At 43.0% G+C, this 143,165-nt stretch overlaps 8 protein-coding genes and 1 pseudogene across 14 annotated transcripts in view; 3 read left to right on the top strand and 6 right to left on the bottom strand.

Annotated features, from left to right (window-relative positions):
* The window catches only part of LOC115199974 (homeobox protein cut-like 2), a 122,931-nt gene extending 109,768 nt beyond the window's left edge, over nt 1–13,163 (bottom strand). The window contains exon 1 of one of the 3 annotated variants that reach the window (XM_029762572.1): nt 13,054–13,163. In XM_029762572.1, coding sequence (XP_029618432.1) covers nt 13,054–13,116 — 63 coding nt within the window. In that variant the 5' untranslated portion in view covers nt 13,117–13,163. Of the gene's footprint in view, nt 1–10,017; nt 10,890–13,053 lie in introns of those variants that run through there. The other 2 variants (XM_029762573.1, XM_029762568.1) reach the window with 2 other exon arrangements.
* A 7,357-nt stretch (nt 13,164–20,520) lies between these two features.
* On the top strand, nt 20,521–29,303 carry LOC115199972 (serine/threonine-protein phosphatase PP1-gamma catalytic subunit). Its single transcript, XM_029762566.1, has 7 exons — nt 20,521–21,015; nt 25,165–25,296; nt 25,414–25,644; nt 25,799–25,903; nt 26,319–26,542; nt 28,022–28,156; nt 28,659–29,303. Exons 1-7 carry the CDS (start codon nt 20,961–20,963, stop codon nt 28,746–28,748), a joined length of 972 nt encoding a protein of 323 aa, XP_029618426.1. The 5' UTR covers nt 20,521–20,960; the 3' UTR covers nt 28,749–29,303.
* A 523-nt stretch (nt 29,304–29,826) lies between these two features.
* LOC115199973 (protein phosphatase PTC7 homolog) lies at nt 29,827–39,464 on the top strand. The gene is made up of 6 exons (XM_029762567.1): nt 29,827–30,408; nt 31,900–32,079; nt 32,980–33,178; nt 35,615–35,738; nt 35,876–36,005; nt 36,313–39,464. Exons 1-6 carry the CDS (start codon nt 30,219–30,221, stop codon nt 36,369–36,371), a joined length of 882 nt encoding a protein of 293 aa, XP_029618427.1. The 5' UTR covers nt 29,827–30,218; the 3' UTR covers nt 36,372–39,464.
* A 706-nt stretch (nt 39,465–40,170) lies between these two features.
* rad9b (RAD9 checkpoint clamp component B) lies at nt 40,171–48,657 on the bottom strand. Of its 2 annotated transcripts, none has more exons than XM_029762564.1 (12): nt 48,282–48,657; nt 47,782–47,902; nt 47,395–47,465; nt 47,103–47,240; nt 46,813–46,927; nt 46,509–46,608; nt 46,225–46,331; nt 46,026–46,132; nt 43,212–43,276; nt 42,930–43,052; nt 41,032–41,266; nt 40,171–40,634 (listed from the first exon to the last, which is right to left on the bottom strand). In XM_029762564.1, exons 2-12 carry the CDS (start codon nt 47,813–47,815, stop codon nt 40,506–40,508), a joined length of 1,224 nt encoding a protein of 407 aa, XP_029618424.1. In that variant the 5' UTR covers nt 47,816–47,902; nt 48,282–48,657; the 3' UTR covers nt 40,171–40,505. The 2 variants fall into 2 exon arrangements, with proteins under 2 accessions (XP_029618424.1, XP_029618425.1); XM_029762565.1 differs by having other exon boundaries at nt 46,813–46,923.
* Nucleotides 48,658–55,767: 7,110 nt separating this feature from the next.
* fam216a (family with sequence similarity 216 member A) lies at nt 55,768–57,385 on the bottom strand. 2 transcript variants are annotated; one of them, XM_029761944.1, is made up of 5 exons: nt 57,171–57,385; nt 56,958–56,998; nt 56,441–56,574; nt 56,218–56,344; nt 55,768–56,138 (listed from the first exon to the last, which is right to left on the bottom strand). In XM_029761944.1, the coding sequence occupies exons 1-5, from the start codon at nt 57,254–57,256 to the stop codon at nt 55,951–55,953; spliced, it is 576 nt and encodes a 191-aa protein (XP_029617804.1). In that variant the 5' UTR covers nt 57,257–57,385; the 3' UTR covers nt 55,768–55,950. The 2 variants fall into 2 exon arrangements, with proteins under 2 accessions (XP_029617804.1, XP_029617805.1); XM_029761945.1 differs by lacking the exon at nt 56,958–56,998 and having other exon boundaries at nt 57,326–57,344.
* Nucleotides 57,386–61,917: 4,532 nt separating this feature from the next.
* Nucleotides 61,918–70,419, bottom strand: LOC115199970 (ubiquitin-conjugating enzyme E2 G1). 2 transcript variants are annotated; one of them, XR_003879455.1, is made up of 7 exons: nt 70,239–70,419; nt 65,992–66,094; nt 64,417–64,514; nt 64,104–64,282; nt 63,875–63,989; nt 63,606–63,727; nt 61,918–63,375 (listed from the first exon to the last, which is right to left on the bottom strand). XR_003879455.1 is itself a non-coding variant. In XM_029762563.1 (6 exons), the coding sequence occupies exons 1-5, from the start codon at nt 70,279–70,281 to the stop codon at nt 63,903–63,905; spliced, it is 510 nt and encodes a 169-aa protein (XP_029618423.1). In that variant the 5' UTR covers nt 70,282–70,419; the 3' UTR covers nt 61,918–63,727; nt 63,875–63,902. The 2 variants fall into 2 exon arrangements, 1 of the variants encoding a protein (XP_029618423.1); XM_029762563.1 differs by having other exon boundaries at nt 61,918–63,727.
* Nucleotides 70,420–70,721: 302 nt separating this feature from the next.
* LOC115199969 (anaphase-promoting complex subunit 7) lies at nt 70,722–76,455 on the top strand. Its single transcript, XM_029762562.1, has 11 exons — nt 70,722–70,822; nt 71,188–71,374; nt 73,063–73,182; nt 73,332–73,443; nt 73,556–73,709; nt 73,830–73,972; nt 74,148–74,265; nt 74,434–74,630; nt 74,916–75,140; nt 75,256–75,406; nt 75,568–76,455. Exons 1-11 carry the CDS (start codon nt 70,722–70,724, stop codon nt 75,755–75,757), a joined length of 1,698 nt encoding a protein of 565 aa, XP_029618422.1. The 3' UTR covers nt 75,758–76,455.
* A 131-nt stretch (nt 76,456–76,586) lies between these two features.
* LOC115199968 (sarcoplasmic/endoplasmic reticulum calcium ATPase 2-like) lies at nt 76,587–122,624 on the bottom strand. 2 transcript variants are annotated; one of them, XM_029762560.1, is made up of 21 exons: nt 122,129–122,624; nt 121,151–121,168; nt 120,968–121,050; nt 118,065–118,169; nt 116,165–116,303; nt 92,670–92,750; nt 85,580–85,665; nt 84,808–85,272; nt 82,726–82,814; nt 82,489–82,591; nt 82,261–82,392; nt 82,045–82,164; nt 81,713–81,931; nt 81,227–81,562; nt 80,873–81,093; nt 80,581–80,783; nt 80,307–80,392; nt 80,078–80,211; nt 79,798–79,915; nt 79,582–79,702; nt 76,587–77,325 (listed from the first exon to the last, which is right to left on the bottom strand). In XM_029762560.1, the coding sequence occupies exons 1-21, from the start codon at nt 122,244–122,246 to the stop codon at nt 77,312–77,314; spliced, it is 2,991 nt and encodes a 996-aa protein (XP_029618420.1). In that variant the 5' UTR covers nt 122,247–122,624; the 3' UTR covers nt 76,587–77,311. The 2 variants fall into 2 exon arrangements, with proteins under 2 accessions (XP_029618420.1, XP_029618419.1); XM_029762559.1 differs by having other exon boundaries at nt 76,587–79,702.
* A 7,848-nt stretch (nt 122,625–130,472) lies between these two features.
* Nucleotides 130,473–142,935, bottom strand: LOC115199967 (intraflagellar transport protein 81 homolog; annotated as a pseudogene).
* Between the last annotated feature and the right edge of the window lie 230 nt (nt 142,936–143,165).

The raw sequence follows: 143,165 nt of genomic DNA, 5'->3' as shown, positions 1-143,165 counted from the left end.
GGGGACAAAGATCGTACTTTTTGGAGAAATGTCCTCTGGTCTGATGAAACAAAAATAGAACTGTTTGGCCATAATGACCATCGTTATGTTCGGATGAAAAAGGGGGAGGCTTGCAAGCTGAAGATCACCATCCCAACCATGAAACACGGGGGTGACAGCATCATGTTGTGGGGCTGCTTTTCTGCAGGAGGGACTGGTGCACTTCACAAAATAGATGGCTTCATGAGGGAGGAAAATTATTAAGATATATTGAAGCGACATCTCAAGACATCAGTCAGGAAGTTAAAGCTTGGTCGCAAATGGGTCTTCCAAATGGACAATGACCCCAAGCATACTTCCAAAGTTGTGGCAAAATGGCTTAAGGACAACAAAGTCAAGGTATTGGAGTGGCCATCACAAAGCCCTGACCTCAATCCCATAGAAAATCTGTGGGCATAACTGAAAAAGCGTGTGCGAGCAAGGAGGCCTACAAACCTGACTCAGTTACACCAGCTCTGTCAGGAGGAATGGGACAAAATTCACCCAACTTATTGTAGGAAGCTTGTGGAAGGCTACCCAAAATGTTTGACACAAGTTAAACAGTTTAAAGGCAATGCTACCAAATACTAATTGAGTGTATGTAAACTTCTGACCCACTAGGAATGTGATGAAATAAATCATTCTCTCTACTATTATTCTGACATTTCACATTCTTAAAATAAAGTGGTGATCCTAACTGACCTAAGACAGGGAAATTTTTACTAGGATTAAATGTCAGGAACTGTGAAAAACTGAGTTTAAATGTATTTGGCTAATGTGTATGTAAACTTCAGACTTCAACCGTATCTACCAATAGGTGCCCTTTTTTTGCGAGGCATTGGAAAACCTCTCTGGTCTTTGTGGTTGAATCTGTGTTCCCAGCTCGACTGAGGGATCTTACATGTGTGGGGTACAGAGATGTGTGGGGTACAGAGATGTGTGGGGTACAGAGACGTGTGGGGTACAGAGATGTGTGGGGTACAGACATGTGTGGGGTACAGAGATGTGTGGGGTACAGAGACGTGTGGGGTACAGAGATGTGTGGGGTACAGAGATGTGTGGGGTACAGAGATGTGTGGGGTACAGAGATGTGTGGGGTACAGAGACGTGTGGGGTACAGAGACGTGTGGGGTACAGAGACGTGTGGGGTACAGAGACGTGTGGGGTACAGAGATGTGTGGGGTACAGAGATGTGTGGGGTACAGAAACGAGGTAGACATTAAAAAAACAGAATGAGTCCATGCAACTTATTATGTGACTTATTAAGCTAATGTTTACTCTTGAACTTATTTAGGCTTGCCGTAATAAATGGGTTAAAAACGTATTGACTGAAGACATTTCAGCTTTTCATTTTTTATTCATTTGTAAAAAAATTCTAAAAACATAATTCCACTTTGACATGATGGGGTATTGTGTGTAGGCCAGTTACACAACATCTAAATTCAAGCTGTAATACAACAACATTCAGAAAAAGTCAAGAGGTGTGAATACTTTCTGAAGGCACTGTATGTCACACCTTTCCTGAGAGTCCATTTTTAGTCATGTCTGATTCAAAAGAAATAAGTCTGTTTCAGTTTCACAATTGCCATTTCACAACTTATACACTAAGTGCACATATCTCTCTATGTCAAACAATGATGTCTCAATAGTGGTACAAAAGTAATAAGTTAGAAGGTTTTAAAAGAAAACCAGGCATGCAATCAACTTGGAATTCAAAAGCTAGCCTGGCTTCCACAGTTGTAGAATCAGAGAGTGAATAGAGGAAAACAACGGTTTCACAAAGACTCAAAAACAGCTTCCCAAGTCAGTAAGAAAGGAACCTTCTAAAGTGATACCAACTATTGTTCATCTTTGCACAATGCCATATTTAAATACAATATGTGTACTTTAATAATGAATTATGCTGAAGCATCCTTAAACTGAGACACAGGCGATATTTGAGAGCAATTGAGAAGAGTGATAATAAAAGACCAAACGAAATGAAAAATGACTCGTATTTCTCTGTAGATATTGAGTCATTACTAGATTCTGACAGCAGTTGTGGAGTGGGCATTGAACATCGGGTTTATAGGCCTCATTATTTAACATGTTAAGAGTCTCCCCATGGCTCTATGAAAATTTGATGGCAGTTTTACAGCTAGTTCGCTGGCTCCTCAGTCCTACTCAACGTTTATGCTCATGCACATGGGTGAGACAAGCCAAGGCAGATATGATAAAGACCTCTCTATTGGACACACACATATAACAATAAATGTCCACTACTGTGTTTTCCTACAGAAATAGACACCCTACTACACCTTCACTATGGAAAACTGGAGAGAGGTAGATTTGCTGCAGTGGTGCACGGCCTGACTTAGCTGTTTTCTGTCTCTGGATCTGCATACAGTAAAAAAAAAACATTCCTGTAAATAAAGATGGCTGTCCGGCAACTGTCTTCCCAGCAACAATGGTATTGACCGTAGTCAGATGCTAAGCTGATTAAAAATTGATCCATTTCGAAAAAATCTAATCAACTGAACAGGATTCTTTCATAGGGTGGAGTTGGGGTAGTGGTGGGGGGGGGGGGGGGGGGGTCAGCAGCTGACATAGAGGCAGACCTGTCATTAACCCCTGCACCTCCACACAGCCCTCTGCACCCTGCACCCCAGCAGCACACGTCCCTTAGCGCCCCGGGACCAGACACGGCCCAGACGCCCTGAATTATTCAGCAGTCTAGCAGAGGCTACGGCCACCTCGTCTATTTATGCGTGGCAGAGGAGGGTAGTGGCTCTAATGGCCAGTCCAGAGGAGCCCTGGGTCCCAGCGGAGTCGCCCGTGGAGGGAGGAGGGGAGGAGGGGCCATAGCACAGGGCTGCAGGGGATGTGAGAGCGAATTCATCAGTGGCTGAGGTCACAGCGGGTTAATGATGCTGCACGTCTAGACGGACGCTGGGTTCACACCCTGCCCAAAAGGCTATGGGTAGTGAGGCCAAGGTCCACTAATACTTTTATCTCTAAAGGAAAACCGGTGCCAGAACATTAACTCTTTGGGGGCATTTATAATAAGCTGGTGTTATTGACTGTTGCCATGGATCCACACATGGTTACACTGGGTGCATCCTCCCTTTCATATTTCAGCCAACACATAAACCAAACCAAACAATGACCGGCTGCTGATGATTTCTATTGGTATTTGCAATATGTTTTAATGGTGCCGTCTACCGCCACATGCTATCTAAATAAAAATCACTCAGCTGTAGAGAGAGTTCACTTCATATCAAACATAACTGAATAAATCAAATTAGAGGATAACTCTTCAAATGATGTTCACTAGGAGGAATTGTAAAGCTCGCCTGGGCAACCCCCTTGATTACTGACTCCATACACTTACCCCCTTATCATCACACAGACAATTAAAACAGCTAGAGTGGCACCCCCACCACGGCAGAGAGTCATTCAATAATCAGGGCGAGAGGGTGAGGCACAAGGGTGGGGTACACTGTTGGCAAGCATCCCATCACCATGAGTTCTATCTGTCACCTTGGTGACCATGTCCCAGTGCATCCCGCCCTCTCTCTCTAAGGGATGAGCAACTACAGGAGAAACAGCCAGTGGAGACTACACCCCCCCCCCCCCCGTGTATTCCTGAGATTAGCCGATCAACAACAGCAACACACATATCAAGTCAAAGTAGCAACAGCAGAGAGGGGAGTAAGTTCATATTCACAAATGGACTGCTCCCAGATGAAAGCTATAGTGTACTCAAGCATCAAGCCATTGTCAATTCAGAGGACAAATAGACAATAAAGTCCAGGCTGGTGTTGAGCGGCATTTTTATAATATCGTCCAAAAGAGATTCATGAACTTCAAGGTTGAGTTCTTTGAGAGAGAGAGTGTGCTTGATGAAGCGGAATGAGTTTAGCCTTCAATAGGTATAGGCCTATTTACTCCCACTCTCTGCCACTGCACGCGTACTCTGCTTATCCTGCATCTGATGCCAAGAACATTTACTGCTGAGGTCAACATCCCTGCCATGATTGAACCCAACCAAAGGCATCCCAGGCTATACAGGACACACATCTCTCCCACTTACACAAATGCAATTTCCACATCTCTTCCCCTCAAAGTGACTCTGCCCATAACTCAGAGATCCACGTGGGCTCTCCTGATGGCGATGTCACAACAAAGAGAAAGGTGGGGGAGACGCACGATCAACATTCAAAACACTGGGAAAACAGTAGTAGACAAAATACAACAACCAATGTCAAATGTGTCCTAAATACACATTTTATACACAAGCATTGCAAACAAGTTGTAAATATGTGGTGTAAATCACAGTTGTTTTGTGTGTAGTATGGCTATGGATAATGAGCATGTGCTATATATATATATACATATATATAAATATAACATTCATCCACCACAAAATTCCTCAGTCACTCCAGAAATGGGCTTCATATAATGCACACACATGCAATTTGAGAGCAACATGAACTCATCCTCTGTGCAAAGACGGTCATGCTGCCTACAGCTACAACTCCTAATGTGAGGAGAGAGAGCACCTAGGGTAAGGGATGCACCTTAAAGGCTGCCCTGTTCAGCAATATGTCCACTGGTGTCATAATAAAGGCCATGGCCCTTAGGTTTAAACCTCCCTATTGCTGCTCTTCTCTTCAGGGTTTTCTTCCTCCAGCCCCATCCTGCAGAAGCCTGGAGCAACGTTTAGCTAAACCTGCTGGCCTACGTAGGCAGAGAGAGTCCCCTGAGGGCTGAACAATCAGACAATTTCAAGATCATGAAGCATTAAACCAATCCCGGCAGGGTACACTAATTAAACAGCCGAGCCCGGTACAGCCAACCAATCCCCACAGAGCAATTAAATCCATCCCCTCTAAAACACTGTAGAACCTGTCTGGGGAAAACCGCAGAGAGAGAGAGAGAGAGAGAGAGAGAGAGAGAGAGAGAGAGAGAGAGAGAGAGAGAGAGAGCGAGAGGGAGCGAGAGTGAAAGAGAGTGAAAGAGAGAGAGAGAGGGAGCGAGAGAGCGAGGGATAGAGAGCGAGAGAGGTAGTGAGAGAGAGAGCGAGAGAGTGAGCGAGAGAGAGAGAGAGGGAGCGAGAGCGAGAGAGGGAGGGAGGGAGCGAGAGAGGGAGAGAGGGAGGGAGCGAGAGAGAGAGAGAGGGAGGGAGCGAGAGAGAGAGAGAGGGAGGGAGCGAGAGAGAGAGAGGGAGGGAGCGAGAGAGGGAGGGAGGGAGCGAGAGAGGGAGAGAGGGAGGGAGCGAGAGAGAGAGAGAGGGAGGGAGCGAGAGAGAGAGAGGGAGGGAGCGAGAGAGGGAGCGGGAGAGAGAGAGGGAGCGAGAGAGAGAGGGAGCGAGAGAGAGATAATATATAAAATTCATCTGGAAAAAGGGGAAAAACTATAGGGGAATGCAGTAAGAGACTAACAAGGGAAATTGAAAAGGAGCGATTCAATTCTGCTCTTTGTTCTTCTTCTCCTTTATATTATTTTTAATTACGATTCAAAATGCCTGTACAGTCCCTTTGTTTTAACTGGGGGGGGAGAGAGTCTGTGACCACATTATAATGCAAAAACAGTGACCCTGTTGCCATGAAAGATTGCATATTTAATTCCGATTAGAGAGTTCAGGAGCCACCTTGAAACTAGCAGAAAGAGAGACTGCCTTAGGGCCTACTTTACACACGCGCAGAGCTGCTAACACAGTCGCAACACACAATCAATACCCCCAACGTCCTCCGCCACCAAAATAAATTAGAAAGTGACAACAGAAGAATGACATCAGTTGCGATTCCAAAAGAAGTGGTTGCATGGAAACGAAGGCGTGTGGAATGGGGAGCGGGGAGCATGGCTATGTGGGGGCAGAACTGATCTCTGGGACATTGCTCTCTTTCGTCCCTCAGGACATAGTGACTTCATCAGTCAGATCATTAAGGAAACACACTATAAATAAATCCTTATGAAACACATTCACTTTTTTGAATGTACATTTGCGGTCTATGTTGTTCAACTACTTAGGCCAAAAGCAATCAATTAGAAAAAGGTAAAGGAGCCAAATGTGAGGGGGCAATCAGTCTAAGCTGAGTCTCCATTTACCCACTAAAGCGTATACATCTTAAAAGCCATCAATGTTCATAGACAGAGCAAGACATCAATCAAGGACCCAATGAATGAATGAATGAAAGACACTATTGTTTAGTCTACATTTGTATGGTGAGTAGCAGAAAGATATCTCCTCCCATGTTAACTGTTACTTAGATGGAAGTTCAGCGACAAGACAAATGCATTTTCCTCATGACTTTATAAAAAGCCGAAATCACCAAAGAAGAGATATGACAAGAGCAGTGGTGGCGTCAGGGAAACAGGAGCCTGGATGGAGAGATAGACTTGGTCTCTCTTTTTCTCGAGTGAGGCGGTGTATTAATCATAGAGCAGCGCTTCACGTCTACACTTCCTGTTCCTCTCCATTAAAAATGATAAACTGTTCCTCTTAAAGCCACTCGCTCGCTTCACGGTCCCAGTCTGCACCTTTCGTAGTAAAAAAGCAGAACTCTTCTCAGATTTATTTTATCCTGCTCCCATTGTTGGAGATGAATAAGATAGTAATTAACTGGAGCGGGGGTAGCAGCTGCACAAAGACAGGACTGGCTAACATAACAAGCCTGATCCATCTGTTTTTGCTGTAACCCACCTTTTGTATTATTTCTATAAAATGGAGGACATCTGCTTAACGATAACAAACGCAGTTTGGATTCTCAAAAGAACCATTGAAAGAGAGGGACCATCTTTTCCCAGGTCTTCCCTCTTCTGTTTAAATGAGGACAAATGGGCCCTAGAAAGATGTACAACGCAGAGCCCACCGTATTCCTCCTCTCCAATAAACACTTTGAGCAAAGACACATAATAAGAGCCCCGGGATCCCCATAGAGACCCTTGAGAAGAGCAGGGAAGCATTGATCTCATGAGCTTAGGGGCCCAGGAGCACCCTTCACACTACGCTCACCTCCGCTGCACAACAGAACAGGCCCGCCAGCATCACCACCACACATCATACACCATACAAAGCCCAGCTCTCACACAAAAACCAGGGTTTCTTCTTTTTTTTTTATCCGTGAAGGACAAAATGGACAATAGAGGGAATGAATTAAAGCCACTGAAGCCCTGCCAAATGCAGCAGAGGAAAGGTGGAATAGGGACGAGAGAGAGAAAGATAGAGAAAACAGAGGAGAATTGAGGGGATTCAATATAAGCTCAGTAAAATGGAAAAGAAAGGCTTGGTGTTCAATACGTCTGCAATGCCGTCACAGTCAAAACAAATAAAGAGGGTCCACTGTAGAGACACCGCTCAATATGGACTCGCTTGGCAGGGGGACTGGCTGTCAGCAGGGAGAGAGGACACAGATTTATACCCATGCCGATGAGCCATTACCTCTCCCTAGAATCTTCCATCTCCCCTCGCCCGCTTGCCTGACACAGTGCTAAGGAAAGAAGAGCCTGTCTCCTGCAGAGTAATGTGTCCCTGAAGTTTGGTTAAATCTGGTTATTTACTCCTGCAATGAAATTGCTTCAGTCTAGGAGCAGCGGAATAAAAGAAACAGGAACAGGAAATAGATCATGCCTTTTGAGAGAAAGCACTGTCAACTACCAAATGGGGATTACTGCTGAAAAAACCGGGGTGCGAGCTTTGGATAGGATCGGGCTTTTAGGTAGGTCTGAATGCTAAAGCAGAGGGTGAGACACCGGAAGAGAATCCTACGAGTCATGAACAGATGATCAGACACAAATCTACCATTCTTAATAATAATAACATCCAGATGTAGATCCTCGTTAGAAATTGTCTCACACCGTTCAAAAAAGAAAGCCTACTTCGAGTTTAGCGAAAGCATGAACCTATCATCATTACAAAGACATCCTCACGCACCCATAACAAACCGAGTGTACTTATTCTGCAAACCGGGAGATGAATGAGGCAAAATGGCTGTGGATGGCAGGTATGGAAATCTGCTTGAAGGAAGGTCAAAGTGATTAAGGTGACATTAATGACAGGTCTACTCTTTCTGTGGGAATGCTCACCGTAGCTGTCTCTAAACCCATTTGTCATTCCGCTCCAAATGCTGAAGCATCTGCTTTGAAGTCTCTACCACTAATGCTACATAGAGGTTAAACAGCTTAATGCTGAAGTCAGTTTCACAACTCTCTCTAATGTTGCCTGCATTTTATGTACCCGTGTTATGGCTCCTGGATTTCACAGCTCAATTTACCCCAGCTAGTCTTGTAAAAGCTATCTATTTTCTTATTTGCTTTGTATTCACTGTCAAAGAATAAGAGAGGGGCTTATGGTAAACGAGACCATGACAGACGTTAACCTTCTGATATCTCCCAATGAGGAGGAGGTGTGAAAGCATGTTTGAAGAATGTTTATGTAGCAGGGTACAAGATGCAACACAGACCTGTGGTGGTGATGCGCAGCTTATGTCCCACTGCTTTTTAAAACGATGCTTAATCCACTGAGGCCTTTTGAGAGAGGTCAGTCAAAGAGGAGATTGGAGTGACAGCTCTAAAGGGATGGTCATTTCTTCCCCTTACTCTAGTAACATTTTGTTCAGCATTTGAGGTCAGCTTCAAAGCTTAGCATCTGACTCTGCATGTGTTTGTATGTGGGAGTGAGTCAATAAAAATCTGCACATCTGCATTACCTTGCGTGCGTGAGTATGGCTGTCCTTACGTGATTAATATATACACTATGGAGGAGGTAAGTGGGGCTCCCGAGAGGCGCAGCGGTGAAAGCACTGCATCTCAGTGCTAGAGGCGTCACTACAGACCTTAGTTCGATTCCAGGCTGTATCACAACCGGCCGTGATTGGGAGTACCATAGAGCGGCGTACAATTGGCCCAGCGTCGTCCGGGTTAGGGTTTGACCGGGGTAGGCCATCATTGTAAATAAGAATTTGCTATTAACCGACTTGCCTAGGTAAATAAAGGTTAAATAAAAAATATATATAAAAAAGTGCGCAGATGCATACGCACAGGTGTGCGTGTATGTGTGTGCAAGAGTGTGTCTGTCTTTGTGTGCATTTTCTCATTGCATACCCTGGGGGCTCTGTCTCCACCCATGCTGCCTCCCTGGGTTGCCCATGCTGTTTGTTGTTGAGGCTATCAATGGATGCCTCAGGAGCTATTCCCCCCTCCACCTCCTTTATAGATCACTCATTGGACACAGTTTTCTCAGGACACAAATCCTAACCCTCCTCTCAACCCTATAGTGCCCTAGACCTGGCATTTCCGGTAAATTATTAGATTATGGTAGCGCCTAATGTTACAAAAACCAAAGTACTAAAGCATGAATGAAAGAGACACAGAGAGCTGTTTTCACAGCCAATTTCAGATTGCAGGGTTGGGTTTAGGGGGGCGGGAGCTGCTAGCAAACGGCGTACAGAGAAAGCAGCCAGGCTCACAGGATGCAAAGCAATTTCACTGTTTGGCAATACTGTTGTCTCTGTCTGTGGATTAGAGCTGACACGAGAGTGCCTGAGTCATGCTAAATGTAGAACAATCACAGCCTTTTGTTCCTGATCTAGACTCAACCCCTCAGAGAATGATGGAGAGAAGAGTATGGAGATGCATGGGGCTGGAAAATGGCATCAAAAAAGCATATTGCTAATAAACCATAAAAAATGAACACAGAATTATATCACTATAAGACAACAGAGGGATCCTCGAATGAATTGAATATAAACTGGGACCACAGTAATGATATTAAACTAAAGTTAGTGAGTACATTTGGATACGATTACTTGAAACTTTGAAAACCCACATTGCATTACACTTCAAAATGTACCTGATTGATAGTTGATTACTTTAAAGAAATAATCTTCTAAATACATGATATTTCCTCAATTCTATTTTGGAGAGCTAATGTGTGACTTTATATACGAATAAAATGCACAATGTTATTACAATGTAATAACTTCTCGTAAACTGTGTCCTCTTGTAGTCGGACCTCACCTTGGGTCTGAGAATGCTCCCTACTGGCTGATTGATCTCCTGGGCTTTCTCCCTATTGGCTGAGAATTGGCTTGGGCCTGGCAGGACAGCTCCTGACCCGTCCTTTTCCATGGTCGCCAACGGAAATGCCATCTGGCTGGTGTGAATGATTACCGCGGCAATGTCCATGTGACTTGCGGCCAGCGAGAACGAAGGTCACTCCACTTCCATGCTCTCACTTTCCCTGTCCTGTTTTTACAAAGCTGTGGATGAATCATTCATCTCAGACTATTCTACCACAGAAATCTAGTTCATAGACATGGTATATTTCACAATCCTGTTTGCTGATATTGATAATAGCACTGAAAGGGTGATGGATTAAAGTCTGTCTGTGATCAGAGGGGCATGTCACACTTTGATCTGGAATAGATGATTCATAGCAATGTTCTTTAAAATAGACACCAGGATGGTGAATTGAAAGGAAGCGACAATGAAGGTACTCTGATAATGTAACATGCCATGTGACATGTTTTTGTTCCTATGGCATCGGTATACCAAAGAGCAAGAAAAAACTATAAGATCTCCCCTGAGCTTCAATTATGTCTCACTTAGTTAATAAGCATGTTATTACCCTTTGCTGGTGGTGATCTCCAGATATAGATTGCCACTGGTATCCTTTATAAAATGAATTGAATTTCAAATAGTCAATATGCAAATACGACCTTGACAATTATGGAAAACCATGTCATCAAACCAGCAATGCACAAAATATAAGATGATTTTGACCCTGGACAGACATATAAATTGCAGCCTAAATGTTATGGTGAAATAATTTCTGTCAATGACAATTGATTAATAGAATAATTCATAAATGACTGTAGGTATAGAGCTACAATATACACTGAGTGTAGAAGGACACCACCTCTTTCCATGACAGACTGACCAGGTGAATCCAGGTGAAAAATATGATCCCTTATTGATGTCACTTGTAAAATGTGACTGTAACTCAATATTAGGAAGGTGTTCTTAATGTTTTGTGCACTCAGTGTATATGTATGTATATATATATATATATATATATATATATATATATATATATATATATATATATATATATATATGTTTTATAGTCATTTCTATAGATTCTAAAGTGTTTTCTTCACTACAGAAACTCCAACATGACTGACATCAATATTGGGATTTTCAAGATGTTTCTATTGAGTAATATTATCAGAAACGACAAGTTAGACATGTTCTTCTTTTCAACCTTGCATTATAAACATTACGTTTTCAAGTTAAGATAATGTGCACAAGTACAGTGAAATGCTTTTCTTGCCAGCTCTAAACCCAACAATGCACTAATCAATACCAATGTAGTAGTAAAAATAACATAAGTTAGAATTACTATGTTACACAGAAGATCAGTGGTCTTCCTCAACGTTGTCGTAGATATCTGCATCTTTTTGGTTGGAAATACTTTATTTTCAGCTAATCTTAGCACAAAAGCTTTCAGACCTCGTTCAGGTAGGAAAAAATTGAATTTTCTAATTTAATTAGTCTGCTGAAACCTGAAAAACGGTCCTTACATTGGATATTTGATTCTAAAATTAGCCACTAATACAGGGTTGCAGCAAACGAACGATGTAAAAGCATGCTATATTTTGTAGGCTAACAGGCAAGATGTGAATGAACCCCTACGTAACACAACATAGCTCAACTCGCCCTTTGGATCCCCGACTACATGAGTAGTCTAGCGATTGGGGGGCAGAATAACAATCAGCTCTGATTTCTTCTCCGTAGGCTTTTCCGCAGGACCTGACTTGCCATGCTCCTGTCATTTCTCATGTTACAGAACATCAATCATACGGCAGACAGTGCCCTTGCGCTGGCCGAGCCTGATTTACAAACATTAGCGGGGAATACAATTACACAGTCCTTGGCCGAATAGCCTGGTGCTCACAATGCGGCTTGAGATAAGGGAACGCGGCTGAAAACGCAAAAGCTTATTTCGTACTGAGACGCACAGATAGGCGAATTACATCGTCAACACTGTGGCTTTTTAGTGATGTCAAGTGTTACCGAAATGTTATTGAAACGGGTTCATTATAAATGATATAACATATGCTATATAGGAAGTCAGCAATATATTGTGAAACTATCTGTCAATTTACTAGGCAAGTTTGTAAAACCGACTGGATCATTGACAACTTTGTGATAACCAAGTCAAAATATGGGCTGTCTATTTTGTAAAAACATCATTCAGATGTCTGACTATTGACCATTGAACACGCTTTGCATTTAGCCTGCATCTATAGTCGACACACTATAATCATTTTACACGCATGTTATAACGCGCACCACCGGAATGACCAATAGCCTAAATGATAACATCATAGGTAGACTAAGCCTATCTTCTACTTTTCTGATTGGGTTATAGTCTAAAAGAGAAATAACAAACAGACAATCAATTAGCCTGGTTATATGGCTTGAATAAGCGATCACGATTATTTAGCAGATGAACAGAAAAAAAACTTTCAATCTAATTGTGCAAACAAAGTTGATTTATATCAAAAACGAAAGGCAACATTTTTATCATACATAGAAAATAAAGTAGAACCAAATGTCGCTAAAGAGATGCAGTAGAATGCACGACCACCATGTACAAATAGAATAAAACATTAAGCTGGTAAAAAGTTACGTCCTCGGAGCTAAATTCATGAGGGCATCAAAAGTTTCCGTTCTCTATCTACACCATGATGAGCACTATAAACAGAGAATCGTATAAAAATATAAGGGTTAAGTCGGTGGTGTTGAACCCAGCGGTGAACGCAGAGCGGAGGCTATACAGTGCGCCTGTGCTACTCTATGGTCGGTGCTCCATCGCTGATCAATGATTGAACTGAACAAAGGCAGAAGAGGATCAATTTCTAATAACTATCAATGCAACGCCGCCGATTTCTTTCTCCATTCGTCCACAGTTTACACATTTCGCATAATTTTTAAGTACATAATGTTATATGAACAGATATAACCAGAAGGGTAAAGGATAACACTAACCTGAAGCCGCCGTAGATTAAATTTCTTCCAATATTGAAACATCGATCCCACATCGGCGGCCATCTTGGGGATATTGAAGAGATTTTTTTCAGCGGCTGCAATAAATATGTGGGCTGGATTCCCCTCGCTAACAACGTTTACGATAAGGCTACTCGTTCTACTTGAACAGAAATAATAATGAACACATGAACGTCCACTGAACTAACACAAATATGTTTGTTAAAAAGCAGTGATATCCCGGTGGACCCCGAGTGTTCTTTTCTACATAAAAAAAAGAATATCCATGCATTTGTGCAGTCCCGGATATTAACTGGACAATTGCACTTGATTTTGGTTTGGCAAAGTTATCAATACTGACGTAAGGGGTTGACCACAACCGTGTGGAAAAGGGGAAGAGAACAACAATGTGACCTATGCATATTGTGTTTATGGAAATCCGTCTACAATAGTATGAATAAAACAGTTGGGTCCATAACATGAGTCCTAAATACTAGTAGGCTACACAGCATAGTCTACCTCTATGTATGTTTACACCTCTCCTTCCATTAGCTTATGCTACAAATAACAGTGAATGGGTAGACTAGACTATGCACTGAAAAATCTAAACCTGTGAAGTGCATTTGTATTTCTGCTCATCAGAAGCAAGCGGCGCAGATCGTAACCATTACGAATGCATCCACCTACGCTGGTGAACTAATACAAAATTGTTTTCTCTGTGTCCATGTTCAATTATGACCATGTCAAAATGTGAAATAATACTGCAAAACTGCTTAAATAGTTTGCCTAATTTGAAATAATAACTTCATAATAACTTTAACTAACCTTCCACTGTCTAAACTTTCCTAAATGATTCCTACATATAGGCCTATTGCTATCACCGATTATATATATTTCACATTTCCATACAAAATATGTTTTTTATTATTAATATGAATTCATATGTGAAAATGAATGGATCAATCTAACAACTGGATCTATATTTGATCTCTGAACAGTGGCTGGTGTATGGTGGGTTAACTGGGTCTCAGAAAAAGTGGGTAGGCCTATAATGCAGGCATAGACAAAATACAAGTAGGCCTATCTATCTGGTATACATACTGGTAAAAACAAAGGCATAGAGTGCATTTGTAAAATATTCAGACCCCTTGACTTTTCCACATTTTGTTATGTTACAGTCTTATTTTAAAATTGATTAAATACATGTTTTTCCTCATCAAGCTACACACAATACCACATCATGACAAAGTGAAAACAGATCTTTAGAAATGTTTTCAAATGTATAAAATTTGAAAACAGAAATACCTTATTTACATAAGTATTCAGACCCTTTGCTATGAGACTCAAAATTGAGCTCAGGTGCATCCTGTTTTCATTCATCATCCTTGAGATGTTTCTACAACTTGATTGGAGTCCACCAGTGGTAAATTCAATTGGCTGGACATGATTTGGAAAGGTACACACCTGTCTATATAAGGTCCCATAGTTGACAGTGCATGTCAGAGCAAAAACCAAGCCACGAGGTCGAAGGAATTGTCTGTAGAGCTCCAAGACAGGATTCTGTCGAGGCACAGATCTGGGGAAGGGTACCAAAAAATGTCTGCAGTATTGAAGGTCCCCAAGAACACAGCGGCTTCCATCATTCTTAAATGGAAGAAATTTGGAACCACCAAGACTCTTCCTAGAGCTGGGCGCTCAACCAAACTGAGCAATCGGGGGAGAAGGGCCTTGGTCAGGGAGATGACAAAGAACCCAATGGTCACTCTGACAGAGCTCCAGAGTTCCTCTGTGGAGATGAGAGAACCTTCCTGAAGGACAACCATCTCTGCAACACTCCACCAATCAGGCCTTTATGGTAGACGGAAACCCCTCCTCAGTAAAAGGCACAGGACAGCCTGCTTGAAGATTGCCAAAAGGCACCTAAAGACAGACCATGAGAAACAAGATTCTCTGGTCTGATGAAACCAACATTGAACTCTTTGGCCTGAATGCCAAGCATCACGTCTGGAGGAAACCTGGCACCATCCCTACGGGGAAGCATGGTGGTGGCAGCATCATGCCGTAGGGATGTTTTTCAGCTGCAGGGACTGGGAGACTTGTCAGGATAGTGGGAAAGATGAACAGAGCAAAGTACAGAGATCCTTGATGAAAACCTGCTCCAGAGTGCTCAGGACCTCAGACTGGGGCGAAGGTTCACCTTCCAACAGGACAACGACCCTAAGCACACAGCCAAGACAACGCAGGAGTGGCTTCAGGACAAATCTCTGAATGTCCTTGAGTGGCCCAGCCATTGAACCCGATCAAACATCTCTGGAGAGACCTGAAAATAGCTGTGCCATGACACTCACCATCCAACCTGACAGAGCTTGAGAGGATCTGCAGAGAAGAATGGGAGACACTCCCCAATTACAGGTGTGCCAAGCTTGTAGCTTCATACCCAAGACGACTCAAGGCTGTAATTGCTGCCAATGGTGCTTCAACAAAGTACTGAGTAAAGGGTCTGAATACTTATGTAAATGTAATATTTCAGTATTTTAATACATTTGCAAAAAAATCAAAAAAACTATTTTTGCTTTGTCATTATGGGCTATTGTGTGTAGATTGATGAGGGGGAAAAACAATTTAATACATTTTAGAATAAGGCTGTAACGTAACAAAATGTGGAAAGAGTCAAGGGGTATGAATACTTTCCGAATGCACTTTATGGGAAGCACTTCGTACCCTACCTAAAAAAAAGCATATGATTGATGTTATTGACAAATTGACATAAATGCTCTAAAAAGTGCCCTTAGGGTTTAAAAGGTGAACGTGCTTATAAAGTCAATTACTGGATTAGGGTCTGAATTTTGATTAAATTATGAATTACGGTGTTAAAAGAGTATGTATAGCCTATGGTATCTGAGGGGTTACAAAAGTGTGTATTAACATACTGTTCTTCAGTGGTAGCCTACTTTTGAAGAACACAGCTAGACACAAGTACAACGAATAGGAAAGTGATATACCATGCAGGCATTCATGCTCATCATCTTTGAAGCACAGTTTTATTTCACATATATATTCCATGGTGACATCACTGGAAGACCTGCCTCTGGTTACATGAAGGGGTTTGTAAGCCCAGTGAGGCTGCAGACATACTTAATAACATACAGTCATGTATTTATTTCCATCTTACTTGACTCTCTGTACACCATAGACTAGCATTCAATATTATGTAGTGGGGATGATGGTGGTGGTTCTTATACCAACTCTGTACGTCAAACAAATAATTTCCCTCCGCCATTAATACCATACTATATTCAGATAAAAACTGGGCTTGAACAAGACCAGTTTTGGTGTTGCCTGCACACCCCCACCCCTCAAAGCAATACATACATACATACATGATCACTTGGAGTCATGTGAAATCACAAATATAGGCAGAAGCCATTAACTCAGGCCACTGTGATATACATCATAATGCAGTTGATGTACATCATACATGCCTTATAAAACGACTGTGAAGGGAAATAATATGCACATACTGTCATACTTTAGCAACTTGTAGTTTATTACAATCTAAACCATATATAAGGGAGAAATGTCATATACTCATGCCAGACAGAAAACACCTAGGGGGAATTCTGAAGGAAGTTTATTAAAAGTTTCAGTATTATTGCGTTTTATTGGTGGCTCGAGGGTGGCAATGAGATGCAAGGCTCATATGAAAATAATAACATCTTAGTTAGCTGTGATTTATCTGGAAACTTAACATTCAAATCAGAGTTGATATGGAAGACAATGTCATGCCAGGGTTGTTGCCACAATAATCCCACTGGGCTGTGTGTTTTATGTAAATAAGTTGTCATCCAAGGTTGACTGAACAATGCGGCGCTTACAGATTTAATTCTCAAGCCTAACGATCAATCACCTGAGCGAGTAAGCTCACATATGCTATTTGATCATGTTTTTGGCTGTTCTATGTACATGTGCAGTGAATGATGACCAACCAATATTGACAGGTACAGGAATAGATACAGATGATGTCCACTTCTATTACATGGGTTTCAAATGCAGTAGGTCGACTAGAAGAGATGATCAAACTGAAGACAAACCAGAAAAAAATATACTGTATCAGTGGCTCCTTTTCAAAGACCAAGATCAATTTGGTTTGACACATTGAAAGATGAGCTGCTAGCACTGCCTACTGGACAACAGGGGTAAATGGTTTTCAAACCAAGGCAGTTGTATCCATTGCCACAGTATAAAGCATGTTAATCAACAGTCACAATTTGGGCCATCCACTCTTAATAACCCAAAGAGATGAGACGACTTGGACAACAGAGAAGGGTGAAGGCAACTAACAAGCTTACAGAGAATGACATAAAAACATCCATGTAAAACCACTGAGAATGTTACATTTCTTCCTGAGGGAGAGCCTGAGCCACAGTAGCTTGTGTGTTCTGTTATTCTGTTCTGGAGTATGGTGAAACAGAAACATTGCAGGCAAGTGTGTTTTCAGGGCAAAATAAGGACATTATGCTCACATTTAATGAGAAGTGTCCAATTTAGTGTAACCTTTTCCCTATTGATGTTCACTGGCTACCTGTCCCTCAAAGAATTGACTTTAAAATTCTCCTCCTGGTCCACAAATCCCTAAATGGTATCGGACCTGCCGACCTGTCAGATCAACACTCCCACTATGAACCTCCACGCACCCTACAGTCAAGCCACGCCAAATTGCTTCATGCACCCAGGACCCGGCTCAGAACAATGGGAGACCGTGCCTTTTCCTCCCGTGCACCATACCTTTGGAACTCCCTTCCTGACAATCTCATGGCTGTTCAGACTGTTAGGTCTTTTAAAGCAGGATTTACAGTAAGACTCATCTTTATCGGCTGGCCTCCTCTTCCTCCTAGACTTTGATTGTTGCTTTGATGATGTGGTTATATTTTTACTTAAAAAAATAAAATAAAAGAAATATCGATATTATCTTTTATTTTTTGCACTTTGAGATTGTTCTTGTAAAATGAAAAGCACTTTACTAATGTAATACATTATTATTATTATTATTATCTTGTTCACAAATTCAACTTTAATGTTTGTCCTGTGAACAAAGATGTGGACCAGTAAACCTTCAAAACCAATTAATAAAAATATTGATTAAAAAAAAAAAAAAAATGGTCAATTACAATTGATGAGGTATCAGAAATTCCTATTGGTATTGTTGCATGAAATTCCTGCTCCCCCATCATAAAACTAAGCTTGGGTAATAGATAAAACAGTCAGTTTTTCTGGGGAAGAGGAAAATCCCAGTAATAAAATATTAATTGAGAGTCAAGTTCTACTGGAGGCTGAATGACTTGGGGAAGAGGCTGGCACTATGGCAGCAGAAAGGCACAATGCCACAGGGAGGCTCACCTAGCTAGGTTAGATATATTCCAGGCCAGTACGGTAGATGGCAGCAGCCATCAAATCCACCCAGAAGGTTGGCTGGCAGACTCCTTTGAAGTAGCAAAGTGGAGTAGGTTAGGGCCGCGAGTAGTAATAGCGGATGGTAGAGTTTTTTTGAGCGAAGTGACATGGCGGCAAATTCAAGATACAAGACCATTTTAACAGTTTGCTACTACAGCGGATGAATTAGTGGAAAGAGGGTGGAGATGTGGAAATGGACAGCAAGGAAGATGGAAAGGAGCTGAGCGTAGAGGGAAGCGGTGTGGTGAGGAAGATTGGCATCAATTAGGCCTACAAAAAGAAAAAGATGTACTCCGGTAGCTCAGAAATTGAACCTGGGTGCATGAAGGCACTGCATCTTAGTGTAAGCGACGTCACTAGAGTCCCTGGTTCAAATCCAGGCTGTATCACATCCGGCCATAATTGGGAGTCCCATAGGGCGGCACACAATTGGCCCAGCGCCGTCTGGGTTTGGCCGTTGTAGGCCATCATTGTAAATAAGAATTTGTTATTAACTGACTTGCCTGGTTAAATGTAAAAAAAATATATATATATAAATTACATGTGGTGTCAGGTGCACTGAAGATTGCTGAGGTCCAGCCTCGTCCCGATGAAGATGATTCTGGTCCAGTGGAAGTGAGATTTTTGGAGAGAATGGATCCTTGCTTTCTGGCTGATCCATATGTGGTGTCAGGATGGGTGGATAAGAGTTTTAGGACTGTTGAATCGGTGAAAGTAACTCGAGGTGGACTTGTGAGGATTTTTTTGTACGTCTTTTGTCCAAAGGGGTCGGGCGCTACGCACCACATGCCTCGGGACAAGACCTGAGACTTGCTTTGCTCTCCGGAGCAGGGCACCGTTGAAAGGAGTGAAAAGCGGAGAGGTGTTAAGTGTTGAGGAGGATCAACTGAAATAGAAGATTCCCGGTGTCTGTGACACCCGCCGTGCGGTGCGTCGCAGACCTGGTGAAGAGCGTGGTGAAACAGAGAAGACACTGTCTGTCCTGTTGAGTTTTAATGCTGAGTCTTTATCGGACAAAGTCAAGTCAAGCTGTGTCAGTTATCTCATGAGAGGTTTTGTCCCGAACCCATTATGGTGTTTTAGGTGCTAAGCTTATGGTCATGTTGCAGCAGTGTATAGGAGGGAGATTCCAAGATGTGTGCAGGAGGGCATGAGTCAACAGAATGTGTAGTATCAGTGAAAAGAGCTGCCTGTTAACTGTATAGGGGTACCCATGTTGCTGGAGATCAGAAGTTCTGGTGAGAGGAGGGCAGGTCAAGATTGCCACGGTCAGAGTAGCACAGAAGGTGTCTATGCTGAGGCAGTGATGAGGGTAGTAGAGGAAGATGGGTCCAGGGCGAGGATCCTAAGAGGTTCCATGTGTGATAGGAATAACATGTGCTTCAGTAAGATTGGCTTCTTAGCATTCATAGCCATGGTTATCTGTACAGCAGAAATGGAATGTAAATCACACAAAATAGATGTTGTGGTGGCCGCTGCAGAGAAGTACTTGGGTGTACGAGATTTTACTGCTGAGGCGTTACAAGGTGTGTTGAACGATAGGCCTGGTGCAGGATCAGAGGCCAAGTAGTGGAATAGTGGTGAGGTTTTAATGGGTGTAGGGTTAGTTGGTAGGGCAATTTTTCTTTCCTTCCATTCCCTTTTTGTGTCACCAAAAAAGTGGAATAATGTAATAATAATGTGTGTAATGAATTCACAACCCACAACAAGTAGGCGGAAAAACAGATACAGTAGGTGGCGATGTGTGCACCGCCAATATGTGTGATCCGCCAATACAAATGTAAATAAGAAGTAGAATCAGAGGAAGTGATATGCTTCGGTAAAATTAGATATTTTTTTGTTGCGTTTATAGCATTGGTTTTCAACTGTAATGAAGGGATGTCGCAGAAAATGTTGGTTGTGGTGGCAGCTGCAGAGAGGTATTTGGGTGTACGAGACTTGACGTCAGAAGAGTTACAGGGTGTCCAGTTCTTTCAGGCTGTTGGCCTGAGGTAGGACTAGATATATTCAAATAGTGGGTGGTGGGTTTTTAGTTAGTGTAAGGTTAGATGGTAGGGTATTTATTATTATTTTTAACAACGTACATTGGAGTCATACTCCAGTCTAGTAGGTGGCGGTAATGCAACATTTACTGGATACCAATCGCCATTAAACCTCATAGAAGAAAAGAAGAATCAGAGGGCATTGCTAACGGCTAGCGTGGATTTTGTCCCGATATACGGTTAATATTAGGTGTTGTTTTTGGAAATTTGTTGAAAACAAAGATGTTGAAGTAGGTGGTAAGGTATAATATAACGTTGTAAGATAACCAGTAACAGGGTATAATTTCTACACGTTTTTGTTTTCGGAACCAGTAATTTCGCGAAGGGAATTAATCGTAGCTAACGTTACTTAGCTAGTAACCAGCACTAGATTTGCACTTTGCACTGCTCACTCAGGCCTTTTTTTTTTGCGTCGCCATGGCCGATGTTGATAAACTCAATATAGACAGTATCATCCAGCGTCTTTTAGAAGGTAAGGAGTCTACACCAATGTAACTTTATTGCTGCAGTAATATCTGTTCACTTTGTTGGAGAGATGACTGTAGGCTAATTTTAGCTAGCTAACGTCGTTAGCTGTTGATGTCGCATGTAGACTCTGTATATTTTAGCTAACGTTAGCTAGTAGTTAACCAGTAGTTAGTGCATGATGTTGTTGCCATAGTAGTTAGCTAATTTTAACATGAAACTAGTTAACCAGCTAGCCGTCTAAACTCAACTCCACGATTTACGATGGAGTTGATCGGCAACTAGTATGGGCTGACTGGAGTTCCGATGTCACATAAAATTACATTTTTTTTCTCTCTTTTTGCTATACCGTGACAGCCGATAGTGGGCGCTAGATCTGCACTACTGTTTTGATGTGCTCAGCCGGTAATGCACTCGTGTCCCCCTAGACCATCTCGTACAAAAGCATCCTCCATTCAGGCTGCAAAGTCAAAGGCATACGTTTTATTAAGACTATACACACACATGTCCAGTTTCTTTTCCGACGCCAGCAATTTAAAGCTAGTTAAGGACGGAAATATGCCTTTGTACGAGCCGGTCCACGGGGGACATGAGTGTATTTATTACCGGCTGGGCACATCAATTCTAAATGATTGTGCAGATCTAGCGCCCAATATCGGCTGACTAGTCTACAAAAACGACGGATTTCAGCACCCAAATAGCCCGCATTTACACAGGACAATGTCCATCGTAAATCGTTTAGTCAGTGGTGTAGGGGTGCCTGGAGAAGTGGGTATACTCAAATTTTGCCAAACATGGCCCAAATGACCCGCCCAGTAAAGGAAAGGTGTGGAAAAATTCGGACAGTGAACACTACCTACAGTTGAAGTCGGAAGTTTACATACACCTTAACTAAATACATTTAAACTCAGTTTCACAATTCCTGACATTTAATCCAAGTAAAAATGTCTTGTCTAAGGTCAGTTAGAATCACCACTTTATTTTAAGAACGTGAAATGTCAGAATAATAGTAGAGAGAATGATTTATTTCAGCTTTTATTTCTTTCATCACATTCCCAGTGGGTCAGAAGTTTACATACACTCCATTAGTATTTGGTAGCATTGCCTTTAAATTGTTTAACTTGGGTCAAACGCTTCGGGTAGCCTTACAATAGCTTCCCACAATAAGTTGGGTGAATTTTGTCCCATTCCTCCTGACAGAGCTGGTGTAACTGAGTCAGGTTTGTAGGCCTCCTTGCTCGCACACACTTTTTCAGTTCTGCCCACACGTTTTCTATGGGATTGAGGTCAGGGCTTTGTGATGGCCACTCATTACCTTGACTTTGTTGTCCTTAAGCCATTTTGCCACAACTTTGGAAGTATGCTTGGGGTCATTGTCCATTTGGAAGACCCATTTGCGAGCAAGTTTTAACTTCCTGACTGATGTCTTGGGATGTTGCTTCAATATATCCACAATTTTCCTCCCTCATGATGCCATCTATTTTCTGAAGTGCACCAGTCCCTCCTGCAGCAAAGCACCCCCACAACATGATGCTGTCACCCCTGTGCTTCACGGTTGGGATGGTGTTCTTCAGCTTGCAAGCATCCTCAGTTTTCCTCCAAACATAACGATGGTCATTATGGCCAAACAGTTATATTTTTGTTTCATCAGACCAGGGGACATTTCTCCAAAAAGTACAATCTTTGTCCCCATGTGCAGTTGCAAACCGTAGTCTGGCTTTTTTATTGCGGTTTTGGAGAAGTGGCTTCTTCCTTGCTGAATGGACTTTCAGGTTATGTCAATATAGGACTCGTTTTACTGTGTATATAGATACTTTTGTACCCGTTTCCCCCAGCATCTTCACAATGTCCTTTGCTGTTGTTCTGGGATTGATTTGCACTTTTCGCACCAAAGTACGTTCATCTCTAGGAGACAGAACGCGTCTCCTTCCTGAGCGGCATGGCCATGGTGTTTATACTTACGTACTATTGTTTGTACAGATGAACGTGGTACCTTCAGGCATTTGGAAATTGCTCCCAAGGATGAACCAGACTTGTGGAGGTCTACAATGTTTTTTCTGAGGTCTTGGCTGATTTCTTTTGATTTTCCCATGATGTCAAGGAAAGAGGCACTGAGTTTGAAGGTAGGCCTTGAAATACATCCACAGGTACACCTCCAATTGACTCAAATTATGTCAATTAGCCTATCAGAAGCTTCTAAAGCCATTTTCTGGAATTTTCCAAGCTCTTTAAAGGCACAGTCAGCTTAGTGTATGTAAACTTCTGAACCACTGGAATTGTGATACAGTGAGTTATAAGTGAAATAATCTGTCTGTAAACAATTGTTGGAAAAATGACTTGTGTCATGCACAAAGTAGATGTCCTAACTGACTTGCCAAAACTATAGTTTGTTAACAAGACATTTGTGGAGTGGTTGAAAAAAACGAGTTTTATTGACTCCAATAGAAGAACAACAAAATTGGATGTAAATCAACAACAATGCTTAAACCACATCAGGAGATTACTTTTGAGGTCTGGGAAACATCTAAGATTGCTCTTTAATTCAACTGTGCAGGCACATAGCACTGTTTGGTACGCAGTGTTTGCAAAACAAATGGCCACTGGATAGATGCAAATAATCATGATATAATTCTGCCAGATAGGCATAGGCTACATTGTAGCTAGTTAACATTTAATTGAGAAGGGAAAGCATCCCTATACTTTTCCTGCTCCTTAATTGTTTGAAACCTGGCCATTTTACTTCATTTTATGAGGCATGCCTTGCTTCAAATTAGCCTATAGCCAAAGTCCTACCATGGAAACGTGGAGGCAATTATTTTTATAAAGACTTCCTCATGTGTGCTCTCCTGTTCTATTGTTTTACAAATGAACTTTATTTGTAAAATAAAGTTGTCTAGCGGCCAAAGGCATTATCGTCTAGCAGCCAGAGGCATTATCGTCTAGCGGCCAGAGGCATTATCGTCTAGCGGCCAGAGGCATTATCGTCTAGCGGCCAAAGGCGTTATCGTCTAGCGGCCAAAGGCGTTATCGTCTAGCAGCCAGCGGCATTATCGTAGTCATATTAGCAACACATGATAGATGTTGCTTCTTTAGAGATCCCCTCTTTCAAAATCTCCATGAAACCGCTCGCATTTTAGAATGTTTTCCCACAAATTGCGTTTTGGAACATTTGCTCATAGGCCTACCTTCGTGTGCACATTGCTGCGATTTAATGTGTAGAAATAAAAGTTTCTCTTCCAAGTGGCGCTGTGGTCTGAGGCACTGCATCGCAGTGTTGAGGCGCCACTACAGCCTGGGGTTCGATCCGGCTGTGAACGGGAGCCCCATAGAGCGGAACACAATTGGCCCAGCACCGTCCAGGTTAAGGAAGGGTTTGGCCGGGCGGCTTTCCTTGGCTCATCATTCTCTAGCGATGCCTTGTGGCGGACTGGGTGCCTGCAAGCTGACTTCGGTCGTCAGTCGAACAGTGTTTCCCTGACACATTGTTGCGGCTGGCTTCCGGGTTAAGTAAGCAGTGTGTTAAGAAGCGGCTTGGCGGGTCATGTGTCAGAGGACTCATGTCTCAACCTTTGCCTTTCCCGAGCCTGTTGGGAAGTTGTAGTGATGAGAACGTAACTACCAATTTGATAAATTGGGGAGAAAAATTTAAATGAATAAATAAACTATAATTTTTCAGTCAACATTTTAAGCTAAACATTCTGATCTGTTCATCACCCTTATTAATTGATACAGCGTATACCTCCACTACACTACTTTGATATGCATCGTGGGGATTAAGAAGTGAGTATACTCAATGCCCACAATAAAAGTGGGTATAAGGTCTGTACCTGCATATACCCTCCACTACACCACTGAGTTTAGGCGGCTAGTTAACCAGCTAAAGAAATTAGTTTGTCCCGGTCGTCACATTTCAAAATGTTCAGTCAAATTAGCAAGTTACCTAATATGTTACTTTAGCTACATGGTCCATGGCATTGTCCCAGCTATCTGCCCAGTCAGTGAAAGATGAAGTCAATAACATGAGTAATCTGATATGATGGTCAGCACTCACTCCCCTATCCAGAAGACATTAACAAGATATGGTGGCAATGAGCATGACGGCAAATTAGGTAGATATATTTGCTTGTAGATTCATCTGAATTTTATTTTTTTATAGTCAGAGGAGCAAAACCTGGTAAGAATGTGCAGCTGCAGGAGAATGAGATCCGAGGATTGTGCCTCAAGTCCAGGGAGATCTTTCTCAGCCAACCTATCCTTCTGGAGCTTGAAGCCCCCCTCAAAGTCTGTGGTGAGTAACCATCGCTATTTGGTGAAAATAAGTGTTAAACGATGTGTCTTCTATCCCCTTAGACCCAATGAGGGGTGTGTACTATAGCTACATCTTGAAGTTGTTTGTTTTCTGCAGGTGACATCCATGGGCAATATTACGACTTATTGAGGCTGTTTGAGTATGGGGGCTTCCCTCCTGAGAGCAACTACCTATTTCTGGGAGACTATGTGGACAGAGGGAAGCAGTCTCTGGAGACCATCTGTCTGCTTCTAGCCTACAAAATCAAATACCCGGAGAACTTCTTCCTGCTGAGGGGAAACCATGAGTGCGCCTCCATCAACAGAATATATGGATTCTATGATGAGTGTGAGTGATGTGTGGGGCTGTTGAAATAATTATAGTCCTGCACTCTGACAAAGTACGGCATTTGTATCTACATAGATTGCATTTTGTTATAAATTCCTGTCATATGCATTGCCTAGCTTATGATCATCCTAACGTGGTATTATTATTATTCTAGGTAAAAGAAGGTACAACATCAAGCTCTGGAAAACATTTACAGATTGTTTTAACTGCCTCCCTATCGCTGCCATTGTTGATGAGAAGATCTTCTGTTGCCATGGAGGTATGTTGCGTTTTAGTTGTCCTAAAAAATGAAGAGAATTAAGTGCACCTACCACCAACAGCGCAAGACATAAACAATAAATAGAAGTACAAGGCTTTATTGTTTTCTACAGAAATGCTTCTACACCTGCATTGCTTGCTGTTTGGGGTTTTAGGCTGGGTTTCTGTACAGCACTTTGTGACATCGGCTGATGTAAAAAGGGCTTTATAAATACATTTGATTGATTTGGGGATCGTCTAGGAATTCCTTGACGGTTGGTGACCACTGCTCTAAGACATCGCTTATGATATTGAGGAATGTTATTTGCTTTTATTCCAATTGTTCTTCCTGTCCTTGGAATTTTTACACAAGTTCTGATTGGAATTGACCTCATTCCGGTTGTTCATCTGTATTAATCTTCTTCCGTGTCTCTCAGGGTTGTCACCCGACCTCCAGTCCATGGAGCAGATCCGGCGTGTCATGCGGCCCACCGACGTCCCTGACCAGGGCCTCCTGTGTGACCTGCTCTGGTCTGATCCAGACAAGGATGTCCTTGGCTGGGGAGAGAACGACAGGGGCGTCTCATTCACCTTTGGATCAGAAGTGGTGGCAAAGTTCCTGCACAAACATGACTTGGATCTGATCTGTCGCGCCCATCAGGTATGTTGTCTACAAACAGGTAACTGCAAAAAAGAAATAAAACGGCAACATGAAGTGTCTTACTAGGGCGTTGGGCCACCACGAGCCAGAACAGCTTCAATGCACCTTGGCATAGATTCTGTAACTCTATTGGAGGAATGCGACACCATTCTTCTACAAGAAATTCCATAATTTGGTGTTTTGTAGATGGTGGTGGAAAGTGCTGTCTCAGGCGCCGCTCCAGAATGTTCAATTGGTTGAGATCTGGTGACTGAGACCGCCATGGCATATGGTTTTCATGCTCATCAAACCATTCGGTGACCACTCGTACCCTGTGGATGGAGGCATAGCCATGGTAACCAAAATAATAGCCTGCCCAGCATTTTTATACATGACCCTAAGCATGATGGGATGTTAATTGCTTAAAGACATGCTCCGGAACTTTGGCGACTAGTAGGTATTTTTTAAGCCTCACGCTTTGTGCTGATGTGTCAGTGTGCCATTTATAATCAATGAGTAGAATTACTGTTTTACCTCAATTAGCCATGAAATCCCTAGTTTGAAAGCAACTCTTTACTGGACACTGTGCGGTGCTATTTGCCCTACATTTTCCCCCACGTGGGCCAGCCAAGTAGCAATTAGAGTTCCAGCCAATAAGCTTCAGCCCCTCGCCATTTGAGTGACAGCTAGCAAGATGCACAAACTGCAGGCCAAGAGAGAAGTGACGTGGTTCACATAATCTGCACATATGTGACGCAGTTCGCAATTTTCAGAGACCACTTTTGGCTCGTGAGCACTATTTTCAGAACTACTGGCTAAAAAGTATACAAAAGTACCGGAGAATCCTAACTCAGGAACCACACCTGCTTTAAATATACTTTGTATCCCTCATTTACTCAAGTGTTAATATTATTTTGGAAGTTACCTGTAAATTCAGTCGTGTTCCGATCAGTGCTGATTAGGGCTGTCTCCGACAAAAAAAATTATTTAAAATCTTGGTCGTATGTTCTTTTGACCAATCAATTGGTCTACATTTTTAAACTGATTTTTCCATATAGACACACCCTGTTTTAATAAAATCAACTATATGTAGGCTACTGAGCTTATCTGATGCTTTAAAGACTGATTTTTTTTTAATTAAGACAAATAACTAAAGAGGGAGCCAGAGATCAATATAGCCTAACCAGAAGAAAAAAACCTGTTCCTGACCCGCTGCTGCTGGCCTTCGCATAACAGTAAATGTACTACTGGTGTGCCATCCCCCCGGCCTCCAATGGAATTAGTCCACTCAGACAGGCCTGAATCAGACAGGTGTCTTGTGTGCCATAAAAACTATATATATTTGCAACTGCTCGACTTAAAAAAATCTTGGTCGACCAACAGCCTATTGACCAAACAATCGACCAGTCGACTAAATGTGGTCAGCCCTAGTACTGATAGTCTGTGTGGAATTTGTTTTTATTTCAACCGAACTGTAATCAATGCTCTCTTTTCCGGCAGGTTGTTGAGGACGGCTATGAGTTCTTTGCAAAGCGACAGCTTGTGACTTTATTCTCAGCACCGAACTACTGCGGGGAGTTTGACAATGCTGGTGCCATGATGAGTGTGGATGAGACTCTCATGTGCTCGTTTCAGGTGAGGGATATTTCAATCATGAATGTGCTCCATCTTACCACAGGCATGTAATTTGTGTCAGTGATTGTATTACTACTGTAGTGTATGGACATGTTAAAGGGAGATTTCAAAATGTTTCATCTTCATATTCATCTCCAGCACCACATCGACATATGTGAAAATGGCACGTTTCTATGTTTTGTAGTAAAAGATAAAGGAAGATGTTTCCAGTGACGACATCGATGTGTATCATGTGATTTTAACCAATTATGTGTAGTCATTGCCTACTTATTGGTTGATGTCACTGGAAACATTTATCTTCCTATCTTTTTTACTACAAAACAGAAATGCACCGTTTTCACATGTTGATGTTGCGGTGGTGCTGGAGATTATATAAAATTTAGAAATGTCCTTTTAAAGTTATGACCAGTCTTGTCATTATGTGAAACTGTACAATGTGTAGACTGTTGCAGTGGGCAAAACATAATCTTAGTTGGATTACCTGTATTCATTCCACTTGTAGATTTTGAAGCCAGCCGAGAAGAAGAAGCCAAATGGCAGCCGTCCAGTCACACCCCCACGGAACATGGTCACCAAGCAAGGCAAGAAATAAGGTGGTATGAGCTCCCCGTTCTGCTTTCGTCTGTTGCATCTGAAGGGTTGGTTGCCCTTTGCTGCCAATACTGAAAAGATATCCACTCCAACCTGATGAAAGCGGAATGTTTTGTTGTTTTGTCCACAAGGGTAAATGGATATGTCACCATGAAAACCTCAGGGGTTTTGCACTCCATTGCAACTAGTCTTTGCCACATGACTGTTCAATCAGGAACAATGTAACAATATGGCTAATAATGCACAGAAATGCCTTGTTTGAAGCTGTGCACAAATTTTCCAATTTCTTCATTTCATGTCATCAATTTCTGTTGTCACCTGTTTCTCACTGTCAATAATGAAATTAATGGTTCTTAAATAACTATGGAAATATTACAAGACATTTAGATGTTTATTTCGGTATAACTTGTTTTTATCATAGGACATTGAATCCGCACTCTGCGCCTGCATCCTCACCATTTTTAAAAAGTATTGTGCTGAATTTAAATGAAGAAATAAAACATTCTTGTAATGTCTAAGTCTTTCTAATAAACTTTTAGCACATTTGAGGGGGGAATTGGCATTTGAATTGTATTTATTTGAGGATTGAGAAGCTCAACATTGATTTAATTACTCCCATATATTGTGTACTACTAGAAGTGATGTGAAAGACATGGTAAAGTTGCATAAAGATGATATGCAGTCCAGTTCTATAAAAATTATATACTATAATACACAGTCACAAATTATATTACAAAACTAGCAAATATGTTTTTTCTCTCTATGCAAAACCCACTTGACTTTAGTGTCAAGGGCAGCATTAGAAGAAGTACGGTATGAAAAGGTCACTGGGTCACACTCAAGGCTGTTTGCCTCCCAAGTTGACATTCGCCTTTACTGCCACAAGGGGTGTCGTAAAATCCATCAGAATCCTCGCAAGCCATGTTTTTCTGCTACACATTTAAGTTTCATAAAACTGAAATTAATTATTAGAAGGGGATGCTTTTTTTCAAAAGTTCACATTTCTTAAAAAACAAAAGTCATGGATGATTTTCAGGGTTAGAAGAACTGAGGAAACTCAAATTGCGTAATGAGATGTGACGTCAGCCCAGTCACAAGACCACAGAGCAGATCACTCTGGTTCGCTCGCCCAGCATGTTTCACAAATGTGGAAAGTTGTGCTACAGGCACGATGGCTGCAACGAACTCGGAACATCTCTGGGAATCTGGACGTGTGATATCCTTCGAATTACGGAGCAGTTGTTACTGATTTGGCAATAACTACTGTATTCAACTAAATAAAGAATAAGTATCGTCTGGGCTGGCGCGCGGGTTTGTTTCTGCGTGGCGGATGTTAACGTTAGCTAGCTAACTAAGCAGCACAGTTTCAAGCTAGCGAGTCAAGATTGTGACATTGGAGCTAATCTAGCTAGCTAACACCTAGGTTGTTTCTAGCTTGGTACTCGGTATAGTGGGAGCTGGTGTGTAGGTGATGTTCTCCGTACTTTCATACGGTAGACTGGTTGCCAGAGCAGTAATTGGCGGACTCTCTCAAACGGATAGCCGCGACTACAGCCTGGTAACAGCAAGCTGCGGGTTTGGGAAGGGTATCTTGAAGAAAGGGATGTGCTACGGCGACGACGCTTGCTTCATTGCCCGACATAAATCTGCCGATGTTTTGGGTGAGTAAACAATGCCTGGCATTGACAACTATTCTATAACGTGGCGATATAACCGGCCTTGTTGTTTAGCTGGCTAACTAACATGCCAGACAGTGCACCTTTGCTAGTTATAGTAGCTAGTTTGCGCTAACTACGTTTTGTAGTATCAAACAATAACAAACCAGGGACACTGTATTTTGTTTGATCATGATGCACAATACGCTAACTAGGTAGCTGTACTATTGGCTTAGTTTCAAGCCAAGAAAATGCAAATACATTTGGGAAACCCTGTCCTGGAGGTCAGAGCTGCCTGTAGTTTGATAATTGTAGTGATAGGGGGGCAGCCATAACCAAACGGTAACCAGTATGTACACATGAATAAATGGATTAGAAATATAAACATTGAGAACTTCTTTATTTCTTGTTTTTCACTATAACTAGGCTACAACCAATCAGTCCCAGACAGACTTCATTTTTCATTCACACTTTACCCCATGTCACAACTTATATGGTGTACCTAACTGGTTTTGGACCTCAGAAGGTCACCATGTTACAAAACGTTCAGATATAAATGTAGTGTGGAACAGACATGATCCTCTGCCTTGTAAAATAAGGAACAGTCTCAACACTAAATAACAGCACATCTATCAGCAGCATTCTTGCCCAGTTCATACAAGTATGACAAACACACGTGTACCTCCTGATCCCCACCAAGACTGATGGTTGGTGTCTCAGATTTGACATAATCATATTGATAGACAAACCAATAGTTCTGCTGCAAATAGTCACATGTCTGTAGCCCACAGTTTAAAAGGGCATTGTACATTTTTAGTATTGTTGTCACATCAGTGAGCCAAAGGTTGGCAGGGAGAGAGTTATACGACCCTCCTTGTATGGTCACAGCAAGAGCTGATTCTTGTGTCTGGGAAGCAGCTGTAAATAATTGCATTCCTAGGAAAAACTTGGACTGCCAGACCAACTTCTCCCATAATAGGCAGAGGTACATTTCAATAACCATAGAAACCAAATGTTTCAGGGTTTTATGCAGTGTGATAATGTGACTGCAAACTAGTGTATGAGCTTGTTGATAATGTAATGTGACTTGACAACTGCAGACAACATACGTTTCAGATAGCTAACAGTAAAAAATGGTTTATATGTACCAGACTGGCCAAATTATCAATGGAGATTATTCCAGGAAAAAGTTTCGTCAGAAGCATGTCAAAGAAATGCTTATTCTCTGAAGTGTCCCTTGTGTTTCATTCTAAGCACTGTCTTGCTCTACACTTGGTGTCTTGTTTTTAGTGAAAGTGCCTATTGTTTCTCCTGTCACAACTGTGTGAAGACGTCTAGTACTTGTTTCCGATTAATATGACCTCTTCTATTGTCGGAAAACTGTCTTCTTCTGGGAATGTCTTAGTCAGGAGTGTTAAGAATAATCAGAATGCAATCTTGATTCTTTCCTATCCTGTTCTCCTCTTTTGAACCAATACCTGACTGTGGTTTCTTCAGGTGTGGCAGATGGAGTGGGTGGTTGGAGAGACTACGGTGTGGACCCATCACAGTTTTCAGGGACCCTTATGAAGACGTGTGAGCGGCTGGTAAAGGAGGGACGCTTCGTTCCAAGCAACCCTGTGGGCGTCCTCACAAGCAGCTACTACGAGCTCCTACAGAACAAAGTGCCTCTGCTGGGTGAGTGAAGGAAGCCCTGGAGGATCAGTGTTTTGTGAACCTGGAGGCGGGCGCAAAAATAAATCACCAGTGTCTGCCTCATACTGACTAGAATAGGCATTTACAATAGAGAATACGGTCATAAAGCAGTCTTAGAATGGTCTGTTTTCAGTCTGGGTGGTTAGGCTAAGTGACATGTGAGGTGCTGCTATTTAGATAGGATATTTGCGTGATGAGTCAGAGACCTGCTGCATGCCTCTATCCTGGGAAGTGTACAGACAAGGAGAAGCCTATCCCCGCCAGAATCTCCTCTTGATCCATTGCTTTGCTAGAATGGAGCATGCGGAAATGTGCAGGACAAAACAAACGGAGAGTGAGGAGTCGAGCAGTCCGTGTCGACAGTCTGTACTTTTCCATCCCATCTCATGTAGAAGAGGAAAAACAAGTCAGTATTGTATTTTTCCAGTGCTGAGGAGTACGGTCGTGAGGCCAGGAGTAATTGTATTACTATTGAAAAAACACACAAGAAAGGGAGTGAGAGTAGGGTGAGTCAGAGAGCGTGAGGGGTTGTAGGGAGCTCCCATAGAACATTCTGGTGGTCCAGATGACTCATCAGCAGGGTGTGGCTGCACGCGGAGCCATGTTGTCGCCGGTTCGGTTAACTTTTATGTTTCCTTAAATGTTATCCTTCCAAAATGTTTCTCTTCCTGAAATGTATTGACATGCCTTCCTCTTCTAACCACAGGTTTAACTACAGTATGATAATGATATAATGCAACCCAACAAAAACACCACTCATAAATCATCCCAACCAATTTATAACTTGTTCAATGGCTCTATTCGACTTCATTTGTTACAAATATAATCAGGATGTAGGGCGTGCCACCCATATATTTATCATCTTGTGTTATCTCCTTCCAGGCAGCAGCACGGCCTGTATCGTGGTGCTGGACCGGCAGAGCCATCGGCTTCACACTGCTAACTTGGGAGACTCAGGCTTCCTGGTGGTGCGGGAAGGAGAGGTGGTGCACCGCTCTGACGAACAGCAGCACTACTTCAACACCCCCTTCCAGCTCTCTATTGCCCCACCCGAGGCAGAGGGGGCCGTCCTCAGTGACAGGTCAGTTTTGTGGCCCTGCCGAAGCCATATTTTGTATTGTAAAGAAGCTGTGTAGCTATTTGTTTGGTTTTGAAGCACAGAGTCTCTGCATTGGTTCTGCCCTTGTGCTGCTCTCTGGTCTGTCCAGTCCAGTGTTGATGCAGCATTAGTGAGTGTCAGTACTGCCACAGTCAGTGTGCAGGCCAGGAATGATTGGGGCCATGTGCTGCTTTCTCTCCTTGTGTAGGCATGCCAGCAGCAGTAGTGCTGCAGACTCCAGTGGGGCCGGTGTTGGCTCCCCGCCACCGTTTAAGCCAGACCAAAGTCTCATCACACACACACACACACACACACACACACACACACACACACACACACACACACACACAGAGGGGCGGCCTCATGGCCCTCCTCACAGCAGCCTCACAGCCCTTCTCACAGCAGCCAATCCCTGGTCTGTTTACCCACAGGCCTTCTCAACCCTGTAATCTAGAACAGGAAGATTATTTAGAGCTGCTCATGTGGGTTTCTCTAAACTGGTGTGAGGTGGAACAGTACTGTCACTGTTGTAAATGTAGCTGATGCATAGTACTTGTAGAATAGGCCTATTCACAACCGTATTCTCATCATACATACCTATTATAAAATGGCTTGGTTTTGCTCAGTGCATAGGGTATCTCCATGGCTTATCTCTATACAGAATAAACAGATATGGGCCCGGTTTCCAAAAAGCATCTTAAGGCAAAGTTCATCGTTAGAACCTTCGTAGGAGCATCGTTAAATCTCTGAATTGTTTCCCAAAACCATCGTCACCAAAGTTGCACTTGAAAACGCTTGTTATTTACCGACTGCCTCAGACCACTCGTGGAACAGCTAAGTGAGTCGTTAGATGCGGTTTTCCCTACCGTGTCACTTCATACACAGAAGATCTCTGCTAAACATAGAATCAAGATGTTTATCTGTCTCTCTGCGACTGCAAAGACTAAGTTCCCATTGTCTTTGCAATTGTTACAAACAAGCAAAGGATAAAAAGATAATTCAGTCATCTCTGTTTTCAATTTGAAGTAAAAGATAAATAGCCTACTTGCAGTATAGCCTATATATTTCAATGATATGGAAATACATTTCATGTTCATTCAATTGAGTTTTATTTCTCTGTTTGGCTTACTGTCAAATGTTTCTTTAATATATTTCATGATGTGCCAAATCTTGATTTAATGCATTATTATAGGGTGAGCATTAGAATAAGCCTCAATATTTGTAGCCTTAGGTGATATGTCTCCTAAGAGCTGATCCGTTGCCAGTATTGTGGAATAATTCTAATGTTAAGGTCAGATTTGAATGGATAATTCTGATCCGAGAGCAGCGTTACCTTTTTTGATTCTATCAATATCGTCACATGCCTCAACGATGCACTTAGTGAGCGTTCTCTCTGCGTGGTGTTTTGGGAAACTCATGTTACGTCTTCGACCGTTGTAGGTAAGATGCGTCGTTAATACACTCGTAAGCCTAAGTTCCATCGGGAAACCGGGCCATAGTCAGTCCAAACTGTGGACCTATTTGACTTGGCCCTGTTGCATATAGGCTGGAAACTGTAATCTTTCCATGAGCTGGAGGCTGCAGTATTTTGTGCCATTGATAGTATCATATTCAGGGACATAAGCGTTGTGATTCTGCTGTAGTTGGTGGGAAGACTCGACGTTCATTTCATTTACAGCTAAATCCGTGATTCCTTAATAGTGATCATTTTGAAACGTATCGCTAAAGCCTCGATGTAATGTAGGACTGTAGATCGAATGGCGGCTGGGTTACAGATGGTTTCTGGAACAGCCGTGAGTATCGGGGAGTCTGGGGCAGAGGCAGAATTATTCCGCCTTCCAAGAACTGAACTTGACACTGCACATGGCTCTGATTTGCTGTATATGTGTGTATCAGTCGCACATCAACATTACAGCAGTTCCTTACAACTTCACCATGACGGCCATGGTGTGCTTTCCTTGTGACTATTCATTCGATAATTTTCCACCATACCTATGCAATTTGTTAGCAGCAGCATTTCACAGCTGAAAAAGTAGTCAGTTGAAATGTATAACTGCATTGAATGATTTCTCTAATTGTTTTGTACTTCATTCCAGTGTTTGACACAGTGATCTATAGCCATGTCTAACCTGAGGTGTGTGCCTGAGTCTCATAGTCAGACAGGAGACTGAGCAGCAGTGTCAGTGATCTAGGCTAATGAAGGGCTAGACGCACAGATTAAACTGGGCTCAGACAGGACAGATTTCCTTCCTGGAGGGGGTATGAGAAGGGGGGGCAATTGGCTAACGTTTGCAATTTGGTTAAGCACTTTAACGCTCCCTCTCTAATGGGCACTATATCATCAGGATATTTTAACTCATGTTCCGCAAGACTGTTATTGCCGCGCTACGTTGTGTTAAGCTCTCTGTGTTCCCTCAGTCCCGACGCTGCAGACAGCTCCTCCTTCGATGTCGAGTTGGGGGACATCATTCTCACAGCCACAGACGGCCTCTTCGACAACATGCCCGACTATATGATCCTACAGGAGCTGAAAAAACTCAAGGTACACCCTCGCATAAACCCTTGCCGTACTTGTGTGCAACAAACAGGTTTACTGTTTCATTCAGCAGAGTATTGAAGTGGAGGAACAAGACATTGAAAAACTACTAAGACACCTCCATTTTGTTTTTGTTTTTGCAGAACACCAACTATGAGAGTATCCAGCAGACAGCCAGGAGCATTGCAGAGCAGGCCCATGTTCTGGCATACGACCCCAACTACATGTCGCCTTTTGCCCAGTTTGCCTGTGACAATGGACTGAATGTAAGAGGTAATGATCATCACTTTTATCACTTCTTCATGCAAGTGGAAACTGGAGACAAAGCCAAGGTAGTCCTCATTTCATAGTCCGTTTGCTCCATTCATACCCTGCTTCCCTTGTGAATGGTATCCAGGCTGAGAGGGCTGCTCTATTAATCAGGAAGAATGAGACCCAGTGAGGAATAAGAAGTGACGGCTCACTTTGTTTTATTAGTGTTCCTTCCATTGCTCTCAGGCTGCTTCCTTTTGGAATGATGAAAATGAGAGATTGTTCTCACACTCATCTTTCTGACTGCATCTCTTTCTCTTCCCCACAGGAGGAAAGCCAGATGACATCACCGTGTTGCTGTCAATAGTGGCAGAGTACACAAACTAGAGACTGTATTGAGGCTAGGAGGGGAATTAGGAGAGTTTCCTCTTGCCATCTGTCTCTTGAAGATGCCAGACTGCTTTGATTCCTGCTGGCGGGGATTAGGGACTAATGTTGGTGGCTGACTGAGCCCACCTTTGGCCCCCTGAGATAATCAGTCCTCCAGGACTCAATCAGGCCTATTTCTCAGATGGAACACTGACAATACATGCACTGATGTCACCACCATCAGAACTGAGTGTTAATCTTTAATAGTCTGAATGGATAAATAAAGCATAGGGTTAAGTTCTGACGTGTCTCTGGAATACCTGCTGCAAAGTATCTATCTGGGAAATGTCCCAGTTGTCATTGACCTAATCCCCGTTCAGTGGGATGAAGGACATCAGCATGTTGGCGATGAGGCTCTGGCTCTCACATTCTTTTTGGACTTGGAGCAAAGCCCAGGATGGAGAGAGAGGAGAGAAAAAAGGTGGTCAGTATTAGCCAGTCAAAAGTGAATGAGCGTCAGAATTGAAAATCTGTGAATCATGCCAATGAGGGTTAATCACAGGAACCGAGCTGATTCAAGACGGGAAGTAGCATCATAGCATCAAGTCGAAACGATAGGGCCACGAAAACGTCACACTTACAGTTACTCACATTACACACAAAAACAAAAGAAGTTGAAGGGCAAAAATAATATGCGTGTATAAGGGCATGCATCATTGTGATATTAAAGGATGTTAGAATGTTTTGGTAGATCCGTGGGAAAGGGACTTTGTGGTATTTTAAGTTGTTTGACTGATCTCTAAGGGGTTGTATGAAGACTAGGTGCAGTTGCCACATACTTTGCCATATCAGTACAATTTGGGTCAAACACAGACCAAGTCAATCATTTCTAAGGATGTGAAATGTTAAAATAACTTTTTTTTTAATGGTTTGACATTTCTGTCAAACCTGTTCTCTGACCCCTGCTGCGACACAGAGGGAGTGTGACTGCAAGTGATGTTGAAGGTTATTATGTGTGATAGAGTAACCTCTAGTCTGTCGCGTGTCAGCTGTTCATATTGTATACATGCGGAATGGATGGGTTTTATGTAGGCTACACCGCTTTTTAAAATATCCACTGGGATGCAGTGGTAACAACCATTTACTCACAAGGTTAAAGAAAGCATATCTGAAAGTTCACAGTGGATGTTGGTCAAGTGACCAAGCAGATATAATTTTATTTCTGCTTTGGTTTGATGGGGTGGGAATCTGGACTGATCACAGTTTGTTTAGCTTCAGGAAAAATAGTTCACAATCAGAATTTGTCAGTTGTCCTCGCTTGTAAAGCTCCAATGGCACATTTGATGAGGTCTTTTGAATCAGGTCACTAGTGTTTTTATTTAATTTAACCGGTTTTCATTTTTGCTGCTGTCAAAAATGTGCACTTTGCATTTACAACAACTCATGTGCAGAAACATTTTAAGTGACATTTCCTTTGTAAAGGAAAATTCCACCACAAAACTATCTTTTGGTATTTGTTTCAGTAGTCAATTGTTTAAATAGTCCCGAAATGTATTGCTTGTCAGCAATCAAGTTTAAGATAATTAACTTAAAAATTGTTTTTAAAACATCACATGATGCAGAACACAGATTCATATGATGCAAAATGCATCATACAGGGATGATTTTGTATTTTCAAAACTATATTGCTGACAAGAAAAACATTTTGGGACTATGAAACAAATACCAAAATATGTTTTTGGGTGAGGTTTCCTTTAACATGTACTATGTACATGTTGATTTATGGAGCTGATGTGCCTTGTATCAGATGTTATTGATAGTGGTAAAATTGTGTATCGTATTGTTCCCTAAACCCCACACTGTGTCAGCTATGGAGACAAGTAGCCATATGATTCACACGTACTTTTCCCATCATGCCCTGCTGTCGTAATGCTTAATCGGCGCCATCTGATGGGAGACCTCTCGTTCCCTTTCAATGTGTTCAATGCCTTTCACCATGGGACACATTCAAATTTGAATGGTCAAGATATTTATTTTTAAAAAGGAGGGGGAAAGCATGACAAATGATCTTAGAATCCTTAAAGGCCCAATGCAGCTGTTTTATATCAAATTACTTCGGAACAATTAAGTACATTACTGTAATAGATTTCCATAAAAAATGGGAAAAAAACGCATTTTAGAAGTTTGGAACCCGCACCTCTGATTCACAGGGGTTGGGTTAAATACCACATTTCAGTTGTACAACTGACTAGGTATCCCCCTTTCCCTTTCTTTGTTATTAGTCTATTAACCGATTACCACATGGTGATTTTATCATGGAAAGCCCAAGCTCCTGCACATGCAAAATTGCTGATTTATAAGGTCCTGTGCAGATTGTATTTTCAACCACAAACTAACTATCAGGAAATAACAAAAAATCTCACTTTTACAGAGTTTCATCAGCTATGATACGATATAATACACAGGAAAACACAATTTTCACTGCTCTGGGCCTTTAACAAGGTTCTGTGTATCAACTGTAGTACCCCTTGGTTTTCTATCTGTTGATGTCATGGTGTTCCCTCACTACAGGCTACTGTCCTGCTTCAAGGGCTCTCCCCTAACTAGGAAAATAATATCTATGCCGCTACTGACTGACGTAGGGCTATCAGGTGTTTTATGACATAAAAAAAACCTAAACAACTTAATGCCCTGTATACATTTCTTACTGCGCTGGGAGTTGAAACACACCTGCACTGGATGGCCCAAATGCTTTCGCAAACATTATGGCACTGTAGAGATTGCCAAGAACCTCACCAGCCTTAAAATACAATCAATTCTCCCAGTCAGACGGCACTATATCAAAGCTTCTCCATGATGTCCATATCCTGCTCCCCACTGACTTAGTGACCTGACCTGCCAGTACCCCTGTTCTGTTGGCCAGTTCTAGACTTCAGTTAAACGTTCCGTTCAAAAAGCAACGTTTGTTACAGTGAGAGCTGCATGTAATGTTATCTATAATTTGTATGAACCGTTCAACAATGCAGAGACCCAGTTTCTGTTTAACATGTTTTCAAAGCTGTAACATATTTCAATAAAGTACAGTATTTATTACCCTCGTTCTTTTCCTTTTAACCAGACCCTTGTCATGTTTTTCTGTGTCAATATTGTTTGTTCAGTGGTCACTGCAAGGTATTTGTCTACTTACACAGTAGACTGAACAGTTCCTGAGGTAATGAAAACATGTAGGTCAGAACACAGCTACCAGTGAGGTAGGCCATGCTGCTACACGTGATCATGTATTTCTGATCATCTTTATGCAGTCTTTCCCTTTGAAGGTGGAATCATACTGTTCCCTGCCAGGCAGCATATCCCTGCTCTGACTCATCCGTTCCTCTGTCTCAGCAGGGGCCACAGTGGACTAGATTCAAGTGTTTCCCTCGCAGCTGTCTGCTCTTATGCAACTGAGGGGACTGCCTGAAGCTACATGAAAAGGCTCCATGTGATCTATGTTTGGTTACACATTCCTCAAGCTTTAGCGAGTCTGTGAGATGTGTTGCGTTTACTATCAGCACCCAGGTGTGGCATCCCCAGGCGGTTGGCTTGAATGTTTTCATGGGCAAACCTAGGGCCTTTTCACAATTTTAGATTTTCTCACCTCCGTCCTCCCTGGCCTCCTTTTGAAGAAGGTCAAAGGTAATCGAGGAGAGGCGGCGAGTAGAGGGCAAGTGGATAAAAATGCACTTGTTTATGACCAGTCTAATTTATACATGTGCTTCCTCGCCAAATGAAGGCTATCGAGGAGGGGAGGACCGTCTTCCATTTACCTATTAACGAATTGACAATTCTCAACAATTTATTGGTTTCTGGGTCACAGGGGAGAGAGGACAGATGTTTACCCCAATAAATGTTATGCTTTTGATGTCTGACTTTCAAATCTACGGTTTATGTTTCTTGCAATAAATGCGCATACCATTGGAATAACTTATTTGTTAGTAAAAACAAACAGCCATGCTTTATGAACTTTCATTTAAAGCATTCAAATGAATTGAAAAATATTATGTTCTCATTTAAATGCATTTACAATATACAATGGGAAAAAGACTATGGTCTGCTGAAAAAACTTGCAGGGTATGAAAACAGTTCTTGGCTTGGTCATCATTCTGTGGTAACTTACAGTTCACCACTGGCCCTCTCCTCTCCCCCATCTTCTGTATCACTGGAACACGCCAGACTGGGCAGCATAGAGGTGCAACCATCACCTTGCTCACAGGACACGGCCCCAAAGAGGAGAGAGCGAACCTAAGTAACCAAAACACACGACTCATCATTAATAGACAGCTGAGCAGACTATGAGCATGGGTGGAAAAAAACAGCAAATTGTGAAACAGTTTTTGCAGTATGGTCTAGTGGTTCTTAGGAAAAAAAGCTTGAGATAAGAGGGCTGTGCAACCAGCCACACACCTTGCATACGTCACAATTCACCTTCACCCTGTGTGTTTCAGGTCAATCACACATCACATGGTTAAACATTATTGCAATCTAGGCACATTCCAGGTTGAACGTTAAAGCAAGGCCTTATCTGTACTTTGGAACTTACCAAAGTATGTACCAGTCGGAGCCTGCCAAAATCCCAGAACACAGTGGCTTGACGGCACAAACAGAAGTCAACCAAAGTTCATATTTTGTTCTAATTTACCTTGGAGGAAGGAGGAGTTGTGATGCCACGACCTCTGTGTGTATAACGTGGTGTTCTGAGCCTGTCAGAATCCTCTCCTGTCCTGGTGAACTCTCTCATGAGGGCTGCTGCACAGAACACTGGGCTTCTCTGGCTGGATGCTATCAGCTCGCCTGCAGAGGGAAACCCCTGGGCCTGGGGGGGACCGGCATCTGCCTCACACAGGCCCTCCGGAGGCTCCGCAACACCTCCACACCTGAGAGCATATAAGGACCATTACAGCAAGGCTGCCTTCAGGCATTTCCCTCCAGTGGTCTGCCTGTAGTCGTTTTCCTATATAGCTTCATATTGAAAACAGATGCCTGTCAGTCTTAAATCAATATTAATTAACCACATTCGCGATAGTCTACAAACTAAAGCAATAGCATTGCTAACAGACCTCTAGATATATACATAATAGAAGTTATATGAGATGCGCATGCCACGTTCTATTGGGAAAAGGTTGTTTTTAGATAACCGAGCAGTGTGAGTTTGAAAGAAGTCTGCGCTCATGGGCGCGTGTGTTACATGATATGCCGCGTGAGTTACTGCAGCTGCACGTGCATCAGTGTGTGAGGGAGAGAGAGAGTAGAGGGGAGGGGCAGAGCTAGAGAGACGGCAGGGAGAGAAAGGGAGGAACATGGAGAGAGGGAAAAAAGGGAGCTGTTGTAAGAATGACACTGCTGTTAGATGTTGGCTGTGCTCCAAGGTTGCATGCTAGGACAACGTAACTCTGTTCTGCCTGTTCTCCTGCACATGGCAGGCCACTGCCTCTGGCTGTTTTCTTAGTGTTCCTCAGCATAAACGTGCTTTCCATAAACACCACTGACTGCACCACAGACACAACCAGAATGTGCCTATAAAGAAGCGTCCCAGCAGGAGAGAGAATGGGAAGGACCTGGGTTTTAAATATCTTCACTTACCTTTGTCAAGGTCAACATGAGAATAATGTGTGTGTTTGCCTGGGAGGTTAAGAATATAAACATAAATTGTACAACTACAACATTAACCTGTCATACAAAAATCTGATGTGTTCTCAGTATTCCATGGAGGTATAAACATGACATTTACATTTTGGTCATTCGAACATACTGTATGAACGTTTCCTTGAAAAAGGAAGAAGCAGTGCAATGCAGTGACGTCATAAGTGACCCAGATGTGCCACAATCCGGCTGGGACTGGTGCAAACCCCACCTCAGGCGGCTCAGAGCAGACACTATGAGAGAGATACATAGAGGCCGGGCGGGCCACACACTGAGCGACATCATCGCCACAGCAACGTAACAGGTTAGTGACTGGGGGGGATGTAGGGATTACAGTCAGTCTGTCAGGCCTCTAACCCAGCCAGCACGGCCTTGCCCCAGATAGCCAGCCTCTGTCACAGTGCTACTGCACTGTTCTGTAACACAACGCCCAATGAGGCACCAAAAAAAGCACATGCTGGCCAACTGCCTCCCCTAAGGACATCACCAGTACAGCCAGCTCTAGGATTCTAGGAAAGGCTAGTTCAAATTTACTCTACTGTGACTGTCACATGATTGGGCAGGCGCTTTAAGGCTATCTAAGCCTGTTAACTTTTTTTATTTTCTATTGAACTGAGAAACTGCTTCTCGCTAGGACAAAATGTCCTGCATTTCTACACACCATTCCTCCTAACAAGGGCTTCCCTGACTATTGAAACCATTTGGGCACTTCTACATACATTATTTGATATAGCGGTAGGGTTGCTATGGTGACTACATCATAGATGATGAAGATAGAAGCAGATTAAGGGCAGGATGTGATGCTGGTGATGTGGTGTATTACACAATGTTGGACCAAATACAGAACCCCCCTATCAGTGGTGGGGTAATAACTGTTTAACGAATGGTGACGGCTACCTTAGTGCAGCAGGAGCCTGGGCCTCTGTAGCCTGGGAGGGGGTCCTGCTCTCTGGGTGGACAAGAGTAGCCAACACCACACAGGCCTCCAGCACCATGTCATCTACACTGAAGGCCACCGGCCTGACAGACAGCAGAACACAACATCAGCATACCTAGAACCAGTGCCCTGAGGTTTCTCCAACCTTGTGACCAGACCGGGAAAAACTCCAGGCCTAATTTAGGACCTAAGTAAAAGAGGTGATAGTCATTGGGTATAATCACAAGGACCAGGATACTTACTTTCCTGCAGCGCCAAAGTGGGCAGATACTGGTAGACCATGTGATTCAGCAAATGACAGCAATCCCTAGAGAAGAGGTTAATACATTAAACACATGCATGTTTGGAGTGACTGTTTGATCATTCACCACCAATTAAAATAACAGGTCACAATACTCTGGTACTCTGCTAGACAGCAATGTACATTAGATGACAGGGCACATATTACCAATGTTGCTGTGTACAGTCGTGGCCAAAGTTTTGAGAATGACACAAATATTAATTTCCACAAAGTTTGCTACTTCAGTGTCTTTAGATATTTTTGTCAGATGTTACTATGGAATACTGAAGTATAATTACAGGCATTTCATAAGTGTCAAAGGCTTTTATTGACAATTACATCAAGTTGATGCAAAGAGTCAATATTTGCAGTGTTGATCCTTCTTTTTCAAGACCTCTGCAATCCGCCCTGGCATAATGTCAATTAACTTCTGGGCCACATCCTGACTGATTGTCAGGTGTGTGCGTACTGGTAGCGAAGTCAGGTGCAGGAGAGCAGAGATTTGTGAACAGGCGCACACTTTATTGAGGCAAAAGTGCAAAACAGTCACAAGAATTATGTTTAACAATAAACATCTTCGTGAAATACCACGGAAAAAACAAACCAGTCTGGCGCGTCAACAAATAACACGTAACACAAACAATCTTTCACAAAGACATGATGGGGAACAGAGGAATAAATACACGTAGATTGATTGGGGAATGAACCAGGTGTGTAGGGAACAAGACAAAACAAATGGATACATGAAAAATGGACCGGCGATGGCTAGAAAGCCGGTGACGTCGACATCCGAACGTCGCCCGAACAAGGAGAGGAGCCGACTTCGGCGGAAGTCGTGACACTGATGGCAGCCCATTCTTGCATAATCAATGCTTGGAGTTTGTCAGAATTTGTGGTTTTTTGTTTGTCCACCCGCCTCTTGAGGATTGACCACAAGTTCTCAATGGGATTAAGGTCTGGGGAGTTTCCTGGCCATGGACCCAAAATATTGATGTTTTGTTCCCCGAGCCACTTAGTTATCACTTTTGCCTTATGGCAAGGTGCTCCATCATGCTGGAAAAGGCATTGTTCATCACCAAACTGTTCCTGGATGGTTGGGAGAAGTTGCTCTCAGAGGATGTTTGTACCATTCTTTATTCATGGCTGTGTTCTTAGATGAAATTGTGAGTGAGCCCACTCTCTTGGCTGAGAAGCAACCCCACACATGTATGGTCTCAGGATGCTTTACTGTTGGCATGACACAGGACTGATGGTAGCGCTTACCTTGTCTTCTCCGGACAAGCTTTTTTCCGGATGCCCCAAACAATCGGAAAGGGGATTCATCAGAGAAAATGACTTTACCCCAGTCCTCAGCAGTCCAATCCCTGTACCTTTTGCAGAATATCAGTCTGTCCCTGATGTTTTTCCTGGAGAGAAGTAGCTTCTTTGCTGCGCTTGCTGGCGCTTGCTGGACTTTCTTGGGCGCCCTGAAGCCTTCTTCACAACAATTGAACCACTCTCCTTGAAGTTCTTGATGATCCGATAAATGGTTGATTTAGGTGCAATCTTACTGGCAGCAATATCCTTGCCTGTGAAGCCTTTTTTGTGCAAAGCAATGATGATGGCACGTTTCCTCGCAGGAAACCATGGTTGACAGAGGAAGAACAATGATTCCAAGCACCACCCTCCTTTTGAAGCTTCCAGTCTGTTATTCAAACTCAATCAGCATGACAGAGTAATCTCCAGCCTTGTCCTCGTCAACACCCACACCTGTGTTAATGAGAGAATCACTGACATGATGTCAGCTGGTCCTTTTGTGGCAGGACTGAAATGCAGTGGAAATGTTTTTTGGGGATTCAGTTCATTTGCATGGCAAAGAGGGACTTTGCAATTAATTGTATTTCATCTGATCGCTCTTCATAACATTCTGTAGTATATGCAAACTGACGCAGCAGACTTTGTGAAAATTTATATTTGTATCATTCTCCAAACTTTTGGCCACGACTGTACATTAGCCATAACCTTTCAAATTGTTGGGGTCAATCACAGTGAAAGGGGTAATCATGGGTTCAGTTGAATCGCTGTGTCCGATGCCCAGACACCAGAGCCTCTGTGTGTGTTCGACTAGCCCCTCTAACACACTGTGACAGGTAAGACTCGCAGCAATGTAGAGACTGGCTCACTGTCCAACTCAATCACAGGCTAACATGGACACACAGCAGTCTATAGCTAGGCATAGCTTTACTGTGTAATGAGGGACTTCACAAAAGGCTACCCCCAACAACATTCCAGTACGTTAGGGTCGGGTCAAAGGATGTGGGTCTGAGCACAAATTGTGACACATTAGTTGTACTTTATAATAAATAACACACAAAAACATAGGATGCAAAATGGCTGCCTTTTTGGGGTCCCAATGTGATATATTTTGCTATTGAATCATGTTGATGTATATTTCTCCTCTGGGGACTTGGGTTTATTTGGAACATGGTATGAGAGTTAGGCAATCAATGCATGTGTTCTACTACTTATTACTGTCTGTTCACAGAAAATGTAGACATGTGTGGGGAAAAAAACATAATATTATAACTTGATTCATTAGGGTCATAAAACAAAATCCTGCCCATGAGTGGAACGTTCCATTGAAAATGATAGGGTACAGAGTCTCCTGGACACTTGGGTCCAGTCCTGTAAATAAATGAATTAACCCATGGGTATGCAAGTACAGACCGTGACACCCTCCCATATCCACAAGCTCATGTGACAAAAAATAAGGTCCATCCCAAAATAACCCCCTTACCCTCAGCTCCTTCAGACAGAAGGTTATGTCTGAGTCAACTCCAACCTGGAAGTAGTCAAACTCATTGGGATCTAAAGACATCTCAGTGTGCATGGCCTTCATTTGATCTGCACCCCGAAAAATCAGGAGTTAGGCACATATGTTACCGACTTTTTGTGGGTTGGTTTTTTCATACAGTGTAGACAGTGCAACATCTCACCACTTTCATCCTCATAGTAGCTTTTCAGATTGACTCTCAGAGGAGACATGGACAGAGTGATCTCTTCCTGAGACACTGGGAAGTGCATCACCATGTCGCCTAGAAGTCTGGCCCCAAAATAATAATACAAATGTAATACAATTATAATAGATAGTACAAATGTAAATTACTAATGAAATAATCATAATATACCGTATACCCTGTAGTAATTCTTAGTCAGTCTCTGAATCCCTCTTCATAAATGTCACAAGGAGATAAATTGGGATATGTTTAGGAGAGCTCACCTGGGCTGGGCCTTCAGGACATTGGGGCAGAGGTGAGAAGGAAACACTGCCTGCAGAGCTTCACTCTCCTGGAAACCCAGGTTGTGTGTTTTGGTGATACCTGTCACAATGAGTATGAGATGTTGGGACACAGCGCCATCTAGTATTGATACAATGCATTACAATCTGAGAAAGAATCCCCTTTGTTCCAAAATCATTATTGAACACCTACTGGATGTTGCTCACCCACCCACACACACACACAAGTCCTTGACATATAAAACAAGCTCTTAGCTGAGAGCACTCTATTGGACTGTTCTCCTACCATGTCTGCAGTGAAACTGGAATATCACCCGGTTGTCTGGGAGATTGATGGATATTTGACAGCTATCCACATTACGCTCCATGGTAGCCAGGCACCGAAACAGCGGCAGCACTGACTAAAACCAAAACGATGTATATTAATACACAGCTATTACACTATCAGTACTATAAAGTCTCACCCATTGTAAAAGCAATGATGCTGAACTGTTCCATATGGGCCTGTGTGAGACATTTATCTGTCTTGAGATATTGGGGTCATATTCAGCAGATTCAGAACATCTTGGCCATTACCTTCATGACCAACTTGCATTTGACAGTTCCACAGTCCTGGGCTGGTCCTGTGTCTGGGCTGTAGTGTTGGAAGAACAGTGGGGAGAAGAGGAAGCAGGCGTAGGCAGAATGGGCTGAGTTCACTGACCTCATTGCCAACTGACCTCAGACCAGGCAGATAATGATATGCATAATGGTTAGAACAGGACAATGTTATGTAGCTAACACTTTACATTGATAAAGCTTTGTAGACTAGACCATCATCAAATCAAGCGTTATTTGTATAGCACACTTCAAATGGACTGATGCTTACCCCTTTCATCATAGGATCCAACCATATTTCATCTCCTATGCGTGCCAGGGCATGAATAGCCTTCCCAAACACTGTCAGAAACAGTCAGAGATACTGTTTGTGTAGATTAAATTGATCAAGCAATTATGTGTCAACATATTTGGCTATCTAAATCCTACATTTTAGCTATCTAGCTAAATCACTTCAGAGAACAATCCGCACACTGAGGTAACGTTAGGATGTCAAAGCTAGCCAACTTTAGAGAGGTAGCTAGCTAGCTAACGTTTATACTGTCCTGTTTGGCACATTCAGCTAGCTAGCTAAGTTAGCTAGATATGTACTTTATAATGTGTTGCACATTTCTGTATCAATACGTTATAGTTATCTATATTCCAAAAGATAACATACCTTTAACACCGTTTCTTTCAATGACACACTTCATTTTGGCAGTCAAGTTCAAGTTCCACAATGTTTGATTTTGTGGTGATCACTAATTAGAGTGTCTGTCGGTGCAGTTGACGCGCAACAGCTGCAAAACAGCAGCATGGAGATGATTTACTAATGACCCATATTGTGTAATATACTAATCTATTACCATTATGATTAGTATGACTATAAGGGGTCATGTAATGTATATTAAGTTAAAATTCTAAAATACTGAATGCATACAAAACTAGATAGCTGGGACAACAAATGACCATTCAAGAGAATATTTTTTTGCCAATATAATTTATTGTCAAGCTGTCACACTATAGTAAATGCACTGCAAACACATTGTTACATAATAATCTCACAAACCTATCGCAGAAACCTTCCCAGCTGTCACTTATTTCTCTTCAGATGTTTCTGTATATAGTTTTGCCCCTGCTTTTTGGTGGGATTATATTTGATTTGTTTTAAATACTCACCACATTATCAACTGCAAATTAAGAGGTAGAGTCAGCAAAATGACATTGCATGAGCAGCACCTGCAGATATTGTGACGAGCAAAATGAAAGACTACTCTCACACAGTCACACACAGTATCTGCGCATGTGCAAAGGTTCCCTTCATGCTCTTAACAAGGTGGACGCCACGGGACCAAACGGTTAAGTTCAGACTCGCGATCCAACGCCCTTGTTGCAGAAATTGGCACACTATGCTGTTTAATTAGTGCATCTACTTCATATCGCTGACTCTACCTTTAAGTTTTAAACCATTTATTATTCAAATGACCTGTAATCATATATAAATAATCAACAGACAATAAATGTACAGTATTGTGACGGCCCTGAATGTTTCTGAACCGTCTCAGTGCTTCTCCTTCAAATAGAGCGCTTCCCCTTTAATTCTTAATTAATTAGTGCTTCTCCTTCCACTAGGGTGCTTCCCCTTTAATTCTTAATTAATTAGTGCTTCTCCTTCCACTAGGGTGCTTCCCCTTTAATTCCCAATTAAATAGCCAGCATCAGCTGCGCAAAAGTGGAGTTGTGATGGAAACATGAATGAGGATGTGTTCGACCCTCAGTTCTGAAGCGTCTCTCTTCCGTTGTTGTGTTGCTGTAAAAGTGTGCTTTGTGTAGCCTAATAGAAAATCTACCCAGGATCGGATCCACTCTTTGCGTCTGTGGACTACACCTCTCCGTTGGTTTTCGTGGCCTTTCTCCGCTGGAGATCTGTCGGCGGATTTGCTTCTCTGACTGACCGACTGACTACAACCTTTTTTGTATACGGTATTTCATTTGTTTTGGGTGTGATGTATACTGTGATGATTTATGTAGTTAGTTGTAGTTGAGGATTTATTGAAATGTGTGGTAAAATATTTGTTCTTTTCATTGTATGATTGACACTGGGTTTACGCTACACTGTATGACGGACAACCATTGCGTGACTAAGGTCAGTTGAGTTCCCTGAACTTGTTTACCGGGCTGGACTCTTTAGGCCCGAGGTACAGGACATTTCTGAAGTAACCAGAGCTGTTTAAAGCTCCTTATTGTTGTGTGTGATCATTTATGTTACTACATCCACGCAAAAGAATACAGTTGTTTTGAAGTTATTTCCATTGTTTTAAGGGTTCATGAAAAGTGTATTTCCATCCTGACATTTACATGAGTCCTTTGTATTGGTGTAGACTTGACGGACCAGATGGGACTCATTCCCTATCAAACTAAAAGGAGAAACTAATATTTTCTCTGGTAGGCACAACCTACCTGGCACCCCTATAAATTATAACCTCAAGTCAAAACCGTTACATAAAAAAATGGCACCCCAGATGGGACCTCAACATTGAGAAATAACCAAAGCAAATCTTTTGTGTGGAATTAAAACAATGGATTCACCCCAAGAAAATGTGCTCATCCATGTCTTACCTGTCAATGGGAATACACAGGGCCAGTCTGACCATCGAGCCGACATCTCAAATCATAATGTTAATGGAGTTGATTTGGGCCAGAGCCCTGGGAATCTGAAGGCTCAGTCTGGACCACAAGCCACAGGAGGTCTAACCAGTTACTCACTTATTGACATGGATCTGTGTGGAAGTACTGAGCTAGCCCTCCCTCTGACACCCAACCTTCCTCTATTGTCTGGTTTATCTCCAGAGCTTGTAGTCTTACAACTTCAAGGTGACATCCTTGATATTCGTCGGACTCAACAACATCTCCAAACTCTAATCCACCATAAATTCAAAAGTCTGAGTGAAGAGCAACAACAGAGGGCCATGGAATTCAGAAACTCACTTAGCACTCTAACCCACACGCTGACAGAGCTCAGTGAGAGTGGAAGACGGGATGTTACTGGTGCTATGGACAGGCAGTTTGACTACCAACAAACCCAACTCACTGCCACTCTCCAGTGGCGCCTGCAACATCATCACACTGAGGTCCTCAAGGACGTTAATTCTGTTTTTCTCCTCTGGTTAACACTGTAGACCACTTGCAGAAAGAGCTCTCTAATTGTGTTAAAATGTTGGATGATGTGTCGGTTGACATGGCCTCCATTAGGCACAACTCCTTGCATAGAGCTTCTCTGGTGTCCACTTCTGCTCAGACCACTGAGGGCCAAGCTGGCACCTCAGAACAGCTAAGACAAGGCCATGCTGCAGCCACCCCTTGCAGGATGCAATCCACCATGCATCCTGGTGTTCATTTTCATGGTCCGATAACTCCCTCACCCTCTACTTCCTCAATCCCTCCTAGCTTTTTTGTTCATGGTGATTTGATTAGACGTCATGGGGGGGCGATGCCCATTAAATTGCAATTTCCCACCTTTTGGGAAAAAGGATGACAGTCCTGATCCGCTAATGTATCTGGAAAGATGTCGTGACTTTCTTGCCCTCAATCCCCTGGCTGACGAAGAACTCCTTGCCACATTGAGGAATGTGTTGCATGGGACAGCTCGAGACTGGTGGGATGTGGCACGTCTCACCACTACCTCCTGGGCTGAATTTGAGGCCAAGTTTTCCTCTGCATTTCTGTCTGAGGACTACACAGATGAGCTGGCAGACAGAGTCAGGAATCGAGTGCAAAGAGAGAAAGAGAGTATCCGTGACTTTGCATACGGTTACCACTCCCTGTGCAGAAGGTGGAAACCTGGTATTGAGGAGGAAGAGGTCATTAAATTGATCTTGAAGAACATCAACCCACTACTAGCCAGTCAACTCAGAGAAAGAGTCACCACTGTTGATGGACTGGTTCGCCTGGGACAGCAGTTCGAGAAGGACAGAGAATGCCAACAGCAATATGAACAGAGAAAGAAACAGACACCCAAGCCAGACCATCAACAACAGCCAGAGTATCCAGCCAAGACACCTCCCATGTTCTGTTGGAGATGTAGCCAAAAGGGACATTCTTCAGCTACATGTCCAAGACCATATCAAGTAAACCCTTCCAGAAACCACAAATCACAACAGGCCAACACACCTAACTCCCTTCGCAGGAACGACCATCCTACTCTGGGTGCTTTGACCAGAGCTGAAACCCCAAGAGTCACTGCCTACGCCCCCCCCCCATCGACATCCCCTTCCTTTCAGTTAATACCGCACCAACTGGTGGTACCCCTGGCCATAGGTCCATGGACAGGAAGAGCCATCCTGGACACCGGGTCATCCTACACACTGCTCAATGAGAAACTGTGGAAGGTGGTTAAAGGACCACACTACAACTTGAAGCCGTGGACAGAAGGTCCACTCTATCTGGCTGATGGTGAGGCTAAACGACCACTTGGATGGAGTGAGGTAGAGTTCCGCCTGTGTAACCACTCCTATATGATTCCTTCTGTTATCCTACAAACCAAGAACCTTGCTTTTCCTGTCGTGTTGGGAATTGATTTCATGTACTTCAGTGGTGTCCAGATTGATATCGCACACAATTGCTACTGGTTTCCATACAATCCGAGCAAGAAGCATTTCTTCCAGTCAGAAGCTACAAAGTTACATGATTGGGGTCCAAATGTGGCAGTCTTCTCTGCCATTGCTCTGGTACCACTAACCCTCGATAATCCTTCTGATGATCTCCTTTTACAGGCTGTGAGAAGAGCTCAGCTGGAACAGCCAGAGGAGTTAAGGCTGTTGGAACAGCTGCAGAAAACGCTGATGTATGTACTTCAAAGCTGGGACGTACCGGGCTCCTGAAGCACAAAATATTCCTTACACAGGAAATGCCGATCAAGCAGAAGCCATATCGTTTGTCCCCAGCGAAGCTAATCATCCAAAAGGGACTCATTAATGATATGTTGACACAAAATATAATTGAACGTTCATCCTCTCCCTGGGCTGCTCCTGTTGTCCTCATCCCAAAAAAGACCGGTGGTCTTAGATTTTGTGTGGACTACAGGAAGACCAACAAGGTTTCCCAGACTGATGCCTATCCTCTTCCCACCATCCAAGAGATCCTGGAGTCATTGTCTGGCGCGGTTGTGTTCACTACCCTTGACCTCAATAGTGGCTATTGGCAGGTTGAGATGGACCAGGAAAGCAAGGACAAGACTGCTTTTGTCTGTGCTGAGGGCTTGTTTTCCTTTAAGGTGATGCCTTTTGGATTAAAGAATGCACCTGCCACTTTCCAAAGACTCATGGAGATTGCGTTAGGTGAGCTCAAAGGGAAGATCTGTTTCGTCTACCTGGACGATATAATTATCTACTCCCAGACCAGAGAACCACACTTTCAAGATCTTCAAGCAGTGTTGGACAAGCTAAGGGAAGCTGGTCTGACATTGAACATGAAGAAGAGCAACTTCTGCCAAACCTCCCTGAAGTTCCTTGGCCATATTGTGTCTTTTGACGGCACGCATGTGGATCCCGAAAAGACCAAGGCGGTACAAGATTTCCCTGTCCCAACCACACTCAAGGCCCTTCAACGGTTCCTTGGGATGGCTGGATGGTACCATCGGTTTGTGTTGAACTTCTCCCAGGTGGCAGAACCCTTCAACGCATTGAAGCGAAAAGGTGCGAAATTCCGATGGACGGCAGAGTGCCAGACCTCTTTTGAAACCCTGAAACGACACCTCGTTACACCTCCCATTTTGGGTCATCCCAACTTTGATTGCCCTTTTGTTGTTTACACTGATGCAAGTGATGTTGGACTTGGTGCTGTCCTAGTCCAACAGACTGGACTTGGCACTGAAGAAGTGCTAGCGTTCGCCAGTCGAACATTGAATGGAGCAGAACGGAACTACTCCACAACCGAGCAAGAGTGCCTTGCAGTTGTCTGGGCTTTGGAAAAGTGGAGGTACTACCTGGAGGGAAGACACTTCACTGTAGTCACTGACCATTCCTCCCTTGTGTGGGTGTTCAAGACCAACAAACCAAGCACCAGACTTATCAGATGGGCTCTACGGTTGCAAGAGTTCACCTTTGCAGTAGAATACAGGAAAGGAAAATACAACACTGTTCCAGATGCCTTATCCAGAGCTCCTGCTGGTGGTAATGGTGGCCCTCATCTTACATGTGCTACTGTCCTGTCGAGACTCACCCAAAACTGACTTTCCCATCTCTGATGAGGCCATTTGGAAAGCCCAACAGGATGATCCAGAAGTACAGGCTTTGTACCAGACTATCCTTGAAGATGGAGAAAAGATGGTCAATCCTACCACCAAGCTGACCATCATTTAAGACAAAGTCTACCGAGTTGTACAACTACCTCACAGAACACTATACCAAATGTACATACCTGAAACTCTACGCCTTCAACTGCTTCAACATTTCCATGAAGACCCGTTAGCTGGTCATTTGGGCAGGTTTAAAACCTACAAGCGGTTGCAAGCATTACTGTACTGGCCACATCTGAGCATGGATGTGAAGTCACACATCCAAAACTGTCAGGTTTGTCAAATGTACAAACCAGAAGGTAGAAAGCCTGCTGGCAAGTTGCAGCAAACTGTGGTTACCCGACCTTGGGAAATGTTAGGAGTGGATTTGATGGGTCCATTTCCTAGAAGCTCCAATCAGAATGTGTACATGCTTGTTTTTGTTGATTACTATTCCAAGTGGGTGGAGCTCTTTGCCCTGCGTCAGGCCACAGCAAGGACAGTCTCTAACATCCTTACGAAAGAGATCCTGACTCGCTGGGGAGTGCCTGATTTATATCCTGTCTGATCGAGGTTCCCAATTCGTCTCTGATCTCTTTGAGGAGACCTGTCAAAGATGGAACCTGAGACAGAAGTTGACCACGGCTTATCACCCACAGACCAACCTCACTGAGAGAGTTAATCGAACCTTGAAGACAATGGTTGCTTCCTATGTAGGGACCCAGCACAAACACTGGGACAAGCACCTTCACGAGTTTCGATTTGCCCTGAATTCTGCTGTGCAAGAGTCCACTGGAGTCACACCTGCAGAGCTGAACCTGAGTCGTCCCCTCCGAGGACCCTTGGAGATGGTGCTACAGCCCCAGCAGGTTACTCCAGACGCTGCTTGCTATGACCAGGTAGTCCATCTCCATGACTTGAGAGCTCTTGTCTCAAAGAACATGATCCAGGCTCGACTCAAGCAGAAGAGAAATTATGATAAGAAGAGACGAGACATGCAGTTCCAGCTTCGTGATCGGGTGTGGCTTCGCTCTCATCCTTATTCAAAAGCTGAACAATTCTTCTCGGCCAAGCTCGCTCCTAAATGGCAAGGACCATATAGGATTGTGGAGCAGAGCGGCTCTTTGAACTACCGAGTGGTGAAAGAGGACACAGGTGAAGATATGCGCGTTGTCCATGTCTCACGCCTTAAGGCCTGTTACCCCTCGGCTGAGGAATTGGAGGAGATTGAGCGCCGCAAGGTCCTGGAGATCTTTGAAGAGAAAAGTGAGGAGACTTTTCTCGGATTCCCAGACCCAGAAGTCTCACGTCTTAAGGCCTGTGACCCCTCGGCTGAGGAGCATGAGCGCCAAAAAGTAATGAATATTTTTGTAGAGGAAAGTGATGAGGAGACCTTTCTCGGTTTCCCCGACCAAGATGTGCCTTCCAGGGCAATGGTCGGCTTTTTCCAGGGGAGGGGGTGTGTGACGGCCCTGAATGTTTCTGAACCGTCTCAGTGCTTCTCCTTCAAATAGAGCGCTTCCCCTTTAATTCTTAATTAAATAGTGCTTCTCCTTCCACTAGGGTGCTTCCCCTTTAATTCCCAATTAAATAGCCAGCATCAGCTGCGCAAAAGTGGAGTTGTGATGGAAACATGAATGAGGATGTGTTCGACCCTCAGTTCTGAAGCTTCTCTCTTCCGTTGTTGTGTTGCTGTAAAAGTGTGCTTTGTGTAGCCTAATAGAAAATCTATCCAGGATCGGATCCACTCTTTGCGTCTGTGGACTACACCTCTCCGTTGGTTTTCGTGGCCTTTCTCCGCTGGAGATCTGTCGGCGGATTTGCTTCTCTGACTGACCGACTGACTACAACCTTTTTTGTATACGGTATTTCATTTGTTTTGGGTGTGATGTATACTGTGATGATTTATGTAGTTAGTTGTAGTTGAGGATTTATTGAAATGTGTGGTAAAATATTTGTTCTTTTCATTGTATGATTGACACTGGGTTTACGCTACACTGTATGACGGACAACCATTGCGTGACTAAGGTCAGTTGAGTTCCCTGAACTTGTTTACCGGGCTGGACTCTTTAGGCCCGAGGTACAGGACATTTCTGAAGTAACCAGAGCTGTTTAAAGCTCCTTATTGTTATATTGTTGTGTGTGATCATTTATGTTAATACATCCACGCAAAAGAATACAGTTGTTTTGAAGTTATTTCCATTGTTTTAAGGGTTCATGAAAAGTGTATTTCCATCCTGACATTTACATGAGTCCTTTGTATTGGTGTAGACTTGACGGACCAGATGGGACTCATTCCCTATCAAACTAAAAGGAGAAACTAATATTTTCTCTGGTAGGCACAACCTACCTGGCACCCCTATAAATTATAACCTCAAGTCAAAACCGTTACAGTATGTAATAATGGTTTATAAACTATTTAAAAATTCTCATAAGCAGTTTAATGGGAGACTCAAATAAATGTTACTAACAAGGAGAATGTGTTTTGAAATGATAAAAATTATACTTCAATACATTGTCAGAATAATATAATGTATGACTGACTTCATTATAACTATTTCAAATACAATCTTCTCACTCTGCACTGGGACTGTTGGTAATCTTTGGGAGGATAACTTTAGAGTGCACTGTGGCGCCCTTCCTCTGTCCATATGGCTTGATCCTAGATCCAGAATCTCTCTCATTGTCCATCCTGAACGTGAGCCGATCTTTAAGCAGTGGGTCTCCAGTAGTATGTTTGGTTCCATCCAAAGAGCTATGACCTTGAGGGAAAACATTTCATCTAAGATGGGCAATAGTTGGCCTATATTCAATTCTAAAGTAAATACAATTACAACCCACCTGATTTAATACACCGGTGCAGCACATTGAGATAGTGTTGCTTCATCAGTCGTCTCATGTGCTCGGTGCTGTAAACATTTGCAATACTGTAGAGATATCGTTTCTGTCCAGTTGTGAGGGTTGGATGCTGGAACATGATAACAATATTTTGTAGAACACTACATTTACATTCAGCAATATATATTCATTCTGGTATATGACAAATAACTTGCTGACATGTTACCTGTAGAAATGGTGCAGTCATCATGGACTTGGGGACGTGTATGGTTTTCACCTGCTGGTGGTCAGGAACCTTGAAATGTGCTGTCCTGTGCATCTCCACCCTGGTGTTTTGTTCCTTATACACATGCTCAGAGTCTGTCATACAGATAGGTGTATTAATGATCTGCATTAATCACACAATATTTTCTTGAGTAAAATGTTAATGCGTATTAGTTCAATCACCAGTCATGTTAAATTGATTGATTCACCAAATTAACATTGCACTAACATTTGGATAACCCCCCAAAAATACATTTTCCAAAATACCATTTGGAAAGATATGGACTCCCGACTGGCTTCTATGGTGTCTATTGCATGCCACACGCAGACTATTGCATTTCAGTTCTCTATCAACAGAGCAGCGTTTCACCTTGCATTTCCGACTCACAAAATAGCCTATAGTTTCAAACTAACAACGTAAACATGCAAGCATACAATGCACAAGTTAACAACCAGTAGGCTATACATACAGTACATACCTATATATCTATGATGGTACATGTTATTTGACTCCGCAGATCTACAAACATGAAATAATAGAAACTTGATCTGAAATGGTTGCATTGAACGCAATAATAGCAAATCTCGAAAAACAAGTCCTCATTAAAAACAGATGTGTCTATAAATATAACGCACTCATTTCATTAACATTCATTACAGAAGCATACAATTAGTTCATTTTGCAAGCCTACCTTGTTGCTAAAACGCGACTACCACCGCGTTTTATCAGGCGATCACCTTTTCTTATTTCCTCGACAAATGTAACCTGTTTTCTCATGATTTTGTTACTTTGTAACAAATCGATGAGGTCAATTTTAATATCGGTGGTTACAAGTATCAATCTTACATTGCCATGGTCGTGTGAACAGGAGAGGATGTCAGTCCATGGGGCGGTCCAGAGCAGACTACTGACAAGAGGTTGTACAGTGCATTCGGAAAGTATTCAGACCCCGTGACTTTTTACACATTTTGGTAAGTTACAGCCTTATTAATGGTTTAAATGACAAAGCGAAAACAAGTTTTTAGAAATGTTTTGCATATGTATTAAAAATTAAAAACAGAAATACCTTATTCACGTAAGTATTCAGACCCTTTGCTATGAGACTCGAAATTGAGCTCAGGTGCATCTTGTTTCCATTTATCATCCTTCAAATCAAATCGAACTTTATTTGTCACATGCGCCGAATACAACAGGTGTAGACCTTACCGTGAAATGCTTACTTACAAGCCCTTAACCAACAGTGCAGTTCAAGAAGAGTTTTTACCAAATAATTTACCAAATAAAATAAAGTAAAAAATTAAAAACAATAACACAATAACATAACAATAACGAGGCTATATATAAGGGTACCGTGGGGGTACAGGTTAGAGGTTATTTGTACATGTAAGTAGAGGTGAAGTGACTATGCATAGATAATAAACAGTGAGTAGCAGCAGTGTACAAAACAAATGGGGGTTGGGGGGGTCAATGTAATAGTCTGGTGGCCATTTGATTAATTGTTCAGCAGTCTTATGGCTTGGGGGTAGAAGCTGTTGAGGAGCCTTTTGGTCCTAGACTTGGCACTCCGGTACCGCTTGCCGTGCGATAGCAGAGAAACCCGTCTATGACTTGGGTGACTGGCGTCTCTGACAATTTTATGGTCACCGCCTATTATATAGGTCCTGGATTGCAGGAAGCTTGGCCCTAGTGATGTACTGGGCCGTACACACTGCCCTCTGTAGCGCCTTACGGTCAGATGCCGAGCAGTTGCCATACCAGGTGGTGATGCAACTGGTCAGGATGCTCTCGATGGTGCAGCTGTAGAACTTTTTAAGGATCTGGGGACCCATGCCAAATCTTTTCAGTCTCCTGAGGGGGAAAAAGTTTTGTTGTGCCCTCTTCACGACTGTCTTGGTGTGTTTGGACCATGATAGATCGTTGGTAATGTGGACACCAAGGAACTTGAAACTCTCAACCCGCTCCACTACAGCCCCGTTGATGTTAATGTGAGACTGTTCAGCCTGCCTTTTCCTGTAGTCCAGTTCCTATGTCTTGCTCGCATTGAAGGAGAGGTTGTTGTCCTAGCACCACACTGCCATGTCTCTGACCTCCTCCCTATAGGCTGTCTCATCATTGTCGGTGATCAGGCCTACCACTGTTGTGTTGTCAGCAAACTTAATGATGGTGTTGGAGTCGTGTTTGGCCATGCAGTCATGAGTGAACAGGGAGTACAGGAGGGGACTAAGTACACACCCCTGAGTGGCCCCAGTGTTGAGGATCAGCATGGCAGACGTGTTGTTCCCTACCCTTACCACCTGGGGGCGGCTCGTCAGGAAGTCCAGGATCCAGTTGCAGAGGGTGATGTTTCTTCAACTTGATTGGAGTCCACCTCTGGTAAATTCAATTGATTGGAAATTATTTGGAAAAGCACACACCTGTCAGTTGAAAGTGCACGTCAGAGAAAAAACCAAGGCATGAGGTCGAAGACTTCCTAGAGTTGGCCGCCCGGGCCAAACTGAGCAATCGGGGGGAAGGGCCTTGGTCAGGGAGGTGACCAAGAACCCGATAGTCACTCTGACAGAGCTTCAGAGTTCCTCTGTGGAGATGGGAGAACCATCCAGAAGGACAACCATCTCTGCAGCACTCCACCAGGCCTTTATGGTAGAGTGCCCAGACGGAAGCCACTCCACAGTAAAAGGCACATGACAGCCCGCTTGGAGTTGCTAAAAGGCACCTAAAGGACTTCAGACCATGAGAAACAAGATTCTCTGGTCTGATGAAACCAAGATTGGCCTGAATGCCAAGCGTCAGATCTGGAGCCAGTGACGGATTTAGGCATAGGCGACATGGGTAGCCGCCCAGGACGGCATCTTGCCGGGGGCGGCATGGGGCGCCGTACAATTTAAAAAATAATAATTCCGAATGGTAAAATTTGCGCGATCGGTTTTCTATCACTCATTTGCATGTCACGTCAATGATATCATGTCACCATGTGGGACTGTGGGTCAATTAACCTTGTCGGAGTGGGCGCCCTGATTCTAGTTTGTGAGCTAGGCAGGCTACTGCCTGGGAATGTCTCCCACTCAGAAGTACGAGATGGCGGGGTAGGTTGACCTCAGGTCTCCCCACTGGAAGTCTGAGGTAGGGGGAATCTATCAAATAGCGCACCTCTAACTTTGTACAGGACTAATGCAATTAGTTGTGCAATTTAGTTTGTGTGTTTCTTGTTTGAAGTGCAATAGTTTAATAATCAGGTTCTCTTCTTTATAAGTGTGTTATTCTATTTGTGTGATATAGGATTTGTGCAATTTAGTTTTTTTTTTTTGTTAGCAATAGGGTAATAGTGTAATAATTTGATTCTCTTTAATTTATATACTACAGTTTGTTTCTATTTGGCTTTGTTACTTCTTTTTGATATTTATGAGTCTTATTTTTGCATATTTTTTATATATATAGTTTTAAATTATGTTATGATTATTTATTTGTGTTGTTCCAAATGTCTGAATAAAAAGGACCGTTAGTGCAGAATGGTGCTTTTTGGGGGTGGGTTCGCCCAGGGAGCCATACAAGCTAGAACCGTCACTGTCTGGAGGAAACCTGGCACAATCCTTACGGTGAAGCATGGTGGTGGCAGCACATGCTGTGGAGATGTTTTTCAGAGGCAGGGACTGGGAGGCTAGTCAGGATCGAGGGAAAGATGAATGGAGCAAAGTACAGAGAGATCCTTGATGAAAACCTGCACCAGAGAGCTCAGGACCTCAGACTGGGGTGAAGGTTCACCTTCCAACAGGACAACGACCCTTAGCACACAGCCAAGACCAAGCAGGAGTGGCTTCGGGAAAAATCTCTGAATGTCCTTGAATGGCCCAGCCAGAGCCCGGACTTGAACCCGATCAAACATCTCTGGAAAGACCAGAAAATAGCTGTGCAATTTTTAAAAGATAACACACTGAAATATCACATTTATATAAGTGCCAGGTTTCCTCCAGATGTGACGCTTGGCATTCAGGCCAAAGTGTTCAATCTTGGTTTCATCAGACCAGTGAATCTTGTTTCTTATGGTCTGAGAGTCCTTTAGGTGCCTTTTGGCAATCTTCAAGCGGCTGACATCAGTGGTGGAAAAAGTACCCAATTGTCATACTTGAGTAAAAGTATAGATACCTTAGTAGAAAATGACTCAAGTAAAAGAGAAAGTCACCCAGTAAAATACTACTTGAGTTAAGTCTAAAGGTATTTGGTTTGAAATATAATTATGTATCAAAAGTACATTTAATTGCTAAAATATACTTAAGTATCAAAAGTAAAAGTATAAATAATTTCAAATTCCTTATATTAAGCAAAGCAGACGGCACCATTTTCTTGTTTTTAAAATGTAGTTAGCCAGGAGCACACTCCAACACTCAGACATTACTTACAAAAGATGCATTTGTGTTTAGTGAGTCCACCAGAACATAGGCAGTAGGGATGACCACGCGTTCTCTTGATAAGTGCATGAATTTCACAATTTTCAGGGAAAATGTATGGAGTAAAAAGTACAATATTTTCTTTCGGAATGCAGTGAAGTAAAAGTTGAGAAAAATATAAATAGTAAAGTATAAATACCCCAAAAATGACTTTAATACGTATTTTTACACCATTGGCTGTCATGTGCCTTTTACTGAGGAGTGGCTTCCATCTGGCCACTCTACCATAAAGTCCTGATTGTTGGAGTGCTGCAGAGCTGGTTGTTCTTCTGGAAGTTTCTCACAGTTCCACAGAGGAATTCCAGAGCTCTGTCAGAGTGACCATCGGGTTCTTGGTCACCTCCCTGACCGAGGCCCTTCTTCCCCAATTGCTCAGTTTGGCTGGGCGGCCAGCTCTAGGAAGTCTCAGTGGTTCTAAACTTCTTCCATTTAAGAATGATGAAGGCCACTGTGTTCTTGGGGACCTTCAATGCTGCAGAAATGTTTTGGTACCCTTCCCCAGATCTGTGCCTCGACACAATCCTGTCTCGGAGCTCTACGGACAATTCCTTCGACCTCATGGGTTGGTTTTTGCTCTGACGTGCACTGTCAACTGTAGGACCTTATATAGACAGGTGTGTTTGCCTTTCTAAATCATGTCCAATCAATTTATCACAGGTGGACGCAAATCAAGTTGTAGAAATATCTCAATGACGACCAATGGAAACAGGATGCACCTGATCTACATTGAGTCTCATAGCAAAGGGTCTGAATACTTATGTAAATAAGGTATTTGTTTATTTTGTATAAATTTGCAAAGATATCTAAAAACCTGTTTTCGCTTTGTCATTATGGGCAGATTGAGGGGTATATAATAAGGGTATAACGTACCAAATGTGGAAAAAGTTAAGGGCTCTGAATACTTTCCGAATGCACCTTAAGTAAATTTACCAATTTTTTTCTCTTCCCATCCGATTAGACCAACACTAGATAAATAAAACAAAAATACAATAAGTATGACAGTTAACACATTTTATTGAGCTCATGTCAAATACACATGGCATAAACATAAAGTGGTAAACACAACAAACAAGGGGGATAGGGTGAGAACAGGGTTACCAGGGAAAAACATGATTGAAATGATCAGAGTGTATTGCTTCATGATGTTTTAAACGCACAAAGTCTCTTATGCAAATACAGTGAACACCGGTCTGAGGTGAAATCTAAAGAGTACAAAGAAGTTGTGTCAAAGCCTACACAATACCATCAATTGTAAACCATATGTCACATCGAAATATGAATAATACCTGCATTTGTATGCAATCCCAGCATAGCTAATTTGTTGGCAAATCAACCTGCAAACATGACTGCATGTGTCATTAGTGGTTTGTCATTTGATAGTCTTAAAGGATCGGTCATGACTATGACATTGTTGTTGATGATTTGGTGTCGGCTTTAGGGTGGCTCTAATGAACACGATCAAAGCAAAGTTGGATTATTAAGCCTGTGGCAAAGCACCCCACCACAATTCAAACATTGATTGTTATGCATAATATTAAATCAACATGCATCAGAAAGCTGTCAATTTTTTCCCCTTTCAGAATAACACTTGATACCAGATTACTTTACAATTTTTCCATTCCTTTTCACATGTCAACAATCCAACAGCAAAATCCCATGTAACAGACAAAACAGACCTAGATACCTGATGCATATGGTACACATTTCTAACTAATGGTGTAAATGCATGCCTCCCAGTAATTTACCACCTGGTTTCACCAAGAGTAAATAGATGGTGGTTAATATCATGAGACTTCTGTCATTCCTTAAAGAAAAACAGGTTGTCCACAATAGGCTGCGGCAATAACAGAACATTAGATGGCCTTAGTTTGAGACTTTTGTACTCAATCTGAATACACAAGTCAGAATATAAATCTAGGGGTAGATGTGAATTCTACAAGATCTGATAAAATAATAACGGTACACATGCACCAAGAAGCCAAACGTGCCGCCCATCACCCAGAAACAACCTCAGAGGGACAAGTCATGTCAATCACATTTACAGCTCCCATGTAACACTAGACTAAGAATAAATCAAACAACTACAAAACCAAAAAATAAATATCATTTTAAGTTGAGGTAAATTCAGATGCCAGAAAACCGGTATATCCACTGAATAATCACAGCTTAATTCTTAACCACATAGAACTTTTTGGTTGTTTTGGAAAAAGTTTCATTAAAGCAGAGTGACATGAATGGTAACAGACATTGTGATTATCTGGGTAGAGGACCCAGTCAACAAGCACACTGATCAAACCCTCCAGGGAGAGGTCAACCACCAAGAGGGAGTAGACCTAACATAAGGCAGCAGTGATCAAATGACAGGTGTTGAAAGACGAAAACATGCTTGACAAGGTTTTGCAGGCAGGCCCGCATTCTGTAGAGGTGACTGAAGATGGGACACTTGGTGAGAACCTAATAATGAGAAGAACTGGCTTTCATTTGTTTTAAATTCTTCAAGCACAACAAACAAATTGCATAAGAAACCTGGTATAAAGTAGAAACTGTTCAGCAGCAGATTAAAAAAAAAGCGAGTTAATTTACATTAGTGACATATCTTACATCATATTTTTCCAAATAAATAAAACGAAATATACAATTCCAGGTAGGAAATGGAGGGAAATATTTGCTGGTAGGTTTCTCACATTCATTCTTCGTTTGAAAAAAAAAAAAGTGGCTGGCCGACCAAATCCCTTGATTGGCAAAAGAAGGGGTGCAAAAGCCTAGTCTGAACGGACTATTTTCCTTCTGAAGCCATTTCCTTTAGCTAGATGGAAGAGGGGAAAAACATTCAATGTTTTCTACCACAGTCAAGTATGAAACAGAACAGTCAGAACTGAACATTACAAAATAATGATTGCATTCCTTTAAATAACAACAAGAATGAGTAGGTAGGTGAATGTTGCTTACTCACCCTGGAACTTTGCCACTGAGTCTGGGTTCTAGTCAAATGCCATCTCCTGGCTTTTCCGTACACAGCGAGCCACCTTCCTCTTGAATTCACCATTAGGATCCTCCCTCCACTCTTTCTGTGGGACAGGCACAAACTCAGTAGCACAGTTGTCATTGTCACTTTGTTACAGGTTCTGGACGTACTTGGGTATTGTAACACAGTGTTACATACATTTATTATTACAACTCACCGCTGCATCCACATTAGCAGGCGAATCACTGTTAGGGTCGGCCAGCATGGAGATCACACTAATCATAATAGTCTCTACAGTGTGGATTGGAAGCCAACGTTCCTCTGGTTTCTCATAGCCAAACTTGTCCTCTCCTGGCTCATGCAGTATTGAGATACATACATCACCATTCTTTGCCACTATGAGAGATGAAGTCATTATATACACTAGTAAACAGCAAACATGGTAGGGGACACAAATCCCACTCCAATGATTTTAAAAGGTTACAGCTCTAGGTTTAGTAGGGCTCATAACGTGTGACAAGGGTGTTTACCATTAGGATGCCAGATTTCAGTGATGAACTTCATCTTGGGAGGCCGTAGTGGATAATCATAGGGAAAGGTCAGGTATGCCTTGAAAAACCCTCCTTCACTGTAAGGAAGAGAACAGAGGAAGCAACGCATTTCACATTGGGGTCATTTAGCAGATGCTCTTATCCACAGAGACGTACAATTAGCGCATTCATCTTAAGATATATGTGGTTGCCTCACCCAGCTCACAGTCAGTAAAGTAGGACTATATACACACAGTGTACAAAACATTAGGAACACCCTCCTAATATTGAGTTGCACCCCCTTTTGCCCTGAGAACAGTCTCAATTCATCGGGGCATTGACTGCAAGGTGTCAAAAGCGTTCTACAGGGATGCTGGTCCAATGCTTCCCACAGTTGTGTCAAGTTGGCTGGATGTCCTTTGTGTGGTGGACTATTCTTGATACACACGGGGAACTGTTGAGCGTGAAAATCCCCAGCTGCGTTGCAGTTCTTGACACTCAAACCGGTGTCCCTAGCATCTACTACCATACACCGTTCAAAGGCACTGTCATCTTTTCTCTTGCACATTCATCCTCTGAATGGCACACATACACAATCCATGTCTCAATTGTCTAAAGGATTAAAAATCCTTCTTTAACCTGTCTCCTCCCCTTCATCTACACTGATTGAAGTGGATTTAACAGGTGGCATCAATAAGGAATCATAGCTTTCACCTGGATTCACCTGGTCAGTCTATGTCATGGAAAGGGGGCTGTGGGATTCATTTAAGAGGTAGGGTTTCAGACGTTTTCGGAAGGTGGGCAGGGAGTCTGCGGTCCTAGCCTCAGAGGGAAGCTGGTTCCACCATTGGGGTGCCAGGACAGAGAAGAGCTTTGACTGGGCTGAGCAGGAGCTGGCCCTCCGTAGGGGTGGGACACCAAGAGACCAGAGGTGGAAGAGTGCTCGGGTTGGGGTGTAGGGTTTGAGCATAGCCTGGAGGTAGAAAGGGGCAGTTCCTCTTGCTGCTCAGTAGGTAAGCACCATGGTCCTGGAGTGGATGCAAGCTTCGACTGGAAGCCAGTGGAGTGTGCGGAGGAGCACGGTGACATGGGAAAGTTGAGCACCAGGTAGCCTGCAGCATTCTGGATAAGTTGAAGGGGTTTGATGGCACAAGCAGGAAGCCCAGCCAAGAGATACTGTAGCTGCATTAGTCTAGACAGGAGATGACAAGAGCCTGGAATAGGACCGTTGCCTCTTTCTGTGTGAGGAAGGGTCGTACTCCATGGATGTTGTAGAACATGAACTTGCAGGAGCGAGTCACTGCTTTGATGTTTACTGAGAATGACAGGGTGTTGTTCAGGGTCACGCCAAGATTCTTTGCCCTCTGGGAGGGGGACAATGTGGAGTACTCAACTGTGATGGAGAGGTCTTGGAGCGGGCAGGCCTTCCCCGGGAAGAAGAGCAGCTCCGTCAAGGTCAAAACAGTCATCATCCCCATTTACCCATCTGAGAGTACATTCAAAGTATGTACTCCTCTTCTTTAGAGAATATCAACCTATGTTCAGACACATTCTCGAATAAATGTCCTAACTTACAAGAGGGTGTCTTGTGGCCCTATGATGACCACCTCCCATTTGTATATATCCTCATCATCTATTAGGCCAGCTGAAAAGCCCTCCACTGGGTTCTTGTTGAGCTCTGAAATAGAAAGACACAAGGTAACAAAATGCAACAACTAACAAAAAGGAGACAAAAGGAACAGTGAAAAGTTGTGTAGACAGAGGTAGAAAAAGAGTCCCTATTGTCAGTGTGACCAACATGTAACCCCCCTCAGGTGCACAAAATGTAACTTACATTGGCTGAAAGAATGTTCATGTGTCTGACAACTGCCAAGATATAAACGTATAGCTATTTACTAAGATACAGAAGAAGATGGGGTTAGTTAATACTTTGCCTTCAGAAAGTATTCAAACGTCTTGACTTTTTCCACATTTTGTTGTGTTACAGACAGAATTTAAAATGTATTAAACTGAGATTGTGTCATTGGCCTACACACAAAACCCATCATGTCAAAGCGGAATTATGTGCAGACATTTTTTCTAATTAATAAAAATCTGAAATGTCTTGAGTCAATCAGTATTCAACCTATTTGTTATGGCAAGCCTAAATAAGTTCAGGAGTAAAAATCTGCTCAACAAGTCACGTAAGTTGTATGGACTCACTGTGCAATACTAGTGTTTAACATAATTTTTGAATTTCTACCTCATCTTTGTACCCCACACATACAGATAATTGTAAGGCCCCTCAGTCAAGCAGTGAATTTCAAACAGAGTCAACTAAAGACAAGGGAGGTTGTCCAATGCCTTGCCAAGAAGGCATCTATCGGTAGATGGGTAAAAAAAAGCAGACATTGAATATCCCTTTGAGCATGGTGAAGTTATTAATTACACTTGGATGGTGTATAAATACACCTAGTCACTACAAAGATACAGGTATCCTTCCTAACTAATTTGCCAGAGAGGAAGAAAACCGCTCAGGGATTTCACCATGAGGCCAATGTTGACTTTAAAACAGAGTTTAATAGCTGTGACGGGAGAAAACTGAGGATGGATCAACAACATTGTAGTTACTCCACAATTCTAACTTTAATGAGTGAAAAGGAGGAAGCCTGTACAGAATAAAAATATTCCAAAACATGCATCCTGTTTGCAATAAGACACTAAAGTAAAACTGCAAAAAAAGAAAAGAAAATAGAAATAAATTAACTTTATGTCTTGAATACAAAGAGTTATGTTTGGGGCAAATCCAACACAACACATCACTGAGTACCACTCTTCATATTTTCAAGCATGGTGGTGGCTGCATCATGTTATGGGTATGCCTGTCATCAGCAAGGAATAGGGAGCTTTTTTTTAACAACATTTTTATTTTTTTAAAGTAGAGCTAAGCACAGGCAAAATCCTAGAGGAAAACCTGGTTGTCAGCTTCTCAACAGACACTGGGAGACAAATTCACCATTCAGCAGGACAATAACCTAAAACACAGGCCAAATATACACTGGAGTTGCTTACCAAAACGACATTGAATGTTCCTGAGTGGCCTGGCTACAGTTTTGACTTAAACCGGCTTGAAAATCTATGGCAAGACTTGACAATGGTTGCCTAGCAATGATCAACAACTAACTTGAAAGAATTTGAAGTAGTTTTAAAAGAATAATGTGCAAATGTTGTACAATCCAAGTGTGCAAAGCTCAGAGACTTACCCAGAGAGACTCTCAGCTGTAATCGCTGCCAAAGGTTATTCTAACATGTATTGACTCAGGGGTGTGAATACTTACGTAAAGTAGATATTTATATATTTAATTTTTAATACATTTGCAGAAATGTCGAAAAACATGTTTTCCTTTTGTCATTATGGGGGTATTGTGTGTAGATGGGTGAAAGGAAAAAACAATTGAATCCATTTTGAATTCAGGCTATAACAACAAAATGTGGAAAAAGTCAAGGGTTATGAATACTTTCTGAATGCACTCTACAGCAGAATTAAAACCTGTATTGTTAAAGCCATTTTTTCCACCCTCCCCAATTTCGTGGTATCCAATTGGTAGTAGTTACAGTCTTGTCTCATCGCTGCAACTCCCGTACGGACTTGGGAGAGGCGAAGGTCGAGAGCCATGCGTCCTCCGAAACACAACCCAACCAAGATAATTGGTTCTTGACACAATGCCCATCCAACCTGGAAGCCAGCCGCACCAATGTGTCGGAGGAAACACCGTACACCTGACGACCTGGTCAGCGTGCACTGCGCTCGGCCCGCCACAGGAGTCGCTAGTGTATGATGAGACAAGGATATCCCTGCCGGCCAAACCCTCCCTAACCCGGACGACGCTGGGCCAATTGTGCGCCGCACCATGGGCCTCCAGGTCGCGGCCGGCTGCGACAGAGCCTGGACTCGAACCCAGAATCTCTAGTGGCATAGCTAGCACTGCAGTTCCTTAGACCACTGCGCTTGTTAAAGCCATTTTAATTAAATTACTTTTTGACAGCATCCCTTTTGATTTAAACAAAACTTTCCATAGATGTTTGCCTATGGAAGAAGTGGTCAAAGTGACTTTTTGTACCTGAACGCAAAAACATTCAAAAGATAAAGGTGCTCAAAGTTGACCCATTTTGCATACACCACCATACCATGAGACATCCATGTCTTCATCACTGGAAAATATAAATGGTTGAATTTTATATAATTTAAAAAGCTTACAAACAGGGCTGTCAAACTAAAACTAAGTTAAAAAAAAATGTTCATTTTTAAACCTTTAATATCAATGACCTTAAATCACCTAAACTCTATTTTTATATTCGCATGTTGTAGCTAAGACCCCATTTCAGATCATCTAAGGTGTTCGTGTTGTGCCCACTATCAGTTGAGAAACAAAATGCTCTTGAATACAGGGTGGGTGTCATTTCACCAATAGAATTCATAAAATGGACCTATTCCTTCAGACCACTGCAATTTAGCTGGTACACCATTGAACTTGAATAAAATGTTTTACTTTAATTACTACCCCAAAGATGACCGCCTCTCCACCCACCGTCAAATGTCAACTTAAATTGTAATTTCTATTATCTATATTTCTATGATTTGAAAAGGTTTCCTATGGAAGATTGACAGTATAATTTAAAACAACAGTTCCCATTCAAGTCAACATTCGCTGATGTGTGGAGCTCCAATGAGCTTTGTGGTACAATTTCAAAGTCGACATTTCATTTTTATTCCAATTTTAGTACATTTATCAGCCAAAACATGACATTCACCATGTATTAAAGGGAATGTTGTCTCAACCGATGGTGGTCACAACAGAAAAAAAAAAAGATATTATGTCAAATAGGGTCTAAACTACAACATATGCACATTTGAAAAAAAATCGAAGTTTACGCGTTTGGATAATTGACGTTAAGGTTAAAAAAAAAATACTTTTTTTTAATACCAAAAATTCTGAAATTATAAAACTGTTTGACCACTTTGTTTGTAAGATTTTAAATGAAAGCAATCTCGAACTTTCATATATTGCAGTGAACGCAAAATGGGTAAACTTTGGTTACCTTAACCTCTTGAACGTTTTGGCATTCAGGTCCAAATAGTAACTTTCTGAGCACTTATACAATGAGCAAATATGTATGGTAGGTTTCGTTCAAATCAAAAGGGGTGTTGTCAAAAAGTGATTGAATTGAAATAGATTTACCGTATATGCTAGCTGTCAACAGCTAATGGAGTTAGCTACAGTGAATGTATGCCATTGCCAGAACGAGTGAACAGGCTAACAATGATGTGATGTTCCCACCGTTGTCAGATGGGCCTGGGGACGATTATTCCTTTGTTCCTTGGCTAGCTTGTCAGCTAGCTAATAGCAAGCCTGATCATGTTAATAGTCCACTAGGGTTGTGTTTCACTGCAGACAGAGGTTGGTGTAAGATTAGGTTAGGGCTAAATTAGATAGTTATTTCCTCTATAGCTCGAATCAGTAACAAAATATTGACTTCCTAGCTAGCCAACTAACGTAACGCTGGTGACGTTCTCATTGACAGTCAATATGTTAAACTAGCTAACTCGCTAGTTTAAACTACGTCAATGCATAAATGGGGTTAGTTGTGCAGTTGAATTCCGTCATCTTAACATGATAATTTTGCGGAAAATATATATAACTAGACTGTGTTTACAGCCAAGATCAGTGCACTAATGTAAACAAACAATGGTGGCTGCCCTCGTTGAACCCGGCGGCTGGTTAGCTAGGCTAGATAGCTACGTAGCTTGGGTGTCTCTTTCTGTCTTTAAACGTTTGTCTTACCTGCCAATTGCTTTCGAAGAAGTAATGCTGATTGTTCAGTCATTGTATGTGGGCTTCAATCAAAAAAAAAGAAAATGTTGCCAAACACTGAGTTAAATAATAAAATTAAATTGGCTACCTCCGTGTTATGACAGGATAGTGGTAAGATTTGTTCCAACAGCGCTTGGGCAGAAACTATAGCTGGCTAGACTTTCTCCTGATCATGAAAACTTTGACTGGGTATTTAAAACGTATTATTTTACAATTTAAATAATTTACACCAAGGAGAAAAAAAATGTAATATGTATGCCACATGTATCAAGGATAGGATGTTGTTTTTATAAAAGCAAAACATAATTCATGGGTCCTTCAACTTGCCAACTTCCGGCGCCATATTTAATACATCGCAGTTTGTGATGAAAGCTAGTAAGTTAACTGACTAACTGCAATCGTATAACTTTAGATTTTTTTTTCTCTCAAAGACACCCATCAAAATACATCGAAATGAACGTCATAGATCATGTACGGGATATGGCCGCTGCGGGACTACACTCAAACGTTCGGATAATGAGTAGCTTACTGCTAACAATGAGCAATAACAATCCGTAAGTATTAGCTTGTTGGCTAACTAGCTAACGTTATTACTGAACATCCACATTTTATCTAACTAGCTAGCTATTCATTCCGTTCGATCAGCTTTGAAGCATATCATTCTGTACAATTGATAAAAACATGTGTCCTAATGAATGCATGCTGATCGTCACGAGACAAGTTGAAGTTGACAAGCAAGCACTTGTAGCAAGCTAGCTAACGTTAACTAGATCGCTTAAGGTGGGTGTAAATGTAATAAGATGGATTAATTCTAACGTTGTAAACATGTTGTATGTTGATTGCTATTGATCTTGACCACGTAAGTTATCGTCAGTCAAATACTGTGCCATTGATGCTCATGCCATATCTTTTCTTGCAGAGAGCTGTTCTCACCATCCCAGAAGTACCAGTTGCTGGTTTACCATGCAGATGCCATCTTCCATGACAAGGAGTACCGTAATGCTGCCTGCAAGTACAACATGGCACTGCAGCAGAAGAAAGTGCTCAGCAAAACGTCCAAAGTTCGCCCATCTACTGGGGGAACTGCATCCTCCATACAGTCACAGGTGTGCAAGGCTCCCAACTCTGTCAATTACAACACATATCTATATTAGCAACAAGCATTCATGTCATTAATTTAAAATAATGCACATTTGACTGACCTCCTCTACAGACAGTATACAGTGTATTCGGAAAGTATTCAGACCCATTCACTTTTTCCACATTTTGTTATGTTAGCTTTATTCTAAAATTGATAATTGTTTTCCCCCCTCTACACACAATAATGATAAAGCAAAAACAGGTTTTTAAAAATGTTTGCAAATGTATTAAATAAAAAAACTGAAATTACATTTACATAAGTATTCAGACCATTTACTCAGTACTTTGTTGAAGCACCTTTGGCAGCGATTACAGCCTCTAGTCTTCTTGGGTATGACGCTACAAGCTTGGCACACCTGTCTTTAGGGATTTTCTCCCATTCTTCTCTGCAGATCCTCTCAACCTTTCAGGTCTCTCCAGAGATGTTCTATCGGGTTCAAGTCGGGCGCTGGCTTAGGTTCGTTGTCCTTATGGAAGGTGAACCTTCGCTCCAGTCCGAAGTCCTGAGCGCTCTGGAGCAGGTTTTCATCAAGGATCTCTCTGCACTTTGCTCCGTTCATCTTTCCCTCGATCCTGACAAGTTTCCCAGTACCTGATACTGAAAAACATCTCCACAGCATGATGCTGCCACCACCATGCTTCACCATAGGGATGGTATTTGCCAGGTTTAGGATCGGTGCCTGGTTTCCTCCAGACGTGATGCTTAGCATTCAGGCCAAATAGTTAAATATTGGTTTCATCAGACCAGAGAATCTTGTTTCTCATGGTCTGAGAGACCTTTAGGTGCGTTTTGGCAACTCCAAGGGGGCTGTCATGTGCCTCTTACTGAGGAGTGGCTTCCATCTGGCCACTCTACCATAAAGGCCTGATTGGTGGAGTGCTGCAGAGATGGTTGTCCTTCTGGAAGGTTTTCCCATCTCCACAGAGGAGCTCTGTCAGAGTGACCATCAGGTTCTTCGTTACCTCCCTGACCAAGGCCCTTCTCCCCTGATTGCTCAGTTTGGCCGGGCGGCCAGCTCTAGGAAGAGTCTTTATGGTTCTAAACTTCTTCCATTTAAGAATAATGGAGGCCACTGTGTTCTTGGGGACCTTCACTGCTGCAGAAATGTTTTGTTAAGCTTCCCCAGATCTGTGCCTCAACACAATCCCGTCTCGTGCTCTACGGACAATTCCTTCGAACTCATGGCTTGATTTTTGCTCTGACATGCACTGTCAACTGTGGGACCTTATATAGACAGGTGTGTGCCTTTCCAATCAATTGACTTTAGCACAGGTGGAATCCAATGAAGTTGAAGAAACATCTCAAGGATGATCAAAGGAAACTGGATACACCTGAACTCAATTTCAAGTGTCATAGCAAAGGGTCTGAATACTTATGTAAATAAGGTATTTCTGTTAATTATTTTAATTCTTTTTTCTAAATTTGCAAAAATGTCTAAACCTGTTTTTGCTTTGTCATTATGGGGTATTGTGTTGATTGATGAGGTAAACAATTAATTTAATCCATTTTAAATTAGGCTGTAACATAACAAAATGTGGAATAAGTGAAGTGGTCTGAATTCTTTCCGAATACACTGTACATCATTGTGCACAATGTGCTGGAAGGAATCACATTGCCTTCTGAATTGACCAATGACATTTGTCTTTTTCCCAGAGTTTGCCCTCAGAGATTGAGGTCAAGTATAAGATTGCAGAGTGCTACACCATCCTGAAGCTGGATAAGGATGCCATTGCAGTGCTTGATGGGATTCCATCTAGACAGAGAACCCCAAAGGTAGGCAGCGAAGTTCGAGGTCCCCTCTGGAAAGCCCCCTCATCTTCTCTCAATGTCAGCTAAGCTTGCGGTGCCATTTATGACTATTTCAATAAAGTAAAGTAGCTGAGATTCTTGCGAGGAATTGCATAATTGTTTATCCTTTTCAGATCAACATGATGCTGGCAAATCTGTACAGGAAGGCTGGGCAGGAACGCTCTGCTGTCACAAGCTACAAAGAGGTCCTGAGACAGTGTCCTCTGGCACTGGATGCCATCATTGGTATGGACTAGTGACTGGGCTGTTTCTGTAGTGCACCTCACAGACATCTCAACACCCCGTGTTATTGTGCTCTACATTTTGAAGGGTTCTTTGAACTCCTTGTCTGTTGTAGGTCTCCTGTCTCTGTCAGTGAAGGGAGCTGAGGTGGCTTCCATGACTATGGATGTGATCCAGAGTATTCCCAACCTGGACTGGCTCTCTGCATGGATCAAAGCCTATGCCTTCATACATGCAGGGGACAACCACAGAGCAATCAACACCATCTGGTGAGCAGACCAGTGCCTCACCGCCATGGGAGCGTTATTCATTTCATGAATCATCTTTGGTATTGTTAAGCTCGGACTCTCATTCTGGGTGTTTCTGTGTTCCCTGATTCCCCTTCTCAGCTCTCTGGAGAAAAAGTCTTTATTGCGGGACAATGTGGACCTGCTGGTGAGCCTGGCAGATGTCTACTTCAGGGCAGGTGACACAAAGAACTCCATCCTGAAGTTTGAGCAGGCCCAGATGCTGGACCCTTATCTGATCAAAGGTACTGGACAGCTGGTATCAGAAAAACCCATCATATACATAAATTTTTTAGGACTCACTAAGCCAGGCTAGCGATGCTTATCTAAGACATTAACTAATTATATATATTTATATTAATTAATTAATTAATTAATTATTTGGACTAATTCAGTTATGTTGTCTACATTTGCTGTCAGGCATGGATGTATATGGCTACCTTATGGCACGTGAGGGGCACCTGGAGGATGTTGAGGTCCTTGGAGGAAGACTTTTTAACATCTCAGATCAGCATGCAGAGCCCTGGGTCATATCTGGGTAAGTGATCTTCAGTGACCAGAAATAAACGTATGATAAGATCCAAGTCGTTGAAATACTAAATTGAGTGCAGTTTTTATTTTTATTAATCTATAATTTTAAAAAGCCTGTTTTTCAGTCTATGTACACTAAATACATGTTCCTACCTATCTGTTTTTGGTGGCTCAGATGTCACAGCTTCTACAGTAAGCGCTACTCCCGGGCCCTCTACCTGGGGGCCAAGGCCATCCAGCTGAACAGCAACAGTGTGCAGGCCCTCCTCCTGAAGGGGGCAGCACTGAGGAACATGGGCCGAGTTCAGGAGGCCATCATCCACTTTAGAGAGGCCATGCGCCTGGCGCCATGCCGTCTGGACTGCTACGAAGGCAAGGGGACCTACTTGTTATGATAGTCATTCTAATGAAAATCTGTTTACACTTGGGAACAGCCCCCACATCAAACATCCAATGCAAGTTTGCAGTCTTGTATGGCTCAGAGGGTAGAGCATGGCGCTTACACTGCCAAGGTTGTAGGTTCTATTCCTGGGGCCATCCATAAGCAACATTTTTGCACGCATTGCTCTAAGTCACTTTGGATAAAAGCATCTGCTAAATGGCATATATTATTTATTGCTACTAGTATTGAAGTAGTAATGAGACTTCTGTCCTCAGGTCTGATTGACTGTTACCTGGCATCCAATGGGATCCGAGAGGCGATGGGGATGGCCAATAACATCTATAAAACCCTGGGAGCGAATGCCCAGACTCTAACCATCCTGGCCACAGTCTGCCTGGAGGATCCTGTGACCCAGGAGAAGGCCAAAACCCTGCTGGACAAGGCGCTAGCTCAGAGGCCTGACTACACCAAGGCTGTGGTCAAAAAGGCAGAGCTGCTAAGTATGTAGCTTGGTACCTATCCTTATCAGCTGTTGTGCTGTAGAGATTTACAACCTTTGCATCTTCATAAGTGTAAGAGAAAAGATTTTGGATATTGTTTGTTATCCTATTTCAGGTCGGGAACAGAAATATGAGGAAGGGATTGCTCTTCTCCGGAATGCCTTAGCCAATCAGAGTGACTGTGTGCTGCACAGAATGCTGGGGGATTTCCTTGTGGCGGTCAATGATTATCAAGAGGCAATGGACCAATACAGCATAGCACTTAGGTAATGTTACACACAAGTCCAGTGTTTTACACACCTCATGAAACGTTAAAGCAGTGTCGCCCTTAGGCCTATTTTTTTTATTTCTCAAATATGTAAACATTGCACTTTTGATCTTGAGAATGCCCATGTTTCTCCATCATCTGACACTGTTGGTCTCTCAGCCTGGACCCAAATGACCAGAAGTCTCTGGAAGGAATGCAGAAGATGGAGAAGGAGGAGAGCCCTGCTGATGCCACTGTGGAGTTGGATGGTGATGACATGGAGGGCAGTGGGGAGGATGGAGACCTGGAAGGCAGTGACAGTGAGGCAGCCCAGTGGGCAGACCAGGAGCAGTGGTTTGGCATGCAGTGACCCAGCAGGCCCACTGCAGCGATCCCAAGGGCACAGAGGGGGCAGGGGGAGTAAACCACACATGGGCTACCTGATGTACTGCTCTAGTCACCCACTCAATATGGGTGTGTATAGCCCCATCCCAGGGTTATATAGAAGTCAGCATAGTAGCCACTGCTTTTTTGGGATGGACGCATCATTTTACTCATGACTCCGATGGGCAGAGAATTCAGTAAGCTTAACTCCGCCTTTCCTAGTTTGCGATCGTCACTGATTAGTTGACAGGTGAAAATGTTACTAATTTATGTCCTAGAGTAAAGGAGACGAGGTGAGGCGGCCATTTAGGATTGCTGGGTCATGGCCTTGGAGTTTGCCTTTGTTTGCTTGTTTTGTCTCTGGTAAACAGGAAATCTATGAAACCAGTGACGTTAATTAATTTCTGTTGCTTTTCTGTTCAGTGTTTATTTACCCCTGTAACATTTGCATGTATTAACATGTTTCTCTTAAGAAAAATATTGGTGTGAAACTGGTGACACTTTCCCTTTCAATGTTTAATGTGTCAATCATGTGGTCTTTTCATTTGACTCACATTTTTTTTGCAAAGTAATGTTACTAGTTTTCCAATGCAAATGTGTATAAGCATGTATTGTGCATTGTATATATGTTTTGAAGATATAAAATGAAATCATGACAAGGTCTCATGACCTGACATTTTTTTATTACATAGTTTGGTCATTTGTTTTAGTGACCTGTTGAGGAGCAACTCTAAAACATCCTTGTATTTAGGCTACAAGCAAGGTAGCTTCAAATGAAGACCTCCCCAAACTGGCATATAGACGATAAAGCAACACAATGTATAATCGCTTTATTTACCTGAAACCACAAATCATGTGATACATAATACAATCGTCAGCTCTGAAATTACAGTACAGTTTGGCAAACACGTGCCATTGAAGGACTGACTGCTTTCAAGATAATGTATGTATCACCGCACCTCCGCCCTTCCCAGATACTGCAAAATCTGCTTCAAACATATCACAGTGCAAAGCAAATAGTCGTTATTTTACACATCCTATTCAAAAAAAAGATTTCCTTAGGAAAAGATAGGCATTTGTACTATTGTTCGTAAATGAATGTCTTTAATTTAGCAATACTATACATTAACTATTACACATCTGATCAAATAATTCACTGCTTCAGAGGACATGCATCATGGAATATTGTACATTAATATAAAACTATGACATCTAAGTTTATTAAGATGGCATGAGAACTCTGTCTTGTCTAGTTTGAAGGCCACTCTAAGGCTCCCCATGCAGTAAGGGTTGAGGGACTGGTTCATTTGATTCCAAAAACACTTCATACCCATTTATGCTCATTCTGTTTAAAATATTTACCATTTGATGATTATTATTACTTTTTTTGTAATGGAATTGCTTATGAAATGTATCAATCATGTCTTGATATCTCTTTATTGACATGCAGGTCTTGGAGGATGTGGTGCTGCTCAAAAAACACATGCACAACACTAAAACAAAACCTTACAGTTCCTGCAAGGGATTTAGAGGGGCGGATTTACACGGCACTAGCTGCAGAGAGAGAACAGAGAAAGAGAGAGAAACCAATCAGAGGATGACAGAAATATGGCATAGGTCAAAGAAGCAAAAAGGTGCAAACCAGAGGCATGGCTTCCTCACTAGGCATTTAAAAAGGCATGGTGAACAAAAAGCCATTATTAAAAGGTAATCTACTGCTTCATTTTCTACTTACAGTCATAATGTCTAGGGCCATGCCACGTACAAGCAGGATGGGAATAAATGCAGTAAGCCTTATTAAGTGAAACACCATGCCCTGCGAGTCACATGTCAGAGGCCAAAACTTGCTCCCAGTAATGACACTTTACACATCAATCCCTTAAAAACAGACTTGATCCAGGTGCAACTAAGACAGACACAGGGTCTTAATCCTATAGTGTAGGTTTGGCTGGCACTTAATGTAATATCACTCATGGAATGGTACCATTTAAAGAATGTATCAAAGACCAAGAGCACAGACTCAACACTTATTCTTTCAACAAGGAGAAGAGTTACTGCTGTCAGACTCAGACAGCAAGGCTCGGTGTGTGACAGCGCCAGGATGAGAGGAGACACTAGTGGGCAGAAAGCATGCAGGCAGAGGGTACTCACTTTGTTGGGTTAACAGGCAGAAGGCATTGGAAGAAATAGCAGTTAGGTTTAAGAAATCTCAAGCGCTTACTGGCCTGGTATCGGCGAGGGCATGCTTTCCAGGAATACCTACCTACAGTGTGTCTAAAACACGCTCAAGTAAACTAGTGTAAAGGTATGGAGCATCTGTAAAACTCCATCACATAGATACTATTTTGTGTGCTATGTACAGATATACAGACTCTTCTACCAGCCAGTCATCTTAGCCTTTTAGAGTTGGGCCTATATACTATGGCCAAAGCAGACTCCGCTTAGTGACACACCCAAACAGGCAATCCAGACCACATAAAGGTCCCACCAAGCATCCATCTTGTGCTCAACTGATAAGATAAATCAGCCCCTTGGTGCATTTATACATATTCAAGTACAGTATGTGCACAATATACATAATCTATATCATAATTATTGTAATAAAGAAACTACAGTGCCCGTAAATGAAAGCTAAACCTAAAAAAAGTGAACCTTTATGGGAATAACAATAGAATATGTTGTGTTCAAGTAAACGTGTTTAACGACAGGCTTGTCTATATAAAATAATTGCTTTGAATCGAACTAAGGTAACATTTAGTCCTAACCTCACTCAAGAAACATAAAAAGAACACAACTTTTTAAAAAAGATCTTAAAATAACATGAAAGGCAAATGAGGGCTTACTATTTCTTTCTGCAAAAGCAAAATGGTGCATACCTCAACACTCAATATGACAATGTTTATGAAAAGCTTAGTGAGAAACACGGGTAGTTATCAATAGGTCATATTATTAGCGTTGAGGTAGCTGTGCCTAGTGCAGAAAGGAAACATGGAGGAGATCAAACGGGAAGGAAACATTTATTGTTGAAGAAATCTCAGTTACTCATGCCAGGGCAGAATACATGCATGTTTTTGTGCAGACTTCTGAGTCAGTGCAAATGATGGTCCTTACAGTTACGACACACCATACTTATCCACAAGGTCTTTAGAGGTCAAAGTTCACACTGAAAACAAGAGTCAAACGTCTAAGTCCTGTGCACGTCGCTTATGGGTCCCGGCTGCCCGCCCCCCCCCACCTACCCTTTCCCAAAGCTACAAAAATCTTCATCTTGATAAAATAGTGTTAATTCTCTGTAGACGTCTCATAAATAGATGATTTTTACGCCTGTTCAAAAAGGGGGGGAATAAAACACAACCAACAGCTTGATATAAAACGAAGACACACGGACAAATGAATAACCTCAGGGAATAGTGAATGGTAAAAAAAAACTGAATGGACAAAAATGTCCTGGAGACAAACCTAGGAGAGGGCTCACAGATAGTATCTGTCGTCGACACGGGTACAAATGTTGAGTTGAGCGCTCACTGCAGTTGATGTGGTTGTTGTAGTTGATCCTGGTTAATGGGGGGGGGGGGGGGGGGGGGTGTTAGACGTGTGTTAATCTCCACTCAATCTCCACTCACACTGGTGCACTGGGAGGGTTGTGTGCTGGAGTCAGTCAGGACCAGAACAGGGCAGACACGTTAGTGTCGATGCTGTAGAGCCACAGCACCAGCGGGAGGGTGATGCCCACAAAGGGCCAGGAGATGCCCTCCGTGCATGCAGAGGGGGACCAGCCTTTGCCGGATGACTTATACTCTGGCTGGTTACCGGGTTCCAGGTAGTTCCTGGCCACGAACTTTAGCAGCTCATCAAGCAGGATGACGGGCAGGGAGATCTTCAACACCACCAGCCACTGGGTCAGGTCCAGAGGGGTGATCTGAAAAATGACCTGGAGAGGTGGAGGAAGAGGGATGAAGAGAGTGAGAATGGGGCAGCTAGAGAATAACCTGGGTTGAGAGGTTGATAGGAGTAAAGCTAACTTACGGGCAGTGGCTCTACGTAGAGGATGAGGAAGTGGAGGGACATGGAGAGGCAGATGGCCCCCAGCAGCCAGATGTTTTCCCAGGGGGGCATCCGCAGCAGGGACTGGTTCTCTGACAGGCTGGAGATAGAGAGGTTGAAGGTCACATTAAGATACGATTTAGGGTCCACATACAGTACTCTATATTCCATTCTTGTAATTAGAAAGTTGTAGCAGTCTACTACTGAATGCAAATTATTCTTTGAGGATGAAAGAACGCTCCGCTCACTTCAGGGGACCCACCTGTTAAGGGCATTGCACATCTCAATGGTGACAAGCACAGACAGGGCCATGGTCATGGGGTAGGGGGACTCAAACACATGACACTCCAGGTCGGCAAAGTCAGGGTTGTCAGGAGAACACTGCAGGAAGTGGCTCTGTGGGGGGAGGAGTCAGACAGACACGAGGGACTTAGGCTGGGAGGTACAACACCACACAGACAGTAAAGCTGACCTCTAGGAGCTAGTCTCACCAGCTGGTACAGGGAGATCATAGGGCCGTCCTCAGCGGCCACGAACCACCAGGTAGCGGCTCCCACTGTGGCAGCTCCCACATAGCCTGAGGACAGAGATGGAGAAACAGTTGACCGACTGTGGGACAGACTGGTTCTCTGACTAGGGGGTGGGGGCAGAGGAGTGCACAATAACACTATATGGCAGGGTATGCCAGTAGTAGTAAGCTTGACCTTTAGATGGAGCTATTTGAGACAAAAATGGGAATAAAGCACAACAGTCCTATTAACTCACATCCGATGGCCAGGTATCTGAAGAAGAGCCATCCGGAGATAAGGGGCTCCTTGGCGCTGCGGGGGGGCTTGTTCATGATGTCCAGGTCGGGGGGGTTGAAACCCAGTGCAGTGGCAGGGAGACCGTCTGTCACCAGGTTGACCCACAGCAGCTGAACTGGGATCAGAGCCTCAGGGAAGCCCAGAGCAGCCGTCAGGAAGATACTGCCCACACAGAGAAACATTGTTAACACCACCAGCACCACTACAAAGACCTCAGTGCCAGGAGGAGGTACGTCAAACAGCTGACTCACCAGACGACCTCTCCCACGTTGGAGGAGATGAGGTAGCGGATGAACTGCTTCATGTTGTTGTAGATGGCCCTGCCCTCCTCCACAGCCGCCACGATGGAAGAGAAGTTGTCATCGGCCAGGACCATCTCAGAGGCTGACTTGGCCACGGCAGTGCCAGAGCCCATGGCGATGCCAATCTCTGCCTTCTTCAAGGCAGGGGCATCGTTCACTCCATCACCAGTCTGTGTGGGAGAAAACAGAGATACTTAAGGATGGATAGGAGGCTTCTTGACAACAGCAATACAATAGATATACAAGCTTTACAGGCACAGTAAGGATAAGGATGGGGGATGTGAGCGGGGGGGTTCAATGTACCATGGCCGTGATCTCATCCATGCCCTGCAAGAACTCAACGATCTTGGACTTGTGGGAGGGTTCGACACGGGCGAAGCAGCGGGCGTTGGTCACGGCATCGCGCTGTGCCTGGGGAGACAGGTCGTCAAACTCGCGGCCTGTGAAAGCCATTTTGTCAACGTCGTCCTCCTCGCTCAGGATGCCGATACGGCGGCAGATGGCCACGGCAGTGCCCTTGTTGTCGCCGGTGATCATGATGACTCGGATGCCGGCCAGGCGGCACAACTTGATGGAGGCAGCCACCTCTGTCCTGGGAGGGTCCAGCATGCCAACGCAGCCCACGAAGGTCAAGCCAGACTGGGAAGAGAAACACACACACACGATCAGCGTCATCATCAGGGTTCCTCTAGAACTGCACAATACAGGACAACGTCCAACCGTTATACTAGATATGATATTAATAGACATTATCTACTTCATGCAACAGTGGTGATGAGTAACCCTCACCTCGTAACCAGCGAAACGGGCACAATCAACCAGCACCATATCCTCCTTCCTGGGTGGGGCGTCCCGGGTGGCCAGAGCCAGGCAGCGCAGGGTGTCACGCCCCGTCCCGTACTCTCGGATTGTAGACATTATCCTCTCCTTGATGCCTGGGGTCATGGCAACCTTGTTGGTGCCCACCCTGACATGGGTACATCTGTCAATAACGCCCTCTGGGGCACCCTGTGGGGTAAGAACGAGTTTGAGGTTGAAACACAGATTCAAACACGGGTGACTCAAAAACACTTGGTTCAAAGTGAGTCAAGCATAGGAGGGTTGCTAAAAGCTGGTGATACCTTGACAAACATCTTTCCGAGGGAGGAGCGGGCCTTGTTGGCGGTGCAGTACACAGACATGGACTTCCTGTCTCTGGAGAACTCCAGGGTAAACTCCTTCTTCATCAGCTGCGTGATCACCTAATAGAAGACACGCAGACACACGACTCAGAAAACCTGCTAACAAACCAGCGGTGACGTTTCACACCATTCAACGGTTGTGGTTAGTGTGCTTACAGAGTTGCAGGCATTGGCCCTGTCGATCTTGGACAGGCCTTTGATGTCGGTGTCAAACGCATTCATCTTTTCCACCAGGCAGGTGAGGGCCGTCTCTGTGGCCTCGCCAACCTTCTCATACACACCTTTGGCCTGATGACACAAACATAAACATTAGTCACTTCTACTCCACGTTCGTTGATGAGCCATATGAAGGAGAAAGGCAGGCAGGCGGGCGGGCGCACAGACCTCATTATAGTCCAGAGAGGAGTCATTGCACAGGGCACAGATGGTGGCAATCTCCACTAGACCATCGTACGCAGAGGACTTCACTAGTCTGCCATCCTGGTACCTGGAGGGAGACACAAAGGACAGGGCCGGACACAAGAGGAAACGTTGGAGGGAGTTTAACAATACACGTATCTAGAAGTAAACCAATAATTGTAGCATGAATGGATTAGCATTAAGAGTGTATTTGGTACTCACACTTCTCCCTCGGGGGCGTAGGTAGAGCCAGTGATGGTGAACTCGTTCAGAGAGCAGCTGTTCCCCTCGGCCTTGTCAAGGATGAACATCTGGAGACCCCGACACAGCACAGAAAAGGTTAGGCCTAATCATCTCACGCCAATGTATGGTTACAACATTACATTACAGGCTGTTTCTTAACTGACACTGTAGATGGCAGCAGACCGACAACATAATAGCACAGTGGACTGCAGCAAGTCAGCGCCACAGAGTCTGTGAGGGCTGTAGACCACCCTATACTGTGTGTGCTTGGTTCTTCTATCCTAGTGGGGGACCTAAAATCCCCGAAATTCCCCACAAGGATAGTAAAACAAGGAAAATTCTCCCTTGTGAGGACAATTCCCACATCCCCATGAGGGCATAGGCTGTTTTAGGTTTAGAATTAGGGTTAGGGAAAATAGGATTTGGAATGAACATTTTAGGTCCCCACGAGGTTAGAAGAACATAACGTGTGTGTGTGTGTACACACTCTGGGCTGCAAGGATTTAGATGCCCTCTCTGGCTGTGTGTGGGGGTTATGGTAGGAGTGTAGCAGTAAGCACTGGTTGTTTGGTTTAGTCCATACTACATAAGTAAATAGTGGCCGTCTGTCAGGGAGCCTGAATAAAGAGAAGAGAGCGCTGGAGCCCAGAGGGCTTGGCCTTTTCCCTCAGGAAGAACTGGACTGGTCCAAACCTAGAGTAGGCACACAAACACGGTCACAACAGCCAGTCAGCTGGGACACCACCACAGCAGTCTCAGTCAGAGATAAAAGGAAGGAAGAGTGATGGTAATCAGTCATGTCCTTTCCAGACGGAGGCCACACTTCAAAGAGCCTTGCTGGCGTCAGATGATTAGGAAAAAATGACATTCTCTTTCGCTGGATACATTATGCTTCTGTTACTGTGAATTCAACACCAACAATTTTGTGGAAGACTTTCTTTCCACGCATCACTGACCGAGATGAAATGGGAGATGGTTGCTGGGCAGTTACCTGAAGAAGGCTTGGTTCACTTTCGGCTCCTAGCCTCTACCTCAAAGATCTTAACGGGATACTGCGAGATTCTGGTATTTAAGCTCTTGGTATCCTAGTAGCAATGCTACTGTACCTGTAGACTTCCAGTCATTGCGCTAAAGCTAGTTAGCAGTAGTTTCTCGAGTCAATGCTAACTTCCTTCATCCTGCACACAGAGACATCAAAATGATGTGCGCAAATTCATCTGACTATAGGTAAGTAAATTAAAATGCCAGAATCTCGCAGTATCCCTTTAACCTACTTGATAGGGAAAATCAATGTGGAGGAAGTTTGGCATATTACTGCCAAACTACTGGCATATTAACATGATGCGCTGCTTAAACAGATGTCCTCCTCACTTATGTAATGTAAACAATGAGATCAGCACAGTAGGACATGATGACTAGTAGTTACTAGTGCATTAAGGCGAAAATGGCATCATCCATTCTAATAATCTCAGTCTGCGCCAGAGGAGAAGGGAAATGACTAGAGAGGGAAAAACATTCAAATAAGACCATAGAGACCCATTGGAATGCTAGATCAAAATAAATGTATTCTGGGAAATAAATAGCCGCTGGCCGATAAAGAGTCTCTGATCCAGAAAAAAAAAATAATGTTTTAAACGAGTGCAGTCAGCGGTTCGGTGCAAAGTTCTGTGCATATTCAACAAAAAGAGAATAAACATGCTCAATTAATAATTAAATGTCTCACTGCTCTGGGACAGAGCATGTAAGTGTGTTGGAGAGCCACTCAGAAAGAGGGAGGGAGGGAGGGGCTGGATGCTTTGCAGAGTTGTGACGCAAGGTCAGTTATGCAACAGCACCGCGGCTGAACAGTCACCCAACGGCTGAATGTAGATCACAACCGCAGCGCATCGCTGCCTCACCACCTCTGTAACACAGCTCACTCTTGATTCTCCACTACAAAGAGCCTTCTGCTTACACCATCTCAAACCCAATCACAGCAAGGTAATGCAACAGAGCCATTTCAGAGGCAGACCTCTGTTCAGTCAGTGTGTAAAGCAAGATAAAGAAAACAACCAGACTCACCCTGCAGACAGACATCTGATTGGTGGTGAGCGTGCCAGTCTTGTCGGAGCAGATGACAGAGGTGCAGCCCAGGGTCTCCACAGAGGGCAGGCTGCGTACGATGGCGTTCTTCTTGGCCATGCGGCGGGTGCCCAGAGCCAGGCAGGTGGTGATGACAGCGGGCAGACCCTCGGGGATGGCGGCCACGGCCAGGGCCACGGCGATCTTAAAGTAGTAGACGGCGCCGCGGATCCAGGAGCCTCCGTGGACGGGGTCGTTGAAGTGGCCGATGTTGATCATCCACACAGCGATGCAGATCAGGGAGATGACCTTGGACAGCTGCTCCCCGAACTCATCCAGCTTCTGCTGCAGGGGGGTCTTCTCCTGCTCAGTGGCTGCCATCTCGTCACGGATCTTACCAATCTCAGTGTTCACGCCCGTAGCCACCACCACACCAATAGCCTTGCCAGACGAGATGTTGGTGCCCTGAAAACACACAGGTGGAACATTATGGCCACACGGTCCTGCACATGCTTGAGGAGAGCAGACTAAATGGAAACTCAAACTCTCTATTCACAAACCAAAATAACATAGCAGGATCTGCATTTGTAAGTACGTTTGATATCGAGTGATGCTGGCATAATTTGTGCCCAAATGTTAAAGATCCATGCATCAGGTCTTCAACTTGAAAGAAATAACTGAAGGAGAAGCTCAAACTACTAGCTGATGGTGGAGAATTCAACCCTCATACAGCCACTACAAGGAGCAGTAAGGAGTGAAGAGTGTTGCTTACAGAGAAGAGCATGTTCTTCTTGTCCTGGTTGACAGCTCGGGGGTCAGGCACTGGGTCGGTGTGCTTGATGACAGAGACGGACTCGCCTGGAATCAAAGAGGAGAGCAGTGCAGGTCACATATCACACTGATATCCCTTTGTCGGTGTCCATCGCCTCAGGGGAAAACTATATCAACTTCAAATCATACTCCCACGCCACAATCAAGCCACAATCAATGTGTGACATTCCTCGCTCTGAATGCTTGTGCACATGATGCAGGGCAAAGCCTCTAATCATATGGATCAAGAGGAAATCAACCCTTGCTATTAACCCAGTTCGAGATGAACTCAGTTCGTTCATTCATTCATTAAGGCTCGACATTAATGCTGATTAGGGCCTTACGCTGACCTTTTTTAAAAACATTTTTATTTTTTACAAGGAGCAGGTCTGTGCCTAAAGTGAAAAAATGTAGGCATACACAAAGAAATTAAGCAGCACAAAAGATATTTGAGGTTATAAAGCTAGAATCCTTGCATTTTTCTATGCACACTGGTGCTCCTAAATAGAAATTCCAGAAAGCACAAATTATTTAGGTGACTAAAATGGTCGCACTGTAGAGCCCTGTTGTCTTGTCCAGGACAAGTAAAAAATGATCACAATCTCAAATGATTACTCTGATCAGAATTGGATTAGAGGCCAACATTGGAAAAATGTAATGTATTGTTCATGTACATAAATAAAGAAAAGCCTATTTGCATATTGGCTACAGCCTTATGTCCAAACCGATGTGGACATGATGCAGGCAGCAGAAAATGTAGCCAAACTTCAATGAAACTTACATATTACATAAATACACCTTAAACACCTGTCATGTTCGACAAATATAATTTTACATTTGTAATTTAGCAGACACTCTTATCCAGAGTGCATACATTCTCGTACTGGTCCCCAGTGGGAAACGAACCCACAACCTTGGAGTTGCAAGCGCTATGCTCTACCAACTGAGCCACATAGGACCAATAATGAAGGGTAATTGACATAACATCTAAAGACCTGATTCTGTCGACATACGCGCTGTTCATTTAGACTGAAGCACAGCGCCTGTTGCGCACCGCACATCACCCACCTTGAATCTCATCGAAGGTGGTCAGCATTTTAAAACTAATTAACAAACGTAGTTGTTTAAAACATGGATGTTTAATGTCATTTTATGAAGCATGTCTTTTTTTTCTAAGTAGCCTAGCCAAAATACGACCATTGAAATGTTGAGAGAATTATTTTAAAACCTTTAATATGACATTGAAACCAGCATTTCTCATGTTCTATTGGTTTTCAAATCAACTTTCTTTCATTGTCCAGCAGCCAAAGGCATAATCCTATTCATATTAGCATCCATGCTAGTTGATGCATCTTTAGATCTCACCGTCTTCATTTCTTAGAGATATTTGAATCGATGTATGTGCGGTGCGCTTTGAGAACAGGGGTTTCCCGCTAATTGCATTTTGGAACATTCGCGTATAGCTTTCAGCCATGTGCGCATTGTTGAGCTTATAATATGAAGAAATACAACTATCACATTTTTTAAGCTAAATCGGTCTGATCCGTTGAGTCAGCCACATTGCCTTCTTAAATGTTTTAATGTGCAGCGGCTGTATGAATTTTGGATCTGTCATCCCAGAACGGTCCGTTTTGAACCGTATAGATTTTTAAAAATCGTCCCAGGGACGACGGGTTGCCCTTAATTTCGAGCCCTGGAGGGAATTATTTTATAACGGCATAAAACATATTTGGTTGTAATTGTAATTTAGCAATATTTTATAGGCTACCAAGGTTGGCCAATCATCATCCAGGAGAGCCTTATAAAGGGGAGTTTGTAGCCTAAATTTTTGTCTGATTCTCTATGGTAAAAAAAGATCATGTATTTTATTTTGTAAAGTGGCATCCTTGCATCATACAACAATGTATAAATTGTGTTACAGACCAAGTGACTTATCTGTCCTACTTGTTCAATGGACAAGCGGCTAAAAAAAGTTAATGTCAAGCCCCTTGTCATGATATTAAATTAACAATGCAATGTCTTTCATTTTGATAAGCTAAAGTTAAACATTTATTGTGCTGTGCTGTTGGGCTTGAACTGGCTCCGACATTAGACGTATCATAATAATATGCCAGTGTACCGAGTGTAGAACAGCTTTGCAAACAGTCAGACTAGCAAAGAGACATTTACTTTAGAGATGCGAGTCATCTATCAAATAAAGTTTTGAATAACAAACTCTAAAGGAATAAACCTTTAGAGTTTGCCTATGTGGAATGAATGCAAATAAACCTGTGGCAGAGGACAATCAAGAGCGAGTCATACAGTATGCTTGCACGCTCAGAGTAGCTACTGCTATCAGTAAAGCCAGCTGTAGAACACCTGGAATGAGCATCTGTCAAAATCTATTTTTACTAGAGAAGTACAGTATCCTAACTTGGTTCAGTATAGGCAGGGTTGCCAGGTCTAGATAACGTTTCCAGATCAATGACCACTCAAAACCTGCCCAAAAAGCTCAAAATGTTTTCACAGTAAGAGAGTAGTTGCCACATTTATACAATAAACCCTTTTTCCATAACATTATCGAGCTGAATTCGGTTTTAATCAAAATAATAACTCTTGCAAGTTATGACATAAAAGGAATTCAAATATGTCGCAAGAGAAAATAATTCGCCCTTCAACTCACCTGATAATTTCCATCAATGGATGTCGGTTTAACTAGTTTGACTGCTATGATTAAGCAATAAGGCATGAGGGCAGTATTGTATATGGCCAATATACCACGGCTAACGGCTGTTCTTAAGCAGCATCTAGTGCCTGGATACAGCAGTTAGCTGTTGTATATTGGCCATATACCACAAATCCATGGGGTGCCTTATTGCTATTATAAACTGGTTACCAACATAATTAGAGCAGTAAAAATAAAAATGTTGTCATACCCGTGGTATATAGTCTGATATACCATGGCTTTCAGCCAATCAGCATTCAGGGCTCACACCCAGTTTAAAATGGTAAATAAATCCCTTGTGTGGATGTGCATAACTATAGATAAATCCGACAAGAGAGTTTGAGTGATGAAAGTTGGACAGAGGGTCTCAAAATCTCTGAGTAAGAAAGACTTAAAAAAAACGAATGTTAGGCTATTTTCTGGCAATTGTGCCATCATTATGTGCCAGATGTTAAAAGACTACAAACCGTTATAAATGGCCAATTTGTGAGATTGACTTGCTCCCAGCTGTGCCCTGGATACCATATGTTCGTTCTGCGAGGTGACCTAAACTGGGAAATGCTTAACACCCCGGCCGTCCTACAACCTAGACGCCCTCAATCTCACAAATGATCAAGGAACCCACCAGGTTCAACCCTAAATCTGTAAACATGGGCACCCTCATAGATATTATCCTGACCAACTTGCCGTCCAAATACACCTCTGCTGTTTTCAATCAGGACCTCAGCGATCACTGCCTCATCGCCTGCATCCGTTATGGGTCCGCAGTAAAACGACCACCCCTCATCACTGTCAAACACTCCCGAAAACACTTCTGCGAACAGGCCTTGCTAATCGACCTGGCCCGGGTATCCTGGAAGGATATTGACCTAATCCCATCAGTAGAGGATGCCTGGTTGTTCTTTAAAAGTATTTTCCTCACCATCTTAAATAAACATGCACCTTTCAAAAAATGTAGAACTAAGAACAGATATAGCCCTTGGTTCACTCCAGACATGACTGTCCTCGACCAGCACAAAAACATCCTGTGGCGTACTGCACTAGCATCGAATAGTCCCCGCAATATGCAACTTTTCAGGGAAGTCAGGAACCAATGCACACAGTCAGTTAGGAAAGCAAAGGCTAGCTTTTTCAAACATAAATTGCATCCTGCAGCTCTAACTCCAAAAAGTTCTGGGACACTAAAATCCATGGAGAATAAGACCCCCTCCTCCCAGCTGCCCACTGCACTGAGGCTAGGAAACACTGTCACCACCGATAAATCCACCGTAATATCAATAAGCATTTCTCTACGGCTGGCCATACTTTCCTCCTGGCTACCCCAACCCCGGCCAACAGCTCCACACCCCCTGCAGCTACTTGCCCAAGCCTCCCCGGCTTCTCCTTCACTCAAATCCAGATAGCAGATGTTCTGAAAGAGCTGCAAAACTTGGACCCGTACAAATCAGCTGGGCTAGACAATCTGGACCCTCTCTAAAATTATCCGCCGCCATTGTTGCAACCCCTAGTACCAGTCTGTTCAACCTCTCTTTCGTATCATCCGAGATAACTAAAGATTGGAAAGCTGCCGCGATAATCCCCCTCTTCAAAAGGGGGAGACACTCTAGACCTAAACTGTTACAGACCTATATCCATCGTGTGCCCTGCCTTTCCAAAGTCTTCAAAAGCCAAGTTAAACAGATCACCGACCATTTCGAATCCCACCGTACCTTCTCTGCTGTGCAATCTGGTTTCCGAGCTGGTCATGGGTGAACCTCAGCCACGCTCAAGGTACTAAACGATATCATAACCACCATCGATAAAAGACAGTACTGTGCAGCCGTCTTCATCGAACTGGCCAAGGCTTTCGACTCTGTCAATCACCGTATTCTTCTCGGCAGACTCAACAGCCTTGGTTTCTCAACCGCATGCTCTTCAACCGATTGCTGCCCGCACCCGCCCGCCCGACTAGCATCACTACTCTGGACGGTTCTTACTTAGAATATGTGGACAACTACAAATACCTAGGTGTCTGGCTAGACTGTATACTCTCCTTCCAGACTCATATTAAGCATCTCCAATCCAAAATTAAATCTAGAATTGGCTTCCTATTTCGCAACAAAGCCCCCTTCACTCACGCTGCCAAACATACCCTCGTAAAACTGACTATCCTACCGATCCTCGACTTCGGCGATGTAATTTACAAAATAGCCTCCAACACTCTACTCAGCCAACTGGATGTAGTCTATCACAGTGCCATCCGTTTTGTCACCAAAGCCCCATATACCACCCACCACTGTGACCTGTATGCTCTCGTTGGCTGGCCCTCGCTACATATTCGTCACCAGACCCACTGGCTCCAGGTCATCTATAAGTCTTTGCTAGGAAAAGCTCTGCCTTATCTCAGCTCACTGGTCACCATAACAACACCCACCCCTAGCACGCGTTCCAGCAGGTATCTCTCACTGGTCATCCCCAAAGTCAACACCTACTTTGGCCACCTTTCCTTCCAGTTCTCTGCTGCCAATGACTGGAACGAATTGCAAAAAAAAATATATAAAAAAAAATAAAAATAAGCGCTGAAGTTGGAGACATATCTCCCTCACTAACTTTAAGCATCAGCTATCTGAGCAGCTCACCAATCGCTGCAGCTGTACACAGCCCATCTGTAAATAGCCCAGCCAACTACCTCATCCCCATATTGTCTTTATTTACTTTTTTTGCTCTTTTGCACACCGGTATTTCTACTTGCACATCATCATTCTGCTCATCTATCGCTCCACTGTTAATTTGCTAAATTGTAATTACTTCGCTACTATGGGTTATTTATTGCCTTACCTCCTTACTCCATTTGCACACACTGTATATAGATTTTTCTATTGTTAATGACTGTACTTTTGTTTATCCCATGTGTAACTCTGTTGTTTTTTTTGTCGCATTGCTTTGATTTATTCTTGGCCAGGTCGCAGTTGTCAGTGAGAACTTGTTCTCAACTGGCCTACCTGGTTAAATAAAAGGTGAAATAAAAATAAATAAATAAATAAATAAAAGGCATAAACCCAGATATAATTCTGTAGCCTATGATTGTAATTCAACTTTGCCATGGTTTGCGTGGATAAATGCAGGTAGCCTATAGCCCCTGATAGGCCTACATCTCATTTCAGATAGTCTACAGTAGCCTAGACAAGATGTAAACTGAACGATTTAGCAGCTTGCTTAGACTAATTTATTAAACATGAATAAGCGAGCCGGTTTCAAGATAAGTGTTTGTGTTTCCCAATAGCCTACTGAGGATGGGGGTCATCATTTCAATCACTGAATTACATAACATGTGTATGATCTGAATATGCTTGTCAACAACAGCCAGTGTTTATTTGTTTGGCCTAATCTAATGCATTCTAACAACTGATCTGCAATTGCAATAGAGCTTTGACAACGTCCAATTGAATTAACTAAACTTGGCTCTTAATAATCGCACAATAACAAAAAGGCTACAACAAACTGAAGTTATTGGCTATTTAATAAATCAGTTTGCCAGCTCCAGGTAGACTACACAAGTGGCACAAATTGATTTGCAATGACTCCAGTGATTGTAATTTCTACATATTTTCTGTATCAATTGGTAGCCTACAGTAGCATATAAATTAATAGGCTAATTGATGGCCAGAGGTAAATGTATCTTTTCCACATTTAATGTCAGTTTCATTAAAAAGAACCACGCAAGGGAGTTCCATAACTGAGAACTGAGCATGCGTAAAACTGAGCATGCGTAAAACACTTTGCTTGATACCGTTTTCTTTAAGTCCACATTATAATGGAGTTTAAACCACATCCGAGATCATTTATGTAATACGCTCTAGTGCGCCCAAAGTCATTTTCCAGAGCTTTGTCTCCATTATGTATTGACGTGCATCAGCTCTAGCTGTTAATATATTTTATGGAAAAAGGGTTGGAGAAAAATAGGTGTTTCTATAATGATAATCTAAAAACAGTTGTCACGTCGTGACGCGCGTTCTGTTATGGCTCCTCTCATTCATGTGACTCAGCCAATAGTGGACTAAGCTGCAGTGCTCTCTCTCAACACCCCCCCTCACTCACTCAGCAACAGCCTGCCTCGCTGCCAGCAGCAAGTCACAGTGAAATATACATATACACACACATACACACACACACATACATACATATCTTTTCTTTTAAAGAGAAATACCACGGCGGCCGCGGTGTGACATAGAAATAACCCAAAAACCCGCAACCAATACATTTTCACCTGCAACATAATTTTCAAAGTAGCCCAATTCGGCAGGAAATCCGTGGACATGGCAACCCTGAGTATAGGAAAAACAGTGCAGCAAACAGCCGTGTGTCTTACCGGTTAGGATAGACTGGTCTACTCTCAGGGTTGTAGATTTGATGGAAGAGAGACGGATGTCTGCAGGAACCTTGTCTCCAACTAGGGGGGAAAGAAGACAGACACACAGAGAGAATTAGAGAAACAGATTACAATGTCATAGATGGACAATGATGCATTGCAATCAGCAAAAAGTGGACACATGATACCTCACATGACCTCCATAACATCTGCCCATGATGTCAACTCATTGTAGCACAAAACAGACACAATATAGTTACAGGTCTCTCAAGAAAAACTGGTTATGCATGTGCAAAGCCATAAACAAGTTTAAGCCTATGCTTTAAGCAGAACATTATGAAAAAACCCACCCTATACAGAGTGCTTAGACTAATGGACCTTGAAGACTACCAAGTTGTTCTTTGAAATATAGATGCAATTTATTCAGCATCGCTGTTAACCGACAGACTATAGCTCATTTCAAGGTTGGTTGCTGGGCCACACGAAGGCAGAGGAAGGGTACTGGGCTTCTATCGCTGTAGGGGAGAAAGGAACACCAGAGCAGGAAGAGGAAATGGAGGACTGGTGAGCCTTAAAAGGCCGGTCCCTAAGAAAGAACCCAATTTGGGCCACATCTGAATGGATGTGACCCGATTCAGTAACCTATTAGCTCATAAACGCTGGGAGAAGGGGAAACCACTCGGTTTAAGGCACGGTTCTTCTTTCAGTTTCAACATGCAGAGCAGTTCTACATAAAACATGTCAATTTGCTCTTACAGATATGGGCCCGGTTTCCTAAAAGCATCTTAAGGCTAAGTTGGTAGTTAGAACTTTTATAGGAGCATCGTTAAACCTCCGAGCTGTTTGCCAAAACCATCGTCACCAAAGCAGGACTTGAAAATGCTCGCTATTTACCGACTGCCTCAGACCACTCGTGGAACAGCTAAGTTAGATGCGTTTTTCCCTACCGTGTCACTTCATACACAGAAGATCTCTGCTAAACATAAACATCTTGATTCTATCTGTCTCTCTGCGACTGCCGATGACTTAGTTGTGACGTTGACTACCAATGTCTTTGCAATTGTTACAAACAAGCAAACGGTAAAAAGGACGCATCAAATTAAAAACAGAATGACTGCATTAAATGATATACCGTGTGGGCTATAGGCCTATAAATTTATGTTCAATTAATTGACTTCTAATTTGCTATTTGTACACTACTGTCCAATTTTTCCCTCAATATATTTCATGATGTACCAAATCTTGATTTAATGCATTATTATAGAGTAAGCGTTAGAATAAGCTGCCTCAATATTTGCACCCATAGGTGATAATATCTCTAGGAGCTAATCCGCCATCAGTATTGTGGAACAATTATAATGCTAAAGTAAGATTTGAATGGAGGAAGCTGATCCGAGAGCAGCACTGGCTTTCTTTCGATCCCATCAGTAGACATGCTCCAACGACATACTAATTGATCATTCTCGCTGCGTGGTGTTCTGGGAAACGCATGTTAAATCTTCGGCCCTCGTAGATGCCAAAGTTACATTGCTATCGGGAAACCGGGCCCTGGAGACTCCACATAGTATTACATTTATTCCACTAACCAGGCTGGTCTGTCAAAATGAATTTACCTAATAAAAACACAGACCATCTCGCAAGGAGACAAACAGGAAGACGTGCATCTTTAGTCAACTTTAAACCATCCCAGGACGAACAAGGTGATGTCGTCCAGACAGAGAAGAAAAAGGGAAGGCTAATAAATGGCTTGTTTTTTAATTATGTGAACATGATCACCCTGTTCGCTTGAGGGGAGAGGAAAATAGAAAACTATACAGAACAAAAATATAAACGCAACATGTAAAGTTTGGTCCCATGTTTCATGAGCTGAAATACAAGATCCCAGAATATTCTCTCAAATTTTGTGCACAAATGTGTTTACATCTGTTTGTGAACATTTCTCCTTTGCTAAAATAAATCATCCAACTGACAGGTGTGGCATATCAAGATGCTGATTATAACAGATTATCATTACACAGGTGCACCTTGCGCTGGGGACAATAAAAGGCCTCTCTAAAATGTGAAGTTTTTTCACACAACACAATGCTACAGAAGTCTCAATTTGAGTGAGTGTACAATTGGCATGCTGACTGGAGGAATGTCCACTAGAGCTGTTGCCAGAGAATTGAAAGTTCATTCCTCTACCATAAGCCGCCTCCAACGTTGTTTTAGAAAATTTGGCAGTACATCCAACCGGCATCAGAACCACATGTAACCACTCCAGCCCAGGACATCCACATCCGGGTTCTTCACCTGCGGGATCGTCTGAGACAAACCACCCAGACAGCTAATGAAACTGAGGAGTATTTCTGTTTGTAATAAACCCTTTTGTGGGGAAAACTCATTCTGATTGACTGGGCCTGGCTCCCCAGTGGGTGGGCCTATGCCCTCACAGGCCCACCCATGGCTATGCCCCCGCACAGTCATTGATTTCCTTATATGAACTGTAACTGATAGCAGCTGTTTCCGTCATCCCCACTGAACAGGAAGAGGTAAAGGAGATAATCCCAGACCCTGCACTCGGACATGGAGCCCCGCCTTCCAAAACTCAGACGAAACAGGAGTGGCTCTTAGAACAAACAGTAGTACACACTGGAACAGAGACACAGAGACACAGAGAGACAGAGAGACAGAGACTCACCCCGGTGTGCAGTTGGGTACTTGTATCAGGCCATATTAATACAGACACTGGTGCCAGGAGTTCTGGACCACCAGTGGCCAATCACGAGAGACATCTTTTCTCAGAAATAATTGTGTAGAGCTCAATCGCATCTTTCAACGGTCTAATGTGGAACAATGCGTTTCACTTCTGATAAGGTCAGGCAACCTACCTCACAGAGGGAAGTATAAAATTGTATCAAAATGTTATTTGTGCCGAATACAACAGGTGTAGGCTTACCGTGAAATGCTTACTTACAAGCCCTTGCCCAATAATGCAGAGTTAAAAGGTATGAACATTTAGTTAAATGAAAAAAGGAAATAGTAACAATAATGAGGCAATATACAAGGAGTACCGGTACTGAGTCAATGTGCAGGGGTACGACGTAGTTGAGATACAGTAAAATGTACATGTAGGTAGGTGTTAGCTAATGTTAGCTGTCTGACTTTATTAGCCAGCAAATTTTTTCACACCATCAACAAAATTATTTGAACAATTAAATTGGCTAATGTTGCTCAACATTTCTCTGGCTAGCTAACGGAGAATTCGATAAAGCTAGCAAGATACTTAATGTGAACAATACTTGTTCTACCACACTTTCTCCCTCACCTCAAACTATCCAAATGCCAGTTGTTTTTCGGTTACAGCTCATGAAGTACGCTTCATCACCTTCTTGCCCCCGTCTCCGTGGTCAGGCTTCTCACCTACCTCTTCGTTATCGTTCAGAGGACGCGCCAACTGCCTTTTCACTCTCCCGCTGTATTTCCAGAGTGCTCGCTGATGCTGTAACTAGCACATCGGCTGTGTCTCTCTTCAGTTGCGTGCTGCATTCTGTTATGTGAACGATTGGCTGAGCCTTGGATACAGCCCGTATTTCTCCAAACGCGCATCACTCGTTCACTAACAACTAGTAGTGATCCAAAGCCCCCCACCCCCCTTAGTGATCCAAAGCCCCCCGCCCTTGGCTCTACACGATTCACGTAGGTCACCTATTTTGGATTCAAAACGGCAAATTTCGCCAAAGGGGCGTCAACATGCATGTGCATTGTGTGTGTGTGTGTGTGTGAGAGCGTATTGTGGCGTACCGCAGACAAGCCACAAGGGGAAGTCTCGTCGAGGCCTGGTGGTGACAGACATTCTACATCATGCGGTGGTGGCTCCCTCTGCTGGATGTGCGAGGTCTCGAGGGGTCCTCCAGCCAGGACTAATTGGGGCTGATTGAGGCTGGAGAGTAATCAAGGGGCTGATTGCTCACGAGCTGTATGGGGCCCATAAAGCTGCCAGGAGTGCTGCACACGGGAGGGTTAGAGGTAGTGAGAGGTTGCGACCGGACAGACGTCCTCATGTTCTTCTAGAACCAAGGGCATTGGTGTTCTACCCCAGAGGAAACTGGGTTATTTTTCTTTGTTTTAAATAAACACCCTTGAAACTGAGGTAACACACGTCTGATCTGTGTAAACGTTTTGATCAAACCCCCTGGTCTGCCACAAGTGGTGGAGAATGCGGGCAAGTCTGACAACGTGGTCAGACCAGGGTTGACGTTTACGCAGTATCAGCACGGATGAGCTGATAGCTCAGTTCGTTCGGGCCCAACAAGCGCAACAGGACATTCAGGAACGAACGCTAGATGAACAGCGTCTACAGAATGTCCGACAGCTGGAGGAAGTCAGGAAGCTGCGAGGAGAAACAGACCGAATCGCATCCCAATCAGTTTTTTAATCAAGCTAACGCAGGATGATGATAGAGACCTACTTCTGCACATTCGAATGGACAGCACTCCGTGAAGGTTGGCCCAAGGCGAAGTGGGCGAGTCTGCTGGCCCCGTTCCTGTCCAGAGATGCCCAAAAGGCATATTATGACCTCAACACCAAACAGGTGGCTAACTACGACTGTTTCAAGTGGGAGGTACTCAGCCGCTACAGGTACAGCCTGGCCCTTTGGTCCCAACTGGAGGTTCGTGGCAGAAGCTTCCCCCCGAGCAAACTACTGCGCATCACCAGAGCATGGCTCTTAACCGACGTAGCCACCTTCCCCATTATCAACAAAGTGGTCATGGATCGCTTCTTACGGGTGCTACCTCACGACATGAAGAGGGCGGCGAGCCTACGCACGCCCCAAACCTTGGGAGGACCTCTTGGGAGCCGTGGAGACGCACCAGAATACAGAGGCCCTGCTGAAGGGGACGTAGGCCGAGTCTGGGAGCCGTCGAAGGGAACGGAAGGACGATCCCACCACCGTTCTCCCCAATCTGACAGTCAGCTGTGCTAAAGGACTGCAGTCCCACAGGGAGACCACCAGGGGAGAGTCAACCCACCACCGACGACCCCAGGTGGATGAAGACCAAAGGTGGTGTTTTGAGTGTGGCACCCAGTGACACCTTGCATGGAATTGCCCGGGTCAAGAGGAGTCGATGCTATCAGGGGGCCCCGGAGACGAGTCGGGGCACACAGTAAACTATGTCACCTCCTGTTGGGCCCACAGCGAACCACCAGCACCCATGGTCCCGGTGAAAGTTGACGGTCACGTCACCCTGATGTATTCCGGGAATGTGGTAACGCTTGTACAAGCCCTCCTGCAGGCCCATCTGACCGAGCATGGTGAGATGTCTGTCTCCTGTGTCCACAGCGGCACCAAGCGGTATTCGACCGGGCAGGCCACCATCATGATGCCACAAGGGAGCTGCCAGATGGTGGTGGGTGCCATACCAGAGTTTCTGGTACCCCTCCTCGTGGGACAAGATTGTCCACAGCACTGTGGAAATACCTGCTGGATAAGAGTATGAACCCATGCTCCTCCTCCTTGATTTCGAGGGACCCCCGAGACACCTGCCCTGAACTCCGAAGGGGACAGTTCAGGACCTCCCCGTGGGAGGATCCAAACTTGAAAGCCACTGCAGCCCAAGTGATAGTGGTGGATGGATGGCCAGCTTCTTTCGGGGTTGAATGACTGGCAATACCCCCAATTCTAAATCGGAAAAAAACTTTTGTATCAGGTGTCGCACGAACAGGGAGAACTTCGAGAGGTGCTGTTGCTGCCCCACCGGTACGTCAGAACCATTCTTTAGCTGGCCCACACCCATTTGTTGGGGGCGCACCTGGGAATGGAGAAGACCCGGTAACGGATTGCCGCCTGGGTTGAGGCGGGCCGTGGAAGACAATTGCCGTAGCTACCCAGAGTGTCAAATCATTGCCCCAAAAACACACGGTACGAAAGAGGCCATACCAGATCCTCAAGGCCCGAAGGAAGGCCGTGAAGCAGGAGGTGGAGGCTATGCTGAGGATAGGAGTCATCGAAGGAGTCCCAAAGTGCATGGTGCAGCGCTATCGTGTTGGTGCCCAAACCGGACGTTAGTCTGCGTTTCTGCAATGACATCTAGGGGTTGAACAACATCAGTTTGTTTGACGCCTACCCCATGACGATGGTGGACAAGTTCATCGACCGGTTGGGAAAGGCCCGGTATATCAGCACCCTGGACCTGACCAGGGGATATTGGCAGGTACCCTCGGAAGCCTCCTCCCAGGAGAAGACAGCATTCGACACAGGACGGGTTAAACCAATACCGGGTCTTCCCATTCTTTCTCCATGGAGCCCCGCCCATGTTTCAGCACTGATGGACTTAGTCCTCTGACCCCACCAACAGTACGCAGCGGCCTATTTGGATGACATCATCCACAGCAAAGGTTGGGAAGCGCACCTGACGTGCCTCCAGGTGGTATTGGACGCGCTCAGGAAAGCCGGGTTGACAGCGAATCCCAAGAAATGCAAGCTGGGGTTCGAGGAGGTGGAGTTCCTGGGGTATTTGATCGGGCAGGGGGAATGTTAAGCCCCAGGAGAGGAAGGTCCAGGCGGTTCGTGACTGGCCCGTTCCCCAAACCAAGACAAAGGTCAAGTCCTTCTTGGGGCTGGCGGGATACTATCGCCGGTTTATCCAACTTTGCAGCTATAGCCTCCCCCTTACCGATCTGACCAGGGCCCGCCTTCCAAAAACAGTGAAGTGGTCAGATGAGGCCAAAGTGGCATTCAGGCGCCTGAAAGAAGCCCTTTGCTCCCATCCGATTCTCGTGACGCCCGATTTCCAGGTACCGATGCTCGTGCAGACGGATGCCTGCGACACGGAACTAGGGTCTGTCCTGTCCCATGTACACAATGGGGAGGAACACCCCATCATGTACATAAGCCAGAAGTTGATACCCCAAGAAAATAAGTACTCGATTGTCGAGTGTGTCTAGCGGTGAAGTGGGCATTAGACACTTAAGTATTACCTGTTTGGCACCCACCTCACCCTGGTCCCAGACCATGCTCCCCTGGTCTGGATGGCCAGGTAAAAGGACCCCAACAATCGAGTCACCTGGTGGTTCTTGTCCCTTCAACATTTCTCTTTTTCTGTTGTGCACAAGTCAGGTGCAAAACATGGGAACGCGGATGCCCTATCAAGAAGGGAGACGTACGTCGCACTGATGACCGGAGGGGGCATACCGCAGACAAGCACCCAGAGGAGACTCGAGGCCTGGTGGTGACAGACCTTCTACATCACGCGGTGGTGGCTCCCTCTGGACGTGCCAGGTCAACGGGTCCTCCGGCCAGGACTAATTGAGGCTTTTGAGTAATCAAGGGGCTGATTGCTTACCAGCTGTACGGGGCCATAAAGCTGCCAGGAGGTAGTGAGAGGTTGCTACCGGACAGACGTCCTCATGTTCTGCTAGAACCGAGGGGATTGGTGTTCTACCCAAGAGGAAACCGGGTTCTTTTTCTTTGTTTTAAATAAACACCGTTGAAACTGAGGTGTGAATATTTTGAGTAGCATATTTTTATTAACTGTTAAGCAGTCTTGTGTCTTGGTGGCTAGAGTGACAATTTTTAGGGCCTTCCTCTGAAAAAAAAACTAATTATCATCAGCCTCACTTGGTCTATTCAGACAAAGGCAAACTGTTACAGAATAATATCTAAAGGCTAAAGAAAGATACGTTTGGGAGGAGTTTCAATATATAATCTGAGGCCAAACTGAACAGAAAGAAAACATGACCAGTCAAATGTTTCCCCTTCAGCCATGAAGTATAACGGCCACATCCTAAGGGTTGTGTAATACTTCCTGTGCTAAGAGACAATACATTTTTTAAGAAACACTTATGACTGCAGGACGGGAGGGAACTAGAGAAATAAATTGGAATGGCTTGAGGCCGTTTAAAATGGCACTTGTTGATGTCATAAGAAAAAAGAAAACGCAACAGTGAAAAGCACACAAGGCACACATTACATTGTCCTGGTGCAGTTCAACTGGCCCGCAGGACTGCTCTAGATGAAGTGTGTGTGTGTATATAATCTGTCCCTTTATGTCAACATCCTACTTGGTATCAGGCCAAACATCTGTGACAGTCTCCACACCTAGGAGAGTGAGACAGGCAGCGTAGCAACAAGACGCACAGACTCAAGAGTCAGTGCCAGACATGACTCCCAGGGGTGTCCTTCTTTACAGAGGAGTAGGTCCAAGCAAGGCCGCCAAACCAGGCAGACAGACGGACGGACACAAGCCCTTGCGTTTATGACTGCATGACACAGCATGTTTCTGTGTGTCCAATCCTGAGGGTGCAGGTGCTGATGGCAGATACAACAAAAGGCTGAAAAGCTGCTATTCTGAGGAGGCTATTTCAAAAGCACTCAACAGGTAATAACGTCCTGGAACTCTTAAAGTGCTCTTAACCAGCTGTTCTTGTCTAGGCAGCATCCACTACTGACCAAGTGTATAGTACACTAACAATTAAGGTAGATGGTAATGTAGACTGTACTATAGAGGCATAAAATAGGTAAGAGGAATAACAAAAAGAAATGGAGGTACTTATTCAAGAACTATTAAGTGCTATGTACTACAAAAATAAAAACAATTGGATGGAAATGTAAACATTTTTCTTGAATCTTCCAACATAAATACCACCAAAAATAATTTACAGAAACTCATTACAAATGAAGTCATCCATGATTCACCAAATTATGTTGAAATAAGAAGCAAAATATTTTTTCCGTCTCCTCCATTTCCCCTGAATGATGTTAACTGTAAGGATTTATTTCCTAATAATAATAATAATAAAAATAATAATAATAATAATCTAAAAATCAGACTTTTCTCTAAAATTAACAAATGTACAGAAAGACCTGTGTGAAGGCCAGCTTACAGAAGAGGAACTTTGAGGCAATTTTAAATTACTCCTATAAAAATGGTAGACTTTCAGGCACTCAACAAGGTCTGATTTCATTACTACTAAAACAGGACCCATGTGGTAAGTATAAAGATCCAGTCCATTTAAAAAATAAAAAAAACCTGGAGGCCTCTTACACTTTAATGTTGTGATGTGAAAATTCTGGCGAAATGCATAGCCCAGATATTGTTCATCTTGATCAGACAGGTGTTTGTAAGTCGCTCTGGATAAGAGCGTCTGCTAAATGACTTAAATGTAAATGTGTTTTACATGGACGATATATTGGAGATACTACACGACAATTACTTGAAACCATTGAAAATGATGAAACATACAAAAAGATACCAGGCCTGGTCTTCATAGCATATTTTGAAAAGGCGTTTGATAAAGTACGACTAGAATTTATATATATATAAATGCCTGGATTACTTTAATTTTGGTGAATCTCATACAATGGGTTAAAGTTATGTATAGCAACCCCAGATGTAAAATAGTAAATAATGGTTACTTCTCAGAAAGTATTGAGCTTTTAAGAGGAGTAAAACAAGATTGTCTATTGTGTTATGGCCATTGAAATGCTAGCTATTAAAATTAGATCCAACAAGAACATCAAGGTGTTAGAAATCCAGGGGATAAAAGCAAGTGTCAATGTACGCCGATGACAAAAGTTTTTTTTCTAAGTCTGCAATCTGGATCCCTGTACAGTCTCATTGAAGATCTTGATCACTTTTCTAGCCTCTCTGGACTAAAACCTAATTATGTATTACGTATTATATCGTTAAAAGACATTGGTAAACTACAAGGTAGTGTAAATACTAAAAATGGGTGGATGGTGAAGTACACATACTTGGTATTCACATCTAAAAAACATATACAAGAACTTACAATTAATTTCAATAGAAAGTTTGCAAAAATAGATAAGATTCTGCAACCATAGAGAGGTAAATACTTGTCTATTTATGGAAAAATCACAATCTTTGGTCCTAACACAGTTTACTTACTTACTAACTAATGGTGCTGCCTACTCTAAAACAACTAGTTTTTTTTATTCATTTGAGCAAACAATATTTCATTTGGAATTCTAAGCCAGACAAAATTAAAACGTGTCTATTTATATAATGAATGAGTTTGGGGGGCTAAAATGAGATATTAAAGCATTAAACCTCTTATGAAAAGCTTCACTCATACATAAGTTATACTTAAACCAAAAATAGTTATCCAGTAGGTTATCAAGAAAGGCTCATCCTTTGTTCATAAATTGCCTTTATACAGATTACAACTTCTCATTTCCGACTAAAGGATAATTATTATATATATATTTTTTAAAGTATCGCCCTTCCTTAAACAAGCCATACAAAGCCGGTTACAATTTCAGTTTTATCCTCCTGAAAAGATCATATTTGTTCTATGGTTAAACTCAAATATACTGATTAATTAAAAAAAAAAAAAAAAACTCTGTGGAAAAATGAATGATATTTATTAATGATATTATGAATAAAACGGTGGAGTTGTGTCACATATGCAGCTATTGAAAATAGCGAGGTGGGATTAAAGAGTTTGTTTGGTAATGTATTACTGTTATGTGATTGCTTTATGGAAAAGTACCAAATATGTCAAATGTATATGCAGCAGAAAAGCTGTTAAAAAAACTAACAAGATGTGTCCTCCTAAAAGAAGGGGTGATGGATGGGTAAATACAAGTCAACATTTCTAAGAACTTGTAGAATCAGAGAAAAAGACAAAGGCCATGTGATCTTACTTTTAACCTTTATTTAACTAGGCAAGTCAGTTAAGAACAACTTCTTATTTACAATGACGGCCTATCCCGGCCAAACCCTCCCCTAACCCGGACGATGCTGGGCCAATTGTGCGCCGCCCTATGTGACTCCCAATCCCGGCCGGTTAGCCTGGATTTGAACCAGGGTGTCTGTAGTGACACCTCAAGCACTGAGATGCAGTGCCTTTGACCGCAGCACCTTTGGCGGCAGCGTAGCCTAGTGGTTAGAGCGTAGGACTAGTAACCGAAAGGTTGCAAGTTCAAATCCCCGAGCTGACAAGGTACAAATCTGTCATTCTGCCCCTGAACAAGGCAGTTAACCCACTGTTCCTAGGCTGTCATTGAAAATAAGAATTTGTTCTTAACTGACTTGCCTAGTTAAATAAAGATAAAATAAATAAACTCGTGAACATCATAGCTAGCTGGAGTAACAACCATTTGTCTGTATTTAATCTTTACTTCCTGTTTTCATGCTAAATCGAAAATATACATGTTAAGACAACTTTAATTCCATCCGGGAGCGTTTTGAAAATAATCAAATTCATTGGACCAGCGCTGTTGCACATTCTACAGAATTAGCCTGACATGTGACTAGCTCTCAAGAAATCAAGTGCCTGTAGACAATTTGAAAACTGTTTAAATGAATAGAATGACAGCAAAGCAGTTATGCCATGGGTTTGCTAAGTAGTTAGTTGAAATTTAGAACGATTTTGTTTATTTTCCATTTTGATGGTGAACTTTCTGTTCAGCCAACATTCACATCATCATTTTTGCTTGCATTGCTAGTCCCATTGTTTAGAACTCTTCCCCATTATTGCAGAGTTAAAAGATATTCGAATCCTGTTGTCTTTTTCCATCTTCAACCTAGTTTAAAAATAATTTTGTGTGTGTTTATTTGTCCCATTTCATGTGTGAATTGGACATTTGTTTTCTGCATATTCAACTACCCCGGAGAGTGGGGTTACGGCCAGGGTCTGTCATTATCAACGGCAACCCTGGAGCAATTAAGGTTAAGTGCCTTGCTCAAGGGCACATCAGATTTTCCAATTTGTCGGTTTTACATTTACATTTAAGTCATTTAGCAGACGCTCTTATCCAGAGCGACTTACAAATTGGTGCATTCACCTTTTCAGTGGGTGTACTGAGATCTCCAGTCTCCTCTCATAACCAACCGAAAAGGGCTGTGTGTAGGACTGTACAGCACACTAGACACAGACAGATCACCATGTCCCTTCCTGGGCCAGGTATGGTTGCTGTGGCAACAGGACAGCGACAGAGTCAAATGACACCTAGATGAAGACCAGTGGGAGGGACGTCAACAGTTCAGGCTGCTGCAGTCACTATGGGACTTTTAGCTCTAGTGCGCCCAGTGAAATTGTGTTTAGGATTTGTTTTAAGTACTCTCTCCATGGTGAAAGTAGTAAGACGTATGTCATTTGTTGCAAAGATCTCTGTGTGCTTCATTTACTATAATCCTAAATCAAAATATTGAATTTGACATATTGAATTATTTTATATTATGCAAATGTCCCTATGGTGGACAGAACGTTACTACATTAGACTAACGTTTTTACCACACAATAGTTACAGGAAATACACATCCTTTTTACCTCAGATTGGTGATGATCGTCATCACGATTACACAAAGTCGATTGCTTGAAACAGATCAATATATTTGGTTTTGTACCGGTGTTTGTGTCGTATGCGCCTGTCGGTGGCGGGACTGTATTTTCACCAGACTGTGGAATGTAATTTACCAGACCAGAGTGGCAGGAAAAAATGTGGGAACTTTTTCAACAAACTTCTCTAGCCTCAATACCACACATTGATTCAAGGGTCAAACTATCACTCAAATTAGAGCCAACCCCTGTCGTCATTTACAAATCAATGTGAGAATATGATCCACCGAAGTTAAATCAGTAGAAAAGTGTTGCATTTCCTTCTGAATCATATTCTCACATCGATTTCTAAATGGCGACAGGGGTCGGCTTTCATTTGAGTGATAATTTGACCATCAAATCTGTGTGGTATTAAAAGGTCAGAGACATTGTAGGAAGAGCACCCACATTTGTTCTTGTCACCGTGGTCCCCGTTCCACTGATTTCAATACAAATACCAATGTGAGTGATTCATTTGTGTGTGCCATTGATTACAGTAAAACAAGCTAATCAATTCCAGTCGAGTTATTAAAAAAAAAAAAAAAAAAAAAGGTACTAATTTAGTAAAATACAAGTTCTGAACAGATGTGTGACATGTGTGTAGGAAGCAATTTAGATGTGTTTGTCCTGCCTACCAGTGGCCTGTGCTGTGTGGAACATAGAACAGATGCTGCCTGACTGCCAGGGTTCTGCTGGGATATATGAAGTAACATAGCAGAGGTCAGGGGTCAACATGCCTAACTATCGGTGACCTCCACACACACACACACACACACACACACACACACCAGCCAGTTTATTAGGAACACCACCCCATTCGCAAAAATTCGAATCGCTCCTACAGACAGTGAGTCAGGGGGCCGTGGCTTGCTATATAAAGCAGACAAACAGGCATCCAGCTACTGTTCGATTGAACAAAATGAGTGACCCAAGCGACTGAGCGTGGTATGATAGTCAGTGCCAGGCACACTGGCTCCAGTATATTAAAAATGGCCGCCCTCCTGGGCTTTTCACACACAACAGTGTCTAGGGTTGAGCGAGAATGGTGCAACAAACAAAAACCATTCCAGTCAGCGGCAGTCCTGTGGTTGAAAACAGCTCTTTGAGGAGAGAGGTTGAAGGAGAATGGCAAATCGTGCAAGCTAAGAGGTGTGCCACAAACAAACAAATAATGTCACAGTACAACAGTGTTGTGCAGAACCGCATCTTGGGAACGCAAAAATCGTTGATCCTTGTCACAGATGGACTATTGCAGCAAATGACCACATCGGGTTCCACTCCTATCAGCTAAAAACAAGAAGCAGCTCCAGTGGGCACGAGATCATCAACACTGGACAATGGAGTGGAAAAACATTGCCTGGAACAGGACTGCGAGTTTAGTTTACTTGAGGGTCCTGCTCAGTCCCCAGACTTCAACCCAACAGAGCATATTTGTGATGAGATGGAACGGGCTGTTGGCAGAATGAATGTACCACCGTCCAATCTGTAGCAACTGCATGATACCGTCGCGTCAGTATGGACCAACATTCACGTGGAAAGTTTGACACCTTGTAGAATGCCCCGAGGAATTCAGGCTGTTCTGGAGGGAAAGGGGTCTGACCTGGTACTAGATGTACCTAATAAAAACGGTCTGGTGAGTATATGCTGGGCAAAACATCTGTAATGTTGAATAATTCAAATAATACATAAAGTAGACAAATACAGTTGAAGTCGGAAGTTTACATACACTTAGGTTGGAGTCATTAAAACTCGTTTTTCAACCACTCCACAAATGTCTTGTTAACAATCTGTAGTTTTGGCAAGTCGGTTAGGACATCTACTTTGTGCATGACAAGTAATTTTTCCAACAATTGTTTACAGGCAGATTATTTCACTGTATCACAATTCCAGTGGTTCATAAGTTTACATACACTAAGTTGACTGTGCCTTTAAACAGCTTGGAAAATGTCATGATGTCATGGCTTTAGAAGCTTCTGATAGGCTAATTGACATCATTTGAGTCAATTGGAGGTGTACCTGTGGATGTATTTCAAGGCCTTCCTTAAAACTCAGTGCCTCTTTGCTTGACATCATAGGAAAATCAAAAAAAATATATATAAAAAAATAAAATAAAAATCAGCCAAGACCTCAGGAAAAAAAAAAAATTGTAGACCTCCACAAGTCTGGTCCATCCTTGGGAGCAATTTCCAAACGCCTGAAGGTAACACGTTCATCTGTACAAACAATAGTACACAAGTATTAACACCATGGGACCATGCAGCCATCATACCGCTCAGGAAGGAGACACATCGTCTCCTAGAGATGAACGTACTTTGATGCGAAAAGTGCAAATCAATCCCAGAACAACAGCAAAGGACCTTGTGAAGATGCTGGAGGAAACGGGTACAAAAGTATCTATATCCACAGTAAAACGACATAACCTGAAAGGCCACTCAGCAAGGAACATGCCACTGCTCCAAAACCACCATAAAAAAAGCCCGACTACGGTTTGCAACTGCACATCGGGACAAAGATCGTACATTTTGGAGAAATGTCCTCTGGTCTGATGAAACAAAAATAGAACTGTTTGGCCATAACGACCATCGTTATGTTTGGAGGAAAAAGGCAGAGGCTTGCAAGCTGAAGAACACCATCCCAACCGTGAAGAACGGGGGTGGCAGCATCATGCTGTGGGGGTGCTTTGCTGAAGGAGGGACTGGTGCACTTCACAAAATAGATGGCATCATGAGGAAGGAAGATTGTGGATATATTGAAGCAACATCTCAAGACATCAGTCAGGAAGTTAAAGCTTGGTTGCAAATGGGTCTTCCAAATGGACAATGACCCCAAGCATAATTCCAAAGTTGTGGCAAAATGGCTTAAGGACAACAAAGTCAAGGTATTGGAGTGGCCATCACAAAGCTCTGACCTCAATCCCATAGAAAATCTGTGGGCAGAACTGAAAAGGCGTGTGCGAGCAAGGAGGCCTACAAACCTGACTCAGTTACACCAGCTATGTCAGGAGGAATGGGCCAAAATTCACCCATCTTTTTGTGGAAAGCTTGTGGAAGGCTACCCGATACGTTTGACCCAAGTTAAACAATTTAAAGGCAATGCTACCAAATACTAATTGAGTGTATGTAAACTTCTGACCCACTGGGAATGTGATGAAAGAAATAAAAGCTCAAATAAATCACTCTATTATTCTGACATTTCACATTCTTAAAATAAAGTGGTGATCCTAACTGACCTAAGACAGGGAATATTTACTACGATTAAAGGTCAGGAATTGTGAAAAACTGAGTTTAAATGTATTTGGCTAAGGTGTATGTAAACTTCCCACCTCAACTGTACAGCGCATTCGTAAAGATTTCAGACCCCTTGACTTCTTCCACATTTTGTTACGTTACAGCATTATTCTAAAATTGAATAGCCCCTCCCCCCTCATCAATTTACACACAATATCCCATAATGACATTTTTGCAAATGTATAATTTTTTTAACTGAAATATTACATTTACATAAGTATTCAGACCCTTTCTGCAGTACTTTGTTGAAGCACCTTTGGTAGCAATTCTTGGGTATGACACTACAAGCTTGGCACACCTATATCTGGGGAGTTTCTCCCAATCTTCTCTGCAGATCCTCTCAAGCTCTGTCCGGTTGGATGGGGAGCAAAGCTATTTACAGGTCTCTCCAGAGATGTTTGATCGGGTTCAAGTCCGGGCCAGTCAAGGACATTCAGAGACTTGTCCCGAAGCCACTCCTGCGTTGTCTTGGCTGTGTGCTTAGGTCATTGTCCTATAGGAAGGTGAACCTTCACCCCAGTCTGAGGTCCTGAGTGCTCTGGAGCAGGTTTTCATCAAGGATCTCTCTGTACTTTGCACCGTTCATCTTTCCCTGGATCCTGCCAAGTACACCAGTTCCTGCCTCTGAAAAATATCCCAACAGCATGATGCTGCCACCACCATGCTTCACCGTAGGATGGTGCCAGGTTTCCACCAGACGTGACGCTTGGCAGTCAGACCAGAGTCCAATATTGGTTTCATCAGACCAGAGAATCTTGTTTCTCATGGTCTGAGTCCTTTAGGTGCCTTTTGGCAACTCCAAGGGGGCTATCATGTGCCTCTTACTGAGGAGTGGCTTCCATCTGGCCACTCTACCATAAAGGCCTGATTGGTAGAGTGCTGCAGAGATGGTTGTCCTTCTGGAAGGTTCTCCCATATCCACAGAGGAACTCTGGAGCTCTGTCAGAGTGACCATCGGGTTCTTGGTCACCTCCCTGACCAAGGCCCTTCTCCCCCGATTGCTCGATTTGGCCGGGCGGCCAGCTCTAGGAAGAGTCTTGGTGGTTCCAAACTTCTTCCATTTAAGAATGACGGAGGTCTCAGTTCTTGGGAACCTTCAATGCTGCAGAAATATTTTTGTACCTTTCCCCAGATCTGTGCCTCGACACAATCCTGTCTCGGAGCTCTACAGACAATTCCTTTGACCTCATGGCTTGGTTTTTGCTGTGGGACCTTATATAGACCGGTTTGTACCTTTCCAAATCATGTCCAATCAATTTAATTTACCACAAGTGGAATCCAATCAAGTTGTAGAAACATCAAGGATGATCAATGGAAACAGGATGCACCTGAGCTACATCTCAAGTCTCATTGCAAAGGGTCTGAATACTTATGTAAATAAGGTATCTGTTTTTATTTTTTATAAATTTGCAAACATTTCTAAAAACCTGTTTTCATTTGTCATTATGGGGTATTGTGTGTAGATTGATGAGGGCTTTTTGTTTTTAATCCATTTTAGAATAAGGTTGTAACATAACAAAATGTGGAAAAAGTCAAAGGGTCTGAATACTTTCCAAATGAACTGTAGCATCTCAGACATTTAAATGATTAGTTAAAGAATACCTCTGGATGGTCCTTTCCCTATACCATTACTTAGTGTGTTTTGTTGCCATCAACACCATGAAAAGGTTGTAATTAAAAGGTAAACTCCGCGATATGATGTAGAAAGTAAACAGCATAGTGGGTCAATTTCTGCAACAACTAAGAGCATTGAAGCGCGAGGCTCCACCTCTGCTGTTTTGGTCCCGTGACTACCACGTTGTGAACAGCATGAAGCGAACCCCTGCACATGCACAGATACTGTGTGTGACAAAGTGAAGTCGTGCATCTCGCTCAGCTCAATATCTGCGGTGCTGCTCATGGCAACGTCATTTAGCTGAGTCTACATTTAAAACTTCTGCCTGCTAATCCCTATACCTAGCCTAATGAAAGGGGAGTGTTGATGACTCATCCTACCTTCCCTCTCCACACAGCAGTCTTCTTAATATTCGAATGCACCGTTCCACATGTGGTCATGAGAAGCTGTGGACAAGGCTACAGTCTGACCATGGTAAAAGAGGAAGCTCTGAAGGGTATTGATGTTCCTGTCACTTTCCCCTGGTGTGAAGGTCAATCTCTGGATCCTCTTAACAGCCTCTCCAGGGTCAGACCATTTACAGCGACTTCTATTAACCAGACAGCATTGCGCAGATTCACAGCAGTCAATTCAGGACATGCCTCAAGGTTAGCTGCCACAGTGCAGTTCAAAACTCAAACGCAAGGGCAATGCAAACATGCCGAAAATTGTTGCTTAACGGTTGGTTGGTACCCTTAGTCTTTATTGACACTGTGAAATGTCTAAATGAATTGATAATGTTGAACAACAATATAGGCTAAATGAACAGCAGGTTATTTAGTGCATACTGCCCTCTTTTCAAGTACATTAAATTCCCTCCTCCTCATTCATCCAAGACCCAGCCAGACATTGTGCCTCCTGCTGACCCGACACTCACCAAAAGACCCCACAGTGACAGCAAACGCTGGCCAGGCCCACACAAAATGCCACATGCCATGCTGGGTGTCTGGAATCCCAGGCCATGGAGGGTGCTGATGTGTAGCGTCTGAGCATTAGGCTTGGAGGGGTGGGATCGCCATCTACCACTGACTTCCCTACAAGGTCATCTTGCTGTCCAAACAATATGAACAGCTGAGCAATCCTCCCCCTCATCCTTCACCCAACCCAACGCTGACTGGCCCCTATCAGTACAGTGAGGGGAAAAAAGTATTTGATCCCCTGCTGATTTTGTACGTTTGCCCACTGACAAAGAAATGATCAGTCTATAATTTTAATGGTAGGTTTATTTGAACAGTGAGACACAGAATAACAACAACAAAAAAATTCAGAAAAACACATGTCAAAACTGTTATAAATTGACTTGCATTTTAATGAGGGAAATAAGTATTTGACCCCCCCTCAATCAGAAAGATTTCTGGCTCCCAGGTGTCTTTTATACAGGTAACGAGCTGAGATTAGGAGCACACTCTTAAAGGGAGTGCTCCTAATCTCAGTTTGTTACCTGTATAAAGACACCTGTCCACAGAAGCAATCAATCAGATTCCAAACTCTCCACCATGGCCAAGACCAAAGAGCTCTCCAAGGATGTCAGGGACAAGATTGTACATCTACACAAGGCTGGAATGGGCTACAAGACCATCGCCAAGCAGCTTGGTGAGAAGGTGACAACAGTTGGTGCGATTATTCGCAAATGGAAGAAACACAAAAGAACTGTCAATATCCCTCGGCCTGGGGCTCCATGCAAGATCTCACCTCGTGGAGTTGCAATGATCATGAGAACGGTGAGGAATCAGCCCAGAACTACACGGGAGGATCTTGTCAATGATCTCAAGGCAGCTGGGACCATAGTCACCAAGAAAACAATTGGTAACACACTACGCCGTGAAGGACTGAAATCCTGCAGCGCCCGCAAGGTCCCCCTGCTCAAGAAAGCACATATACATGCCCGTCTGAAGTTTGCCAATGAACATCTGAATGACAGAGGACAACTGGGTGAAAGTGTTGTGGTCAGATGAGACCAAAATGGAGCTCTTTGGCATCAACTCAACTCGCCGTTTGGAGGAGGAGGAATGCTGCCTATGACCCCAAGAACACCATCCCCACCGTCAAACATGGAGGTGGAAACATTATGCTTTGAGGGTGTTTTTCTGCTAAGGGGACAGGACAACTTCACCGCATCAAAGGGACGATGGACGGGGCCGTGTACCGTCAAATCTTGGGTGAGAACCTCCTTCCCTCAGCCAGGGCATTGAAAAATGGGTCGTGGATGGCTATTCCAGCATGACAATGACCCAAAACACACGGCCAAGGCAACAAAGGAGTGGCTCAAGAAGAAGCACATTAAGGTCCTGGAGTGGCCTAGCCAGTCTCCAGACCTTAATCACATAGAAAATCTGTGGAGGGAGCTGAAGGTTCGAGTTGCCAAACGTCAGCCTCGAAACCTTAATGACTTGGAGAAGATCTGCAAAGAGGAGTGGGACAAAACCCCTCCTGAGATGTGTGCAAACCTGGTGGCCAACTACAAAAAACATCTAACCTCTGATTGCCAACAAGGGTTTTGCCACCAAGTACTAAGTCATGTTTTGCAGAGGGGTCAAATACTTATTTCCCTCATTAAAATGCAAATCAATTTATCACATTTTTGACATGAGTTTTTCTGGATTTTTGTTGATATTCTGTGTCTCACTGTTCAAATAAACCTACCATTAAAATTATAGACTGATCATTTCTTTGTCAGTGGGCAAACGTACAAAATCAGCAGGGGATCAAATACTTTTTCCCCTCACTGTATGTGCGCCCCTATTTTACTGAACATGCACCAGCCAGGGACCAGAACCCCCAGATTCCTGCAGAAATGCAACACCTCTGGCTACAGACCACATTATGCTGATGACTAGCTATGTGCAATAAACACCTTAAGTAAAAAAACAAAACAAAAACATATGGCCGTTGCATTTATGGCCAATGTTGAGCTATTCAGGGAGAAGAGAACCATCTCTTTAATTTCCCTGAAGTTCTGAGATAAATTAAGAGTGACTATGGGGTTGAGAGATAAGTGAATCTCCTAGCAGGAGCAGCAGCAGTCTGAACCACGGTGCTGTGAGGGACAGGCTAGAGGGTGCAGCTCATCAGCCCAACATTTTCCCTGGTGGCGTCATGTAAACACCTCCCAATCGTTCTGATTGTGTTCCGATTGTGACGTCATGCTTTAACATTTCTCCCAGCGTGAAAATGTTCCCAGTTGAATAATCACACGCGCAGCTCTTTCCGCTATGTGGATGGCTCAGCTAGTGTGGATGTTTCGCTCACTTCCTCGAAAAACTCTTGTGGGCACATGTATTTGCTTCACACATCTGCCAATCAATGGTGGCCAGGAGTATTGACACTGACCAAATCAGAAGCTTGTTGAGGTGTGAGGTCAGCATATAAAACACAGACTCACACATCAAAGTGCTGAGGGTTGATGTGAGGAGAGGTTTTTTGCGATTGCAAAGACTTGGGCGCTACGGGAGGCTGTGAGAGACATCCGGCCGTGCTCAGACTCGAGGCTGTAATCGCTGCCAAAGGTGCTTCAACAAAGTACTGAGTAAAGGGTCTGAATACTTATGTAAATGTGATATTTCCCAAAAAAGAAATTATACATAACATTTTTTTTGTCATTATGGGGTATTGTGTGTAGATTAATGAGGGGAAAAAACTATTACATCTATTTTAGAATAAGGCTGTAACGTAATAAAATGTGGAAAAACTCAAGGGGTCTGAATACTTTCTGAATGGACTGTATCTTGGTTGTAAAATAGTTGCTATTAAGCTCAAAATGGAGAGTTGAGAAATAAATTATACCTCTGCCAAGATATCGGTTTGTTTCATCGAATTAATCAATCAGAACACTTTTTCTCCGGGAAAGGAAAGCAAGTGACTCGTTCGACATCGCAGCAGGCCCCAGCGAAACATGTACAGGCAGGAATCATGAGAATAATGTATTTTACTGTTTGACCAAATAATGGTTTAAGCCACCTATAAAAAAAATATTTTGAGTGAGGTGACCATGTAGAATGTGCAGCTCCCACCGATGAGTTCAATTAAAACATTTATTTGCACAGCCAAGTCAAAGGGTCACAAAATGCAACTAAATGGTTGCAGTCTGGAGCCCTGCCTGGAACAGCAGTCAAGGAAAGCTGACATCACATAGCTGCAGATTAGTTTAGTAAGAACAGCAGTGACAGCAAACCTCAGCACAGCATCCCTGTATTGACAGTGCTGGGTCAGACAGCTTGGGCTGGACAAGGATGAACTACAGTACACAGATACAGCAAGAGGACAGCCAGCCCAGCCAGAGGATGTACTGAGAAATGCATTAGCTACAATCAAAACAGTCATGAAAACCAACACTGGGCTATAATCTTCCAGACAGTAAACACATCTGCAGAGAGTAAAGCACCATCTCTAGACTGTGGATGTCCCATGTGGGCTTATGAGAGTTGAGAAGGAGAGAGCTAACTGTGTCTACCTCCAGAGGGCTTACAGGAGCTGGGAAGGAGAAATGGGCTCGGAGTGGAGCGGGGCGAGAGGCTGGCTGACAGGCAGGGCAGGGCCAGAGATGGCCCGTTTAGTATTCTGCTCACAGCTCAGCCAGTCACTGCAGCCTGCGTCCTCTGCCTCAGCAGTGAGCTGGCATCTGCGTCACAACCAGCCCTCCTGCTGGCAGGGGGGGGGTCACACTGGGACTTTGGTCAAAAAACATTATTCAGAAACGAACATCATAGAAACCAATATAAAAAAGGCTCTGCAGAATTGACCCATATGCCCTCTTTTAGGTGAGCTTCTCAATCTCCACCTGATAGCATGCACAACGCATCACTCTGACAATATCTGCTTTACCGGCCACTCTCTGGAAGTCTGCTTTCCGAGCAAGGATGTTAGCCATTTTCCTGGGTGAACATAGAGCACACAACCAATCATGCCCACACTAAACAATCATAGGAGGCACAGAGGCTGGAATTCACACAGCATGACCAGTCTTTGACAAAAATTCCTGTGCATCAAATAAAGGCAACTATACAGAATACCCACTAAGACTGCCAGGACCCACTTAGATAAGCATACTATTATGAAGCCATTGTCAAACATCTACCCCCCAAACCTAATTTTCCATCACTCTAACTAACACAATTGGTTTAATAGAAATTAGCGAGCAGCTAATACATGCAGTGCTGACGGTGCCCTTCTCAAGGTGACTCTGGAGCCCTACCAAAAACTGTCCCACACTGCAACAATGTTCCCCAGAGAGGGGGGGGGGGGGGGGGGGGGCACCAGACACCGGCCATCTTCCCTACTGTCACTGCCTGCTATAAATACACCATGATTTTATCATCGAGACAGCCTATCCAGGCTTAAAATAAACCCACCACTTTGCGCAACAAAACACCGCATCACCTCTATGGCTTAGGGTTAAACGAAGTATCATGATAACGTTAGCCCTTCAAGGACTCCAGCATTCAACGCCACATCAGTTCAATACGTCCATCCCCCGCTGCACTGCAGCCAGGTGCTGCCCAGGACGCATTCCTCTCAAAACCAGAGACGTCTCGCTCTTCGCTAAAGTGCTAGAGTCACTGTCTTTGGGTGAGTCATACCAGCCTCTTTTACCAGCTGCACTGAGAAAACAGGAGACAAGCCACTCAAAGGTTGAGTTTACCGGCTCCAAGGGGGATGTTTTAGCAACGGTTGAACCGCATGCGAGACTCATCAAGGTGGTGAGTTAAGCACCCCCAGGAAACATGCGCACATGATCCGAGAGGCCTTTAGCAGCACTAGTGCCTAGTCATCTGGGACGATGGGTTAATAGAAACATCCCAAAATACACCACTCCTGTAGGGTGAGTCACCTCTGCAGTGGGACTAGGGGATGAGGGGAATTGAAATGAGCTTTTACTGCTAAAACGTCAGCCTGACCTTGCCTGGACTCATGAGCCCTTTTAAAAATAGCATTTACCTGAATGAGGTGTCATAAAAAGCAAAGGCTAAAAACAATGCTGTTGTGTAAAAAGGCTAAAAACAATGCTGTTTTGTGTAAAAAGGCTAAAAACAATGCTGTTTTGTGTAAAAAGAGATCAAGACTGTCCTTTTTTTCTACAGTGTTAAAAAAATATTTCCCTTTAATAGTTTAACAAAGAATAATAACTGTTTTCAATTAAACCTTAAACAATACTTATTCATAAGCAAAATGGCTGAATTATCAGAAATAGTCTAATGCCTCCTAAAGCAGCGAGAAAGACAGGGCTGCCTTACCAGAAACCTCTACGATGTCTCCCGGCACGATTTCTTTGGCCTTGATCCTCTGAACGGTCTTCCTGTCCTGGCGGTAGACCTTGCCCATCTCAGGCTCGTACTCTTTTAGGGCTTCAATGGCATCCTCAGCATTGCGTTCCTGTGTAGATTAGAAATGTTGAACGTTTGCTCACACATTTGAAATTGAACTTGATGATCTGACGACATTATAGATGCAAATTCAAATATGTCCATTTTACTTTTTCCCTATCCCACAAACTGCAGATATATGTGGGTTCATTTAAAGGCACAATCTGTAACTTCAACAGCCTAACCATGCCACTTTGTTTTGTTAACTGATGGATGGGGCTGGTGAAATATAACCAGTTTTGAATTCAAAGACAGCAGGAGATCTTAGAGATTGTGCCTTTAATGCATGACAAGGACCAAGAGATTTGCCTTCGCATATTTTAAAATCTGAAAATATATATATATATTTTAAAGGTGCAATATGCATAAATCGCTCCGCCATTTCATGGTTGCTAAAATTCTAATCGTTTTCCTAATTTCAGAATCATTGTACAATCTAAAACGCTGTGAAATATCTTTCGGCAGACATAGGTGGGTTAATTTAAAAAGGCACAAATCATAGAAATAGCACACATAGAACAGATCTACAGCTTCATATACCCGCTTTCAATTAGAATAACAGATATAACTCTAATTTCTATGTGAATTTGGTCAGCCCACCAAAAAATTTAAGTTACATATGGCAAACCTTAACATATTTTTAAAAGGGAACAAGTCTTAATTTTAACTGTGCATATTCAGTCTACAATATTTTAATGCTTAAGAAAACAGAAGTGCAAGTAGTAAACATTGTGTCAGTCACATATACTAGTAATTTCTGAAAACAGCAGCTAAATAAGAACCTTCACACCATGCCAAAGTCACGTTCACTCAATCACTTAGAACAGAATGCTTAGTTCTAAAGTCCACATTTCTAGGCCAACTTCAACGTATCAGTTAGTGAGAGCCTATCAGGGCAGGGATGGCCAGTTGCATCACTTCCTGTTGAGTAAGTCTACTCCATGGCATGCACTGGCTTAGCTTACTGAACATTCCTCCTAGGGGCTGCCTGGCAGTGCAAGCAAAGTCAACCAGCGTGACAAAAGGTCTGACAAGAAAATGGGCATCGAAACAGAGTAAAAAAGACAACTATCAACTTGTGGATTGAATTGCCCATCATTTATTCCATTCTTTGACTACACAGAAATGCATTATGGACTGGATTCAAATGTTCAAGACCATTTGCTCACAAACATGCCATCTATGGAATGTTAAACTCCGACAGACTGAGGAAATGTAACCTAGTTCTGGACAAACTCATGCAGGAATTTAGACTGAATTAATAAATCCTAAGGGAGCATCCAGCCAATTTGTGTTGGTAGTTGCTACAGACAAATTTCTCTTTGCAAAGACTGCAAACATTAGAGAATGGCTAAGAGACCATGGGTGTAAACATAATTAAAGCAACAGACATGAAGTCTGAGCAAGAGGAGGGACTGTCACTTTGGTCACGCCTAAACCTTCTCAAATGTAGGCAGTGACCCACTTTCTTCCTTGCCTCATTTTTCATCGACCATTCAACAGCAAGTCCTTAAAGAAAAGAAAGCATAAAACTGCCATGTGACCAATGAACAGAATGTATGAGACTTGTGGATTCTCCTACCTACAACTCTTTATGGTAGCTGTTTTGCCTATAGTCGCTAGCTAGTTGCATACAATAAGTATTCCTTTCCACAGCCTGCACCAAAACAAGAGTTTCGGAATAGTGTCATTGACATTGCAACGCCACACTGAACATCGACATTCAAAATACTGTAAAAGATGTCTAAATTACATAATGCAAGTTGCTCACCTGCCACACACCCACGATGGCATTGGCTATAAGAATGAGTAAGATTACAAAAGGCTCCACAAAGGCTGTGATTGTTTCTTCTCCATCCTCGAACAAGGCCAAGACCTAAAGGTAAACAAGACAACGATGATCCATTATTGACATGATTCCACATAGGAGAGAGCACAGGAGTAATTAACAACATCTCTCCCCCTGGTTACGCTTACTACGATGCATTTAAGCGATCAGAATCATGTTAAGAAAACTGCTGTGAAATAAGGTTCAACTAAATGTCCAGGGAGAATGTGTATGCATTCTGATACGACTGATTTACTTAGCAGTGGTAGAAATGCATAGAAATGTACATTTTGTTGAGTGAGCTCCATTTTTTACATAAATGACAACAAGATGAACATACAAAAAGTTACATCAGAAGATTTACAGCAGGATATCAGTGCAAGAGTAACACATTTAAACAAAATGGATACAACACATTTGTTAAGATGTTAAAACATTTTCTAAAGCTTAGAGCACATTTAACACCAAAGCCAGACAACATTTTCCAAGTTCAAAAGCAATGTGCTAAAGGTGCAACACATAGGATTTTGTTGAATTTTCGAATTGCAATTTCAGAAAATGTCCATAATATAGCTGCAGTAATAGTGGAATGATAGTGTTTCATAGTATTACTTACCCGCCAGTGTTTTGATTGGCTGTGATATTAGCCTATTGATTTCTCCCGCCAGGTATCGTTTTTACAGCTGTTTGAAGCTTGTGGACCGGAACAGAAAGTAACTTTCTGGGGTTTTTCCGGTTTTGGTCCACCAGCTTCAAACAGCTGTAAAAAATATATTTGTTCTTATTCAAAATATATTTCACAACGATTTAGATGGTACAATGATTCCCTACACTATTCAGTGCCTGATGTCTCACAAACAGAAATTGAGCGAACAGTGTAGACTTTTTGCAACCAGGAAATGATAGCGATTTTCACATAACATAGCCACAAAGTCAGAACATTGTTGACTGATGTCGCTCAGGCAGGAGCCCTAAATAGGCGAAAATCACAACCAATCACAACACTGGTGGGTATGTAATACAGTGAAAACACTATTATTCCATTATTAGCACCAGATATATTATGGGCATTTCTGAAATTACAACGCAAAAATTCAACAAAATCCTATGCGTAGTACCTTTCAAATACCATGAACCTCATCGTAATCCAGCACCGTGATTTTATTTTGAGTGATTATTTAACTAGAGTTTGCTGTACTGAGCAATACATAGCCAACTCTTTATAAAACGCACATTGTTGACTTAAAGTTCCAAATGAAATCTCTGTTTTTATATCATTTATGGTCAATTTTGCACATCAGACATTTGAAATTAGAAAACTTAAATCTAACACCGAAAATACAGTAAGACTACAGTTTATAACAGATCGTCTTGATGTGTTGCTGTATGTCATTTCAGTGTCAGCACATAACAGTACATTGGGACACATTTATCAATGGCCCTCAGTAGCCATAAGTATCATGCATAGTATGCATGTCAAATATGAGCCGTTGAAACAAACAGCCATCCACCTTACCACCTCAAACAAACCAGTTGCCAGGACTACTGCTGCAGTAATCGGTCACAACCAACAGATTTCACTTAACATAGCCATTCCCCAACTCTGCACTCTTCCTCTCTCACAAACCGGAGATAAAAACGCTCTTCTGGGAGCAAGACTATTTTGCATGTTATCTACTGAGAATAAGAGCACACGACATGTGTTGCACAAATTCACTTTAACGGGACAAAGCCGCATCATGAACACCCTGCTGCAAGTTCTGCTGCACCCGCTTGTTATTTCATTAGCCTACTACTCGCCCATCATTGGATCTGACTTGACTGACAATCGACCAAAAGTATGGGAGTGTGGTGCATGGGAGAAGGCATGGTGCATTCATCTGGGGAATGCCCTCCTACTGAAGGTCAGAGCCCAAATTTGGTCTTGAGTGGTGCCCTGTCCCCGTCAGACAGCAACCACCAACACCACCATATCGCAAGGCTGGGCACTGCATACCAGCTCCTCTAGCAGACTGACACACACTGGGATTATAGATTACAGCCCTTGAAACCTCCATACTGGTCTCAAAAGGACCTCATCTCCTCAAGTCAATGTACATAGTATGACACTACATTGTAATCCTTTCCCGTGCAAAAACATCCTTCTGTCCACTACCAAAAAAACATGAATAGTAAACACTGATGTAGCAGTACACTGCTAATACTGCAGAACAATGAAAATTAGGCTACATCGCTGTCAGTTACATTTCTATCAAACCATTTAGCTTGTGGATAGCCTTGTTACTCCAAATAACGAGGCAGAGGAGAGGAAGTGATTACACTGCGAGAGTAAAAGACGACTCAAATGTCTTGTTAGACACATGGTGATAGCAACTCGAGTCAAGCAACTGCTGTCATCACCATTACTCAAATGTGTAGCTAGCCTTCTCAGCTGTTTGGCTGCCTGATCTGTGAATGTAACCTCAGCTTAGGCGTTCAGACAGAAGACATTTGCACTTGCTGTCCACACGTCTCATGCCACTAAGCCAAAAGATACACTTTCTCTTTCCATGCCAGACAGCCCACTCCTACTGATGTGCTTTCATCAGCAACTCTGAACAGCAAGCAGATGATTTAAGAGTTTGTTTCTATGACAACTTAACACAGCATGTCTGGGGGGGGGGTGGATTGTCACCTCTGTGTAATAAACAAAAACAATCTAATACATTCACAATACTCTTCAATACAGCGGTCACTGTAAAGGTTTATGACCAAATTCCAGGCCCATGGCAAGCAGCAGCAGTACCAAAGTTAGTGTGTGTTCTAAACCCGATCTAAAAAACAAAGAGTCTTAGCGATATACTTACAAAAGATATACAAGCTGCCAGCAGAAGAATTCGTACAAGTAAATCTTCAAATTGTTCAACAACAAGCTCCCATAGAGACTTCCCTGTGGAATGAAAGAGAAGTACAAATACATCAAATCAAGAACAATTTGTAGCACATAGGTTTAACTTTCACACCAAACTATTTTAAGTACGTGTTCTTACCTTCTTCAGCAGGTAACTCTGGAGATGGGTCAATCCAAGTGCATACAGGGAAAAGAGAAACACACCATTACATTAGTAATGTTTTAGTAGCTAATGCTGTTAATTCTGACAATCAAACATATGGCACTGCAATTTCTTTATCTCCACCCCATTTGACTCCCAATGACCCCCACTAAACCCCATATGTCCTGGTTCAGATTTTGCAAAGCTAAAACTTTGCTATAGGCAACATGGAAAAACAGGGTTTGGATTTAATTGCATTCACCGAGTCTTGTGTTCGGCTGAGTCATTAACAGTAGCAAGTCGTAGATGGTAATCATATTGCACAATCAATGTTTGAATTCACGGTGGTGACACATCAGGTAACTTTTTGAACCCATTTTCTCAGAGGTCACCTTGAATGGTGTCAGACGCACCCAATCTATTTTATGTCATCCAGTAGACGCTTTCATGAGCTTAAAAATCGGGAATCGAGCCTCGTTTCTTGTGTGAACAGCTAGGAAAAACTACAGAACCCAGGATCCTATGAACCGGCTTGCGTTAGCTAACTAGCATCATTAACTGTTAGCTAGCTAGGCCTGTGCCATGCCCATGGCGAGCGGCTATGCTGTCCTAAATGTCCCAGGCTAGCCATCACATCAGAATGCCAAGGCACACGTCAGCGGTCTATACTTGTATACCTGGTTTAAAATACCCTTACACCAATATAACAATTCCCCGATGTAACTGACTACTTTCTAGCTAGTTTGTACAAGATTGAAACCCACGAGGTTGTCTACGATGACATCAGCCAAATTAATTCAGTCCATGACCGAGCCGAGTGATGGGGCTGACATTTACCCCAATGTGTAACTCCTAGGTAACTTTAGCCAACAGTGGGACTAAATGACCGTATCATGTTCCCTCATGAGTGACATATAGTGAACATTAGCTAAATAGCTACCGGTACTACTAGTAAAGGTGTAGAGGTTCACATACCGTTCGAGCCCCATTTCTCCTTTTGACGTTTCACCTGGTCCAAACCAAGTCCAGTGCTTTCGTTGACGGAGAAATGGCTATAAACTTCTTCAACGCTCTTTGTGTGAGCGTTATCCATGGTGGTTGGTGGGCTTCTTGTCAGTTGTACTTTGTTTACTCAGGTGCCTCCGTCTCTTTAAAATTAAAACCTTTCAGCAGAAATACAGCTTGCCAACTGTGAAATATGCTTTCACCGAAAGGCCAGATGTCGATGATACGAGTAAGAAATTGTCTGTAAATTGGTAGGCTGATAAACGAGCTAATTAGAACGAAAAATGACTCTTCCTCCCTCAATAAATGTTACTTTGGGTGTCCTCTTATCTCCCCAAAAATGGTGGAAAAGAGTGCAGCAATCGCCAATGTTAAGGGCTGCAATCAGCCGGTCCAATCCTTGCGCTGACCTAAATCCACCTCTCCCGGCACAGCTCACAGCTTCAGTGGTAACAAACTGTAGCGCTGATCTGATTTTATTGAAAGTGCCTCAACACTGGGTCGTCATTTAGTTACCACAGCCACAAAGTCAGAAGGCCTGCCTACTCGACCAATCAGATGAGGGAATGTGATGACAGCCAGAGTCAGAAGGTCCAAATACTCGACCAATCATATGAGGGAGTGTAATGACGCGTATGCCGGTTTACAGTTCGTTGGAAACGACCAATCAGATGAGGGAGTATGATGACGATTATGCCGACAGTCTTGCAGAAGTAGACTGGAGACGCATTTATTTTATCTAGAGATCCATCAAAGATTTGGTTATTTACTAGCTATATTAAAACCAACCGTTCTAAATGCAAAGTGGTAATTGGATGTCTTATTAAAAAACTCAGTTTGCAAGCTTATCAGGATGTTTGCCCTTACTCATAGTTACTTGTCTTAACCCAAAATAGGTTTACTCCAACATCTGCATTGTTTTTAAAATGGCATGTAGACAAACAAATTGGTACATCTTGATTTTCGATTTTTATTTTCAGAATCCATAAGTAATCCACAAGTAAAACGTACATAGTTTCACAGAAATGTTCACAGAAATGTCAATGTTAGAAATTGGCTGATTTAAGATGAAAACTTCAACACTGTTACTTTATTTGGTACCTAGGCACTTACCGAGTGGATCTCAGTGCAAGAGGCGTCACTACAGTCCCTGGTTCGAATCCAGGCTGTATCACATCCGGCCGTGATTGGGAGCCCCAAAGGGTGGCGCACAATTGGCCTGGCGTCGTTCGGGTTTGGCCGGGTTAGGCCATCATTGTAAATAAGAATTTGTTCTTAACTGACTTGCCTAGTTAAATAAAGGTTCAATAAAAAAAATACTACAGTCAATTATTTATTAAACTTAACATTGCCTTGTAGTCCACCTTTTTGGTATTTTGTGCCAGTTTCCATCTCATAGTCTTCAAGCTATGGAAGATGGCAAAACATGTAATGATAATAATTTATTGTACTTAAATGGCACTTTTCTAGACACCCAAAGCTCTTTATAGTATAAGGGGAATCTCACCACACTAACTTACTCTTTATTTGCATGTATTTATCTAGCCCATCCACCCCCCTCTTCCGAGGACAAAAGTATATATATATTTTTTTAAACATAGATTTTGTTTAATATACATAATTCATACACTTTAAATACATGGTACTTTTATACACAGCATTACATTATAGGAGTACAATTTAATATACAGATTACACATAAAACGGTACTCATCATTACCTACTCTTGCAATAAGTGCCATGGGATCTTTAGTGGTCACTGAGTTGGGACACTCATTTAAAGTCCCATCTTCAATTTCATTGAGGAACATTCCATAGTTTGTACTTCAACATTATTCAAATTAAATTAATGTTGTGAAAGTGTATGGTTTAAACGACACTGATCTGTCTTTGAACTTAATGCCTCCTTGTTCATTGCAGCAGCATATTTCTCTTTGGCTTTTGTTTGTATGTCATTCCCCTGGTGGCATTCATATGTCTCTGTGCCCACAACTTCAAACGGAACACCATTGAATGGGATATTTTTACTCTACCAACTGAGTTTTTTCCCTGCCAACTGCTGTGCATCTGTTGAAGGTCCAGAATATGACATATTGCTATTAGAATGAAAGGCTTGTAAGGAAACTAACAACATTGGTCTATCAAATAGAATAACTAATCGTAGCTCTCTCAAACTCTTGGCTCCATTCTGCCATCTCTCTAGTTCTCAGCCATTAGCTTAGCACACGACTGCCTCATATAAAATACAATCCCAACGCTGTGTTTTAACGTTTAGAAACGTCAATAATCATTGCTTGCAATACGGCTTTCGAAACATATGGACATGTTCTCTTCATCAGCGAGAAAGAATCCTTAAAATCAAAAAGATACACTTACTGTAGCAGTTTTGCACAGATCCATACAGCTATGGGTGCATCCATCCAACAAAACTAGACTTCAGCTACACTTTCAAACAGGTGTTCAGAGCATGCTAGATAGCTACAATTAACAAAAATATAAAACGCAACATGCAACAATTTCAAAGATTTTACTGAGTTACAATTCAATGTAAATACATGCATTAGCCCCTCATCTATGGATGTCACATGACTGGGAAAACAGATATGCATCGGTTGGTCACAGATACTGTAAAAAAAAAAAAAAGTAGAGGCGTGGATCAGAAAACCAGTCAGTATCTGGTGTGACCACCATGTGCCACATGCAGCGTGACATTTCCTTCACACAGGCTTTTGATTGTGGCCTGTGGAATGTTGTCCCACTCCTCTTCAATGGCTGTGCAGTTTGTGCAGACATTCTTCAGTTGAGCAAACCTATAGTTTCATTAGCTGTCCAGGTAGTTTGTCTCAGATGATCACGCAGGTGAAGAAGCCGAATGTGGAGGTTCCTGGGCTGGCGTGGTCTATGGTTGTGAGGCCAGTCGGACATACTGCCAAATTCTCTAAAACAATGTTGGAGGCGGCTTATGGTAGAGAAATTAAAATTAAATTATCTTGCAACAGCTCTGATGGACATTCCTCTTGTCAGCAAAACAATTGCATGCTCCCTTACAACTTGAGACATCTGTGGCATTGTGTTGTGTGACAAAACTGCACATTTTAGAGTGGCCTTTTATTGTCCCGCGCACAAGGTGAACCTGTGTAATGATCATGCTGTTTAATCAGCTTCTTGATATGCCACACCTGTCAGGTGGATGGATTATCTTGGCAAAGGAGAAATTCTCACTTACATGGGATGTAAACACATTTATACACAAAATTGGAGAGAAATACGACAAATATTTCAGCTCATGAAACATGGGACCAACAATTTACATGTTGCATTTATATTTTTGTTCAGTGTAAAGGTGGTCGCTTCGTCTTCCGTCCTTTTCCGTAAATAAGCGTTATAACATGAAGATACGGCTGTGTGGGAACACTAACCATAACCCTATCAAGGTGTGTATCAATTTAACCTTTTGTTTTTTGAAAATGATTTCTCTCTGATATGAAAAACAAGGTCCTTATGCTTCCAAAACAGTACCGCAAGCATTGCATGTTAATGTTGGGACCGACCGTTGGGGATCTTAACAAAACTTCCCACTACAGAAGACTCCATTCCAAGCACACAAGTTTAGTGCCGCGTTCAAGTGCTAGTCGGAACTCTGAAATTACCGACTTGCTAACTGGTTAAACGTGGTTCGTGTATGACTACAACCAGTTAGCAAGTGATACATTTCAGAGTTCCGTCTAGCACTTGAACGAGGCACTAAACTCATGTGTGGGTCTTCCCTGTGGCTCAGTTGGTAGAGCATGGTGTTTGCAACACCAGCATAGTGTGTGCAACGCCAGGGTTGTGGGTTCGATTCCCACGGGGGCCAGTACAAAAAAAATAAAAAAATGCATGAAATGTATGTATTCACTACTGTAAGTCACTCTGGATAAGAGCGTCTGCTAAATGACTAAAATGTAAAATGTGTGCTTGGAATGGAATCCCTTATTATACTAGTGGAATGCCACATCAAGCAGTGATGCAGCCAGTCAAGATGCTCTCAATGGTACAGGTGTAGAACTTTGAGGATTTGAGGGCTGATGCCAAACCTATTCAACCTGCTGAGGGGGAAGAGGCGCTGTCGTGCCTTTTTCACAACTGTGCGCGTGTGTGGACCATTAAGTTCTTAGTGATTTGGAAACTGAGGAACTTGAAGCTCTCGACCTGGTCCACTTTAGCCCTGTGTATGTGGATGGGGCGTGCTCGTCCCCCCGTTTCCTGTAGTCCTCGATCAGCCTTGGTCTTACTGACATTGAGGGAGAGGTTGTTGTTACGGACCCACACTGCCAGGTCACTGACCTCCTTCCTGTATCTCATCACTGTCTGTATTCAGGCCTACAACCGTCGTGTTATCAGCAAACTTGATGAGGATGTTGGAGTTGTGCATGGCCATGCAGTCGTGGGTAAACAGGGAGTACAGGAGGGAACTAAGCACACACCCTTGTGGGGCCCCCGTGTTGAGGGTCAGCGTGGCGGAGGTGATGCTGCCTACCATCACCACCTGGGGTCGGCCAGTCAGGAAGTCCAGGATCCAGTTGCAGAGGGAGGTGTTCAGTCCCAGGGTCCTAAGCTTGGTGACGAGCTTGGAGGGGACAATGGTGTTGAACGCTGAGCTGTAATCAATGAACAGCATTCTAACATAGATATTCCTCTTATCTAGGTGGGTGAGAGCAGTGTGGAGTGGAGTTGAGATTGCGTCATGTATGGATCTGTTGGGGCGGTATGCAAATTGGAGTGGGTCTAGGGTGTCTGGGATGATGGAGTTGATGTGTGCCATAACCAGCCTCTCAAAGCACTTCAGGATTACAGATGTGAGTGCTACAGGGCGGTAGTCATTGTGGCATGAACATGAATGATGGTGGTTCTCTCAAAACGTGGGGATTACAGACTGGGACAAGGAGATGTTGAACATTACAGTGAATATACCTGCAAACTGTTTTGCAAATGTTCTGAGAACACACCCTCAAATAGCTACAAGTTATATAAAAAAGAAAAGACAACTTGGCCTTTTGCCCAAAACTTTCTCAATGTTATGAATTTTAGTGATGTTGTCAATTCTTGTTCCTGAATGTATTTACTAATTTGGTCTTCAAAATATGGACTCAAGGTAGGCAATTTCGAAACTTAGGTGTTTCCTTCGAACCGGAATACGCGGCATCACACTCCCTCATCTGATTGGTTGAGTAAGCGGGCCTTCTGACTTTGTGGCTGTGGTAACTAGTGACGACCTCAACACGGCCCCTTTCTTGCATATTCCGCCTGTGGGCTACTCTCGTTGGACAGAAGGAGTCCGGAAATGTTTACTCGAAAGTAAGGACAGTTAGGCAAAATTCTATTTACCAAGAGTTTGCCATTAGTTTGCAGCCAGTGACAGACATTGTCAAACAACAATCCTCCGACTTTGTAGTAGTCAGATATAGAAAATCAGGTTGATACATTTTCCTTTCCCAGGATCAGTAAGGCCCTAGTTCAGGGTTCTCCAACTCAGGTTCTAGGGCTACTAGGTGTAGGCCTACATGCATTTATTCCAGCACATCATTAACACACCTTGTTAAAATAAAACATATTGTTTTTAGTCCATGATTAGCTGAATCAGAGGGGTGTAACGAAAGCCTGCTCGCTCTCCAGGCTCCAGTATTTGCTCTGAATTATTAAATGAGCAAACTGAAAAGCCATTAACTAATTTACAGTAACCCAAGATCAATGTACTTTGACATGGGATAATGAAGACATAGGCCTAGATGTGGCACATTCAATTCACTTGTTTGGTTCTTCTTAGTTCACCAAAATGGAAAAATATTGGTTTCCTTATCTTGAAAGTCTATGTACCAGCATAGATTGTGATCCACACTCTAGGTTTGCATACCTAGCCACACCCAGTATTTACATACATTAGTATTACCAATAGGGTTGGGTAGGTTACTTAATAAATGTAATCCATTACAGTTAGTTAGTTACCTGTCCAAAATTGTAATCGGTAATGTAACTTTTGGATTACCCAAACTCAGTAATGTAATCTGATTACATTCAGTTACTTTTAGATTACTTTCCCCTTAAGAGACATTAGAAGAAGATTAAAATGTATGTTACCAATTGAACGACATCTATTGCAGGATAAATCAATGTTAAGGTTTACATAGCTGGCCATATATGGATGTTACATTTTACTTCATGGATTGGTTATGTAGGCTTCTTCTAACCCATCGCTCTCTACTACATATAATAATATGATTCAATTATATCTTTACAGTAAAAACCAAAGTCTTTCAGAATTCCAGTCATTCCAATAAATGTTATACCCCTTGATATTCAAGAATAGGATTTATGGAAATATGGAAGTATAGATTAGCCAAATTGTTTTACCTCAGCATAACCCCAAAACTAAGGATTTACCCTGCTGTTTATGATTTTGTTGTCATGCAGGACTGATTGGACTCATTGATTCAAGATGAAAAAATAAATGCTGCGCTCATGGAATGGCATGCTTTGAGCGCTACTGAAAAGTGATATTTACATGTGAATAATGAATCTCATATGCTGCATTTTCTATAGGCCTATTGTTTAACTTTTTGTTGGTGACACTGATATCTTGATAATATGCAACTGTTTAAAGGGCAAAGCAACAGATGAAACAATAACAAAATGGACGCCCCGCCTGTTTTGGTAAAAAGCTGAGGGATGGGCCTGGATAAATGTAACCACTCTCAGATTAATAGATAGAGCTATGGATGCAAGGACTGACCATCCATGATATAACAATGATTGTTTTATTCATGTTATGAGGCTATACAGTGTTTGTTTACATTTACAATGTTTTCAAACATTGGAGAAAAACAAGCTTATATTTTGGGTTCTAATGGAGTCTGACAGTTGAATTAAGCTCATGAGGCATTATAAGTTATATTCTTCAAGAATGTATTTAAGTCCAAAAATGGATGTAGCAACTACAGATTGCTGCTTTAAGTCTATCAAAAGTGTGCGAGTTTGAACATGTGTCCATTAGGCCTATGGATAAAACATTTTTATCAGCATGAATTACATTGAGCAATAAAAGCCCCACTTTTATTCCATAGGCTGGGATCCGCATTTTTCACTGGCTGTTCACTGGTTTCAAAAACAATGATTGATAGGCAGCTTAATCTTCTTGAATTCAACCATTGGGTTTAAATACACATTTAGATTTGTGAACAGCCATCCACGACAATCACAATCCGTAAAACGCAAATAGCTAAACGAGAGAGCAGCAGTGTGATTCACATCAATGCGCTATGTAGATAACAATAAGTGATATCCGTATCACCGTAGACTACAACACTGCTGTCATCCTTACCTCCAAGCGTTTATTAAAGTTGGATAATCTTTGGATGCCGACAGCAGTCCTACCATTAGCAGACATAGCTTGGACTATAGCCTACAAAAGCTTATTCCTGCTCTTTTCCAGCGATCCATCAAACCCATTTGGTGTGTCATCATAGTGGTCTCTGACATCTGGTCAGACTCGCTCAGGTGGAACAAACTTAAACTTGCTCCTTTTTTCAATGCTGATTTGAATGTCTGAGAAAACAGAAGTGTCAAAGATTTTTCACAAACCTCATTTCTGAATAAAAGTAATCCATGAAGTAGTCTAGATTTTCAAAAGTATCTGTAATCTGACTACAATATTGTTGCTGGTAACGCAATGGATTAGTTATTGTATTTTGTAATCCCTTACATGTAATCCGTTACTCTCCAACCCTGATAACCAACAACAATGAAAGTGACTGGACCCCAGGCAGCATGCTCATATATTTGCATGTACCTCACCTGAAATCAGAATGTGACGTAAACAAAGGCAGATTCTCTTTGTCAAACCAAGAGATGCAAAGCAATCACAGGCAAACTGCTATCATGGTGTGAAGGATGTCAGCGAAGGCCACTAGATGACACCCCACTGTATTTATTAGGGGGCATTATTGTCAGCTCTTTAAAACAGGACTGGCATTTATCATCTGTTGACACTTCTTAATGAGGCCTCCAGTGGCACATCGCCAATCCTGTTGTTCAGTTATAATTCTATGCCAATCAGTTCCCAGTCAAGTAGCCTTCTAGAATTCACTCTTGATCCATCTGGCACTAACTGTGGCTGTGAGCAGAATATTGAGTTATGCTTCACTACAGCCAAAGCTAAGGCATGGGCACGGCGAGTGACATGTCCCCTTATTCACGTCGGCATTTATAGACAGAGGTATTCAGAATGAGTGATTTGTGAATAGGAGAGGTATATTCTAAGGACGACAGTAAACCTGTCAGTTTGATTTATCATTCACTGTTATCCATCACCTTTAGATGGCTGTGACTAGTCAGACAGAATTATGACCAAATATTATCTTCAAGTATTGTTTTAAGCATATTTGTATTAACAAAGTCAAATGAGAAGTACAAGAGGATATTATGTAGCTAATATGATATATGTCAAAAATGTAGTTGTTACATTTTAAGTGTTAAAATGGGTATAGACTTGGCCATGGTACAATATGCAAGATGATAATGCTGGACCAGTTCACCCTGCACTGTCCTGTTATATCAACAGAGGTCCAATTGATTTCCAAAAAAGGCAAGCTCCTCAGCCCAAGGTCATGGCAGTTGTTTCCCAAAATAGCGGAGTGCAGCTGCGTCCCAAGTGCAACACTTTGTACGCGGTTATCTTTAGACATATAGATTGGAGCTGTATTCTTAAAGATGTGTCAAAAAATATGGAGGCTGAGGATTTGTTTGAAGTCAGAGAGCCAGAGATTTAAACCTCTTATCTGTCAGACACCTTTTGGATCATGTGTTCTTTCAGTTCTGGATTCATCAGGCACCTCTCACAATATCATCACCGGGAAGGTGCTCCTCACAGGAGAAAAATCAGTTTAATGGAACTAAATCCTACTTTGGGATTATTCAGAGAACATAACTAGCTAACTAAACCAGGATTAACACAGATTGGTTAAATTGAATCCTTTTAACTTTAGGCAATGAAAGCAGAGATGTTTTGCTTACATTAAGAGATGAAAAGTAATCATCTCACCTAAAATAGATAAAAACCGAGACAGACTGATGAACTATAACTGGAGAATGAAGTACAGTAGTGAGATGAGTGAGAAGTCCTGGTCATTGTGGTAGAGCTTAGTGTACCAGAGTTAGCCCTGCGTTGACAGTCTCCTCGTTCTCACAGCACCAGCCTATCCTCACCGCCCTCCTGGATGACCTGACCAATGGAGGCCTGGCTCTGGGCCCTCAGGAAGCACCCAAGCTTGCACACCATCAGCTGCTCCAGGTCGAGCCACATCTTCACCTGCTTCATGTTGGGCCTGTGGCTCTCCCTCACCGCCTTCTGCTGCTCACGCAACTTCTGTTGTTGTTCAAAGGGAAAGAGGAATCATTATTACATCAGCACAACAGACTCATTTTGACATCAAAGACAGTGTATGATACCAGCATAGTTAAACAGACATTTTCAGTTTCTTTTCAAGTGTCAGCATATGGTTTTGTATCAAACACTGAATGGAAGGGTGGTCATGAGATCTTTGTATTCATTGACTGGAAGCTTGACCAGCCAAATATTAACAAGTGCATTAGCATCAAGCCTATTCATAACCATAGATGGGAAACCCTAATAAAGAAGTAGCTTGTCATGAATGTGCCAGGGGCGGGGGGGAATAGATGACTGTTAATGCACTGAGGACTAGTGTAGAGAGAAATCAGCATGAAACACTACAGCTGCTCCACAGGTGATGAGAGGACAGGCATTACAGTAATGTATCACTGCTGCGTGTTGTGCTGCTATAGGTGCAGCTTGTATGTCTACATTACAGCTCGTCTACTGGGCCAAATGGTTTAGCAGGAATGCAGCGGAGCATCCTTTGCCATGCACTTTCTCCTCTCTGGCCCCATTCTGATCAGGGTAAGGAAGAACCTAAAGTATGGCTCCTGTGTTTGCAGGGGATCCATGTCAGATGCCATTGGCACTGTGCCTGCACCCTGACAAAGCACACACAGCACCTCTCTGCTCACCTTGCCCAGGGACTCCTGCTCTGCAACGTTCTTCATGTACTGCTCCCTGTGAAACAGCCGGAGGGTCAGAGGTCACATGAGCCTATTAACTTTCACAAGATCATTGCTGCCATTATTGTGAGTTTCACAAGGGAAAGACTGCCTGTTAGTTGAATAACACAACATACAGTAACAAACATCCATAACAGATTTTATTAAACCAGTATTTTATTTACATATTTTTCTAAAAAAAGAAGCAATAGTTCTGGACACACTTTGAAATGCATAGCTGTAGTATATAAAGGACCTATGAGGGTGAACCTACTAACGGACTGCTGTAAGTGCATCCTTTGAGAGAGGTGTATGGGGAGTTGTGTGGCAACAGTAGCAGATGCACACGTGTTGTAATAGGAGCCTATGGAGGGGACTGCGGTAATAGAAGTCCTAAGCAGCTGGCAGACTCTCCTGATGGTTTTCCTCCTCTCTTGCGGATCAGGGGCCTTCATCTCATCTGCTGCTTGCTGCATTTGCAACTCAATGATCTGTGAAGAACAGAGAGAGATGGGGAGGAGAACAGGAGCTCTGGTTGGCTGTCGCAGCACAGAACAGGTGTTGTTTGCTACCTGAGCCCCTTACCTCTTTCATGCAGTTGATGTAGGGGTATAAGTTTTCCTCCCGAGCCGTCGCCTCCCTCAGAGCTCTCTCCTCCTGCAAGAAGAAACTCAACTGTTCCTCTTGGAGAGAACATTGCAATTGTGTGGTGTCCGTGAACAAATTACATATAGAAAATGTCATATGTGGTGTTAGGTCAGGTGTCTACACATCGCATTTCATATTGTACCTGGTCCAGTTTGGATCGGTTACTCTCCAGACCTGCAGCACAGCTGTCATACTTGGTCTTCTTTTCCTCATACTCTTGAGTTAGCTCCTGTGAAGAATGAAATCCCCATTCACAGATACATGAACAGAGAAATACACATACATGCGCATATTCTACAGCATTTAAGTACAATGACAATACATTTCACTGTTATAGTATGTTATGTACAGTGCATTGGAAAAGTATTCAAGCCCCTTGACTTTTTCCACTCCATTTTGTTACGTTAAAGCCTTATTCTAAAATGGATTTCCCCGCATCAAATCTACACACAATACCCCATAATGGCAATGCAAAAACGGGTTGTAAGACATTTTTGCAAATGTATAAAAAAAAACTGAAATACCTCATCTAAACGGTGCCCCTACACATTGACTCTGTACATCTACCCCCTGTATATAGCCTTGCTATTGTTATTTCACTGCTGCTCTTTAATTATTTGTTACTTTTATTTTTTACTTAACACTTATTTTTCTTAAAACTGCATTGTTGGTCAAGTGTTTGTATGTAAGCATTTCACTGTAAGATCTACACCTGTTGTATTCGGCGCACGTGACAAATAACATTTGATTTGAATATCACATTTACATAAGTATTCAGACACTTTACTCAGTACTTTGTTGAAGTACCTTTGGCAGCGATTACAGCCTCGAGTCTTCTTGGGTATGACGCTACAAGCTTGGCACACCTGTATTTGGGGAGTTTCTCCCATTCTTCTCTGTAAATCCTCGCAAGCTCTGTCAGGTTGGATGGGGAGCGTCGCTACACAGCTATTTTCAGGTCTCTCCAGAGATGTTTGATCAGGTTCAAGTCCAGGCTCTGGCTGGGCCACTCAAGGACATTCAGAGACTTGTCCCGAAGCCACTCCTGTGTTGTCTTGGCTGTGTGCTTAGGGTCGTTTCCTGTTTGAAGGTGAACCTTCGCCCCCGTCTGAGGTCCTGAGCGCTCTGGAGCAGGTTTTCATCAAGGATCTCTGTACTTTGCTCAGCTAATCTTTCCCTCGATCCTGACTAGTCTACCAGTCCCTGCCGCTAAAATACATCCCCTTAGCATGATGCTGCTACCACCATAGGGATGGTGCCAGGTTTCTTCCAGACGTGACACTTGGCATTCAGGCCAAAGAGATCAATCTTGGTTTTATCAGACCAGAGAATCTTGTTTCTCATGGTCTGAGAGTCTTTAGGTACCTTTTGGCAAACTCCAAGCGGGCTGTCATGTGCCTTTTACTAAAAAGTGGCTTCCATCTGGCCACTCTACCATAAAGGCCTGATTAGTGGAGTGCTGCAGAGATAGAACCTTCCAGAAGGACAACTCCCATCTCCACAGAGGAACTCTGGAGCTCTGTCAGAGTGACCATCGGGTTCTTGGTCACCTCCCTGACCAAGGCCCTTCTCCCCTGATTTCTCAGTTTGGCCGGGCAGACAGCTCTAGGAAGAGTCTTGGTGGTTCCAAACTTCTTCTAAAGAATGATGGAGGCCACTGTGTTCTTGGGGATCGTCAATGCTGCAGAAATGTTTTGGTACCATTCTCCAGATCTGTCTCTTGACACAGTCCTGTCTCGGAGCTCTACGGACAATTTCTTCGACCTCATGGCTTGGTTTTTGCTCTGACATGCACTGTCAACTGTGGAACCTTATATAGACAGGTTTGTGCCTTTCAAAATCATGTCCAATCAATTTAATTTATCACAGGTGGACTCCAAATCAAGTTGTAGAAACATCTCAAGGATGATCAATGGAAACAGGATGCACCTGAGCTACATTTCGAGTTTCATAGCGAAGGGTCTGAATAGGTATTCTGTTTAAAAAAAAAAGTAACATTTGCAAACATTTCTAAAAACCTGTTTTCACTTTGTTATTATGGGGTATTGTCTGTAGATTGATGAGGGAAACAAATTATTTTATCCATTTTAGAATAAGGCTGTAACGTAAAAAAAAAAGTGGAAAAAGTCAAGGGGTCTGAATACCCCCCTACTAGTACAAATGTACTATATGCAAAAGTTAGTTTCCCCAACCCCTTTCATATCACTATCAGATCAAAGCCCATGTATTTGCACCGTTTTACTGAATCTTAGCTCAAGCTTGTCTATTAAAATATTTCTCACGCATCTTTTCATCATTAGTTATTGTTAGCCCGTATGATTTTATACCAACTTAGCAAACACATATTGGAAAATATGATCCCCTGCTTTAGCCAAGGGATGTGAGGGGCTTTCCCTATCATACACTTTACATATAGACTACATGTAAACTATCGTTAATGGACTCCACAAAGATCCTGCAAACCTTATTCTTATTTCTCGTATGTTTTTGTTCTACCTTAAGATATTTTTAGGGCTACATTGATATTGATGACTGCATTGTTGGGTTTAGCGCTTGCAAGAAAGGCATTTCACCGTACCTGTGCATGTGACATTAAAACCTGAAAGTGAATAGCAGCTGGTTGAGGCATCAGGGTTTTTCCCTTCCTTTGATAAGCCTATTGACCTCCTGTCATGCTTTGCTAAGCTTCTAGTTTCGCATAATAATCTGGGCTTGTACATTTGGCTAATTCTATAGACACAGCTCTGTGTAATGACGCAATTTGAAGATGAAATTACAGACAAAGTTTCACAGCGTGTGGCGTTCACCTGACGCTGCTGTCTCAAAGGCCTCGGTTCCTTCATGGTCGGTGCAAGGGCAGACTTCTTCTCCACTATCATCGAGTTCAGTTCCTTCACCTGAAACAAAGTAACACATATTTCAACCCATATGCCAACATCCTGGTTTGGTGGGAAAAATTATCCACAGAAATGTCAGATTAAGATGACTAACTATGCCCATAATAACATCTAATAATCATATGTCACCTGTGTTGTACACAAGCAGGGGCCGTATAGGGTGTGCATGGAGAGGCAGAGCTGTCTAAGGCCAATCAGGGGATTGGAAGATTGTGAGGTGAGTGAAAGTCTATTTTATAGCGACAGGTGTTGCAGGTCTAAGCCCTTTGAAGGGTTGAGCAAACAGGCAGGGCTCAGCTCAACACCTGGGAGTACAGGCCACCGTTCTCCAGTGTGTGTGTGTGTGTGTGTGTGTGTGTGTATAGCAGTGTGTGTGGTTATGTGGTCTATTGTATATGAGGAATCTGGAAGATGGTGAGTTGAGTGAAAGTCTACTTTATAGCTACAGCCAGGAATGCTTGAATCCATCATTGGGAGCGGCAGGCTACTATCTTCTAAGTGTGAAAGCTGCCAGCTTTAACCAGAAACCCTGACTAATGTTTAAAGAATTTCAAAAACATATTGGACTGGGGTCTAATCATTTGCAACTGGTTCTATTTGGACTTCGTTGCAATGGAATGACATATTGATAAAACAGGTTGATTTGGTGATCAAACCTGGCTTGAAACTCACCAACTACTCTTCTTTTCCACTGAATACAAGCACATATGACAGTTGAAGTATGCACGAGGGGTATTTCAAAGGTTTCAAAGACACTAAATCAATGCAAAGTAATCAATGACACAAACAAAACAGCACAGTCAGACAAGGAAGGTTCTTGTAAAACAAATTGTGCGTCTGGATGAGCATCTGAAGGCAATGAGCTTCCCCCTGTGACTGAGTATGGGGGTTGTCTGGAGTGGGTAAAGATCTGTCCCTGTGGTAAAGTGACATGCTACTCAGACAGTGGCTGCGATCCCCTGGTATAGTCACCATTTCAGACTCGTCGTCCAGCGAGCGTGCCTTCATCTCGTCCAGTTCACCCTTGACGGCCGACACCCTCTCCAGTTCCTCCTGAGTATCACTGTACCCAGAGATCCGCTTCTGTGCCTCCATGGATTGCTACACAGACAACAATAAGAGCATGAATGGGCATATGGGGTTCCAGTCATCAGTTAGTGGACAAAATATGAGATCCTTGTGCCTTGTAATATGGCAGCATAACATGAGATTGTGTCCAGTTTTATAATCCTAAACCAAATGTCAGTGTAGGGACCTGGCAAGAGTTCATTAGAAACACCTGGCACTTGAGCAATGTAGTCTATCTACACCCACAGGAGCTGCAAGGCAGTGGGATATTTTAATGAGAGTAATCAGTAAAAAGTAAAAAATTTGAGGTGCGTAAACCTCCATGTAATAACATACAATGGCTCAGCTAATTCATTGTTTATAATTAGTTTGCACCATATGGACAAATGTAAGTCTATAGCTGTGACTCAGTGACTAAGTGACTCCCTCCCTGTCTGGGAGGATACAGCACGAAGCCTAATCTGGAACTGACCTCTGCCACCGGTGTCGCAGCTCTAAACACTGTGAAGCGTTGTGTCCACGCAAACAGTCAGGGCTCAGTTCCACACCTGGGAGTACAGGCCACTTTGTTCTCCAAGAAGAGAAGGTTACATGCGGTTGAGGTAGCAGTGTGTGTGTGTGTGTGCAGTCTATTGTATATGATGAGTGAGAAATCTGTGACCGATGAAAATAAACACAATTTCCTTCCCACGTATCCCCCAGCCCTCTATTGCAAATCTGTTCAAACATTGATAAAGACTGAATGTGAATGACCTAATTAAACTACAATAATTCTAATATTTGGTTCTGATATGAATAGTTGACAGTGGCAGGCTGGGCTTCTAGCATGTTCTGGGTTATACTGTAGGCTATAACCAACATTGTTGCAGCGAATGGTTCATTTTATGTGGGAGGGGTAACAGTTGGGAACAGGAATGCAGGTAGCGAGAGGACAGGGGGCTCAGGCACCAACAGACAACCAGCCGTGGTGGGGGGGGGGTGCAGCCACTGATAAAAAAATACCAGCGTCATAGAGAGAAACAGATGCAGCCTTCGCAAATAGCAGCAGCCCAGCCCTCCCTGGGTCAGCCAGGCTTTTAGCAAGTCAGGAGGTGGGAGGGTATTGAGGTGTGAAGTCATTTCCAGGAAGGTTATGTCACTTTACTTTTAATGCAATTTACATGAACATGGGCAGGATGGAAAGGCCCGTGCAGCACTATAAGAGGGCTTATGCGGTATGGAGGAAAGCAGGTAGGGTGGATAGCTGCCCTGCTGTGAAAGGAGATTGGTGAGGTGCATTACCAGTTGCTGTTGGCTGACCTCACGCCTCTGTTTTAGGATCTCCTCTGTCCGCTGCAGGACCCGTGCTCAGCTCGGTAATCTCCTGCCTCTTCTTCTTGAATACCGTCCCCTTGCTGCGCAGTTCCCCGACAAAACGTTTGAACTGAGAAGAACCGAGGGAGACGGTCATGAAAAAAATATGCTAAGAGAAAGGGAATTACTAAAAGTAATGACAATAACCTAGCATTTTTTTGTGTCTGAAAATGAGACTGACATGTTCTCTTTCTTCCCAGACCACATCTTGAAGCAAGGTCATCCTCTCCAATTCCTACCAACAGACATGACCCCTGGCAAATACATCAAACATTGGGCAACAGGATGCGGCATTCAACCCACCCCCCCCCTTCTCTGTAGGGGTACGATGAGACTCCTGTGCATGTCAACATTTATAGCTGTTCATTCTGGAGAACCCCAGAAATCACAGAATGTTACGTCACTTCAGGCGTGCACTGCTTGCGCGCGAGAATGTATGGTTTGTTTTATTTCAGGACATCAAGGGCAGACAAGGTTGAGAGGGAATTAGCAGGCAGAATAATGCTGCATAGCATTCTCTCGTCACATACAACGGGTCCCCAGAACAACTGCTACTAAATTAGCCAGTACTTTGAAGGGCTTGAACTATTTATCATGACAGAGGATCGTTTTTGAAAATGCAGCACAATGGGATAGTAGATAATTAAACATGGTACGCACTGTGCATATTTATAAATAGCAGTAGCCTACAGTATATGTGAAATCTATTTCGGCAGGGTGAATAACCTTTCCAGATTGAGCAAACACATCTGTTATTTATGTTGGGGGAATTTGGGGTGTAAGTGAACAGAGAGCCAAGCAATGGACGATGGAGCACTAGACACATGGTGGACTAGTTAGTAGGGGGTTTAAAACCAAGCTAACTAAGGATGGGCCCACAGGGGCATAATATAGACGCCCCCCTGCAGCTGCTGGGTGACATGTGATTACACGCACGCTCAGAATGGAAAATAACTCTGATAAGGTGATCATTTCCACCATGACCCATGACTCCAGGAGAGACCGATAAGTCCTTTCCATTTACCACAGAAACACTTCTTGTTCTCACCTACTGTTTTACCACACTGAGAAGTGGGTTTAGAGTTCCCTTTCACATCAAAACACTCACTTATTATCCAGGGGAGCAGATGAAACCACCCACATTGAACAGGGCATTGGGGAGAGCAGGGAGGAAGCGGCTGCTATTTCAGACAGGCAGCTTATGTGCCTCGCCAGCCTGTCCAGCTCTCAGCACCATGATCTCACTGCGTGTGGAACTCCTGCTCATAAAACACTCAGACATGGACATATGGGTGCAGTACGTGCCTTTTATCCAACAGCGACCACCAACTACACTGCTCAAAAAAATAAAGGGAACACTAAAATAACACATCCTAGATCTGAATGAATGAAATAATCTTATTAAATACTTTTTTCTTTACATAGTTGAATGTGCTGACAACAAAATCCCTCAAAAATAATCAATGGAAATCCAATTTATCAACCCATGGAGGTCTGGATTTGGAGTCACACTCAAAATTAAAGTGGAAAACCACACTACAGGCTGATCCAACTTTGATGTAATGTCCTTAAAACAAGTCAAAATGAGGCTCAGTAGTGTGTGTGGCCTCCACGTGCCTGTATGACCTCCCTACAACGCCTGGGCATGCTCCTGATGAGGTGGAGGATGGTCTCCTGAGGGATCTCCTCCCAGACCTGGACTAAAGCATCCGCCAACTCCTGGACAGTCTGTGGTGCATTGCGGCATTGGTGGATGGAGCGAGACATGATGTCCCAGATGTGCTCAATTGGATTCAGGTCTGGGGAACGGGCGGGCCAGTCCATAGCATCAATGCCTTCCTCTTGCAGGAACTGCTGACACACTCCAGCCACATGAGGTCTAGCATTGTCTTGCATTAGGAGGAACCCAGGGCCAACCGCACCAGCATATGGTCTCACAAGGGGTCTGAGGATCTCATCTCGGTACCTAATGGCAGTCAGGCTACCTCTGGCGAGCACATGGAGGGCTGTGCGGCCCCCCAAAGAAATGCCACCCCACACCATGACTGACCAACCGCCAAACCGGTCATGCTGGAGGATGTTGCAGGCAGCAGAACGTTCTCCACGGCGTCTCCAGACTCTGTCACATGTGCTCAGTGTGAACCTGCTTTCATCTGTGAAGAGCACAGGGTGCCAGTGGCGAATTTGCCAATCTTGGTGTTCTCTGGCAAATGCCAAGCGTCCTGCACGGTGTTGGGCTGTAAGCACAACCCCCACCTGTGGACGTCGGGCCCTCATACCACCCTCATGGAGTCTGTTTCTGACCGTTTGAGCAGACACATGCAAATTTGTGGCCTGCTGGAGGTCATTTTGCAGGGCTCTGGCAGTGCTCCTCCTGCTCCTCCTTGCACAAAGGCGGAGGTAGCGGTCCTGCTGCTGGGTTGTTGCCCTCCTACGGCCTCCTCCACGTCTCCTGATGTACTGGCCTGTCTCCTGGTAGCGCCTCCATGATCTGGACACTATGCTGACAGACACAGCAAACCTTCTTGCCACAGCTCGCATTGATGTGCCATCCTGGATGAGCTGCACTACCTGAGCCACTTGTGTGGGTTGTAGACGCCGTCTCATGCTACCACTAGAGTGAAAGCACCGCCAGCATTCAAAAGTGACCAAAACATCAGCCAGGAAGCATAGGAACTGAGAAGTGGTCTGTGGTCACCACCTGCAGCACCACTCCTTTATTGGCGGTGTCTTGCTAATTGCCTATAATTTCCACCTGTTGTCTATTCCATTTGCACAACAGCATGTGAAATTTATTGTCAATCAGTGTTGCTTCCTAAGTGGACAGTTAGATTTCACAGAAGTGTGATTGACTTGGAGTTACATTGTGTTGTTTAAGTGTTCCCTTTATTTTTTTGAGCAGTGTATATAGACCTGCTTATGGCCAAAGGTTGCTCTGCAAACAGGAACAGGCATACTTTGAGATGTGAAGAGTGGTCGTTTTTCCTTATTATCCTTGATCTTATACAGCCAGGCATAGGGTGTGTTGACACAGGAGTGATGGCTCCTGGCACTGTGTTGCAGAGGCAAAAAAGCCACTCAAATGTGAGAGTCCACTCTCTGCCAGTGGTTCAGAGGGATCTAACCAAACATGGCGTCAAATCTCGTGTCAGTTTGTTTCGATTGGGGTAAAATATCAGCCATCGAGTTACATTTAGTTGAAGGATTCACACTGCAATGGTTTGTGTTTTGCGGAATTAATTTAGAAGAGATTTGAAAACAGTTAACATTTCAGACAGTTTGTTCAATACTGTCCTGGTTCTAGGTAGTCCGTGTTGTGGTCTATTTTTAACCTTGCATGGGAATGTGGGAGAATGAGGGGAAAGGGATAAGTAGCTTTAGCCAGTGAGCCCCTCTCTGTTTACATAAGAGCAGAAATAGCATCTCACGTTCAGTGCGGCGCACAACTCTACCGCGCTTCACTCTTATCAACAAAGTTTGACGTAAGCAAACAGTAGAATGTTTAATCAATCTACCCCTAAAGATGGAAAACATATCATCTCTGATGCATTTTGCTTTATCCTCTGAGAGAGTTTGGATAGTGATGTTCAGTTTTGAGTGGTGAGCAGATGTACAATGTAACGTGCGAATACAGAGCAGATGGTATCAGTGGAGGCTGGTGAGAGGACGGCTCATAATGGCTGAAACGGAGCGAATGGAATCAAACACATAGAAAGAAACCATGTTTGATACAATTCCACTCATTCCGCTCCAGCCATTACCACGAGCCCGTCCTCCCCAATTAAGGTGCCACCAACCTCCTGTGGATTGTATATAAGGGTAGCAGTCTTTTTGCTGGACAATGACGATACATCACTCCCCATCGAAAAAGGCTCCAACCCTGTTCCAATGGTGAGGAAGGGGATTACTATTGGTGTGGACGATGATGTTCAGACCAGAGTACTGAGCTGTGAGATGTGGTTAGTTACCTCGTCTCCCCGGATGACCTCGTCTCCCTCCAGGTCTCGTGCTTGACTGTTCTCACCTAAAAGAGACAGCAAAATATTAAAATATCAATATGATAACATGAATAAACCTTTTGATGATAAATAAAGCCGCCTCCCTTCATCAGACAACATCAATCATCCTAACAAGTTCAAAGAGCCAGCAAACGCTTAACAACACACAGACAGCCAGCGCTTACAGATTCATATAACTGACAAAGACCCGTGTGATTTAGTATCAATGACAGGGAATGGCATTCTGAAATGGACATAACCTTCATCCTATGTAATTGCTGGTGTTATGTCATATAAGAATGTGAAACAAGGAGAAACAAATCACCTGCTGCCTGAAGAGACAGTTTATCATCCATGGGGTCATTTCACATCATTCTTTTGTCAATCAGCGGATTTATTTCAATGTTGTTTTCTCGAATCTGGACAAAGTGGGGAACAGTCAGACTCAAACTTTCAATTTGTCAGAAACAACCTTTTTGGTTATTGTCAGTCATTCTTGAACCAAATTGACCAAACTGGCAAGGCTCTAAAGCTTAATTACACAGGTAGGTTGATAGCTCACCTTGTCCTCTAGTTCCCTAAGCTCAGCTTGGCCCATGTCTGGCTTGGACACCACATTCTGCAGGTTATGCACCATCCGCCTCTTACTCTCCAGCTCCTTGGGCAGTTTGTCAGACACCATGTAGGAGTTGAACTTGATCTCCTCTTCAAGCCTCTTCATTAAGCCGGAGACAGTAACAGAGACAGTAACAGAGACATTTGATCAGGCTACATCATTGTGAAAGTCTTTGAAACACAATGAGGCACACCTGCTCATCACAAGAATTAACATTAAACAAGATCAAGAGAGTGTATGCAAAACATCGTTTTAATTAATCAACTCAAGAGCATAACCTCAACATACAGTGCATTCGGAAAGCATTCAGACCCCTTGACTTTTTCCACATTGTT

This window comes from Salmo trutta, chromosome 9, assembly GCF_901001165.1.
Source record: "Salmo trutta chromosome 9, fSalTru1.1, whole genome shotgun sequence".
Taxonomy (NCBI): domain Eukaryota; kingdom Metazoa; phylum Chordata; class Actinopteri; order Salmoniformes; family Salmonidae; genus Salmo; species Salmo trutta.
Note: the sequence above shows the minus strand (reverse complement) of the source record. Positions and strands in the feature narration are given on the sequence as shown.

Bases quoted from the DNA above. Each gene is read 5' to 3' on its own strand.
- LOC115199972 (XM_029762566.1), top strand. From the start codon at position 20,961: ATGGCCGATGTTGATAAACTCAATATAGACAGTATCATCCAGCGTCTT. The intron at 25,645-25,798 runs GTGAGTGATGTG...TTATTATTCTAG, and splicing joins ATATGGATTCTATGATGAGT to GTAAAAGAAGGTACAACATC. The intron at 25,904-26,318 runs GTATGTTGCGTT...CGTGTCTCTCAG, and splicing joins GATCTTCTGTTGCCATGGAG to GGTTGTCACCCGACCTCCAG.
- LOC115199973 (XM_029762567.1), top strand. From the start codon at position 30,219: ATGTTCTCCGTACTTTCATACGGTAGACTGGTTGCCAGAGCAGTAATT. The intron at 30,409-31,899 runs GTGAGTAAACAA...TGGTTTCTTCAG, and splicing joins TAAATCTGCCGATGTTTTGG to GTGTGGCAGATGGAGTGGGT. The intron at 33,179-35,614 runs GTCAGTTTTGTG...GTGTTCCCTCAG, and splicing joins GGGGCCGTCCTCAGTGACAG to TCCCGACGCTGCAGACAGCT.
- rad9b (XM_029762564.1), bottom strand. From the start codon at position 47,815: ATGAAGTGTGTCATTGAAAGAAACGGTGTTAAAG. The intron at 43,277-46,025 runs GTAAGGGGGTTA...CCTCTTCTCTAG, and splicing joins TCTGTCTGAAGGAGCTGAGG to GGATTGCTGTCATTTGCTGA. The intron at 41,267-42,929 runs GTAGCCGTCACC...ATATGCTCTCAG, and splicing joins CAGGCTCCTGCTGCACTAAG to GTGTGGAGGTGTTGCGGAGC.
- fam216a (XM_029761944.1), bottom strand. From the start codon at position 57,256: ATGAGAAAACAGGTTACATTTGTCGAGGAAATAAGAAAAGGTGATCGC. The intron at 56,575-56,957 runs GTATGTACTGTA...TCTGTATGACAG, and splicing joins GTACCATCATAGATATATAG to ACTCTGAGCATGTGTATAAG. The intron at 56,139-56,217 runs GTGGGTTGTAAT...TTTTCCCTCAAG, and splicing joins GCACCGGTGTATTAAATCAG to GTCATAGCTCTTTGGATGGA.
- LOC115199970 (XM_029762563.1), bottom strand. From the start codon at position 70,281: ATGACTGAACAATCAGCATTACTTCTTCGAAAGCAATTGGCAG. The intron at 66,095-70,238 runs GTAAGACAAACG...TTTCTATTTCAG, and splicing joins TCTTCGAAAGCAATTGGCAG to AGCTCAACAAGAACCCAGTG. The intron at 64,515-65,991 runs GTAAGTTAGGAC...TCTTCCTTACAG, and splicing joins GGGCCACAAGACACCCTCTT to TGAAGGAGGGTTTTTCAAGG.
- LOC115199969 (XM_029762562.1), top strand. From the start codon at position 70,722: ATGAACGTCATAGATCATGTACGGGATATGGCCGCTGCGGGACTACAC. The intron at 70,823-71,187 runs GTAAGTATTAGC...CTTTTCTTGCAG, and splicing joins ACAATGAGCAATAACAATCC to AGAGCTGTTCTCACCATCCC. The intron at 73,710-73,829 runs GTGAGCAGACCA...TCCCCTTCTCAG, and splicing joins AGAGCAATCAACACCATCTG to CTCTCTGGAGAAAAAGTCTT.
- LOC115199968 (XM_029762559.1), bottom strand. From the start codon at position 122,246: ATGGATAACGCTCACACAAAGAGCGTTGAAGAAGTTTATAGCCATTTC. The intron at 92,751-116,164 runs GTAAGGCAGCCC...TTTCCCCCCTAG, and splicing joins AGACATCGTAGAGGTTTCTG to TTGGAGACAAGGTTCCTGCA. The intron at 81,094-81,226 runs GTACATTGAACC...TCTCCCACACAG, and splicing joins TGGATGAGATCACGGCCATG to ACTGGTGATGGAGTGAACGA.